The sequence below is a fragment of the Xenopus laevis genome, chromosome 1L (genome assembly GCF_017654675.1).
Source record: "Xenopus laevis strain J_2021 chromosome 1L, Xenopus_laevis_v10.1, whole genome shotgun sequence".
Taxonomy (NCBI): domain Eukaryota; kingdom Metazoa; phylum Chordata; class Amphibia; order Anura; family Pipidae; genus Xenopus; species Xenopus laevis.
In genome coordinates this window covers 191368820-191490715 of record NC_054371.1, presented here as the reverse complement: position 1 = coordinate 191490715, position 121896 = coordinate 191368820, and the positions used below count along the sequence as shown (strand labels likewise).

The window sequence follows — 121896 nt, the reverse complement described above, 5'->3', positions numbered from 1 at the left end:
GGCTTCTGTATCAGACTTCCTGCCTTCAGCATAAACCTCCTTTGCCCTGGGCATGAGCATGCTCAGTTTGCTCCTCTTCCCCTCCCCTCCCTTCTTTGCTGTAATCTGAGTCCAGAGCTATAAGTGAGCAGGGAGAGACCCGGGCAGGAAGTGATGTCACACCAAGCTAATATGGCAGTTCCTATCCTAAACAAACAGAGAGCTTCTAGAGCTTTTTACTCAGGTATGGTAAAACATTCTACAGAATAAATATAGCATTCTAGCTTGCACTATTGCAGCTAATCTATTGGCAATAAAATGCCTCCGTAGCTTTCCTTCTCCTTTAGTAGCTACCTTTATACACACAGAGAAATAAAAGAGAGCATTGAGAGAGGCCAGAATGGTTCTTCAATTTAATTAGACATATATAGAAGAAATCTATATACAATCATTGTGAATTTACACAGTTTATAAAGAAAGTCAGATCATTTGAAATCATACTGGCTGCATAGCACATTTGACATTATTGCCCATTTCATAAAAAAAAAAAGGGAAAAACAAATGGATTTACAATAAAACTCGGGGGAATTGGGGAATCTGGACAAAGGAGCATCTTGCGGGTGGAACCAGCTGAATTTCCAAGACAAAAAATCTCTGAAACGTTCAGACTGCATAAAACTTCTGACGTAGGCATCTTGTCACAACACTGACATTTTATTAGAGTTAAAAACAAACCTGATAAAGTATCCGATAAAGAGAAAAACACTGACTGGAATTCTGTTCCCTTTCCCCATTTTTACATTCTGAACATATTCCATCAAAACATTTTTTTTTTTTTTTTTTTTAAAAAGTCGAATGAATATACATAATATTCCTATATTTGTTGTAGAAGGCCTGAGTTGGTGGGGAAAGGAACAAAGAAAGCCTGAGAGAGAAGACAATGTTCATTTAATTAATTTACAATAATTTACAGTAGTTTTATTTTGTAATTTAAAAAAAAAAAAAAAAATCCTCATTACAGTTGATCACGGAAAAGAAAAAACTGGCTATTTTACAGGTTTAGGTATTTAAATATTCAAGCATATGATGAGAAGCGGCAAAGTTGTACAATGTAAACAAACGGCTTCGGAAAGTGATCCAGTCCTTTATAGCATTTTCCAAAAAAAATACTCATTTTAACATGATCAGCCAAAAAAAAAAAGTTATTTTACAGTTTAAAAAAAAAAAAAAAAAAAATGATGCGAAAACTGACGTTTTCTTAAAATTCAGTCTACAGGGGCAGTGCTGAGGTCTCTGAAATAGTAAACATCTTTTCTATTTCTTTAAAAAAAATGCCACAGTTGCAGCACAGTGCAGCATATACGTTAAATACAAAAATATTCTCTCTGTTCAGCTGTGACAAGACACCTTGCAATGTGGAAAGTAGAGACAGTCTGCCAAGGTCGGCAGATGGAATTGGTTTCCTTCAAGTCATGTAAGGCAATCACTGTGATATTGTATTGAATATGGCTAAAGAGGAGGAGGAGTCTAGAACGGAACAAATCCTTGTGTTATGTTTTGCGGCCACTCCATAAATGCTCCGGAGTGCTCTTGTGATCAGATGATTCAAAGGGGGACCTGCGGCCCAAAGGAGATCTGGAGTCATACGCTGGTCTGTGGTCCAAAGGTGACCTGGGGCCACTGCTAGAGGCTCGGTGCTCCAACTGCCAGTCTGAATGGTACCGATAATCCCGGGAAGATTTATGGTGGCTGTAATCAGAACTGGATCTGTGGTCTGAATGTGAACGGTGGTCAGAATGGGATCGATGATCAGGGTAAGATCTGTCCTTTAAACCTCCTTCTAGGTTTGACCTGGGATCTCTGCTTCTGTGGTCATCCAGTTTTCTGTGTTTACTTTCACTGTGGTACCTAGAACACAAGCACATGAGTATTTAAGGTTTCAAAATAGTAACGATTGTACAGGATAATCCAAGCTGGCTATACACTGGTAACAGTGGTACGTGGGCTGGCTCCACACTGGTGCCTATGGCAGACTCTTTACTTTTTGGGAAGGTGGCAGACGGGTGACAGGTTAGGATCCTCCCCACTGCCCCCCCTCCTCAGTCCTCTTAAAGGAACAGTTTAGTGTTAAAATAAAAACTGGGTCTCTAACTACGAGTTAGTCAATGACTTTAAGGGAGCAGAAAAACCCGGAATAGTGTTCTGGCTATTATGTTAGACATCCAGTCACTCCAGCCTTTATACATTACATTTAATATAAATATATAAGCATACATTTTGGTATTACAGTTCGGAAGAGCCAAGGTTAAAGGAAAACTATAACCCCAAAATGAATACTTAAGTAACAGATATTAAATGGCATATTAAAGAATCTTACCAAACTGGAATATATATTTAAGTAAATATTGCCCTTTTACATCTCTTGCCTTGAACCACCATTTTGTGATGGTCTGTGTGCTGTCTCAGAGATCACCTGACCAGAAATACTACAGCTCTAACAGGAAGAAGTGTGGAAGCATAACTGTTACTACTAGAAAAGTAAATTATTATGAAAATAGTTTATTTACGTTAAGCAGAGTTTTACACATGAGCTGTTTTATGTAATATCTTTTTACAGAGACCTACATTGGTGTAGTTGCCGGTAATTTGTAATACCTTTAAGAAAAAGTCCTTGGCCAGCCCCTAATTTGCTCAGTACTTACCTTTTTTTCAGGCTTCTGGCGATCGTGTGTGTTGCTCCGCCGCCTTTTGCGTCACTGTGCATGACTCCGCCCCCTTTTGAATCACGGCCGGTCCCCTTTTGTTCCCGCCCCCCACCAGCCGGTAAAATTTTTTTTTAAAGAAAAGGTGGCAACCCTATTTGGGGGTATAGTTTTCCTATAAGAAATACCACCCACTTATATATGACAACCCCCCCCCCAAAAAAGTTACTATAGAAACCCAATACCCCCTCCTCCTTTTGGACCTCCAGATGTGCACAATTAGAGAAAAAGAAATTCAGAAAGGAAGAAATGTTTTTCTTTGCTTAACAACCCACCGGTCCTGTTTGTAGTGGTGGTCCCAGTCTCTGTGGTCTTTCCCATTGCTGTAGCTGGAATACGGCCTTTTTCTGGAATCTTTCTTATAAGAATCACTCTGATGTCTGTCTTTGTAGTGGTGATCATGATGTTGTGACAAATGCCTTTCAGAAGAATAACTATCTCTGCTGCTGTCATCGTGGTTGCTGTTTTCCTTTAGTCGGTCAACATCTGAAAAACACGTACAATAAGGGGCAGATTTACTACGGTTCGAATGGTAAATTTAAATTTTCGAAAAAAATGTGTCGAAACTCAGAAATTTTAATTTAAAAGCAACAATATGAATGTAAATTTGATTGTCCGATTTATTACACCTCAACCATGGAAACCGTTCTAATTCGAATATTCGCAACCCATAAGCTGCCGAATTCATTTGCAAGTCAATGGTGGAGGTCTGTTGACCCATTTGAAGATGTTAATAGGCTTCTTGACACTCAAGTTTTTTTTGGAGGAAAAAATGATTCAAATTTCATTGTATTCGATTGGAATATGAAGTGAATTTTCAGGTCTTTCCCATTCTATAAAATTTTAGACGATCACATTTTTTCATAAATAACCTCCAAGTAGAATGAGCACATTCATTATATTAGAGTAAAATCAATTGTGAAATTATGCATGCACTATGTGTGTCACGTGTCAAGTGTTACCGACATATAAAATCTATATACTGATGTATAAAATATATTGTTAAAGGGGGTGTTCACTTTTAAGTTAACTTAAAGTATGTTAAAGGGAAAATTATAAGCAACTTTTCAATTGGCCTTCATTTTTATTTTTTTTATCGTTTTTTTCTTCTTGCTCACTCTTCCTAGCTTTCAAATAGGAGTCACTGATCCCATCTAAAAAAACAAAATGTTCTGAAATGCTATAAATGTATTGTTATTGCTACTTTTTAATTACTCATCTTTCTGTTTAGTCCCTCTCTTTTTCATAGTCCAGTCTCTTGTTAAAATCAGCGGATGGTTGCTAGGGTAATTTGGACCCCAGCAACCAGATTGCCAAGACTGCAATGTAGAGAGCGTCTGAATAAGAAGCGAAATAACTCAATAACCCCATATAATAAAAAATGAAAACCAATTGCAAATGGTCTCAAAATATCACAATTTACATCATACTAAAAGTTAACTCAAAGGTGAACAACCCCTTTAAAGGAATTGTTCAGTATAAAAATAAAAACTGGGTAAATAGATTGTGCAAAATAAAAAATGTTTCTAATATAGTTAGTTAGCCAAAAATCTAATGAATAAAGGCTGGAGTGATTGGATGTCTAATATAATAGCCAGAATACTACTTCCTGCTTTGCAGCACTCTTGGTTTACACTGACTGGTTACCAGGCAGTAACCAATCAGTGACTTGGGGGGGGGGGCACATGGGTCATATCTGTTGCTTTTGAATCTGAGCTGAATGCTGAAGATCAATTACAAACTCACTGAACAGTTATGTCCCATGTGGCCCCCCTTCAAGTCGCTGACTAACTCAGAGTTAGAGAGCTGAAAAGCAGGAAGTAGTGTTCTGGCTGTTTTATTAGACATCTGTTCACTCCAGCCTTTATATATTAAATTTTTGACTAACTATATTAGAAACATTTTATTTTTTATCTATTTACCCAGTTTTTATTTTTACTCTGAACTGTTCCTTTAAAACATTGAGAGGCTCCACTCCATTAGCTATTACAACAATTGGCACAAAAGAAAGAAAACAGTGACCTCTAATGGCCAAAAGGAAAACTACATATTACGGAAAATCTCTACAAAAGAGGTTGAGATTTTAATGCAGATATTTACGGCTTTAATTAGTATGTGCAGGCTGATCTGTGAAGCTCAGTAACTAGTCCCTGTTGGGCTACAGTGCATACAACCCTGGGCCATGCTGTGATTATAGTTGTGCTATAGAAATAAATGATGTATTTTCTGTGGTATAAACTGCCCCTGCTTATTTCTGCATTTCCAGAGATATTGAAAGTGCAGCCCTGTAAGACATGCAAAAAAAGAAAAACACTATGGCCAGTGCTAGATTTTTAATAAAGCATACAAAGGTCAAACCACACTAAAGTGAGCACAAAACATGTGGGAATAGTTTGCTTCATTTGAAATCTGCATGGCTGGTGTCACAGGCATTGTCCCTGCTCATGTGCATCAGAATGTGGCAGAACTACACCCACCCATCAGCACTGCCTTGTGTATTAGGCAAGGATGAGCTTGGAACAACTATGTTGTAAAAACAGATAAAGGATGCAGCAGCCATTGCTTTGCTGAAACCTCAATAAATAAATTAAAAGAAATAGCAACTTACCTGGATGACGAACATTTGTATTTACACTGCTGCTGCTGTTCTGATCATTGTGCTGTAAAAAAAAAAGAAAACAAACAGAACATTTCCCTATTAGCTAAAAGGCAAACACAAATGGGACAAAAGAAACGATAAAAAGAATCCATTTAAAAAATCTTGAAACAAAAAAAAAAAAAAAAAAAACTATTTTCTGTTCTTACCTGAGATTCTTGGCGTTTTTTGATGGCATGTTTGTATAATTTGTGCAACTTTCTGGCATCGAATTCAGTAAATTTGGACACAAATATCCAAAGATTCCTAAACAGAAGGAAGAAGAGTTAATTAAAACTTTAGGTTTATTTTGGTTTTAAATCTATATACGCTCTCAAAAGGTGCATACTTGTTCAGGCCATATAGTTAGAAAACAATACAAATACTTGGCAATGATCATATTTTCACTGTTGAGAGTTTTTTCATGTTTGTAGCATGAAATATTCTAAACTTAACTATATTCGTAAAGTAAAGTAAAGTAAAGCACAACATAGAGGTAGCTAAAAATGCTTTACTTTAGCTTTGGGGTTCTGTACAAGCCCAAGGCAACCACTGCCTTTTAGCAGTGAAGATCTGTAGTTATGCAGATGCTCCTGTAGCTCAGCAGATGCCCCAGTAGCTCCCCACCTTCTTTTCTGCTGATTCACTGCACATACAATATGTACGGTATACAACCAGCATAAATTGTATGAGATATAATCAGCTCTATAGCATCAGCTTCTATCAGGATACTGTGCATGCAAGTGTCTAAAAAAATCCAAGATGCTGCACAACAACTTTGAAGGCCTGGATCATTACTGTTATAGGTATGCTAAACTTTTAGCCTGGTGCCTTAAGATCAGTATATAAAATATGGCATTCACAGCCATATTCATTTTTAGGGTTAATTCTCCTTTAAATTAAAAATGGTCAGTGGTTTTAGTCACGTGTTAGTGTAATTGCTACTGTAAATGGTACTGGACTGTCCATTTCTATTCTCTGCACTGCTGGTTCTCATTAAAAACAATGTAGCAAAAGCCAGCTGATTAATAAACCTGTGACGACCATTTAAGGCATTGTGGGAGATGAGTCTTGGCAGGAGGAGGGCCGACTCTTGCAGACATACAACTTACATTTAAAATCACTTTAAAATGAAAATATTTGAAAGCAACTTTTCATTTTACATTCATTTCTTTTTCAAACTAATTGAACTTATGAAACACGTGAACAATTAAAAATAAGTCATCTTCCATTCAGTTGTTCGGGCTCCGGTTGCATTAGTAACAGTTAAATGTTTCCACGTGTTGCTGAGCTCACTACTTTAGATTACTGTGCAGCAGAGATGAAAAGCAGTTCTGTCAGCAACAACTCAACTAAGTAGTCTCGAATACTTAATTTGCCTTTACTTCTTGCTATGAATAACTTACTTTCTCCATTGTTTAATTTGATCTGGATTTGTGTACTCTTTCAAACACTCTGTGATATGATCCCCAATTTTGATGAGGCACTGTCGTGTGTGCTCCAGTTGTTCTCGCTCAGACAGGCCTTTCTCTGGCCGATCCAGCTGCTTTAACGCTGCTTTGACTGGCCTCATCCGTTCTTTACACTATTAATACAAAATAAAAGGTAAGCAAAAGTTTCAATCACAGTGTGAAAGGAAGAAAGGAAGGACAGTCCAGTGCAGCATTGTACATCCAAAATGTATATTCATTTTTAAGAAACAACATAAGCAATTTTGCAAGTGTATCAGCCTGATAAGAGTGTTGCTGCTGTGAGATGATTTTCTTCCATGACTGATACAAGTTTAGGGGTGATATTTTCTGGTTTTCAGACACAGGGTGACAGATCTTTGAATACTTTAGGCTTCAGGTGGCCATAGACGTAACAATTACCATCTTTCTTGGAAAAGATATTTCCAAGAAAGAACGTTCAATACAAACGTGTAGAGCTGAATCGTCAGATATACAGGTAGAACCAATAAATTCTACCTGTTTCAGCACTAACAATGGCCAATGATTGGATGCCTTCAAAGGCACCCAATCAAAATTTTCAGTCCAGCCCGATCGAGGAGCCGACCGATATCCAAGTCTTCTGCCGATATCGGTCGGTTCGATTCCCACCATACACGCACCGAATATCATAGGAAATTTCATTTAATACGATATTATCTGTGCGTCTAATTTTGAAATTAAAACGGATACATTTCTTAACTAAAGATTTTTTATTTTCATAAAGACATTCATTTTATATTTTCAGGTAACACACTGCAAACTAGGTGTGCACCAAATTCAGGATTCGGGCTTGCGTCTGGCCGAACCGAATCCAAATTTGCATATGCAAATTAGAGTCTGGAGGGTGAACCACATAAGTTTTCATCACAAGGAAGTAAAATATTCTTTCTACACTTTTTCCTTTCTCTCCCCTAATTTGCATATACTAATTCGGATTCGGTTCGGTATTCGGCCACACAAAGGATTCGGCCGAATCCCAAATAGTGGATTCAGTGCATCAATACGGCAAACTAAATCTTATGGAGTCTTCTCCAGTCAATTTGAGAAGAAAAGAACAATCATTTTGCTGGGAGTCCAATAATTTCCAGTCCATATAAATGTGCAGCCTGAAAGAGTTGATCCTCATAAACTTTTACTATTGTGCAGGCAGCAGAATCCTACCAATATGTGCAGCTGATCTTTATATTTATGGTTTGTGGTTTTTGAATTACAGGTATGGGACCTGTTATCCAGAATGCCTGGGACCTGGGGTTTTCCGGATAATGGATCTTTCCATAATTTGGGTCTTCATGCCTTAAGTCTACTAGAAATTAGTTTAAACATTAAATAAACCCAATAGGCTGGTTTTGCTTCCAATAAGGATTAATTATATCTTAGTTGAGATCAAGGACAAGCTACTGTTTTATTATTACAGAGAAAAATGAGATCATTTTTAAAAATGTGGATTATTTGGATAAAATGGAGTCTATGGGAGACAGCCATTCCGTAATTCGGAGCTTTCTGGATATTGGGTTTCCGGATAAGGGATCCTATACCTGTATTTACATTTTTTGCGGTTCTCAGACTTGTATGTTAAACGATTTTCTTTACTATAACAACCTGGGGATAAGGACCCTTTGAAGACATGTTGTTTAGACAGATTGGAGACTGAATATAGGTTTAAAAACTCAAACATTGTTTTTTTTTCTCATTATGAATAGCTAAAAGAAATCTGATCACAAACAACAATACCGAATGGTACCAAATACTTACAACACTGAAAGTTTTCTGATCAAGCTCTTCAGCCTCTTCAGAAATTGGTACTGGCTCACTGCTAGCAGTAATATGAACTGGCGTTTCTGCGGAAATACTTTTCTTTGACTTTTCCTTTTCCTTTTCACATTTGACCTCGTTTACCTTATACGAGAGATAAAATCTTAAGTTAAAATCTGGGCAGCCAATTTTACATTTTCATTTAACAGTGAATACATTTATTGGGAAATAACTTGCTCAGATGCAAAGGGAACATAACGCCCCAAGTTACATAACTGGCCAGGGTAAACAGTACTCTTCTTAAAGAAGTAAAGTTAAACTAAAGAAGTAGCTGGAAATGTCGTACATTATGTTTTGGGCTTCTGTACCAGCCCAAGGCAACCACAGCCCTTTAGCAGTAAAGATCTGTGTCTCCAAAGATGCCCCAGTAGCTCCCCATCTTCTTTTCTTCTCATTCACTGCACATGCTCTGTGCTGCCTTCACTTACTGAGCTTAGGGACCCACTCACAATATACAGTACACATAGAATAGAAATGTCACAATATAAGGCTGATTAGTAATTAATACAGATAATTACTACATGGCAGCACAGAAACCAGTGCAATTAGCATCAGAATTTAATAATCAGCCCTGTAGCATCATCTTATATTACAGGTCAACCTCATTTTCTGCTTGATAATTTGCGACGGCCCCTAAGTTTAGCTTCTCAACAGCTGCTCAGAGCCCACTGAGCATGTGAGTGTCACAGACACTTTCCAAGATGGTGACCCCCTGTGACAAGTTTGAAGTCCTGGATCATTGCTGCTATTGACAAGCTGAAACTTTAGGCTGGTGCAATAAGTTCAGCATATAAAACATGGCTTTTTAGTCTTTTTAATTTTTTTTTATTAGGGGTTCCTTCTCCTTTAAAGTAAATGTTTCTGTAAAAAATGGTTCGTTCATCTAGCACGCTCCACTTGCTGAGCATAGCTATAAGCGAACAGAAGCAAGGAACCAGGAAAGTAAGCAGTGTTTTAAATGTCCTTAAACAATAAAGTATAAATAGTGTCTAATACAACAGTCACCTAATTTTTACTTCTGAAATCTTTAGTGTTTCTTCAATCAATTACTATATAATCCAGTCTACCGTATATACTCGCGTATAAGCCGAGATTTTCAGCACCGAAAATGTGCTTGAAAATCCTACCTCGGCTTATACGCGGGTCAGCTTGAAGTAGCCGGAAGAGCAGCGAGGAGAGAACAGCGCTAGGAGGCGTCGCGGTCTGTGGGAGGTATAACAATAAGTGGGAGGGGAGGAGGAAGTGAATACGCGCTAGGCTCAGGTAGCGGCTGCAGTGCCAGTCTTTCCCAGGCTGCAGTGCGCACCAGCGGGAGGAGGGAGAATAGAACAGTCGGGTCGCCGTCGTTTCCCTCGCCATGTTGTATACCGGTAATTTGAAATGCAGTATCTTGTGGCTCCTCCTCAACTACAACTCTCGCTCTTCCCCACATCATGGCTTGATTTTTAACATTAAACCGACTGTTTGATATTTCTGAGTTGTGTCTAGGCTTATACGCGAGTCAATAAGTTTTTCTGGTTTTCATAGGTAAAATTAGGTACCTCGGCTTATCCGCGGGTCGGCTTATACACGAGTATATACGGTAATAATTTAACCAAAAATCTATCCTCTCGCTAGGATGAGATATCCTGAAGCAAATGGCACAACCAGAACTTGTCAGGATTTAGACAAAAGTCTAGTTACAGCCAACACACAAGAGAATGATCCCTGACAATTCCCATTGTTCAGCTATTGGACCTGTTATCCAGAATGCTCAGAACCTGGAGTCTTCCGTGTAAGGGATGTTTCTGTAATTTGGACCTTTATAAGTTAAGTCTACTAAAAAATAATTGAAACATTAATTAAATCCAATAGGATTGCTTTGCTTCAAATAAGGATTCATTATATCTTAGTTGGGATCAAGTACAAGGTACTGTTTTATTATTACAGAGAAAAAGGAAATTGATTAAAATGGATTCTATGGGAGATGACATTCCCATAATTCACAGCTTTCACAGATAATGTATATCCAGATAAAGGATCACATACTTCTGGTGTTTACAATTGTCCACAAAACAAAGGGACTGGGGAACAATGTCCATCTGCACCCCCTTAAATATTTTTATTGCTACAGAATGCTGGAAAACTTTTTGTTGTGACATTAGCCTAATAGGAATAAAGTGGTCTGAATAACAGACAGGAAAGTTGATTGAACAGGTTCTGAATACAAATAACACAATTTATTGCCTGTCCTTTTCAGCAGCAGAAAGTGTTTATTTTCAGAATGTTTCATGAGATACTTCTGCCATGTGTTTGGATATAGAATTAGAAATACTATCAGAGCTTATATTTTTTCCATAACAGATTTAAAGGGGTTGTTCACCTTTGAGATAACTTTTAGTATGTTGTAGAGAGTGATATTCTGAGACAATTTGCAATAAGTTTTTGATTTTATAATTATTTGTGGTTTTTGAGTTATTTAGCTTTTTATTCAGCAGCTCAACAGTTGGTAATTTCAGCAATCTGGTTGCTAGGGTACACATTTCCCTAGAAACCATGCATTGATTTAAATGAGAGACTGGGATTTGAATAGGAGAGGCCTGAACAGAAAGAAGAGTAATAAAAAGCAATAAAAATACATTTGTAGCTGGAAAGAGTCAGAAAAAGGCAGCAAATAATTAAAAAAACTATAAAAAATAAATAATGAAGACCAATTTAAAAGCTGCTTAGAAATGGCCAGTATACAAGATACTAAAAGTTAACTTAACGATCAGTAAAAATAACAGACTATGCCAAATTATATATTTACTGAACTCTTAAAATATACACAATAACTTTACCTTTTCTTCTTTGATTTCTTTCTCTTTAACTGCCTCTTTCACAGGCTCTTTCACTTTAATTTCCTTTTTGTCTCGAGCTTCTTTTTCAGCTGGTTCTTTTTTCTCTTCTTTTTCTTTCTTTTCTTTCTTAAGGTCCTTTTTATTTTCTTTTATCTCTTTCTTTTCTTCTGGTTCTTTGTTAACACTGACATCCAACTCTGTTCGGTCTTCATTTTCTTTCTCTACTCTCCTTTTATTATTTGTTTTCACGGGTTCATCTTCCTCCTAATTTACAAAAGACAATACAGCTTTTATTATGGCTATAAATACATACACAACTTCCTGTAATTTATAACCTTAAAATACACAAAAGCCATGAATATCTTGTAAATTATATCCTTATAGGCGGTGAGTTCTGATGTCATCAGTTATAAACGGTGAGTTCTGATGTCATTTCTGACGAAGGGGCCCGCCCCCGAAACGTTACATTGTAATAAACACGCAGGGCTTTGCCCACATGCATCGAGCTCTGAGTGCCAGTTTTTCTTTTATTACGCTGACTACAATTGGGGTTTCCGATCCCTTCTGACTGTGCACCGGGCCAACTTATGCTGGAGAGGCCAGGGTGTGCTGGTGGGTTCTGGAAATTGGACTGATGTCATTTCTGTCACACGACTCACTGAAACTTGTGTATTATAATAAATAAAGTACCCCCAGTTGCAAAATATGAGGATATTAGAAGTTACCTCGGAGTTCCATGACCTGTATAAAAACACTCGGCCTTTGTGTTTTTATATGGTCATGAAACTCCTCGGTAACTTATAATATCCTTAAAATTTACAAGAGGGGGTACTTTATTCACTATATAATATAAATTTAAATAACTTGTGGGGAAATAGACTTCCTCACTGGAATTAGGAACTTTCATCCTTGTATAGCTCACTAGTTCATAAAGAATTCATAGGTGTCAGGGTAGAGTTTGTGCACATGCCAGAGATGAAGGCATGCAACCAAGGATCGCAGCAACTGAGCCATAAAGCATGAACCACCCACTGCTCTTTGAGAGAGAAGGAAGAGATGTAGCAATCTTAATACCCATATTTAGATTGCTAGTCATACATGTGCAATTTAAGTATAAATAAAAATTTTATATTGTAATCATTTCCCTTAAAGGAGAACTAAAGCTTAACTAAAGAAGTAGCTAGAAATGTTGTACATTATGTTTTGAGCAACTGTACTAGCCCATGGCTACCACAGCCCTTTAGCAGTAAAGATCTGTCTCCAAAGATGCCCCAGTAGCTCCCCATCTTCTTTTCTGCTGATTCACTGCACATGCTCTGTGCTGCTGTCACTTACTGAGCTTATGGACCAACTCAAAATATACAGTACACATAGAATATAAATGTAAGGCTAATTAGTAATAAATACAGATAATTACTACATGACAGCACAGAAACTAGTGCAACAAGCATCATAATTTATTGTTTCAGCCTTGCAGCATCATCTTATATTACAGGCCAACCTCATTTTCGCTTAGCTTCTCAACAGCTGCTCAGAGCCCACTGAGCATGTGAGTGTCACAGACACTTTCCAAGATGGTGACCCCCTGTGACAAGTTTGAAGTCCTGGATCATTGCTGCTCTTGACAAGCTGGAACTTTAGGCTGGTAAAATAAGTGCAGTATATTAAATGGCATTTTTAGCCATTCATTTTTAGGGTTTAGTTCTCCTTTAATAGTAATGCTCAAAAGTACGCAATTTATCATGTTTTGTGCACAAATGGCACCTGAAGTGATGCAATACTGTTTGGGGTATATTTTAGGATTACCTGTTCCTCCTCTTCATCCGACGGTTCTGAACTAGGTGGTGAGGATTCACTTTTTGTGTCTTCCTCGACCTTCACAGGCTTAACATTTTTGCTCTTCTTTGCTCTGGTTTTTCTCCTTTTAGAATTACCCTTTAAAAAGCAAGCCCCGAAGAAAAAGTGTTACAGCGAGTCATCAAGTCATTACACAAATGCAAGTTTATCACTGGCTTCAAAGTTGTATACTGTGCCCTAATCTACAACATTTATATAGGTGACAATCATCTGACCACTTCAGCAACTCTGAAGCAGCACAAGGATTAACTGTCATTTTCAGGTTTACAAGGCCAGTCCAGTGGTATATTTCAAATGACTTATGTTGCTTATTGGTATCTTGAATCATAGGAATTTTGATAATAATTTTTAAGATAAATGATAGTATGGACTTCTAAAGACACACTAGTTCCAAACCTGACTGACATGTTACACAACAATAGAAGAATGAGCTTTCCCAGATCTATCAAATTATGAATGTAGGGGGAAAACGGAGCTTTAGGTCCTATGGAGGCAAGACTTGCAAAGGTTTTGCCCACAGAGATAATGGAAATCCACATACCTATCAGCAGTTTATGTGGCTCTGCCCTGTTGAGCAATCATTTTGGATGCCTACTCCACACAACTACCTTTAGTTACTACCAAAGAAAGAAAATGAGCCAGGTAGAACAAACCCAACCAGCAGAAGACCATCCGTCCAAATACAAATGGAAGACATTGGGCAAATTGTCCTTCAGCCAACAGAAGAACTATGTACAAATAGGAAGTAAGGCATTTGTTTGTACTGTTCGGATGATTGACCATAAGGCTTGCTAAAGGGAAGCATGCTAAGGTTTCCCCGCAAAGCTTAGTAAAACTAATGAACATTTTAAAAGTGTACATAAAGCTGCTCAAAACAACTGCTTCTCTCAATGAAGGAGTGGGCCATGATTATTAATGGGGCTTTCTGTGCATATGCAAGAATAGCATAATTAATCCTGGCTTACTGGGACCATTTAGAAAGAACCTGAAGGCTATGAAAAGTTACGTGTGTGTCTGTGTTTTTTTTAAAGCCCAGAGTAGGAGAACAAGTCTCTTTCGACCTTCTAGTATTTGTTGGTCAGCACCAGATATCTTTTATCCCAATGGTACTTGTGGCTGGGCGACAACAAAAAAGGAGATTTTTAGCATAACTTACCTTATATACCTTATATACCTTGTATAACTCTTTCTCTCTAGGCATCGGGGGACACAGGACCACGGGGTTAAGCTCCTACATCCAGGAGGCAGGAAACTGATTGCAAAAGCTGAACTCCTCCTTCTACCTCATCAATATCCCTCCTGCTTAACTCCCCTAATTCAGTTAGATAGCAAGCCGATAACAAGGAACTATATACACGTAACCAAAGGTCAAGGCAACGGGAGAACTTTTACCATGTTTGGCCAAAAAGAGACCTGTTTCAGGGTGAGCGTTCCTGTGTCCCCCTGATGCCTAGAGAGAAAGAGATTTAATGGTAAGTTATACTAAAAATCTCCTTTTCTCTTACGGCTCGGGGGACACAGGAACCACGGTGACTTACCAAAGCAGTCTCATCTGATAATTCAGGGAGGGAAGAAACAGAGACCAACTGCCTGCTTCAGTCTGAACAAACGACTGATTGCAGGACCTTTCTGCCAAAAAACGCTTCGGCAGATGAAAAGGTATCAAAACGATAACATTTTGTGAACATGTGCACTGAGGACCATGTGGTTGTTGATCAACGGAGGCATCATTCCTCCATGCCCAGGAAGTGCTTAGGGCCCTAGTCGAATGAGCTCTGACCCCCTCCGGGGGTCTCTTGTGGGCCGCTATGTATGCGTGACGAATAGTCTCTTTGATCCACCTTGAAATGGTGGCCTTGGATGCCGCTGTCCCTATCCAAGGACATGAGAGAATTACAAACAAAGATTCTGACTTTCTGAGCAAAGCTGTTCTCTTCACATATGTAGATAATGCCCTGACAACGTCCAGGGAATGTAGACGAACTTCCTTTTCGTTCTTTGGATTCGGACAAAAGGATGGAACCGCTATAGGCTGGTTGACATGGAATGCAGACACCACCTTGGGTAAGATCGTACTGTTCGCAAAACCACCTTGTTGGAATGGAAAACCATGTACTGTGGATCTACTGAGAGAGCACTCAACTCAGAGACTTGACTGGCTGATGCAATGGCCATCAGAAAAATTACCTTCCAGGTCAACTCCGGGAGCTCTATCGACCCTAGTGGTTCAAACGGAGGTTGGAGGTTGAGATCCCATGTCGGAACCGGTCTCCTGAAAGGTGGCACTACATGGGCAGCGCCCTGGAGGAAGACACGTATGTCGTCCTTCAGTGCCAATCTTTCTTGGAAGAGCACTGATAAGGCGGAAATCTGTACCTTTAGGGACACCAGTTTTAGACAGCCCTCGAGACCCCTTTGTAGGAATAACAAGACTCTAGATATATCCAGCTGGGCACTCAAAGGGCACTCCCTTGGTCTCACATGGATGTGTAGGCATTCCACACATGGTAATATGCCTTGGCTGAAGATGGCTTCCTTGCCCTGATCATTGTGTCGATCGCCGTATTCGCAAAACCTTTTCCTCTCAGGATAGTGGTCCTCAACAGCCATGCCGTCAAGGATAGTAGTCCTGGGTTGTGATGTAACATGGGACCTTGGTGAAGTATGTCTGGATGTCTAGGTACGTGAAAAGTCTCCCGATGACATCGATATTAGGTCTGTGAACCAGGCTCTCCGGGGCCAGAATGGGGCCCCGATGATTAAGTGCAATCTTTCTTGTCAAAACCTCTTTAGGACTTGAGGAAGCATTGGAATTGGAGGGAAAATGTATCGAGTTTGAACCGCCATGGTAGGGTCATGGCGTCTACTCCTGCTGCCAGCGGGTTTCTGCTGTGTCGGGACGCCATAAGATCGACCTCTGGTTGTCCCCACCACCTCTGGCAGGAGCTCCCACTCTCTTGGGTCCAGCCGATGCCTGCTTAGGTAGTCGGCCTCCCAATTCTGGATGCCTGGAACGTGTACTGCGGAAATCTCTGGAATCCGGTCCTCCGCCCAGGATAGAATCTAAGCTGTCTCCGACCAGGCTGCGCGTTCCCCCTTGGTGATTTATGTATGCAACTGCGGTCACGTTGTCGGTCTGTACTCGTACGGAGAGACCCGTCAGGGGTTCCTCCCAAATGGAGAACAGGACTGTCCCTGACTCGTCTCACCCCAGGTGTCAATGCTATTCATTGACCGTAGATTTCTCTTGTAGTGCCTCCTAGAGGCCTACTCCCTACCTCCTTGGATGCAGGACACTGAAAAACTGAACTGAGTTAAGCAGGAGGGATATAGAGGAGGGAGAAGGAGGAGTTCAGCTTTTGCTATCGGTGTCCTGCCTCCTGGGACCCCGTGGTTCCTGTGTCCCCCGAGCCGTAAGAGAAAAATGAATACCTTCCTCAGTCTAAAGCAGGGCATACATGGTAGGAACAGCTCTTTTGCAAGGTCACCAAATGAATGGATATTTGGCCCAGAAGTGTCCAAATTGGTCAATGATTGGATTATAATGGAGACATATGCAAGCCCCCTAGGGGAATACTGTATCAATGCTTTGATATAGTCCTCATCGCATGGTCTAATCTACTTAACCAGGGTCTTGAGGGTTTTCCCCCAGATACTTATCCGTGAAGCTGTTCGAAGGGCCACTAAGGTGCCACCTCTTCCTGTGTATCATGTCTATCTTAAAGGGATTCTGGCTCGATATTTATGATGTCGTTTTCATTTCTAAATAACACTGCAAATAATTCACTCTACCATGTAAGATTTCATTCCGAACTAAACAAGTGTAATTTTTTTAGTTGTAATATTGGTGTGTAGGCAGCCATCTCAGGTCATTTTGCCTGGTCATGTGCTTTCAGAAAGAGCCAACGCTGCACTATGGAACTGCTTTCTGGAAGGCTATGGTTCCCCCTAGTCAATGTAACTGAAGAAGTCGCAGTGGGACATGGATTTAACTATTGAGTGCTGTTCTTATATCTACCAGGGAGCTGTTATCTTCCCATTGTTCTGCAGATGGGCTGCTGGGGGGGGGGGAAGTGGAGGATATCACTTCTACTTGCAAAGCAGCAGTAAAGAGTGGCTGACGGTTATCAGAGCACAAGTGACATGACTGGGGGAAACTGAAAATATGTCTAGCCCCATTCAGATTTCAAAATTAAATATATATATAAAAAAAATCAGTTTGTGCTTTTGAAAAACGGATTTCAGTGCAGAAGTCCGCTATTAACTGATGCATTTTGAAATCAACATATTTTCCCATGACAGTATCCCTTTAAGCCAGGGTTCCCCAACCTTTAGAACCCATGAGCAACATTTAGAAGTAAAAGAAGTTGGGGAGCAACACTAGAATGAAAAATGTTCCTGGGGTACCAAATAAGGGCTGTGATTGGCCACTTAGTAGCCCCTATGTGGATTAGCAACCTACATTGAGGCTCTGTTTGGCAGTGCACCTGATTTTTATGCAAGCAAAACTTGCCTCCAAGCCTGGAATTCAAAAATAAGCACCTGCTTTAAGGCCACTGGGAGCAACATCCAAAGGGTTGGAGAGCAACATGTTGCTCTCGAGCTACTGGTTGGGGATCACTGCTTTAAGCGCTACATCCTCTTAACACACAGTATCAAATTTCAACCTGACTTACTCCACTAGAAAGTCTTTGTGCTTCTTTCCTAAGCAGATCTTTGTTAAGAAGTTTAATGAGGTAGTCAGCTCTGGTTTGTAGCTGCTTGGCTTGGGGCTTCTTATCTGGATCATCTGGCAAAATCTAAAAAGAAAGAACACAATATAAATGAGTAATACAGATTTCAGCAATTCCTTTCTGTTGTGTGAATCAATTCAGCTTTCTGGTTTCTGCAATTTTACAAATGTGGTAAATAGGAAGTGGAGGGATTTTGTTTAAACTAACCACTAATCCCCTCTTTTCCATACAGAGAACTGTCAAGGAATGTATTGACCAGGCATTACAATTGGAAGTTATTGATAACAAATTAGCGATTTATTTGATACAGGTTAATCCCGTTACACCAGTTTTATACATACTCCTGAAGATTCATAAGAATTTGGACAAACCCCTAGGGAGGCCAATTGTGGCAGGGGTCAATTCAGTTTTTTGTCCTTTGGCCAAATTTTTGGATAAAATTCTTTGTGAGTATGTATTTCAAATAAAGTCCTACATAAGGGATACCAGTGACTTTATTGAGAAGGTTGGTTTGATAAAAGATCTACCAGTTGATGCTATTTTGGTCACACTTGATGTTGAGAGTCTCTACACCTCCATCCCACATGATGGGGGTGTGGAGGCAATCATACATCATCTGGACAGAGATGACACCCTTGATGGAGCGCAGAGAAGATTTTTGATATCATTGCTGCAAATTTTTTTGAATAAAAATGATTTCCTCTTTCAGGATGAATACTACTTGCAAATTAGGGGAACAGCCATGGGAATGTTGCTCCGTCCTATGCAAATCTTTTCATGGATGTGTTTGAAAATAAATTTGTTTACACTGATCATGGTTTTCAACAGCATTATAAATGTTGGTATCGCTACATAGATGATATCTTTGCAATTTGGACGGGGCAACATTCGGATCTCATGGATTTTGTCAATAGACTTAATGGAAGTATTGCATGCATCAAATTCACTGTACATTGTGATATAGTCAGTATTCCTTTTTTGAATGTAATGATAAAAAGCACTACAGGGGGATATCTTGAAACAGATTTATTTGTGAAACATACAGATAAAAATACATTACTCCGATATGACTCCTTTCATTCCCCCCCCCCCGTATAAAGAAATCTTTACCCCGGTCACAAATTTTGCGGGTTAAGCGTATAGTCAAAAATGACGAACAGCGAACAGTAAAGGTGTCTGAAATGAAAGATAAATTTAAGGCACAGGGGTACCCAGAGAGGATTCTAAACAGGATTGAGAGTGAAGATAAGACAGAAGAGTGCTAGGAGTGAACAGACAAAAGCACGGAGAATTCCATTTGTGAATCAGTTTAATCTATTGAGTGGTGAAATTTCTAGAATAATAAAAAAGGATTGGAATTTGTTGGCAAATCATTTCCCAAACAAAGTGGAATTTAAGTTTCCACCAGTGATGTCGTACACGAAAGCAGAGACGATTGGAGCTAGATTGGTGAAGGCGGATCTGGGTCCCACGGTTGGTCCTAAACAAAACTTTTCTAAAAACACAGAAAAATTGAACTTTTCCGTGCTGCGGATGTAATCATTGCAGCAATGTATTAAAAGGTAATTGTGTATACCATCCCCTAAAGGGAATTCGTATCCCAATTAGAGGATTTTATACGTGTGCTTCCACATATGTAGTCTATAGTATAAAATGCCCGTGTGGCAAAACCAATGTAGGAAAAACGATACGTTTCATAAGGGATAGACTTACAGAACATAAGTCAGCAATTAGAAATAAACTTAATCAACCAATTGCAAAACATTTTAATGAAAATGACCACACAATTAGTCAATTGCGTTTTCAGATCTTAGATTCAGTACCCAGGAGGAGACGTGGGGGAGACCGTGACAAGGAGTTGTTGTGGAGGGAAGCCCACTGGATAAAGAGATTGGGAACTATGTCACCACATGGTCTGAATCATGAATATGATCTGAGTCCTTTTTTATTTAAATAAATATTTTTAAATAAATATTGTTTTTATGTTTTACAGGTTTCTTTCAAACATGTTGTTCTGTTGACCCGGGAGCGGGTTTCAAAGGGACATTGTCATAATCCAGATAAGTTTTCTTGTTATGGACACATGGTGTATATATTTGACTAAAGATTGTATTCAAAACCGATGTTTGAAATGAAACATTGTTATATTGTGTAGTAATATGTGACAACACTAGGGGGCATTGTACCTCAGGCTATTTAAGGTCATGTGTATTGTAGTTTTTTATGCTTGATAAAGAGTGGAGTGCCACAGGAAACGTTGTACAATGTTGCTGTACTGCCATGCAAATACCTGCAAATATTAAAGGCGGTTTTATTGAGTCAAGTTTCATCTTCATCGGCTGGTGCAGGAATGCATGCTCATTTTGTTCATTTCTGCCCCAAGCTATGGGTTCGGGGTTCAGCACCCGAGCCACCTGCCGACATTGGTGAGTGCAAAATTCAATGATATTTCGTTCTATTGACTGATTACACTGAGTGGATTGGCCCCGAAAGTGACGGACCTGGGGTACATACACCCAGGTCAATTCCGTTATTGGGCGAGCAGTAGTCTTATTGAAATCGCTGCCTCGTGAGTGAAGTATGGGGTTTTACATACCCGGACCAGTACTCTTTTTTTCATAGTCAGCTTTTCAACTATCCCCATTTAGGATTGAGATGCTTTTTGCATCTTTGTATTTGAGTACATCATCTTAAGCTCAGAATATTTACATACCTTCTGTGTTAAGTTGAGGTCAGGGTCCATTTTTATCATTTCCCAGCTGCCATACCCATATTCATAGATGCCAATTAAGAGGTTCGAGTCATCTTCTTTACCCCAGTCAATATCAAAATGAGCAGCTTTGGTGTGGCATGGCATAGCATATCTGTAAATAATAGCATAGTCTGCATTTTACATGTTGACAACAAAAAACAAAACCTTTTTTAAGAAACCTTGTGTATTTACGAAAATGGGTAGGTTTCCAGTTCAGGCATCTCCATTAACGTTTTTTTATAACATTAATTTCGACATTTTTCATAAAGTCAAAACATGTAAAATAGAATTCTTGAAAGAGTCACCACTAGAGGTGTGCATCTTGGGGCCCATTATGTCTTGACATCACAACAACTTTTCATGTCAGCCTTACTGCTGCTACAACACAATTTAATTATGAGGTTTGAGAGAGATAGAGAGTGAGTGCAAGCTATATTTGTTGCATGGATAGGCTTGCCTGGGCAGTCTTCTAATTCCTCTGAATTCTTCTGCTACAGAATTCATCAAATCTGAATCTGATCTAAAGTACATAAATGCAATCAGCTGCAAGGCATTTTAGCTCATCTATAACAAAGGCTTAAGAATGTGGAGAGAACTGGCTTCAATCACATCTGGAGCCCTTGCAGCAATGCCATTTTCCATGGATTTTAGCAGGGGTTTCTCTCATGCCCCACCTAGTGGCAGACTATTAATAAATATTAATACATGCTAGGAGTTAAAATGAATGAAATTAATCAGTATAAAGAAAAATGACCAGCGATTGTCCCTTACATTATGCTAAAGACAAAGCCATCTCCAGTGGAAAAGTTTTGTTTGTATCCTTTGAATAACAACTCCTACCTTTTTCTTTCATCAGGATCACAAGGAATAGATCTGTGCAAAGGAGCTAGTTCTTCTTCATGGGAACTGACCAACTTCGCATTCACTTGCACCCCTGAGATACGGAATGTTGGTCCTTTCATTTTTCCTCGTCTTCCTCCTCAGGGGGAAAAAAGGAAACCTCAACAAAACTGCTTCTATCAGCACAGCAATAGAGACTTATTGAGTTACATAAAGCACACCAAATAATTTGGTAAGCAAATGGATTAACTCTGAAATAAAGGTTTTGACCAGTTCCATTTCAAAATTAATTGCTAGCTTAGTCATGAGCATTAAAAAAAATTGCTACCGAAAATCACTTTTTATCCACTAACCTTGTAATGGCTGCATGTAAATTATATTATTTGCTGCAATTCGCCTTATTGTGAGTAATTTAACTTATAGACAGACATTACAAGGTTATCAAAAGGCCAGGCATTTTCGTTTGTGACAAATCTTCCCAGTGTCACTGCCCTTAAAGGAGAACTCAACCCCCAAATTAAGAAAAGCTCCTATCTACTAAGCAAGATAACCCCCTCCCTGCTTCCTCCCACATACTTCAAAAGGTCTGAAAATTTTAGGGACATTTTCATACCTATTGAACTATGCAAGGGAAAGCAGGGAGGAGGGACTATCTTGTTTAGTAGGTAGGGGCTTTTCATAATTTGAGAGTTCTCCTTTAAAAATGTATGTAAACCTAATAGTTAACCCCCCCCCATCCTGCAGGCTAAATTTACCCCAGGCAAATGCCCCTAACTTTTTTCTTACCCCTCAGTGCAGATTCAGGCATCGGAGTTCACGGGCGACATCTTCAGCTACTTCGGTAATCTTCGGAGTGAGACCGGTGCTTCAGCAATTTTCGTGAGTTTTGTTGCATGCACAGTTTTCGCAAAACAGAAAATTGCTCCAACTGCGCAAAGATTACCAAAGAGAAGAAGATGGCGCCCGTGAACTCGAAAGCTTTAATCTGCACCGAGGGGTAAGTGAAAAGTTAGGGGCATTTGCCCGGGTTAACACTTAGGCTGGAGGGAGGAGGGTCTATGTAGGGTAGGTTTTTTTTTAACTTTTGGGTTTGCTTCTCCTTCTGCCAAGAGGTAGAGTACTGAGAAAAAAAAGGTCAATAAATAAAGCTGAAATGTAATGAGGGCTGGACAAGTACAGAGAAGAGGAACCAATAATGGATAAATTCCTGGTATGTTCCTTTTCCTCAAAGGTGCAGGTTCAGTTCCTCCTCAATGACCGTTCCCATCGACAAAATGCAAGACCACCTAAAGCCCTCATACCAGTTAAAGCAAGCAAGAAAGAAAGCATCCTTGATTTCCCGACAGCTTTTTTTGATGGTCTGAGAGAAGATATTTATATAAACTGTATTGCTGCTTAGCAATAAAAACTTAGATCTGATTGATATACAGTAAGTAAGGTTATGCAAGAAAATGCGTACAAACATTTACATTAGAATGTATGTCCATGACAGTAAAACTAAATTTATTCATTTACACACAAACCCTGCACTGTTCAATCTTACAGAAAACCTAAGTGTCAAGCCAAAAAGAAATCTGGAAAATCTGGGTTTCAAAGCAACAGCAAGGCTGAGCCTACAAACCAAAGCCATGTCATCACTTGGTAGGCCACTAGACTCTGACAAGTATATTTTTGTCAGAAAGAAAAAAAATCAACAAAATATATATTTTAGTGCATTAGATAAGCACTCATACATTATGTACATATAAATAAGATCTCTACATATTGTACAAATAATTGTTTTATATTACACATACCTGCCCTTTCTGGGCCCGAACTATCCTTTAAAGCTTTAATGCAGCCATTGTGTATTAATTCTCCAAGTCGACGAAGGTCAGTCTCAGACTTATCCACCAACTCAGCATCTCGGGCTATTGCATCTAACCTAAAGAGTCAATGTCAATTTACAGATAAAATTCTCAGTTAATTATATTGTAACCAATAAACATAAATTTTGCAATTCCAACTATGCTTATGAAAAAAACAGGAAATATAAATACTACTGATATGTGGGCCAGCCCAAAGCCCACGGGACCCGCAGGTTCGGGCCAACTTGCACACAATGGGGGTATATTTAGCAAAGAGTGAAATTAGAGATCGCCGCAGTCCTCTAGAGTGAAATTCCGCCTCTCTACATTCCTTTCTATGGGATTTTTAAGGCATATTTATCAAAGGGTGAAAGTTCACCATTTGATAAATACGCCTTTAAAAATGCCATAGAAATGAATGGAGAGAGGTGGTATTTCACGCTAGTGGACTGTGGCGATCTCTAACTTCACATTTGATAAATACGCCTTTAAAAATCCCATAGAAATGAATGGAGAGAGGTGGTATTTCACGCTAGTGGACTGTGGCGATCTCTAACTTCACTCTTTGATAAATATACCCCAATGTCTTTGGGGTGCCGGGTGGACTTTAGCCTACATCCACCTGCCCGCAACCTTTTACTGCCCCACTTCTGCCTCAGTGTGTGCTCTTTTATATACGCTGATGTGCCATGCCCCCTTCAGTGACATCACAGCAGGGTGGGCACGGGAAAATAAATAAAGGAGCACACCGGGTTAGGGTCAGGTGCGGGTCCAGTTTTAGTAGACCCAGACAAATTTAATAAATACCCAATTATGAAAAAAAAAGATTGGATTAATAGTTACCTTTCAAGAGGCCCACCAAACTTTTTGTAGCTTTTAATAAACCTATACGAAAAGTAACAAAGGAGAATTTATCATTAATTTTTTTTTGGTATTTTTTTTAAAATTATGGGCCATTGCCATAAATCCATATGCAAGAAAGTTAGTTGGATTGACAGACTAGCAACAGAAAACAGTGTTATAGAAAGCTGCAAACATTATGCAAACATAAGAAAATAAAGCACTAGCACAACATGTTTTTTTTTTTTTCCTTACAAGAACATATCTCTTCCTGTAAAATAGGATTAATGAATTTCCAGCCCCTGCAACATAAATAAGATTAATACAATTAAAAAGTTAGGAATTTCACAAAACCAACCTCCGTATCTCAGCATCACTAAAGCCTTTAATATTTTCTCTTGGAATTGTTCGTGGCCGACCTCTTTTTTTGGGACGTTTTCCATCAGACATGGAATCACTGTCAGATCCAGAGTATCTTCTATTCCTGCTGCGCCTACCTTCACTTCCATTAAAGCTGGCCTAAAGTGTAAATTTTATATAAACACTCATGAGGTGGAAAAAGGCACTAGAATTGACAGTGGAAAACAAAACTGTGCAAACAATATTGCTAGACCTGCTCAGCACTGAAAACAAAAACTCAAGTCCAACATGAATGATAAAAAGACGACAAGGAAAGTCAAGCTGGATAAAATAAATATGGTTTCCTAATACCATAAATATTGCCATTACATACAGCGAAGAAGCAATAGCCAAGTGGAAAGCAGCCACGTGCCCTGGATATTCTCACCTGCTTTGCACATTTCCTCATTCTTGGCAAAAGATAAATTTCTTGCAGTTCCTTCTCCCTTTCCTCTTCTTCAATTCTTCTCCTCTGGTCATTGGGAATGATGTCCTCCCAGGACTTTGAGTTTCCATCAGGTTCAACCATATCATCTTCTTCCATAGTTGAAAAGTTGGCAACCTTGAACAAAATTGCTATTTGTAATAAAATTTATTTCACAAATGAATCTTTGATTTGCTCAGGTATCAAGACTGACTAACAGCCATAACATTTGTCTGAAAGACCTTTGCGTGAGCCAAAGAAGAGTTTGTTAAGCACATAACTGTACATTAATATGGAAGTCTGGCAAAAAAAAGAAAAAAAAGAAAAAAAAAGAAAAACCTATCATATATACAGTATATGGTTGGCCCTCTTAAAGACTCACAATCTGGCCAATGTAACATTTTAATTTATTTAAATTTGAGACTTGTCAAACACCAACAAAGCCTTACAGAATTCATGAAAATCCACACAGGAAAGGTTTCTGTCCTGTATTTGTTCACACTGATATTGAGCACTTTGGTTAAAGTTTCAGTCTTGAGGGGTGTTGGTTAGAAAACATTACCTTGGGAAACAGATACATACAGTCATATGAAAAAGTTTAAGAACCCCTCTCAGCCTGCATAATAATTTACTCCACTTTCAACAAAAAAGATAACAGTGGTATGTCTTTCATATCCCAGGAACATCGCAGTAATGGGGTGTTTTGGGAGCAAAGATTTTTAGTGAAGCAGTATTCAGTTGTATGAGATTAAATCAAATGTGAAAAACCGTCTGTGGAAAGATTTGGGTGCCCTTGTAATTTTGTTAATTTGAATGCATGTAACTGCTTAATACTGATTACTGGCAACACCAGATTGGTTGGATTAGTTTGTTAAATCTTGAACTTCATAGGCAGGTGTGTCCAATCATGAGAAAAGGTATTTAAGGTGGCCAATTGCAAGTTGTGCTTCTGTTTGACTCTCCTCTGAAGAGTAACAGCATGGGATTCTCAAAGCAATGAAAAGATCGGAAACAAAGCTTGTTCAATATTGTGGTATAGGGGAAGGCTACAAAAAGCTATCTCATTGGTTTAAACTGTCAGTTTCAACTGAAGGGAATGTAATCAGGAAATGGAAAGCCACAAGCACAGTTTCTGTAAAACAGGCCAAAAAAATACAGGAGTGGCATATGCGGAGGATTGAGAATGGTTACAGACAACCCAAAGATCACCTCCAAAGACCTGCAAGAACCTCTTGCTGCAGATGGTGTATCTGTACATAGTTTTACAATTCAGCTCAATTTGCACAAAGAACATCTGTATGGCAGGGTGATGAGAAAGAAGCCCTTTCTGCACTAATACCACAGACAGAGTGGCTTGTTATATGCAAAGGCTCATTTAGACAAGTCACAGTCATTTTGGAACAAAGTGCTTTGGACTGATGAGTCAAAATTGAGTTATTTGGTCATAACAAAAGCTCTTTGCATGGCGGAAGAAGAATGCCGCATTCCAAGAAAAACACCTGCTACCTACTGTCAAATTTGGTGGAGGTGCCATCATGCTGTGGGGCTGTGTGGCTAGTTCAGGGACTGGGGCCCTTGTTAAAGTCGAAGGTCGGATGAATTGAACCCAGTATCAACAAATTCTTCAGGATAATGTTCAAGCATCAGTCCCAAAGGTGACGTTACACAGGGTTGGATATTCCAACAAGACAAAGACCATAAACACACTTCGAAATCTACAAAAGGGATTTATGCAGAGGAAGAAGTACAATATTCTGGAATGGCCGTCACAGCCCCCTGACTTGAATATCATCGAAAAACTATGGAATGATTTGAAGCAGGCTGTCCATGCTCGGCAGCCATCAAATTTAACTGAACTGGAGAGATTTTGTATGGAAGAATCAAAAATACCGCCATCCAGAATCCAGACACTCATCAAAGGCTATAGGAGGTCTAGAGGCTGTTACATTTACAAAAGGAGGTTCAACTAAGTATTGATGTAATACTTATGTTGGGGTGCCCAAATGTATGCACCTGTCTAATTTTGTTATGATGCATATTGCATATTTTCTGTTAATCCAATAAACATTACGTCACTGCTGAAATACTACTGTTTGCATAAGTCGTGTTATATATTAAAAGGAAGTTGCTACTTTGAAAGCTCAGCCAATGATAAACAAAACGGCAAAGAATTAAGAGGGGCTCCCAAACTTTTTTATATGGCTGTATATGCGTATCTGAATAAGTAAGTGTATAGGTATGGGATCTGTTATTTGGATAGCAGGAAGGTCATCTCCAACAGACTCCATCTTAAGAAAAGAAGTTAAATTGATTTCTCTTTTTGATATTAATAAAACAGTATCTTGTACTTTATGGTAATTAAGCTACATGAATCCATATTGGTGGCAAAACAATAGTACTTCGTTCATTTAATGTTTCAGTTATTTTCAGCAGACTTCAGATATGAACCAAGTTACGGAAAGATCCATTATCCAGAAAACCCCAGGTCCCAAGTATTCTGCATAATAGATCCTATATCTGGACTCTCATATCTTAATAGTTTCTCCCCTCTTACTCAACTCATAAAACCCCTGGGAGCAGTTCAGTAACATTGTTTTAAAAAGGAACCCCATCGCCCCTTTTTTTTTTTTTTTTAAACAAACAAAAACAGCACTTTATGGACAAATTATGGACAAATGTCAAAAGCAGTATAAGAAAAGACAACATAAATCCATCTAATTCCTCGCAGTCAGGAAGAACAATGCCTTATTAGCTCTAATGATAAACAATGTTGCTTATAATTTGAGAATTCATAATTCTGCCTGGTTTTATGTTTCTAGTATGTTCAAGTCCACTGTTGTGTTGTTCACTAAAACCTCATCGCCTTAAAGACCTGTATGGAGTAACTCATGGATTTTTCAGTTTGTACATATTTTACAACTGGCTTATCTTAAAACTGGACTAATTATAGCCAGAGACTCAGGATAGATAGAGCATTTTCAGGCCCAGCTCATCCTGAGAACTTTTTTTCTCTGCCACCATTCACAGTAAATAATTATTCTTTATGTGCATATTTTTAATGTAAATATTTTACTTTATGGAAACCTAAGGTGTTATGGCCAATGAAAATGACTTGGGTTAGAAAGAACATAAAATTATCAGTGAGGCTTTTTACTTAGTCTAATTATGTATTTGGATACCCGAGAAATCTGCACTGGTCAAATAGTTGTGGGTAATACCTTAAATTGAGAAAGTAATTCATCTCCTACAGTTGAAGGTCCGCCTTCATTCTCACGTGTTTCAGCTCTCTTCAAGATTTCATCAATATCCATTTCCTTAAAAAAAAATAAACATAACACTGAAAAAGATCAAATTTTTAAGTAAACCATATTACTATCACTGCACCTCTTTTGTTTAATACCTGTGGTTCTTCCTCTTCCCCTTCTGGCTCTTTAAAAAGTTCTTCAGCACCAAACTTCAAAATAGAAGCCAATTCTTCTTTATTAAATGGAGTAGAGCTTCACATAAAAAAAATTACATAGAGACAAAGGTTATAGTAATTAAATAAATGGAATGTTTCTGTAAGGCATACATATGTCTTAAAACAATAAGTGAGTGAGTGATGGGCCCAACTACAGGCCGGATAAAGCCTAAGCAGTATGACGACCATGGGCAAGGTTATAGAAACAGACATGCACGAGAACGTTTCTATAGAAAGAACATTTGTCAGATGACTGATCCGTCACTGGGATAACATTGGAGAGCATAGTAGAGACTCTAAAAATACCTTGAGGGTGTTGCTCCAGTGTGTAAAACAGTCTTGCCTGTTGTGTCCATTCTTTGAATTACAAGGTGATCAAGCACCATTTTCTTTTTTGCTCTTTCAATTATTTCTTCTTCGACTGACCCCTTTGTAACCAAGCGATAGATATTCACCTGAAATGTTTAGGGTTCAAACTTTAGTTGTGGCTGTGCAAATATTTAGATTTAGGACAAACTGGCAATTACTAGAGGACGCGTCCATTTTTCTCAGTGGCAGTAAGAGACAATGATTTCATTTATGATTTTATAACACCCAAGTTCATACAGTGACATTTATTTTTCTTAAAAACATTTTTAACCATGACTACGAGATACTTGTTTTTACACAATGTCTCAATCTTCTCACCAGACCCAAACGAGAAGTCATTTTAATATTTACTGTAAGAGGAGATGTCACTATGGAACAGCAACAGCATTTCCTCCCATAGTTTAGAATCCCTTGTTTAAAACCAGGAAGATCTAAACCATATTAAACAACATTTTACCAAATAGAGGGTAGGTCTAGATGTTCAGTCCACAAGTACATGTACTTCAGGGTAAAAGGTTTCATCCTGTCCTTTACCTATGCCAGGAACCTGTCTGCTGCAGCAAACTGATAATATGCCGGGGTGCTCTTATATTAATTGAAGTTGCTCTAGGCACAACATGTGAGTCAACCATTTCAGGAAAACAATATGCACTTCCTCAACTGATAAACCATTATATAGTTTGAAGTCTACTTACAAATTTTGGAATAATGAACAAACAATATACAGGTACGGGATCAGTTATCCGGAAACCCGTTATCCAGAAAGTTTCGAATTACGGAGAGGTCAGCTCTCATAGACTTTATTATAATCAAATAATTTCGATTTTTAAAAATGATTTCCTTTTTCTCTGTATTAATAAAACAGTACCTTGTACTTGATCCCAACTAAGATATAATTAACAACCTTTCCTTTTTGCATAAGATATAATTAATCCTTATTGGAGGCAAAACCAGCCTATTGGGTTTATTTAATGTTTACATGATTTTCTTTTTAAGGTATGCAGATCTCAATTACAGGAAAATCCGTTATCCTGAATGCCCGGTACCTGGGGTTTTCAAGAAAACAGGTCCCATGTCTATGTATCAATCCACTCAGTACAGAGTAGTAGAATACGTGAATAGTCAAAAATAGTCCATACAATGGCTGAAAATGCCATAGATCAGGAAAAAGTCCCAATCACGCAAAATATAGAACACCTTCAATAAATCGGAGAGCACCCCTGTCATATCAGGTTACCATTTCTCCATTGCATCAAATTCGCTGACCAGTTCCTTTCAAATTCTACAGGATACATTTTGTAAATGTGTAGGTAAGCACAACATTCATTTACCTGCTTTTTCTGCCCAATTCTGTGAGCTCTGGCTTGAGCTTGGAGATCATTTTGTGGATTCCAGTCAGAGTCAAAAATGACAACAGTATCTGCTGATGCTAGGTTTATACCAAGGCCTCCAGCTCGTGTTGAGAGCAAAAAGCAAAAATCCTGCAAAACATTTGGGAGATGAATATGAATGGGCTGCTACTTTATTTAGACTTTATTAGTGATGGGCGAATTTGCGTCGTTTGGATTCGCCGAAAAATTCGAGAATTTCGCGCGAAATGGCGAAAAATTCGCGACCGTTTTTTCCAGAAATTTTAACGCTGGCGAAATTTTGCAGGCGTTTCGCGAATTTATTCGCTGGCGGCGAATCACGCAAATTCGCCGCGAATTCACGCCTGGCGAATAAATTCGCCCATCACTAGTCTTTATAAATGCAGACCTATAATATAGTAATATGTTGTGTAACATTATAAAAATATTTTTTGTATTACTATTCCTGTTGCAAAGTGTCCTGTGGTTTATTAGAGCCATACATACAACAACAAAGTAGTAATACAACATCTCTACAAAAAACTCGGAACAAATGTTTCTTACCTCTGATCCTTCAGCATTAAAATGATCGAGTGCTTGCTTTCTTACTTCTCCTTTGATAGACCCATCTAATCTCTAGTAAACAAAACAGCTGGTTTAGAAATTGAAATGTACCAAACAACGTGCCCCACAGCAAAACAATTTCTCCTGGCCCCCCACCATATAAGTGGGCAGGAGAGGTTACAGGGTTAAACCACTGGCATCTAAAGAGTAGCAGAGGGCAATTGTTAATACTCCATTTTAAATAAGCACAGTAACTTTAATACAGGTATGGGATTCGTTATCCAGAAAGATCTGAACTATGAAAGGCTGTCTCCCATAGACTCCATTTTATACAAATAATCCACATAAAGATATGATTTCCCTTTTCTCTGTAATAATAAAACAGTATCTTGTTCTTGATCCCAACTAAGATATAATTAATCCTTATTGGAAGCAAAACCAGCCTATTGGGTTTATTTCATGTTCACATGATTTTCTAGTAGACTTAAGGTACGAAGATCCAAATTATAGAAAGATCCATTATCTGGAAAACCCCAGGTCCCGAGCATTCTGGATAACAGGTCCCATACCTGTACTGTATCTTACCTGAAAGGGAAATTGCCGTGATTTTAAATATTCTGCAAGAATATTCAGCATCCGCACCATCTGAGAGAAAATCAGAACCCTGTTGCCACGTTCTCGCAAACGCACTAATAACTTGTCCAGAAGAATTAGCTTGCCACTGCTTCTTATTAAGTGCTATAAAATTAATAATAATAGTGTTACTTTCCTAATTAATAAAAACAACAAACTTTTCTCAATATTTCTCTCTTGGACAGTTAAATTAGAAAACATTCTACAAAGGCAGCTGTACACCTAATTAAACATTTAAATAAAAGGTCAGTGGAAATTAACTTTGAACTTTCTTGTATTCTAATGCTATCCCTTTAAAATGCTACTGTCAAATGAATGCAGTTCCAGATCCTTAAAGGGGACCCATCACCCAAAAAAATTATTCAAAATCCTATTTTATCACATTAGTCAAGCAAAATTAACTTTAATTACACTATATAAATTATTTGAATCTTGTTTCCTTCAGTCTGGGAATTCAAAATGATAGCAAGCAGGCAGCAGCCATTTTGTGGACACTGTTTTTAAGAAAAGCCTTGTATCATCTCAGAATCTTGTTTGTGCACCAGAATGGGGGACCCAATGTCCATTTCCTTGCCCTGGCTACACAATTAAATGGTAAAGACAACGGGGGAATGTGGGGAGAGCAGTGACATCTAGGAAGTGCTGAATGGAAAGTGAAAGTAATTGTCTGCCCCGCCTCTATGCCAACGGCATAGAGGAGGGGCAGACAATATTTGATTGACAGCTGAGATGTTTAAATGAGCTTACAACAGCTATGAATGCTTTAATAAAAAATAGAAATTGGATTTCATGTTTAATTTGAAAAGGACTTTTATTATACAGATGTTTGTGTCTGGGTGACAGGTCCACTTTAAAGAAAAATTTGCGTTACCCAATCAGATGCAATTTAGATATATCCAGATGAGACATGCAGGGAATTCCTAATTTCGCGGCTGACAGGTGGACACCTCCCCTAGGAGACTGGAAGTCTATGCATATACCCCGGAACCCCCTATCTTTATTTTATAGTCACTTAGGGGCAGATTCACTAAGGGTCGAATTTCGAAGTTAAAAATACTTCGAAATTCGACCCTCAAATTGAAATCCTTCGACTTCGAAGTCGAAGGATTTAGCGCTAAACGTTCGTTCGATCGAAGGATTTTTCGAACGATTAAATCCTTCGAATCGAACGATTCGAAGGATTTTAATCCAACGATCGAAGGAAAATCCTTCGATCAAAAAAAGGTTAGCAAACCTATGGGGACCTTCCCCATAGGCTAACATTGACTTCGGTAGGTTTTATCTGCCGAAGTAGGGGGTCGAAGTTTTTTTAAAGGGAAAGTACTTCGACTATCGAATGGTCGAATAGTCGAACGATTTTTCGTTCGAAACGTTCGAATCGAAGTCGAAGGTCGTAGTCCCCAAAAAATACTTCGAAATTCGAAGTATTTTTCATTCGAATCCTTCACTCGAGCTTAGTGAATGGGCCCCTTAATGTCAATAGGTAAATCTGCATTAGCTAAAATCCAGGCCAAGAGGCAGACAGATATACCCTCACTCAATAACGAAATGTTGGAAGATGACGTAGACTCCTGTCTGGATGGAATGCTATACAGCAGAGACAAACTAACCCAACTAAAATACCTATAAAGGACCTATCTTACCCCACAAAGGCTTCACATATGGTCTGGACCTGTCTGGTGACACATACTTTCAGGTGCAGGTGCTGCAAGGTATACAAACTAAAACAACTCGTAGGGGGTTATTTTACTAAAGTTCAAATGCCAAAAACCTGAAAACATTTTTTTGTTTTTTTTTTACTATGAAATCCGAATTTTTAGTGGGGGAAAAAAAAAAAAAACTAGAATTTTTTGGGATTGATTATACTCCGAGGATGGAAAATGTACAAATCCGGAAATCCGACATCTGGGGTATGAGCAATAATCTGAAGATTGTAGGGTTTTTTTTCGGGCAAAAATCCGAAAAATTCGTATGAATTTTTTCATGATTTTTTCCAGCACAGGAATTTTTATAAATAAGGTTAAACCTTATTAACCTGTGCAGATTTGGTAGCAGTAGTTTTCAAAAAATAATGAGATAACTTTGGACTTTGATAAATGGATCGCTAAGAGTTCCTATGCAACCTATAACTCTATTGAACAGGGGAGAGGAGGTATTTGTCAGAAGAGCTGATTGTACCTGCTTATCTATTCTCCTAATGTACTCAAAAAAAGGCTATAGCTTTCCAATGGAAGAAAACGGTCCCATACTGGCTGGACCTTGTCTGGAAAGCAACAACCTTATATAAATTAACATATATAAGAAGGAACTGCCTTGGCAAATTTCATAAAATATGGGGGTTTGGCTAGACCCAGAAGAAGACACATGAGCTGGTCTCTGCCCAGTGAGGCAAAGCCTAAAACCCCAGCCAACCATCCCAATGGCCTGACAACTGGTTCCGTCCTATAAATTTCACCCCCGTGACTTCCCTCCATACCTCTATTGCTATAACCTACCATCAACCCCTACGAACCCACTCCACCCAGGCATGATATGTAGCAAATAATTAACAACGGAGAGTTGTTAATAAATGACACTCAATACATATATACAGAATACATATACACAGAGTACATTGTCAAGTTTATTGCTAAAGTTAAAGAACTTGTTGAATTTGTTTTCTAAAAATCCCTATACAACTGTATGTATGATTTCTTCCTTTATACATCTCAATAAACAGGAAAATAAGTAAATGAAATGCTACTGTCCTCAAATGGTTACCATTCATTTATAGTACCACTTAATTTTAACATAATTTAGGGCTAATCTCTGTTGCTTGTCGTATCTCTCTGGACAGGCAAGGAAAAACCCTAGTCCTGTTTAGCTACCACTGCTACAAATGCTCCAAACTGCCCAACTACCCCTGCCCAACTCAATGCTCCTAACTGTCCGACTACACAATCTTATGGTTTTCTGAAATATTCTGAGAATTAAAAAAATACTTTGAAGTAAAGGCCAGCAAGACAGTGAGAAAATGGCTAACTGAACAAAGCTAAACACGGAAGGCTGAGCAAGCAGTGTTTTGAGAAAGCTTGGAAATATACATAATTTCATGGAAAATATAAATTCAGCTGGTAATGTGAATAAAGCAGATTCTGCAGGGAAAATTAAAAAATGAAAGCTACAAGAGAGATTTAATAGTAATGATACCTCATAAAACAAAATAACAGAGCAGTAAGTGTTAAGAAAAAAGAGGGGAGGCTGCCAAAATGTTAGGCCCCTCCCAGAAAAATAGATTGTGCTAAGTTTTTTCCCTGGCTGGGAAAAGGCAGGTTGGTCTTGCCACCCTCAGAGAAATAGTCGTTCCCTGTGTTAAAGGAGAAGGAAAGGCAAAACATAAATACCTTTCTATCCTAAGTCTGGAGTACTCATAACTTATTGCGGGTTTTGAAAGTTGTCTGCCTGTTGTTATGTGGCAGCATGAGCACTCTGCGCAGACTGCCGTCTGTGACTTGGGTGACGTCACTGATTTTGCAGGCATATTCGTAACTGCTGCCAGAGGCAGTCTTGATGCGCATAGAGAACAATTTCAGTTCTTTGCGCATGTCTTCAGGGCGCTGCTTTCTCCCTCTGCTGATGAAGCGCATGCAAATTCTGCTATGCGCGCTTCATCATTGACCTGTAATAACACGCCCCCCAGCCAATCATGTTAGAAGGAGACGCACGGACAAAATTTATTGCAGTATGCTGGGGACTGCAAACAAGCTTCTGTAAGCGCTTGCGGTGCGCAGCGAGGGGACAATATATATTAATCCCAGCAGGCTACGGTGAGGCACAATGCAAAAGCTCACTTTATACACAGGCGCTCCTGGGTTTTCTTATTCTTCGCACATGCGCAATAAGGGGTAAGAGGAAAAGGAAGCATTCCCAACCTTACGAAGATGGCGCCTGCGTGCCTGAAAATGCGAGCCGAACAAGGACTGTGATTCTATGCGATTGGATTGGCATATGTGATTTGAAACTATAGTGATTTAGGAGGACTTGGGAAGTACATTACAGAGAGATAGGTGATTATTTTTGCCTTTCCTTCTCCTTTAAGGCCAAGCAGCCAGTTGTTGAGTAGAACAGATAAAGCAGTACCAGAGTTTTCTCCATGAAAGGTCATACATTCACTTGGCCTAACGATGAACTTTAACAGAAAACCTACTGAAAGAGGCTGTGAAGATACCTACACAATAGTTATTTGGGTTTATATCAAAGCTATGACCTATCAAAAACTTTTCAATTTGGGTTCAGACAAATGCATATAATAGACAGTCATTGTCTTTAGCAGGCAAACTTGTATCTAAACCATTTGCCGTTGTTTGGTCCTGACCATTGCCCAATTGTCTCAACCAAAGTTTTTTTTTTTAATACAGAATTAGTCTATTTTATTTGCAACAAGAATACTATTGTTGAACATGTTTTATGTAATTTCTGCATCACTAGATCTTACCTGCAGAGCCTCTTGCCTGCTGTAGAATTCATTCTCTTCTGGTGGCTTAATGAGGTAGCAATGATTACAACACTTCTTTAATTCCATCATAATATTCAAAAATCCTGAAGTACTGCCCTTAGATCCCTTGCTTAGTGCCTTGTAATTCCTTGTTAAGATCCATCTAAGAAAAACAAAGTATTACTTCACATAACTGCAGGCTCTCATCCAGCCTTCATAAACAAACATTCTCCCCAAAGGAAACTTCATATTTCCCCATCAGTCATAACAAAAAAACAACTATCCATGTGTTCTCAAAATGGGACCAGGGAAAATTGACATGCTAATATTCTTCAAATGAGAATATTTCAACTTATTTCCAACCTGAATGTGTAAAGTAGACTGAGAGCAAGATAAACCAAAGGCTGAAAAAGTAGGAATCAGTACAAATACGATTTGGTTTATCCTGTCATTTTGTGATCCACACAGAATCTACGATTATTCAAATTTTTGAAAATGATTCAATTTTCTCTGTAATAAATGTTGCAGTCCAAAAAAGTGGATCAGGATGCATTTCACTGCATGTTGTACCTGTATAACTATACATGTGACAAATAAATACCGGTAATCTTATCTATCAAATAAAACAGTAGTAAAAGAGTAGTTTGTATTTGATCCCAACTAAGATTGTTAATTGATAATTAATCCCTATTGGAGGCAAAACCAGCCTAATGGGTCTATTTAATGTTTAAATGATTTTCTAGTAGCCTTAAAATATGGAGATTCATATTACAGAAAGATCCCATATCGAGAAATCCCCACGGTTTTAAGCATTCTGGATAAAAGACCCCATACCTGTATTACTTTTAGGGATGCATCGAATCCACTATTTTGGATTCGGACGAACCCCCGAAAACCTTCGCGAAAGATTTGGCCGAACGCTGAACTGAATCCGAATTTGCATATGCAAATTAGGGGTGAGAAGGGGAAAACATTTTTTACTTCACACAATTTTCCTCCCTTCCCCAAACTTGCATATACAAATTAGGATTCGGTTCATCGCTAATTACTTTAGTCTCCTTATTTGATTTTACAAGTACATATGATTTCCTTGTCTGCGTGTACTTTTGTTCATTAAAGCACTGTGTATCCTTGTAGCACTTTATAAAGTTCTACATACATAAAATGTAACAGAAATGAAAGTGCAATTTAATGATCTCTCCTAACTTCTAAACTTACTTATAGTACTGTTTTTGCGAAGCACTCATCTCAACTCTTAAAATTTGTTCCACTTTAGCAGGTAAAGATTTTTCCACATCTTTCTTCACCCTCCTCAGTAGGAATGGCTCAAGCTCTTTGTGAAGACTGGCATAGCCATATTCTCGGCCTTTTCCGTGCTCTTCTTCAAAGTTTTCCCAGGAGGAAAATCTGCAAACACCAACCAAACAATATTATATAAAGAGTTACAGGTCTGAAAACAAGACTCACTATTTCTGCAAATGTTCTGAAACCTACTTTTCAGGCATGATGAAGTGAAGCAAAGACCAGAGCTCTTTTAGTGAATTTTGCAAAGGAGTTCCAGTGATCAAGAGGCGGTGATTAGACTTGAAGTCTATCAGTGTCTTATACAGTAATGAATCATCATTTTTTAACCGATGTGCTTCGTCAACTCCTATAAAAGCCCAGTTAACACCACCTAGAAAAGACTGAGGGGGAGAAAAAAGGGTTACATTTTAATATTAAGAATATTATTTGCAAATTCTATACTGTAGTAATGATTGCTTTTAATTAACCAGATCTCATTCCTATGATCAATACAAATATTCAACCAGGCACTTCACCTTCTTTTACTAATTCAAATCAAATGGTTATAGAAACATAGAAAGACACACTATGGGGCAGATTTATCAAAGGTCGAGCTAGAGTTTTTTTTTACCTCGAATGAACTCGAATGACCTCGAAGCTTGAATAGTATCTGATTTAAGAAAAAACTTGAACGTCTAGAACTCAAACGAACATTACCGACCCAAAAACTTGAATCAAATTCAAATTCGACTAAACTTGAATCAAGTTTTTTCTCCAAAAAAAAAAAAAAAATGAGAATGTCAGGAAGCCTATTAACATCTTCAAATGTGTCATTGGACCTCTGCCATTGTCTTCTACATGAACTCAGCAGGTTTTAGCTGGCGTACTATCAAATTCAATTTGTTCCCAGGGTCAAGGTATGATAAATAAGCATGCACCGAATCCAGTATTTGGTTCGGTATTCGCCAAACCAAAACCAAATCCTTAAAATTATGTGACTTTTCGTCACAAAACAAGGAAGTAAAAAAATGTTTTTCCTTCCCCTCACTGATTTGCATATGCAAATTATGGTTCGGTATTCAGCTGAATGGTTCACAAAGGATTCGGGGGAATTTGATAATAATGGATTCGGTGCATCCCTAATGATAAATCTCGAATTCTAGTTTGGATTATTCCAAACTCGAATTTGTGATGTTTGACCGAAAATCGAACTCGAAAATTCGAATTTACAATTTGAACCTTAATAAATCTGCCCCTATAAGTTAATATACCTGGATAATAAAAACCTAACCTTTACTAATTACTAGCTAAAGAAAACCAGCAATTGCCTGGGAAAGCTGATATTACAGTTCTAAAATAAAAGTTAAAAAAAACATTAAAAACATTTGCACTGCTATAGAGTTCCCCAGTGTCTCCAGTGCTATGATATGGCACAATCTCATTGGTCAGACCTGTCAATTTAGGGGTGCAAGGATGGTAGATTGAAGCGAGTGACTTCGAAAACCCTAGGTACATGATGCAGCTGAGTAGTTCTACAATACTATGGAATGGCACAGCCTCATTGGTCAGATGAACAGGCCTGTGATTTTGTACTAAACAGATAGCAGGCCTAAAGCTAACACGAAACACGGTAACTGCACATGGTGCCCAATGTATTTTTTTTTTTTTTTTTATTGGCAAAAAAATGTAGTTGTTCAGCTCTTCATACACAAGAGGATAGTTCCTGAGAAGTTTTGTTGCATAGGGTTATATGCTGTTTAAACCCAAAGAAAGTAAAAAACATATAATGTACTGTTGCAGAGGGGTTGTGACTAGCCCCTAGCTGTGCCCAAATACAGATCATTTTAGTTTTTGGGGCACAAGCCAAAAAATTCCCAACTCATGCATTGCTGCTGGCTATAGAGCATATAGGGGTTATATAATAAAAAAAAAAGTTTGCCCAGGAGCAGTAACCCATAGCAACCAATCAATAGGTAGAAATTTACTGGTGATCAGTTTAAAAGCAAACATCTTATTGGTCGCAATGGGTTTCTGCTACTGAGCAAAATGAGTGCCTTTTATTGCATATGGGAGTTAGAGTTTCAACTTGTGAAGCAGGAGTAATAAGGAGTCATTCTGAAGGAAAGGGGAAGTCAGCAGTGGGATTCCAATGCCAAAGGCAAATTGTAAAGATTACTCAATACACCCATTTGTGAACCTTAAGGGGAACACAACTTTAACAGTAGCAGGTCAATAATCAGACAAGTAATATAGGGTTGTTGAGGAAAAGAGAATGAGAACATCGAAACACTAGAAGATTCATAAATAGTCGTTTTAAGAAAGCATACAACTAGTTCTTTACCTTGTCCTTTAGCAATATTTCATATGTGGTAAGCAGCACATTCAATTTTAATCTCTTAGTCTGGGGATGCATCCATTCATGAGTTCTGATCTAGAATTAAAACAATCCATTTCATTTTCACAGACATTTTCACATTTGTTTTGTACACGCTTGATCTAATGGTGTTTACAGTAGTTTTTATAAATCTTAACTGACATAAGTCAAAAAACTGCAACTTAAAATTTCTGGAAATAGTTTTCTGCAAAGCCTTTAAATATCAACAGAAGCATTATACTTAACTAGATAAACTACAAAATCTGGGGGCAGATTGCCTTCATACATTTATTTTTCATTGTCAAAATCTATGCCGATTATATAGCAAGGGAAAGCAACATTAAAGGAATTGTTCAGTGTAAAAATAAAAACTGGGTAAGTAGATCGTATGTGAAAAAAAAAGTGTTGCTAATATAGTTAGTTAGCCAAAAATGTAATGTATAAAGGCTGGAGTGACTGGATGTGTAACATAATAGCCAGAACACTACTTCCTGCTTTTCAGCTCTCTTGGTTTACACTGACTGGTTACTAGGCAGTAACCAATCAGCGACTTGAGGGGGGGCACATGGGTCATATCTGTTGCTTTAGAATCTGAGCTGAATGCTAAGGATCAATTGCAAACTCACTGAACAGTTATGTCCCATGTGGCCCCCCTTCAAGACTAGAGAGTTATAGAGCTGAAAAGCAGGAAGTAGTGTTCTGGCTATTATGTTAGACACCCAGTCACTCTTGTCTTTATACATTACATTTTTGGCTGACTAACTATATTAGAAACACATTTTATTTTGCACGGCCTGTCTATTTACACAGTTTTTACTTTCACACTGAACTGTTCCTTTAAACATACAGTTTAAATAATGTATTGTTAGACAAAGGGAACCTGAGAAAACACAAACAGCTTTAAAGGTATTCAAAAGGTATCCAACACTTTATCACCTACAGTTAATATTTGGACAGACAACTAATTTTGGTTCTGTACATTGCCACAATGAATTTTAAATGAAACAACTCAGATGCAGTTGAACTGCAGACTTTCATCTTTAATTCAGTGAGTTGAACAAAAAGATTGCATAAAAATGTGAGTAACTAAAATCTTTTTTTAACACAATCACTTCATTTCAGGGGCTCAAATTTAATTGGGCTAATTAAAAAACTGAAAATAAAATGTTCATTTCTAATACTTAGTTAAAAACCATTTGCTGGCAATGACAGTCTGAAGTCTTGAACTCATGGACATCACCAGGTTCTGGGTTTCCTCCTTTTTAATGCTCTGCCAGGCCTTTACTGCAGCGGCTTTCAGTTGCGGTTTGTTTGTGGGCTTTTCTGTCCGAAGTTTAGTCTTTAACAAGTGAAATGCAGCTCAATTGGGTTCAGATCAGGTGACTCCTGGGTTGCTTTGGCTGTATGTTTTGGGTCATTGTCCAATCTAGCCTTTCTATTCTTGATGCTCATGAGTGGCTTGAATCTTGCAGTGCACCCTCTGTATTTACTTTCATGCAGTCTTCTCTTCCTGATAGACTTGGATATTGATACGCCTACCTCCTGGAGAGTGTTGTTCACTTGTTTGGCTGTTGTGAAGGAGTTTCTCTTCACCATGGAAATGATTCTGAGATCATCCACCACTGTTGTCTTCTGTGGACATCCAGGTCTTTTTGCGTTGCTGAGTTCACCAGTGCTTTCTTTCTTTCTCAGGATGCACCAAACTGTAGATTTTGGCACTTTTAATATTGTAGCAATTTCTCGGATGGGCTTTTTCTGTTTTTGCAGCTTTAGTATGGCTTGTTTAACCCGCATGGAGCGCTCCTTTGACCGCATGTTGTCTGTTCACAGCAAAATCTTCCACATACAAACACCTCCCCCCCTCAAATCAACTCCAGGGCTTTTATCTGCTTCATTGATAATGACATAAAGGAATTACCCACACCTGCCAATGAAATTGCTTTTAAGACAATTGTCCAATTACTTTTGAGCCCCTGAAATGAAGTGATTGTTTTAAAAAAAAAAAAAAAAAGGCTTTATTTCCTCATATTTTTATGCAATCTTTTTGTTCACCCCACTGAATTAAAGCTAAAAGTCTGCAGTTCAACTGCATCTGAGCAGTTTCATTTAAAATCATTGTGGTAATGTACAGAACCAAAATTAGAAAAAAAAGTTGTCTGTTCAAAGATTTATGGACCGAATTGTATATAAACTGCCCCCTTAGCTATTCAACAAATCGATCATTCGAATCAGCTGGTTGATCACAAACAGGGTTTGTTGCGCTCAGAATCCACTAGATACTAAAAATTACAATGAGAGTGAAGTAGTCTCCACAAAGATTCTCTAAAATGCTGTGCTGTACCCATCAGAAATTACAGATGAGAAAAAAAAAGTTTAAATATATCTCTGAAATTGGTTACAAAGCCATTTCTAAGATACTGGACGGGATAGAAAACTAATGTTGAAGGCACCTGTGAAGTAGAAGTTTATGTCAGGGGATATAACTGCAGCAGATCTATTGCATATTTTCAGAAGAGTAGGGATGTTTTCTTGTGGCTTACTGATGAAGAATAGGAAATCATCCCAAAACACTTCTTATGGATCCAATTTAACTATAATGGAACCTATTTTTAGTCCTTTAAAGTCAGAGGTTTCTAATAGGTGTTTGATAAGAGTGGCTGGTGTATAGCTTTTAACATTGTTTGAGAAATTCTGGCGCAATGCTTTTACTAGGGGATTCCCTTTTGCAAAATCCAACGGACATATAATGAAGTTTCTAGGAAAGAATCTATTAAAATTTTAGATTCACTGAATCTATTTAAATTTCTTGATTGGTAGGAGTTGGGTGTGCAGGATCTCTCTTCTCAGAATAATAAACAGTTCAATGTATAGGTTCCCTTTGACTAATTTGTTTAGTTTAAATAGCAGAAATAATCTGAATTGTCTCCAGTAATTCTTAATTGACTTAACTTACCATATTCCTACTGTTTATATCTCCCAAGTAAACAACAAAATTCATTAAAGGAGCCCAAATCTCAATTTCTCTTTGCCAAGAGGTAAGTGTAGAGAGTGGAACAACAAGAAGAAAGGGCCCGTACAGCTGGTGTTCATGAAATAGATAGTTTAAAAAAGAAATTGTCTGTATTGTTTTTCCTAGGCCCATTTCATCAGCCAAGATACAACTGTTTCCCCTGCAAAAATAAAATGAATAAGTAACAAAGTGCTTTGTCATTCTAGCAACATACAATCAATGCGGTTTGTATTAGATTCCATCTACCCTATTAGCCAGTTAAACGTTCAATGTTTGAAAGAGAGATGGAACCAATTAGACCAATTCAAGAAAAGATGCACTTTATAATAAATGAATAAACACAAGTGAATTAGCGCCGACTATCTTGTTTAATTAAGAAAACAATATCTACTTCTCATAAGCATCATACAACAAAGAAGTAGAAGTATTGATTTAAAAATAAAAAATAAATATCTTACTTGCACCATGAATGAGCTAGCCAGTTTAACCCATCCAATTGATAATCTCTGAGCTCCAACTGTTTATTCCCACCAATGTATGATGGTTGTTTTTTCAAGGCTACAAATCTAGGTCTCTGCTTTAAAACCTATAAAGAACGAATAGACAATTGAGAGACTGCATGCAAGGTATGTATGTTGAATTCAAGATAAGACAAGACACAAATGTACAGTTACTCTGCCGAGTGAAGATACGGGGAGTAATTTATTAACAGTTGTGAATTTTGCAACTTTCCTAGTAGCCCATAGCAATTTGTTTGCAATGAGTTGCTATGGGTTTTTACACGATACTGTACAAACATTGCAACTTGTACAGGTATAGACCTATTATCCAGAATGCTCGGGACCTGGGGCTTTCCAGATAATGGATCTTTCTGTAATTTGGATCTTCATTCCTTAAAAAGGAGAAGGAAAGCTATGGAGGCATTTTATTGCCAACAGATTAGCTGCAATAGTGCAAGCTAGAATGCTATATTTATTCTATAGAATGTTTTACTATACCTGAGTAAAAAGCTCTAGAAACTCTCTGTTTGTTTAGAATAGGAGCTGCAGTATTAATGTGGTGTGACATCACTTCCTGCCTGAGTCTCTCCCTGCTCTGGGCTCAGATTACAGTAGAGAAGGGAGGGGGGTGGGGAAGAGGAGCAAACTGAGCATGCTCTTGCCCAGGGCAATGAGGTTTAAGCTGAAAACAGGAAGTCTGATACAGAAGCCCATGAGTACACAATAGAAGGAAAGAAATGCAGTGTTTCTTTTGACAGGGGACTCAGAGCAACATTACTTTGGGGGTTTACTGGTATATTTAGATGGGCCTTTCTGATAAGGTTTACTTAGTTTTAATCTTTCCTTCTCCTTTAATGGGACAAAATTAGCATAAATTATTTTTTTCTTGTAAACTCTTGGGTATGACATTTTTTGTCTAGTGTTACTGATTAAAAATATATGTGAATTTAGTTTTTTTTTGCAATAAAAAATGCAGAATAAACTTTCACTCCATCTCACATTTTTGGTTATTGTGGGAGCAGGAGAACACAATCAAATCTCAGTTCAGTTATATCCATTGTATAAGCCCTACCTGTAAACAAAAAGTACAGCTGGGGAAAGGGAATGTCTAGTAGTATAGATAAAAACAAACTTATGGCTATTCCATTGGACACACTAGACATTCTCCACTTGAGCAGCATCACACATGTACCACATGCCCTAGAAATAAAATACCACTCCTGCTAGACTGATAGCAGCTTATACTGATTGAGGATGCTTAAAAATTTTTATTTGCTAACAGCTCAGACAGAAAAGGCTGCTGCCAACTCAAAAGGGCTAAGAAACCGAATAAGTCGAGCCCCTCCTTCCATCAGTTTCAGTCACCTGCTCATGCAGACAGGAGCTTTATACCAGCATTATTCCGGTATGCAATGCTTCCTTGCCCATTTAAATTAAACATTTTGAAGACTTACAAACAAAGCCTTCTTTAATTGGTTCATATGTTGAACATAGATGTATACTGGCAAATGAATTCATCTATATGATGTCACGCAGAATGTCATTTTTCATAAATTGGTCATATACATCAACAGTGTGTCTTACCTTACACTCTTTAAAAGGAATAGTCTTCGATTGATTTCGACTAATATATTCATCAATCCGTGCCTGAAATTTCTTAGCAATGAGTGCCCCATCCTCCCAACTGCATTCTGAATAAGGAAGCCCTTGCCATTTGCAGAAATAATCTGGATATCCTGCTGCTGATTTCTGATTTGAATGCGCTGGAAAAAAAATTTAAGTTTTTCATTATTAGTATCTAACTTGGTTAAAGAATCCTCTCAGATACAAACTACACAATACACATACATAAAATGAAGAACATTATACACATTATATATAACATTGCATTATTCACATTATAGTGCATGATATCCACTCCCCCCCCCCCATTCATAACACAGGAGTGCACACAAATAATTTAAAAATAACAGCTATACATTTTCCGTCCAGTATAGAGCTTGCTTTACCTATGATGCGCTCCACTATCTGATACTGTTTATGGAGATCATCAATAAGTTCTTGCTGACAATTATAATACTCAATATCTTCTGGAGATGCTGATTTTAACCTGTAAGTAACAAAGAACAATGTATAATTAACTTAAGCAATTACCAAAACAACACATACTTTTTCCATAAAAAGTAGTTTAATTACCATCTTTTTTTTTCCTGCTCTTTCTTTTTGTAGTTATCAAGCTTTTTCATTCCTTTTACAGTTTGCTGTTTTAGAGTTTCTTCTGTTTCCCATGTATTGTGAATACTGGACCAGCCTTTCCACTTTAAAAAATACTGAGTCTCTCCGGCCTCTTTTGCCTCATTAAAATCTGCATTTGGATCTCCATCGGCCTCTATTGCATAAATGGTTGTGGTGCCACCGGTAGCTAAGAAGGAACAATATTTTACATTTACCTAAATGTAAGAATTCCGAAAACACCTATAAATTTCTTATGAACTATGGCTACTTGTGGCAGCAATCAAAACACTAATATACAGATCACCAGAAGGCTTTTCCAGTACAGGTATGGGACCTGTTATATAGAATGCTCGGGACAAGGGGTTTTCCAGATAATGAAACCGTAATTTGGATCTTCATACCTGACATCTACTAGAAAATCATGTAAACATTAAATAAACCCAATAGGCTGGTTTGGATCAAAAACAAGATACTGTTTTATTACTACAGAGAAAATGAAATCACTTCAAAAAATTTGGATTATTCGGATAAATGGAGTCTACGGGATACAGACTTTCTGTAATTCAAAGCATTCTGGATAATGGGTTTCTGGATAACAGATCTCATACCTGTACTGCAAAAGCCTTCTGGTGATCCGAATATTAGTGTTTTGATTGCTGCCACAAGTAGCCCTATAGCCCTTAAAAACAATATGTCAATATTTCTATACAAACTTGCTTTATACTTCTAGAATACATAATTTCTATAAATATTGGAATTTGTTTTAATTAAGAGTTTTAACACATTTAATAAAATTTTAATTTTACCTCCTTTACGACCAAATCGAGAATCCATTACTCTTTCGATCGTTTCAAATTCATCTTCTTCTGGCTGAGGTACATCTTCGCCAACGACTTCTAGCAAATCATCAGAATCTGTCTTCATCTCCTCATCTTCTTTATAACTAACGTTTACTGTAGCTTGTCGTCTAGATACCTTTTTATTATAGTCATCATAATCATCATCAGATGAATCTACTTCTCTCTTCTTTTGGCCAGCACTGTTCTTTCCATTTTTTGCTTTAGATCTGGACAAAAATAAAATAAAAAAGTTTGGTTAGGCATGATATTTTTCTAATGCCCCAGTTGATGTAAAATGATGAACAGTGTGCTGAAGGGATAGGGTTGTCGACTGGTAAAAAGTTATGTTTTAATGAAACAAAAATTGTTCAAGACATTACCCAGATACTGATGATGCAGAAAGAAACCACAAAAGGCATTATAATCCATGTTTATTTTTTAAGATAAACAAGATATATTTACCCCGTTTTTCGAAAATTTAAGTTTAATGTCCCCTGTCTCTGGTGTTTGAGTCTGGCAGTTCAGTAATTCAGACGCAGATTCTAAACGGTTACAATTTTGCAACATTTAGTTGGTACATTTCTCAGCAGCATCTGGAATATTAGCAACTATTATATCAATTCTAGGGCTGGAAGGAATCCAGGATTCGGTTCGGGATTCTGCCTTTTTCAGCAGCATTCGGATTCGGCCAAATCCTTCTGCCTGGCCGAACCGAATTCGAATTTGCATACGCAAATTAGGGGCGGGGAGGGAAATTACGTGACTTTTTGTCACAAAACAAGGAAGTAAATAAAAGTTTTCCCCTTCCCATCCCTAATTTGCATATGCAAATTAGGATTTGGAAAACAGCCAAATCTTTCATGAAGGATTTGGGGGTTCGGCTGAATCCAAAATTCAAGTCCAACAGCTGTCTCTAGTTAAACTCAGGGATTGTGCTCAGCAAGGACAAAGAAGAAACTTATTAACTAATGGATCAGTTTATAGAGTTGGCGACCCCCCCTCCCCCCAGAGCTGCTTCAAAAAGACATAAGTGAAAAATTAAAACTTACACTTTACTACTGGAAAAATTATCACAAATAGAAAATGGAAAGTAATTGGAAAAACATTTTAATTCTGGTGAACGGTCTGAAACTAACTGAAGTTAGTTTATGTCACCCAGACATAAATAGTTGTGCAATAAAAGTTATTTTCAAATTAAACAAGAAACCTAAATTCTTTTTTCTATTAAAACATCCATACCGGTTATAAACACATTTAAACATCTCAGCTGTCGATAATATACTGCCTGGCCCTCCTCCAAGCCTTAGACATAGAGGCGGGGCAAGCAATTACTTTCACTTTCTAGATGTCACTGCTCTCACCACATTCCCCCACGCTCCTTGCCATCTAATTGTGAAACCAGGGCATGGGCATCAGGTCCCCCATTCTGGGGCATACATTTTGGCAAGATACAACGCTTGCCTTAATAACAGTGTTCTCAAGCTTGCACCTGTCTGCTTGCTGTGATTGTGAATTCCAAGACTAAAAGAAACAAGATTTAAATAATTTAAGCAGTGAAAGCGTTTATTTTGTTTGACTAACATCATAATACAGGGGTTGGAATTATTTTTTAGGGTGACAGGTCCCCTTTAATTAATTTCAATTCCTAGATCACAAACCCAATTCCCAGACCTTACCAAGGTCCCCTGAGAAAAAGAAAACATAAATGGATGAGGCATGTCCGATGAACAGGTATGGCAGAAGCTACCGTGTTAATCTTAATTTTCAAATCACCAAAGGAAAAGGTGGCCTGTTCACTTTATACAACTGGGAGCAGCAGCTGCAGTAAATGAAACCCAGAAGCAAACTACAGCTCTCGATACATGAATAGAATGTAACCATTTACACAACTATAGCAACAATCCTAGTACTTTCAACAATTGATTCTAGTACAGGTATTGGACTATTATCCAGAATTCTCAGAACGTGGGGTTTTCCAGATAACGGATCGTTCCGTAATCTGGATCTTCATACCTTAAATTTAGTAGAAAATTATGTAAACATTAAATAAACGCAACAGGCTGGTTTTGCTTCCGATAAGGATTAATTATATCTTTGCTTGGATCAAGTAAAAAAAGGGGCAAGGCTGTGAGAATACAGTTAGTTAGCCAAAAATGTAATCTATAAAGGCTGGAGTGTCTAATCCAACTTGCTTTACATCTTTCTAACTCTTAGTTAGTCAGCAACTTGAAGGTCAGATGACCCATATTATTAACATGTATTTATATAGCGCCAACATATTTCGTAGAACTGATATGCCCCCTGCCCCTTCCCACTCAGTGGTTACTAACCGGTAACCAATCAGAGAGCTGCAAAGCAGGAAGTAGTTTTCTGACTATTATGTTACACATCCAGCCTTTATACATTACATTTTTGGCTAACTTACTATATAGAAAACATCTTTTATTTTGCACAGCCTAACTATTTACCCTGTTTTTATTTCTACACTGAACAATTCCTTTAAGATTGCTTGTGCTTTTTGGCCACGTGAGAGTTTACTAATCATGATTGCTCGTGCCAAAAAGCATGTGCAATCATAAAAGGGCCCCAATTTGTTCTTCTATTTATAATAAAATGTGCGTTATATCTAGCTGCATTTCATTTTAACAAACTATCATATTTTAACATTTGGAAAATTGGTAGAACAGATAAATGTTAAATATAAAAAAAAATCTAAGACATAACCAAGTACAAAATCCAAAGAGGAGGGGGAAAGCAATTAACCATTTTGGATACTCTCTTAGCAATAGAGGTGTATTACATGTCAAGGTGGCATAGTATGTGTAGAAACTTCTTTAAAGGGCAAGGGTAATAAACTAGATTGCTGAAATTGCAAACTGGACAGCTGCTGAATAAAAAGCTCAAAAACCTAATAATAAAAACAGAAAACCAATTGCAAATAGTCTAAGAGTGTCACTCTCTACATTATGCTAAAACTCAAAGGTAAACAACCCCATTAAGTTCTTATGAACATAACAGACTGGGAGTGTATGTTTAGACGTTAGATGTTGGCTGAGAGCAGCGGAACTAGAACACACTTCCCTGTAACCAAGGCTTTGGGTTGAAAGATGGACAAGATACAAACTTTAGAAATCAGTGCACTGTGTATAAAGCTATATGTACTATAGCTTGCATGGGTGCAGGTAAAAAAGTTCATGCAATAGCAGCACATAGCACAACACCCATCAAGATTATGTGCAAAAAAATTTATTAAAGATCTTTTTGCACAAAAACATGATAAGTGCGGTAGTTTGTCCTGTTATATTATATACACACACACACAGAAAAAAGTCCACAAAATCCAAGGCTTGAATTGCAAATAAATGTAGAGGAAAAGTCGCACTCGCAGGTCTTATGAATGCTGTAAGGGTACTTGAGAAAGGCTACTAGCCGAAACGTCATTATCCTGCCATTAAAATTCACTGCATCCATAAGACCTGCGAGTGCGACTCTTCCTCTACATTTATTCACAATTCAAGCTTTGGAGTTTGTGGACTTATTTTCTGTCTGTGTGTATATAATATAGCAAGATAAGTTTTTGTGCAAAAAGATCTTTAATAAATCTTTTTGCACATTATATATATATATATATATATATATATATATATATATATATATATATATATATATATATATTCACTTATGTATAAGAGGAACTCCAAATAGCATAAAGCAAAATAATAAACAAAATGAAATACAAAACCTGCCAAACACTTTCAGCATAACATACTTGCAGTCAAGTTGCCCAAAACAGGCCCATGTCCTTTTTTAACAAACAGATCTGATATGAACAGCTGTTAAAGTTCTGGCCGACTATTGGATATATATGTAACAATACAATTGACAGAGGATTTACCAACAAATTTCCATACTCTAAGAATACAAAGTTGTAACACTTATCAAGGCAGATGTGCAATGCTTTTAAAGAAAAAGCACATAGAAAACTGAAATATACCCTACAATCAAAATAGGGTTTCTACATACTATATTCACGATGAAATGTAATAGTTATGCATATGGAAATAAAATGCATACTGGTGAATACAATGTACTACGATCCTAAAAAAATGCAAATTCCTGTCATCTTATTGAGTGTAATATTATGAAATGCTTGCTGCGCTGTATTGCAATAGACTAATAAACTTACTTTTGGAGCAGAAACCAAGTGACAAAGCAGAAAGCTAGTAACATCAAACTCTATCCCTTACCTGTTTTGAGATTTCTTGTTTTTAACTTTATGGCTTGGTTCATAATCAGATTCGCTGTCCCTACTGCTGCTTTTCTGTCTATCCCCCCCCGTGTCGGAATCTGAACTGGAACTTGCCGATGGAGAGTCACTATGAGAACCTGACCCGGACATCTGCCAATCTTCACTGGACATATTGAGAGGGCGGAAATGATGAAAAGTTATAACATGCATGCTTGACTAGAACACACAGAGACTTGAGCAAACACTAACGGCACCGACACTCTGATTTCTCTGGATTTTTCTATGACAATGAGCCATGTAAGGAAATTGCAGGAATTCAACTTGAAATGTATACTCTAACAAAGAGTCTGATTTGAAGAGAAATCATATGGCAAGATCATAGTCAAGGTCATAGTCCACAGACTGAATGTCATGCAAACTGCTCCCCAACATGCAGTGGCACAGACAACGAAAGCAGGAATACATAGTAGAAGAAATGGAAAGCAATTAGTTTTACCCTTGCCTAAAGGATTGTGGCAGAGCACGTGGGAACCAAAGCTAGCACCTAAGGGTACTATCTGACAAAATGCACAATTCAAATTCAAAGAATTCAAATTGGTTGAGCCCCATAGCAAACAGGTCACAACTTCGAGACAATTTCTTACAACAGTAAGAAATGTCCAGTGCAATAGACTAAAGCAGATGGTCTTTTGGGGCAGACAAGAATGGTAGCTATCTCAAAACAAACAAAAGAAAAACTACTTCGAATCAATTTAAAATAAGGAGGGAAATGTGTCAAGCATCACAAAAATATCACCAACACCCAGAAGCAATTAAGCAATCATGGAGAGGAAAAGCATATTCTAATCTGAATGCACAATTAACATGTAATTACAAATTAGTAGTACTTACTCTTGGCGTTTTTTCTTTTTGTTGTCACTTGAAGAGTCCTCGTCAGATTCATCACTGGTCGATGAATCCTGGAAACACAAAAGTCAAAAAATGCACATCAAAACACAGAATTGTAAATATTTTTATAAAGTACATTAACCCTTTAAGTGCCACAGAACGTAGAATCTACGTTCTGTGGATCAAAGGACCAAAGTGCCACAGATCGTAGATTCTTCGTTCTGCAGCACTTCCGGGTTTGCGAGCGGAGGAGCGGCTGTTAGAGCCGCTCGCTCCGCTCCTTCACGATCCCCTGCCCCTAGACAACGAGCAGAGCAGGGGATCGTGTGGCCCCTGGGGCGCGATCGCCCAGGGGCCCCAAAGCAGCAGCAGGGACGCGTTTCCTATGCGTCCTGCTGCTGCCTGCGCTGCACTTCCGCCCAGCTCCGCCCCACCATGCTTGATGACCGTTGGAGCTGGAGATCTGCTGCGTGGGACCCTTTCTCATCGATCTGATGCATCTACCCCAGGTAAGTGTAACATTTACACACACAAAAACACCAACACACACTTATTACAGTAATATACACTTACATTCACACTTACACACACTCACACATAGATTTTTGGGGATTGGGGGGGTCACACACACTCACAGCACCCATGTACACTTGCACATGCGCACACGTGCAAATAACATGCAATTTACCCGTTGTGCACACGCATATGTACATATATGGCTTTGTGGCTTTTTTTTTTTTTTTTTCTTATCGCATCGTCTCTTTTTGGGCTAAAAAAATGTTTTATTGCCATTCCGAATAGCGTATTCGCTAACCGTACTGTGCAATAGCTTTTGTATGTTATTTTGGTGGTTATATTGCAATTTTGGGTATTTTGGTGCATTTTTAGCCATTTTATTGAATTTTTAGCCATTTTATTGCATTTTCAGCTCTGCATTTGTGTTGTTCACTTGTTTCTGTCCGTATAATCGATTTGGCCCAGCTAAAATATTCAAACGGTAATTCTGGTGGCCGATTGCACTAGTGTGAAAAAAAAAAAGCATTGATTTTTGTGGTTTTATTAGTTTTTGGTGATTTATTTGCATTTCACACTGTTCTGTGTTAGTTTGTTTTGCCTATGTAAATTTTATCTACTATATATCCATTTGGGGGTCTCTGTGCGCCACATAGTTTGGTATATCTATGCATATTGGGCATCAAAGTGTTCAGTAGACCCCTGGCGTTCATATTTAGGATGTTTTATGCTGATACGTTACGAAATGTGGGGCATATAATGGGGTAAAATTCAAGCTTTGTGACGATTTTCAGAAATTTTATAAAAACCGTTATGTTCAGCATTGCTTTGCAGTTTGCAGTAGAAACACTTATTTACCCATATTGGATTCGTCAGAATGTGTACTTTCTGAAAATATATGGTTTTCTGGGGTCTCTGTACTGTTAGGGGGGTCTAATGTCGCATAATACACACACCAGGTGCTTATATTGCAGCAGCCAGCGCGTCAGCTGTGAAAATGTATATACATATTGTCATTTGGGGGTCTCTGTGCGCCACATAGTTTGGTATATCTATGCATATTGGGCATCAAAGTGTTCAGTAGACCCCTGGCGCTCATATTTAGGATGTTTTATGCTGATACGCTACGAAATGTGGGGCATATAATGGGGTAAAATTCAAGCTTTGTGACGATTTTCAGAAATTTGATAAAAACCGTTATGTTCAGCATTGCTTTGCAGTTTGGCAGTTTGTAGTAGAAACACTTATTTACCCATATTGGATTCGTCAGAATGTGTACTTTCTGAAAATATATGGTTTTCTGGGGTCTCTGTACTGTTAGGTGGTCTAATGTCGCATAATACACACACCGGGTGGTTATATTGCAGCAGCCAGCGCGTCAGCCGTGAAAATGTATATACACTATTGTCATTTGGGGGTCTCTGTGCGCCACATAGTTTGGTATATCTATGCATATTGGGCATCAAAGTGTTCAGTAGACCCCTGGCGTTCATATTCAGGATGTTTTATGCTGATAAGTTACGAAATGTGGGGCATATAATGGGGTAAAATTCAAGCTTTGTGACGATTTTCAGAAATTTGATAAAAACCGTTATGTTCAGCATTGCTTTGCAGTTTGGCAGTTTGCAGTAGAAACACTTATTTACCCATATTGGATTCGTCAGAATGTGTACTTTCTGAAAATATATGGTTTTCTGGGGTCTCTGTACTGTTAGGGGGGTCTAATGTCGCATATTACACACACCGGGTGCTTATATTGCAGCAGCCGGCGCGCGTCAGCCGTGAAAATGTATATACACTATTGTCATTTGGGGGTCTCTGTGCGCCACATAGTTTGGTATATCTATGCATATTGGGCATCAAAGTGTTCAGTAGACCCCTGGCATTCATATTCAGGATGTTTTATGCTGATAAGTTACGAAATGTGGGGCATATAATGGGGTAAAATTCAAGCTTTGTGACGATTTTCAGAAATTTGATAAAAACCGTTATGTTCAGCATTGCTTTGCAGTTTGGCAGTTTGCAGTAGAAACACTTATTTACCCATATTGGATTCGTCAGAATGTGTACTTTCTGAAAATATATGGTTTTCTGGGGTCTCTGTACTGTTAGGTGGTCTAATGTCGCATAATACACACACCGGGTGGTTATATTGCTGCAGCCAGCGCGTCAGCCGTGAAAATGTCTATACATATTGTCATTTGGGGGTCTCTGTGCGCCACATAGTTGGTATATCTATGCATATTGGGCATCAAAGTGTTCAGTAGACCCCTGGCGCTCATATTTCGGATGTTTTATGCTGATAAGTTACGAAATGTGGGGCATATAATGGGGTAAAATTCAAGCTTTGTGACGATTTTCAGAAATTTGATAAAAACCGTTACGTTCAGCATTGCTTTGCAGTTTGGCAGTTTGCAGTAGGAACACATATTTACCCATATTGGATTCGTCAGAATGTGTACTTTCTGAAAATATATGGTTTTCTGGGGTCTCTGTACTGTTAGGTGGTCTAATGTCGCATAATACACACACCGGGTGGTTATATTGCAGCAGCCAGCGCGTCAGCCGTGAAAATGTCTATACACTATTGTCATTTGGGGGTCTCTGTGCGCCACATAGTTTGGTATATCTATGCATATTGGGCATCAAAGTGTTCAGTAGACCCCTGGCATTCATATTCAGGATGTTTTATGCTGATAAGTTACGAAATGTGGGGCATATAATGGGGTAAAATTCAAGCTTTGTGACGATTTTCAGAAATTTGATAAAAACCGTTATGTTCAGCATTGCTTTGCAGTTTGGCAGTTTGCAGTAGAAACACTTATTTACCCATATTGGATTCGTCAGAATGTGTACTTTCTGAAAATATATGGTTTTCTGGGGTCTCTGTACTGTTAGGTGGTCTAATGTCGCATAATACACACACCGGGTGGTTATATTGCTGCAGCCAGCGCGTCAGCCGTGAAAATGTCTATACATATTGTCATTTGGGGGTCTCTGTGCGCCACATAGTTGGTATATCTATGCATATTGGGCATCAAAGTGTTCAGTAGACCCCTGGCGCTCATATTTCGGATGTTTTATGCTGATAAGTTACGAAATGTGGGGCATATAATGGGGTAAAATTCAAGCTTTGTGACGATTTTCAGAAATTTGATAAAAACCGTTACGTTCAGCATTGCTTTGCAGTTTGGCAGTTTGCAGTAGGAACACATATTTACCCATATTGGATTCGTCAGAATGTGTACTTTCTGAAAATATATGGTTTTCTGGGGTCTCTGTACTGTTAGGTGGTCTAATGTCGCATAATACACACACCGGGTGGTTATATTGCAGCAGCCAGCGCGTCAGCCGTGAAAATGTCTATACATATTGTCATTTGGGGGTCTCTGTGCGCCACATAGTTTGGTATATCTATGCACATTGGGCATCAAACTGTTTAGTAGACCCCTATGTTTATATTTAGGATGCTTTATGCTGGTAATGATACATGGACAATACGATGCTGGAAAGTTGAATCTTTGAGGCAATTTTCAGAATATTTTACCAAAACCGCCAAATTTGGCAAATTTGGTAAACCTATGCACAGTGGGCACCAAACTGTTTGGAGGACCCCTGGCAATCACAATTTGGGTGCTTTTTTGTGTTACGTAATGATACATGGGCGATATGATGCTGGAAAGTTGAAGCATTGAGGCAATTTTCAGATATTTCACAAAAACCATCAATTTTGGGTAAGCCTTGCGACTCAGTAGTTTGGAGCAATAAGGCATGGGTACCCATTTTAGATTCTGTAGAATGTGTACTTTCCAAAAATGTATGGGTTTGGGGGGTAAACATATATTTCTGTGTTTTTACCCCACAAAAATGCAGTCAATGTGTTGATCTTTCATTAGCTGAAGTTACCCACAGGACTATTTGTATGCGCTAACTTCATTTTGGGGCCTCTAACTGCCAGATACTTTGGTACACCTATGAACAATGGCCACCAAACTGTTCGGAGGAACCCTGGCAATCATATTTAGGGTGCTTTTTTTTGGTGCGTAACGATACATGGGTGATATGGTGCTGAGAAGTTGAAGCTTTGAGGCAATTTTCAGATATTTCACCAAAACCGACAATTGTGGGAAAGCCTTGCGACTCAGTAGTTTGGAGCAGAAAGGCATGGGTACCCATTTTAGATTCGGTAGAATGTGTACTTTCCAAAAATATATGGGTTTGGGGGGTAAACATATATTTCTGTGTTTTTACCCCACAAAAATGCAGTCAATGTGTTGATTTTTCATTAGATGAAGTTACCCACAGGACTATTTGTATGCGCTAACTTCATTTTGAGGCCTCTAAATGCCAGATACTTTGGTAAACCTATGAACAATGGCCACCAAACTGTTTGGAGGAACCCTGGCAATCATATTTAGGGTGCTTTTTCTTAGTACGTAATGATACATGGGTGATATGGTGCTGGGAAGTTGAAGGTTTGAGGCAATTTTCAGATATTTCACCAAAACCGACAATTTTGGGAAAGCCTTGCGACTCAGTAGTTTGGAGCAGAAAGGCATGGGTACCCATTTTAGATTCTGTAGAATGTGTACTTTCCAAAAATATATGGGTTTGGGGGGTAAATATATATTTCTGTGTTTTTACCCCACAAAAAATGCAGTCAATGTGTTGATTTCTCAGTAGCTGAAGTAAAGTCCTGAACAATTTGGATGTGCTAACTTCATATTGGTGTCTCTAAATGCCAGATACTTTGGTAAACCTATGCATAATGGGTATCAAATTGTTCAGTGGACCCCTGGCAATCATATTGCAGGTGCTTTTTCTTGGTACCTAATATAGTTTGGGATATGCGGAGCAGCAAAATAAAACCTTTGAAATGATTTTTCAAAATTTTGAATTTTATTTTGAAAAACCGCTATGTTCAGACAAGCTTTTCTGTTTGGTAGTTGGGAGTAGAGAGACATAGTTACCCATTTTGTAATCGGCAGAATGTGTACTTTTCAAAAATGTATGGTTTTCTGGGGTAAACCTATGGTTTCAGGATTTTTTGCCTTGGAATCTAAAGCATGCCGTTTTCTGCCTTAGTGCTTTCAAAATTCAGTAATATACTGCCGGGAGTTTTTGCTGTACAGAAATCCTAAATCTCCCTAAAACTATACATATCTGGTATTGGCACGTTCGAGAGACATAAGGCTTTCCAAATCAGTTGGATTTTCATCTGTAAAATGAAATATTTTTCTGGTATAAATTGATATACGATGAAAAATGGTAGTTTTTCTTTTTTTTTTGGTATTTAGCACTATAAATTTTTTTGCACAGGTGGAAATACATGAAAACTCAGGCAGATTTAGAAAGCTCAGTTTCTACCGAAAAAAACAATGTATAGTTTTCCTAGGTAAACGATAGGTTTCCCCTCAGAAAATGCCCCTAAAGTGAGAGAGCACAAAATGCTTAAAAACGGCTGGCATTTCGCGTAACCAAAATGTGAAATTCTGCTGGCACTTAAAGGGTTAATATCAGTACAAGGTATCTCGCACCTTTTTCTAAACAGATAATATGAAGTAGTCTGCATACAATAGAACATCACAAAATTACTGATCTGCATCCACAAGTGACGGCTTAATACAATTTCATGATACAATATTTTGGAGTGCTGGTCCATCTTCAAGATATCGATCTATATCTAATGACAACTGGGGCAAGGTTAATTTTTTGTAGACTTCCCTGTTTGTGTAGCAATTTGATGGACATGAACATTCTCAATATGAGGCAAAGATCTGAATGAAGCACAATACGACAGGGACCAGTCTGGTTTATCCATGTAACATTTCTAAGGAAAAGACAGTTTCCAATACATGTCCAAGCCTGGTCAATTAAGACACCAACTAATCCATATTAACTTGGAAGACTGCAGCATTCCCAAATAAAACAGAGGCAAAAGATCCCTGTACCAATTATACAGGCTTTTGGCAGCTGTCAGAGTCTCTAGCCTGAGGAACCAAACAATGCCAGGTAGTGCCCAAGTTGCTGGGAATTTATAAGTGTTACGGCTGGCTGTATTCACAGAAATACTGCAAAGATTTAAATTTCTGGATGCACAAAGTAAAACACTGCATAATGCCTGGAAGGATTTTTTTAAAAAAATGGTGATTATAAGCATTCAAATTCTTACCTCATCTGAGCTGCTATGTGAAGATGCTTGCTGCCTTTGCTGTTGTTGCTGCTGCTGTTGCTGCTGCAGCTGCTGCTTTCTTATCATAGCTGATCTTTGTACAGCAAGAATACTTGGATTGGACTTCCAAAACTGTAACAGAATAAAACTGCTTTTTAGAAACACTAATGCAACTAAAAAATTCTGCAATTAGAACTTCAGATCTGGAATTTACTCAGATACAAGAACAAACTTGGTGTGGAGATTGAATGTATGGACAGCTCCTTCAGACAGAATGTATGTATGTGCAAACTGGAAACTTTAGAGAACCAGTTTAGTGATAATGGCAAGTATTCAAAGGTGAAAATGCCCCCAGGTGTCAGAGCAACTGTTTGTGTGTGGAGAGGATTAATGCAAGCCTAGCAGTTACATGCACCAGCCTTCTATCACATGTATCAGTTGTATGTTTTGTATGTTGGAAACAGCATTTGCATGCCCTTAGAAATACATATACAAACACCCCAAAACAATATTAATAAGTGTAAAGTTTGACAGAACCCTTTATCGAGGAGGACAGGGCATTAAAATGCAAAAGTGTTATTTGCAACTTTACCTCTGCTCCATCCAGTCTTGGTGGTTTGGACTGAACAGTTTTCTTTTCTTTCGATGTATCCGATTCAGACTGGCTTCCTGATTCTGAACCACTTTCAGAGTCACTGCTTCCAGACTGGCTACTGCTTCCATCACTACTGCTTCCAGAGCTAGATCCAGATCCTGAACCAGAATCGCCATCGGAATGGCTAAAATTTAAAAAGATAAAAAAAACAAACTTAGTAAATGACCTTATTCAAGAAAGGTTTAGATAAAAGACATAACCCACCAGGATGTTTTTCGCAACACATGAATGCTACCATGACTTCTGTTTGAGCAATCATTTTGAGTAATCCATTAACAAGTAAAACACATTGCACATCTGCACCATGTCAAAGAAGGCCTATGGAATAAGGAGTTTTGACTGCAGTGACGGTCTAGCTTTCTCCGCAGATGGCAAGTGCTTTTTAATGCATTGACAGAAAAATTTACAGATTAACCATTTTTTTCCAATCAAAATGATTTCCTGGTTCTGTGGTTTCATTGACAATGTTTAGGTAGCCAATAAGCCAAAAACTGAATCACAGATCTAAAAATGTGCAGAACTTCCCAATCTAGATAAAATGATCAGTGGTGAACCTTACATTAGGCTGTAATTTGTAAGCTTCCCTGTGTTTTAGAGTACTGCTGGATTTAAAGTGAAACATTAAAAAATGTTTTACTTAAAAAACGTCAGTGCACCTACGTAAGCCCCATTTTGGCACCAGATGTTGGACCAATCCACATAGTTTGTGACAGAAGTGCCTGTGCAATAAACCTATTAGATAAGGTATGACTTAGACTTTTCCAGACAAGACCTACAAACAAGCCCATTTCTGGTCTGGTAACATATTTATAATTTTTTCCTCATTTACACGGCAATAAGCTGAGCAATAGGTACAGAGTGGGCAAATATCCAGAATTTCTGGACCCGTTTTGTGATTAATCACAAATCTGCAGTCTAATGATATTTTGTAGCAGTCTAATTTTATTTTGTAGCTTCACATAGACAAAAGAAAAAACATGTCAATACTTCCTTTTTGAGCGATAAGTGTCTGTATGGGAATCATCTACAAATACCGGTTTAGACAATTGACAAAGTGAATTTGGGAAGATTTTGAGCATCATGTCTGCCACCCCACATACATAATAACATTGGGGCAAGAGCTATCCTTTAGCCCATCACCCAGTAAAACAATTTGCAGTGATTTTGAAAAGGACCACTGATTATTCCTATACAGGCAAACTAACGATTAGGAGGAAATATACTGCTTATGCAACTAGATGCAAACTTTGTTTTTTTGACATTGTAGTAACATAGCTCCCCAAAGATATAACAAAAAAGTATCACCTACCTTGAATTTCCATTGCTGTTGCTTACACTGTCTTCATCGCTATGTCCATTCATTGTTAAATATTCACAGAATGAATTTGCAAATTACGAATATATTTACGACCCTATCATGAATACTTTGTTGTTTATTCTTCTTCAAAAAAAAAAATGAATACAAAATACTGCAGGTTAATGAAGTTCTTCTCTGAAAGGAAAAAAAACAATTATTAACAATATACAGACTACTCCAAATCACCTAGAAGTGCTTTAAAAGATGGTATAGGTAATATAAAATCCTATTTACTTTAAACTGAGCGATTATTATTTACCCACTACTGTATAATACCAATGGCACATAACTTCTGTAATATACTGGCAATGTAACTCTTGAACTATCATTCGAATAAATAGAAATTGCCCATCACAACAAGAGCTAATCTATTAGGTGGCACAAAGGGGTGTGGAGTGGTTCACAGCTGACAAATTGTAAGGGGCATATTTATCATAATGTGAGATTAGAGTTTATCACAGAAAAACTCACTCGCTTTCTATTCATTCCTATGGGATTTTTAGACGTATATATATATATATATATATATATATATCAAAGGTTGAAAGTTAGAGTTCACCATTCGATAAATACACTTCTACAAATCCCATAGGAATGAATAGAAAGTGAATGATTTTTTCTATAGGGATTTTAATAAATCTGCCCCTAAGTGAAACACTGGCCTGGTGGAGAGCTCTGAGATTTGCTACAGTGTACAGCTACAGTGTTACTGTAGTTACTGTGTTGTTTAGGTTTATTCAGTTAAAGCCTACCCCAAACATAAAGCAACTTTGTATGACTTATATCCAAGTGTAAAACTATAGAGATCAAGAATGCATGCAAAAAGAGCAAAGAAGTAAATGCATTTGTATTCTGCTGGTTTGTAAACACAATAACACACATCTGTCAAACATAAAATGTAAGTTAGTAACTTTAGGAGGAAAATGTTAAAGGATTATGAGAGAGAGAAAAAACTCACTACAAGTACCCTTTCTGTCCTTCGAAACTTAATAAATCAGCAAGTCATCACTTAAAAAATGAAGTGAAGGTCTGGCGCTACCTAATTCTGTATGAAGAAACCATCAACTGAGGGAGAACAACAACCGTTCCCTAATGATATACCTTTTCTGTCCTATTTGTCAGAGTCCATATCTATTTTAAGCAAATTAGAGGTATCTTCTGGTCTAGGAGGGTGTTTCAACTGCCACAGTTTAAAACAAATTTATGCACTGAAACATTTAAGTTTCTATTTATTAAAACCAAGAATTTAATAGTAATATAACCTTAAACTTTGTGGAACAAAAAAATATCCAAGTTTAACATACAAACTATATATTATACATAGGGGTGATTTCAAACACAATGCACTCACACTAATGGGCCATACAGCTGATCTTTCACCAAATTCTACTACAAATAGAAGCCATTCAATGTTTTTAATCCTGCCTAGGGAACCAGATTTCAATAGCTTGAAAGAGAGAAGCAATTTAAATTTTGGGATCAAAAGTTATGGATGCAATAAATGAATCTACAAAGATACTCATAAAATGAAAATAGAGTATGTGTAATGGCTAATATATGACTTCTTAGCTATATAACTTAAAAGTGCACAAAAACCTCAGTGCATATCTCCACATAACATTACAGGCTTGATCTGTTGGGGTTATCCCCCAAGACCTATATCTAATTAACTACCAATAAAACAAAGAGTAAGTCATGTGATACGATTGACTAGAGATAAACCAGGAGAGGTGATCAACTATTAATCTACTGAGCTAACAGCATCAAAACTTTCAAATTGGTTGATAAACATGAAAATAATGAATGACTGTAGCAGGAGAGAAACTTCAAAAGGAGTGCAGAAATACCTTGTTTGACAAAATAAGAACATACCACCAGACTCTCTGCTCAATGTTTTCTCCAATAACTAGAACTAGACAATATTCAGCTCAACTAAACCATCTGGGAAAGTGGAAACGGTTTGTCAGAATCTGACAATCTGAAGGCTACCCAATATGTTTCAAGTTGTGGAACTAGAAACACCCCCAGAGCCTAAAAAGCCTGCGACAAAGCATCTCAAAGAAGAATAACAATCATATATTAATATTTAGAATACTTTAATTTGAAAATTGATATGATCCCAAAAACTGTGGTTAAAAACTTGCAGAACTTGAAGGTCACAAAGTAACTGCCCCAAACTTAGAGAATCGCTACATGCAACAGAAATGGCAAAATGGCAAGTTCAGCTTAGCGTCAAAGTGATTTCAATGGAAATTCTAGGAATTTGATTGCCACATCAAAACACCTTACATGACAAAACCTGTCTAGTAACAAAAAAAAGTCATTGCTTGTTGCCTCTTTTGTTGACACAATGAATTTCATACAAATTACAAATTTTAAAGGGGAGGTGCAGCCTTATTTTTCCATTATGAAAGAGAATGTAATTCTAAGCAAATTTGGTTTTATGAATAACAGATCTTTCTTTAATTTGGATTTTCATACATCAAGTCTGCTAGAAAATAATTAAAGGGGCACTCCGACTTCCAAAACAAAATGTAATAAAGAGGCCCACATAACACAGAAACCCCTAATATACCCAACACATATCACAGTTACATGTTTCTTCAAAAAATATGAATGAATGCCATTTTCTATGCTGAAATTCAATTCTCCAGGCAGGGAAGGAGGGACTAAACACTGATGTTACAAATTGTAACAACTTCTCCACAGCTTACAGACAGCATGCAGGAACTACATAACCCACAATGCATTGCACTGTGATGTTCTGTTCCTTATTGAAATCACGTGTGCAGGGAATTGCGGGGTTTGGAGAATGCAGGCTAAGAACAGATGGCTGTTGATACAAACCATTACAAATCATGAAAAGTCTGCATATTTTTTAATTAATGCATATTGCATAGTGGCTTGAAAGTATGTTTACTAATTTGTTTGTGTGGAGTTCCCCTTTAAATAAACCCAATAGACTAGTTTTGCTACTTAGAGCAGAGACACACTTGCAGATTCTGGGAGATTTAGTCGCCAGGCGACAAATCGCCTAATCTTCGGGCGACTAATCTCCCTGAACTGCCTTCCTGCCAGCTAGAATTTAAATCGCTTATGAGGAACCTTCGGGCGACTTCAGAAAACTAATCGCCACCCCGCCAGCAATTTCGATTTTAGCCGACGGGAAGGCAGTTCGGGGAGATTAGTCGGCCGAAGAAGCGTTGTGTTGTGTGTCTCTGCCTTTAGAAGGAGATTTCTTTCATTACGCAAAAAGGGGGAAAAATAGGAGTATCCCATCCATCTGCTAAAGGGATGATACAAAGAAATGCACTGACTTACTGCATCTGAACATTAATGCTTCAATGATACACACACACAGATATATATATATATATATATATATATATATATATATAGATATATATATATAATGGTTGCTGGTGTCCCCACTCTTTTCTTGTTAGAGCAGGGGTGCACGATCAATATTGTAGATAGTGGTGTGAAGGATCAGCACTCTCCTATTAGTTTAGTGAATGAAGTGCTGTTTTATTGAATACACAACATTAGATCTAATGTTGTGTATTCAATAAAACAACACTTTATTCACTAAACTAATGGGAGAGTGCTGATCCTTCACACCACTATATATATAAATATATATAATATCTCTCTCTCTCTCTCTATATATATATATACACACACACAACAAATTGAGCAAAGTTCAGGCTGTGTGTACAATCAGTAGCTGCAGGTTCTGGTGCATATATATATATATATATATATATATATCAGTGTTATAAAAAGGAATGTTATACGTGTGTTTCTATGAAAACGTTAGAAACATTCACAGACAGTGTGTGATTTGTCAGAAATAAAGTAAGGCGGTTTCCTGGAAAGCCCAGTGTAGAGAATGTTAGACAGAGCGGAACATGCAAATAAGAAGATTTCCTGAAGCCCAAGCAGCGAGTCTCATACACAGACTGAACTAGTGACAAGTAAAAAGACGTCCCCGGGGAGCATTAGTCTGTGGGCACAACGAGGTCTGCTCCAACAAACAGCTTTGGGCGACAGCAATTGGCAAGTTGGATTGCTGTGGATTTTACGTGGGGAATGTAGCCAATAATCGCTCAGTCACGTTTCAGTGTCTCACTCACACACTCACGTCCAGGCTGAATTAAAAGGCAGGGCCGCATCAGGGGAGGACAGTTGTCCCGGGCCCATGGATTTCGGGTGTAAGAAGAGCTCCGTGCTGCACTTACTTCAATAATCGCGCCCCCTGCTGCCAGTGCGCGTCTGTGCGTCTTCTTTCCCCTACACAGATCTCTGTAGTGCTCGTTTTGTCACAGTTTTCGTCCTAGTAGAGCCTTAAGCGAATAGCATAGACTGACTGGGGAAGTTCAAACTTCACCCTCTTATCTAAGTAAATTCATACTACCCAGCACTTCCACTTTCCCTGACAAAGCCCGCGGTCCCGGATCGCTACTTACACCTCCCGCAAATATTGCAAGCTTCCTCCTCCTGTCTCACACAAAATCCCGACGCCACAAGTCTCGTCACGCGAGACTGGCGTCACGACTCCACGTAAGCGCAATGACGCATCACGTAGCCTCCTTGTGGAAGTGACGAGCGGAGACGGCGCGACTCAGTGTTACACAATCGTAGGCGGCCATTATGCGGGGGTCGGTCCCCTCGCGCTCTGCTTTTCCGCTGCTCCCACCCACTACTTTTTCTAGAGAAAAAAAAAAAAAGACGTCTGTTTTGTGTTAGTTACACGTCGTGTTCTCCGCCTGCTCAGTTGCCAAGGAACTGGAAAATGCTTTTCTTGGTTTCCAAAAAGAATTTACGCCGTCGAACCTGTTTTGAGAAAAAAGAAAGAAAAAGGCTTTGTGCAAATTAGGGCCATTTGCAATTACGTTTTTATTAGTTTTTTTGTATTTCTGTGCGAACAAGGCATAGCCCATAACTCCATTTTTTCGAATTACACATCTTTTTGTAACCACATAGGGGTATTTACCCTACAAACCAAATTAATTCATGAATGCCTCCTTCAGGTGCTGGTTAAACACATACTAATCGATTTACGGATTCCAATCTGTGTAGGGTTGCCGCCTAGCCAGTATTTTACTGCCTGGCCGTATGATGGTCGATACCCAGGCCTGGATTTGTGGAAAGGCCCGGGCCTAGGGCGGCAGGATTTTAGGGAGCGACATGCTGCCCAACCACACGCACAGTTCATTTTTATTGTACCAATCCCCATTGCTCCGGTCCCAATGATGAAAATTTGAGCAAATAAAGGGGAAGGGACGGGCGAAGAATGGCAGTGGGCCTAGGGGGCACCCGCTATGTTAATATGACCCTGCTGATTCCAATGTTATTAATTGGGAAAAAATTTAAATATATAGGAAGGTTGGTATTTTTTTCCAAAAAAGGTGGCAACCCTATCTGCGTGATATAAGGCAGAAGATGAAATGTCCCTTCCAAATGCTGAAACATGGCTTCCTACAAATTTCGTACTGTTGCATGGTGTTTCATCCCCCATGGCCTATATCTAATTAACTACCAATAAAACTGAAAGCGCAAGTCATGTGATACGATTGACTCTAGAGATAAACCAGGAGAGATGATCAACTATTATTCTACTGAGCTAACAGCAGCAAAACGTTCAAATTGGTTGATAAACATAAAAACAATGAATGACTGTAGCAGGAGAGTAACTTCAAAAGGAGTATAGAAATACCTTGTTTGACAAAATAAGAACATACCACCAGACTCTCTCTGCTCAATGTTTTCTCCAACAACTAGAACTAGACAATTTTCAGCTCAACTAAACCATCCTGTTGATTCCAATGTTATTAATAGGGAAAAATCTAAATATATAGGAAGGCTGGTATTTTTTTCAAAAAAATGTGGCAACCCTATCTGCGTGATATAAGGCAGGAGATGAAATGTGCCGTTCCAAATGCTGAAACATAGTAGCTTCTTACAAATCTTGTACTGTTGCATGGTGTTTCATGTCACAATCAGGTTAAATCTGACCCACAAACCCTGATCAAAAACGTACAGTTAAAATATGACTAGGGATGGGCGACTCTGATCCATTTTGCGTCACTGACAATTTGTGAAACCGAAAATTCGTCAAAATGCATTGAAGTCTATGGGTAACAATTTTTCACCATTTGGAGTCTATGGTCATCATCTTTGCAGTGAAACCTGGCAAAATCATTAGGGCTGACCTTTTGAAGACACCTTGGTGACTTTTATAAAATTCGTATTAGTGGCAGGACTAAGGAAGTACTTTTTCTTACTATAGTGGGCACATTTTGTGACTGCGCTATTTTAATCTTTTTTGCAGCTTATATGCATATTTTTTAACTCATTTTAACAGTCATGAAATAGCTCGATACAAGATTCTCTTGCCAACTCACAATCTTAGTACCTCAAAGAATGCAAGAGTAAATGCAATTATTACAACAACCAACTGAAATCTTAGCTACTGCAAGTAATGTTCTCCCTGCAGAGTAAAAACCAGGAACTAGGGTTCCAAAAGAACAGCCCATTTGTGCAACCACCTCACTGAAAATCTGATGCTAATAATTGCAAAGTGTGCAGGGTGTGAAGTACTGAACCTTAATCCTACCGGATGTTAAAATGGGTAGGCAAAACATATCATTTCAGTACTTATTCATGACATTACGAAAGGGCTGTACCCGTTTGTTTTTTCATTTTTCTTCTGCCTCAAGCCCCCTTTAAAGGCAAACTATACCCCCCAAACAATGTAGGTCTCTATAAAAAGATATTTCATAAAACAGCTCTTATGTAAAATCCTGCTTCATGTAAACAAATCATTTTCATAATAATATACTTTTCTAGTACTATGTGCCATTGGGTAATCATAAATCGAAAATTGCCATTTTAAAAAATAAGGGCCGCCCCCTGGGATCGTACAATTCACTATGCACACAATTATACCAAACAAACTATACTTCTTAGGTCATATGAGCCAATTAACAGACAGAGTTGTGTCTTTTGCTTCCACACTTCTTCCAGTTACAGTTAGAGTTGTAGTATTTCTAGTCTGGTGATCACTGAGGCAGCACACAGACCATCACAAAATGGGGGTTCAAGGCAAGAGATGTAAAAGGGCAATATTTACTTAAATATATATTCCAGTTTCACTCGTACTTTGATTACAATTCTACATCACTATGGCAGGAAAACAATCCTTATGCACTGGATGGGTAGGGATAACCCCACCATGAAAAAAGTGGAGGAGACAGGTAAATACGGTACTTCCATTATATAAGCTAACATTTGAAAAACGGGGCAATATGGCTAAATTTACAAAGATTTGGGAGCCATGGTTAACACAGGAAGGATTAGATGTAGACTAATCTTGTCAAGAGAATTAGGGATGAGTAATGGGAAACAGGTACCCCCCTTTGTTTTTTGTCTCCTATATGCTTGTTATTATATACTGTGCTGTATTTTTAAGTACAATCTCACTGTTGGATGCATGTGATTGTTTTTACGGAAATAATAAAAATTATTTTTGAAAAAAAATATATATTCCAGTTTGGTAAGATTCTTTAATATGCCACTTAATATGATATAAACTATCTGTTGCTTAAGTATTCATTTTGGGGGTATAGTTTTCCTTTATGGCCGCTTATTGTTACACTTCTTAACAAATATTTCTTAGAGCACTTTCTTGATGAAACGTTGAAATTGCAAAGATGGAACAAAAATATTCCATCTGTAGAAATCAACTCACCATGAGCAAAAGGATGGCACAAACCGGATCTTAGTTGGAAAAACACAGCTTTAAACAGTTTTATTAGCAAAAAATAATTATTTTGTTGCAAATCAAGCCTGATGCTTTTTGTGCCCCTACCGGCACTTACTCATAGGCTAAAAAAACAGTTCTTGAGGCGCACAATTTAAAAGAATTGGCCAAGCACAAAGGGTTTAGCACTATCCAATCATATTGCTTCAAACTATGTGATTAGCCTTTAACAACATAAAAATGTTTTTTTTGTATACAAAATATACAACAAATACACCCACAAAAGATTAAATGTAATTTTAAGGGGACCTGTCACCCCAAAAAATATTTTAAAATCTTATTTTATCTCAGTAGTCAAGCAAAATGAACTTTGATTACACAATATAAATTATTTGAATCTTGTTTCCTTCAATCTGGGAATTCACAATTATAGCAAGCAGGTAGGAGCCATTTTGTGGACACTGATATTAAGGCAAGCCTTGCATCATCTTAGAATATTGTTTGTGCACCAGAATGTGCAACCCAGTGTCCATCCCCATGCGCTGGTTACACAATTAAACGGTGAAGAGAACGGGGGAATGTGTGGAGTGCAGTGATATCTAGTACTAAATGGAAAGTCATAGAAAGGCATGGAGGAGGGGCAGACCATATTTGATTGACAGCTGAAATTTTTAAAGGAGTTTAAAACAGCTATGTGCTTTAATAAAAATAGAAATTGAATTTCACGTTTAATTTGAAAATGACTTTTATTATACAGATTTTTGTGTCTGGGTGACAGGCCTACTTTAACTTCAGTATGTAGAATATACATACTGAAGGAGGAAGGGCCATTTGAGTCCCAAAACGTTTGGTCGGTTGTGCAGTGTCTGAAGCACTTTGCAATAAAAGTTGGAATTACCCCGTTTGAAGCACACCAAGGTACTATTGTCACCACTCACTTTGTATACAGCAGATGATTCATCATGAGTTCTTTATTTTTTAAGCTGCATTTTTGCCAGCCCTTTTTTCTACATGAATATGTGAATTTTTGAAATTGTCTGATTAGAACTTTGGAGTGCTGGTATGACTTGTAATACAGAATGACAGATTAATCATAAAATCAGATGATTAGGGTGGTCATGGATTAGATGTTTTATATAGTTGAGATTGAATGGCACCTTGCAGATGAGAGCACTTACCAAAAAATGACCACCAGCCCTCTCCCGAAATAAAAACAAGTGTCAACTTTGTTAAAAGATTCAGTAAACTTATCAATAATGTATGGGGCCCTGGCTAGGTTTCTGGAGGTTGAGAATTCTATCACACCTCTAGGGTGCCCCATTGTTTTCTGTGTAGAATCTATATTCTCACCAATTTACATTTTCTTTAAAAAAAACAATCAATTCTCGTGTTAAAACACAGGTCCTATATAAAAGATACAGGAGACTTTTTACAGAAAATACATGAATTAGGTATTGGACCTGATAATGGCATCTTGGTGACTCGACGAGCCTATAAACCTCCATCTCACATGATAGAAGTGGAGGCTGTCCGCATCGAGCTGGCAAATGATTCAATTGATGCACCACAAAAGAATTGTATTCTTTTTATGCTTACAGCTTGTTCTAATGAATATTTTTTCTTGTTTAAAATTTTACTTCATGTTAAGGGCACAGCTACGGAGTCCAATATGGTCCAGTCATACACAAACATCTACATAAATAAATTTGAGGAAATGTATATTAAAATGCTTTAATAAGAATTATCTATGTTGGTATAGATTTATTGATGATGTATTTGCGGTATGGGTAGGGCCACAGTGGTTCCTAGGCTTAAAGTGGCCATACACGGCCAGATTAAAACTGCCGATATCGGTCCTTTAGACCGGTTCGGCATTTTATCTGCCCATGTGTGGGGGGGGCTCCCGAAGGGTCCAACCGATCGATATCAAGCCAAAAATCGGCCAGATATCCATCGGTCAAGTTTGATTTTTCATACGGTCCAGGACTGCATCGGCTAGTTAAAGCGGTCCTGCGACCCATCGGAGCCCATTTTAGTATCTTAATGCGATCGTTCGGCCCCAGGGCCGAATATTCGGATTCATCCGATATCGGCCAGCCGTTAGTGGGAATATTGGGTCAAGATCCGCTCGTTTGTCGGCCTTGCCAAACGAGCGGATCTTATAGTGTATGGCCACCTTTAGCCTTGTTGTTTATAAAATTTTCATTGCATTCCGATGTGGAAAAGTTTACTTGTTTGGATACTACAATTTATAAGGTGAGAGGTACACAGTCCTTGAATCTTTATGTTAAATCAACAGATAAAAATACATGAGTACATTTAATTTTTTTTATCCCTTACAAATAAAAAAATCTGTCAGAGTTCAGCAGAATTAAACTTATTGTATCCAAGGCAGTGTACTTCATACCCACATGGATCAAATGCAATCAAAAATTTACGAGATTGCATACCCTATGAATTTATTAAAACAACGTTAAGCAGTTGAGAGAGATGTTTTTGGTATGAGAAAGGAGCGATCACAAGCTTCAGGAGATCAAATTCCTTTTGTTTGTGGATATGGTACATTCAGTACATATAGACAACAGGATTTCACTGGAGAGCTGATGTCCTGAAGTGGTTAATAAGTTTATTCAAGATGCATAAGCACTACATGTTTCGGACCACCAGGGTCCTTCTTCTGGTGCAGTTAACGCACCAGAAGAAGGACCCTGGTGGTCTGAAACATGTAGTGCTTATGCATCTTGAATAAACTTATTAACCACTTCAAGACATCAGCTCTCCAGTTAAATCATGTTGTCTTCATGATACTTCCTTTCTGGACTTGGCAAAACCAGATCACTTTTTGATTGAGCTACCAACAAGACACACAGTTTGTGGCATCAAATTACTTTTATTTTTTGGACATTCAGTACATATGTAGCAAATACAATCAGAAGCCATTGGCCCCTTCAGAAAGATGGTACTGGGAATTAAGGCATTTACATCTCCCCCTATAATGTCATATAAGTAGTCAAGAACAAAAGGTTCCATGCTAGTTCCATTCTAACTGCCGATAGGGGATCCCAATAAAAATTAATGGTTACTATACTTGTGAGAGTACAATGGTTTTTTGACACTTTTGCCCAAATAACCTCTAAGTTTCAATCTAATTTTGAATTCCTTGGCCTGGTCTTGAAAAAGTTCTACTGAGGAACAGTTCCATTTTATTCTCAAGAATTCCCATATTGGCAAGGATTTTTTAACAGCATGTGGATGAAAACTAGAGGATGAAAACTAGAGTAAGTTAATAATGAGTTTGTGGATGTTTTGTGAGTAGCTCCAGAAATGATACTGACAAGTTTGATATGTCCATTGTTAACCTAATATTTAAATTGTTGTTGTTTAATTTCTCCACAAATTGTAATGCCTCTCGAGTAGTACCTTCCCAGATTATTAATATATCATCAATATATATTAACCATTTATTACTTTTACCCTGGATAGGTAGCAGTGAATCACCTTTCACTATTGTCTCCTCCCAAAACCCTAGGAACAGGTTAGCAAATGCGGGAGCGGCTTGGTTTATTCACGCTCGATATTCATTGCCTCAATCTCCTTCTCTCTCTGTTCCTAGGGGTTTATAGACAGGGAAGGTAACAATTTGAGACCACAGTCCTTGGTACTCTGACCTCTCCATCTTTGTGGTGTCCCAAAGTTAGCAAAAAGTGAGATAGATCTAATGGGACAACGCTTCCCTTTATGAATTTCCTTTTCAATGCTGCATTCAATAAATTTGAGCATAAGGTCTAATTAATTTGAATTGAATAATTATTTTTAAATAGCACACAGTCAATTTATTTATATGAATTCATTTTTAACTAATGTATTCAATTAATGCATGTCACTTTATAAAAGTGGTAAGATCTTTAATTCATATTAATTCATTCACTTTAATATTGTCAAAAGCACAGAACACTTTTCACAAATACAAGAGAGACAATTTATGTTTCAATGTTTTTTATTGGGGTTTTTCAAGAAAATTATTACAGCCATTGGAAAGAGAAAGAAAAAATAGGCATGTTGTAAATAAGTAATATGTTTACATTAAAGGTTGTACATATATGCAGCGGACCAACATCAGCATCGCAGCATAATAAACAAATTACCAATATTCCACTAACTGTAAAACAGTGTTATCAAAGTGGAGCAGAGTCTCCCTGGCAACCTCCGGAAGATGCATCCACATCTTTATATTAATATGTATCATAAGATGTGTGACACTTAACAATAAACTTGTGGAATACTATATTTTTATTACTTAATGATACATTTTTATTAAATAAACTATTTTACCCCATGGTCATCAGGTAACTGTTTTTAAATTATCTAAACCTAAATCTAAGGGGGAACTAAAGAAAAAGGAAATTATCCAACCGGACAAATTGCTTAAGACTTAGTTATTCATTTTTCTCTGTCTGATAGAAATATTACACAGAGTCAACTAGAAAATATAGGACTGTGGGAGGTCAAGAATTCAGTGCTTCAAGAAGCTATATCTCAAATAATTTTGACTGAGGATATAATGAGGACCATAAGCTAGTTCTATTGAGGAATGGTTGTAAGTTGTCTGATTTCATTGCCCAGGACTTTTCTGCTCGTAGGTTGAACTCCACCATCTTAAGGATGTCTTCAAATCTTGGTATATGTTCAGATTTCCAGTTATCTACTATCTGCATTCTCGTTGCTATAAATATATGATTAAATAAGATTCTCTCTTTGGGGGGTAATTCAATTGTTTTTATATGCAGTAATGACATATATGGGGGAATATGGACAAGGTTTACTGGTAATTTTTTGAGACAGACTTCCACTTTTTTCCATAAAGGTTGAATCCTTGGACAATGCCAAAAAATGTGTTCCAAGGAACCCACTTGATTGCATTTCCTCCAGCAAAGTGGTGAAACCTGGGAATCAAACTTGGAGATCTTTTCAGGTGTGAGGTACCACCGCCAGATCATTTTAAGTAAATTTTCCTGATGAGAAACACAGTGGGAAGATTTCTTTACAGATTTAATAGCTAATTCCCAGTCACCCTGTTCTATATCTGTTTGAAAGTGTTCCTGCCAGCTTCTTAGCTGCCATTTAGGGATGCCCTCTTTGTTAGTTAATAATGTTCTATAAAACAAGGCAGTACCTTTCATATAAGTTTTATCAGGTGACAATAGTTTATTAATTTGTGGGGGTAAAGAAATTGTAAGAGGAGTATGTCTTGAGAAATATTTTTGTATTTTAGAGTATTTATGAGCCTCCGATCTAGGTATGTTATACAGATCAGACAACTCCTCAAAGGATTTTTGGCCTGACTCTCCAAAGAGTTTATCAATTGTATCCAAACCCAATTCTACCCAGTTATCAAATGAAACCTTCTTTACTACATTTGAGATATTGATGAAGGGGATGGGTAAATTAGTAGCTAACGGGTTATTATTACAGAGTTTAGTCAGTTCCTTCCAGATTTTCAATGTATGCTTAGTGACTGGATTAGATGTTGGTTTTGGAATTTCCCAGATTAGATTGGATTCTAAGAAGTTTTTGTAAGATGAGTAAGAGGATTGGTTTTGCTCTAGAACTATCCATTGTTTTGATGTGTCATTTGTCCAGATAGATCTGGATTGTTCTAGGATGGTTGCTTTGTAGTAAAGTTCTATATCCGGAACTCCAAGACCAAGTTCTGTTTGATGTTGCGTTAATATTTTCAAGAGAGACAATTTAATGAGTAGAACAATTCATTGTTTTATTTTTGTTTGAAACAAAAATGAATTCAGTACTAATTGGTTTGGAGTGCTAAATTCATTTGTTTAGTTGATTATAATTAATTTTCTTCATTAATGACACTATTTGGTTAATTTAAAAATAGGAATATATTTATCAATTTGTTAACAAATTGGGGAAATAAGGGGTAGCCTTTTCTATATTGGCAAAATATCGATCACATCCATCACATCGATCATATGTATTAGTTGTAGGCAAGACTGATATTAAGGAAATGTTGAAGATGGCCCCTCTTCAGATTAAAACATAATTTCTCTTTGAGCTAAATCTGTCCCGATACTTATCTCTTTTCTACACATTTTCTTTTTCATAATATAACGCACGCTCATTTTGTGAAATTCCATAATAGCAATTATTTTTCATATTCATTCTGTGCATGGTTCTTGGGACTTTTGATATTAAAACTATGTACAGGTATAAGGTTGAAAATGATTTTCTGTATTCTTTATCAATTACATTTTACAATAACTGTCTTTGATGAGGAACAGCAGTTAATTTCATGTCCTTTTAGTAGAATGCAACTTAAGCATGGATATTTAACGCAACATCTGTAAAAAAATATTTTTTCTTATTTAACACATTCCTGAAAACTATCAATGATTAATATAATCAGGAAAAAACTTTTTCTGAGCCCTTTCTTCATTTTCTTTCAATTGTATGCCTTAAAATGCATCTTTGCCTATGATTTAAATTTATAATATATTGCAAAATAAACAAAATAAGTATTTCAAAACAGAAAACTGATATGCAGAATGTAGATTGATAGATCATGTAAATCTGGCTGCAGTTTGAAAAAAATAAACATATTGAAGGATCATTAAATATAAAAACAGATTACATTTCTTATTTAACATTAATGTCTAGATATGACTGAAAAGTTAACAAAGTAGGTGTAACTGCTGAGTGATTGTTCTAACAGTATTTAATATTTTTAAGTGTTTAATTTACATAGAAATGCGCAGTAAGGAAAATGAGAATATTACAATTATGCTGGGAAGAGTAGGAATGATGATTCTGATAACTTACAATCTAAATGGTTGGGAGATTTATATAAAAGAAATGTCCAACAGATTTAATTTTCAGAGATTGATACAATCCGGAGAGTTCTATAGCAGAGGGGGCAGCAAAGGAGAAATCCAGGACCTATAACAATGGTTCAAACTAAAAATGTTATATTTATGAAGTGTACAAACTAAGATAACTCTAATACAAAAATGTTTTTAAATGTATTTAGATCTTGCACTGCATAGCATCAGCAAGCCTGGCATAATCAGGGACTAAGCTGGTGAGTCCCAGTCTCAGCCAGGCATCATCATCATCATCATTTATTTATATAGCGCTGTCAAGATACGCAGTGCTCTAGCTGGTCATTCATCAATAAACAGCGGCATATGGATTTTATCTTCATATTTGAGAGTGCAGACTTGGACAGATAGGTAGATCCAAAGAACGTATGCACATTTTCTCATATATGGGTATTCGTCTTCTGAGATCAGGTTGTAACTTTTCTTAGTGCCCAAGCTTTAAGCTAAATATCACTTTGTAGAGTCAGAATTAAATTTTCCACTGCAGATGTGTACATGTGAAAAAGACTCGCTATTTGTGATTCTATTTATTCGATATAAATATGAGTGGCAAAAGGAAAACACATGAAGATGCCAACATGTTCTAGTAGGGCAAAGTTTGTGAATCATCTGTCAAAGTCGTAGATCGTGTTTCCTGTCTGGTCTAGGTATCAGTCAGTTTCAAATTCTGTATGTTTTTTTTCTGGTTCTGTAGCTCAGACAACATTTTCTTAAAAAGTTTAAATTGCTAATGCTGAGATTGCCCAGTTTTTTGTTTATTTACAGGCATTTTTTTCTTAAATGCATGCACAGCACAAATCATTTTTGAAACCAGTCTTTTCCTTGAAGACCCACGCTCAAGTCATTTAGCATGACTGTGAGATCAGAGAGAAATGCTAAAACCAAAAGCTTCATCATCCAGTTGTTTATGCTCTATTTCTTTAGAGACCAAAAATTCTTTTATCTCTGGTAAAAGATGTCAAAATAGTTGCAAACATTTGCCCCTACTTAGTTTTCTAACATCATTGTGCACCAAAAGGTCTGCATACTCTGCTTGGTTTTTTTCATGTTGAGACTGAAGAGACATCTCTGTAGAAAAAATTGCATATTTGAATTCTTCTTTAAAAACACTTATTAGATGTGTTGCATTATCAAGGAGTTATGTTAACATGAAAAAATTACTTTAAATGTGACATTTAAAAGTTATGCATGCCTATGACGTCTCAAAAATGCTTGAAATTCATTCTTTGACCACATGACTGGGAGATGGGGAGGTCTCAATTAAAGGGACCTATACTCTTAACAGTGCAGGTGTACATAGAAACATATCCAATAATACAGCCCATCATTAAATCCATTTTCGATATAAATAGGACTTTTTATCAGTCAGTTGTTGGTCAGTGTTTTTTTTACTCCTGACCTGCAGTGTATTTTATATGCTAATATTTGTCAGTGAGCTAGCGAACAAAACATCTCAAATTTGTGCTTTCAAATTTGTATAGTTCACAAGAAGAAATATTGTTTTGTTTCAGAGGGTTTTGTTCTCTTTAACGTCAAACTAACAAACAACAAGAGAGAAGAGTGTCCCATAACAAAAAATGTTATTCAAAAATCCTTGTTAGAAGTATAATATACACACAGACCCCATGGTATTCCCCCCAAAAAAGTAACAAAGCAATACAAAACCCATTCAAAAACCTAATGATTAATAATAAATATAAATAGTAAAGGTAAGTACCATGAAGTCAATAAATATATGGGTTAAAGCTCAGCATGATGGAATATTAATACAGAAAGCTTATAAGCTTGTTTTGGATATTACCCTGTTCACTTATACAAATAAGTAATTATATTAGTATCAACTTCCTTAAAATCCACCATGACAAAGGTAATATCATGTTACATCAAATTCATAATTGAAGCCCAGTGGCACCCATGGATGTAGATACAGAAAACCTCTCTTTTGGCTAAAAGGCTTAGGTGCTCTCTGATCCTTTCTTTCAGTGGTCGTTTTGTACATCCCACATACTGTTTCTGGCACATAAAATGTTATTAAATAAATAACTGTAGGTATTACAATTACTGCATTATAATCTTAAATCTTCTACCTTTCACAGCTGATTTAATATCCTTGGAAACCTTCATATGTTGGCAAGTTACACCTGTGGCTACTGCTTTTATAACTCTCAGATATTCCTAAAAACCTTTTTGTGCGTTCCATTCCTAAATAAACTCGTTTATAACTGATCCTTTAATGTATGTGCCCATCTAGGGACACTTTTAATACCTGGCCTTGCTATTCTATAAAAAAATCATCATCTGTATATAGTATGAATGGGTATTTCTTTATAATGTCCGAGATCACATGGAACTGTTTGCTATGTCTGGCAGCACCTTATCTAACAATTTGCCTTCATTTTTTATGTCATATTGTTCAATAGATATTTCCTTTCACTATTTGCAGCTTTCTGGTATGCATTTAGCACAGTCTTATGCCTTCAGCCTCATTCCTTAGTAACTGTCCAACAGGTATCCCCCTCAGTCAGGCTTCTTGGATGGCAGGAGAAAGCATGTAAAAGTGTATTACTGCTACATCGTTTTTGGAAGGTTGTGGAGGTGGTATATCTCGTTCTCCACTGCCATTAACACCACATCCGATAATTCTATCTTTTTTGTCTTCTAAATTGGCTTGTAAATTTTAGATTCAGATCATTTTGATTGATCTTGTCAACAAAGTTCTCAAAACCCTTCTGATCCTCCTGCCATATGCATACTAAATTGTCAATATAGCACAGAGACATTCTCACATGTCCCCTCTAATGCTGAACAGGATTTCTTGGAAAGTTCCTTGTCTGGTTCTTTTGATTAATGATGTGTTTGTGGGTGATCAACCTTTTTTTAAAGAACAAACCACTGACCCACAAACAATGGAAAGCCCAGCATTTTGTGTTATAATCATCACTCATAATTCATGAAGAATTTGGAGTCATGGGTGGATTTTCATTAAGGCTTGGGGAGGCTAAGCCTTCCCAAACATGCCTGTAATCTACAAAAAGCATAAAAGTGAAGAAAAACAATAATCCAGTAGCCCATTTCCTTACAGACTAATTTCCCCGATCATCAGGAGTGAGGGGCGGGGCTTGCTGGTGGTGGGAGACCCAGGATCACTTAATCACATAGGGTGATACAGATAACCTTTAACCAGCTCAGCTTTCTGGTTTCTTTATTAACAGTGTTCCCAGGTGTCCATACAGGAGTTCATACAGTATATGTCTGTGTTTGCTTTCAATAAATGCAATTATATAAGCAAAAGTCTCTTTTGCTTATATAATTGCTGCCTATTATATTAGCTGCCTTGTAATGGATCGCATGGGCTGGTATAACAAACTGTGACCTTTTAGTTTTGAAGAGGAAGCCTTTATGTGAAAAATGTAGTAAAAGCACAGAGACACCTGCACAGGGTATGGAACCTGCAGCAAATATTCCAGACTTTCTACTTATCTGCAATAGGGATGGGCGAATTGTTTCGCCTCAGAATTGACGCCCATAAACTTGTATGGCGTAGTGCGACAAAAAAAAAATCCGCGCGACAACATTTTTTGACACCCATAGCCTTTAATGGGCGGCGGCAACATTTTGCCGGCGGCAAATTTTTGAAGAAACGGGTCAAATTCGCCCATCCCTAATCATCAATGCAATGAAGCTGGGGAGCAGTGATCACCAACATAAAGTTATGAACAAGCCAGGTTTGAGGGGGCTGACTTTTCGTAAAGCAGTAAACACATATTTTTTCTTTCAACAACTTGTACATAAAAATCAATAATGCTGTGTTCAGGGAAGCTGATCTAAAAACTTTGAAAACCTCTACTTTATAAGGTGATGAGTGCCAAAAGCAGAATTTTTTAACCTTATTTAAGCATATCGAAAAGTAGTAAATATTGGTGTTTAAAATGACCTACACCTTGATATCCTTTACACTCTTAATAGCTGCACTTTTTACAGTAATTCAGATCGGTCTTATTTTGTTAAAGCAATTCTATTGTAGCACACCCGTGAGTGTACTTTAGCTGTGGATTTCTGGCTATGTGTGACAGACTGTAACTGCTTGTAGTGTGCCCTGGGACCATCAGTGTACCCCGTGCAACTCCCTGCAACTGACAGTCCAACACTGTTGCTGTGCAATCAAACGTCAACTGGTTTATTGAAAGAAATAGCAGAAGGACCAAATATGCCACAGACCCTCCTGGGGGCACAAACAAAATCCAGATGCAAAGCTCTCATACACCAGCAGGTATAGGTATAGATCAATCAACACATCACACCTCAGAGGATCCTTTGTTGGTAATCACCCTCTCTAACTGGGTAATTTTATCCCTCTCAGTGGGCAGTCCTAGCTATTAGAATTTTCATTGGGGTCTTGTATCTTGGTCCTCGATGTGGTCCTCACCTCACCCTTTCCTGGGGTCTTGGATCTTGGCACCCTATATAGTCCTCAACTCACCCTTAAAAAACTCCCTAAGCTAGTGGCCCAAATGCCACTGGGTCCTAACCCCACTATTCCTCCTCGTTGGAGCGATGGCTGCTCACTACCTGCCCTGACTCTCTTCTCACTCCTAGAGTGACTATGACATACTTTACTCCTAACACTATCTGATCTTTTTTAGGAACCAGAGCCCTGGCCCTATAGTACCTCCCTGGGAGGCGCCCAGGGGAAAACGACCCAGAACCCCTATTCTCTTCCCTACTTATAAGGTCACCCACTGCCCTCTAGTGGTGGCTTAACTTACAGGCCCAATACTAAACCATGGGGTCTCTACACTATGCCCAGGTCTTTTACGATGCTAGCAATACCCATGGGCTAAGAGTTAGTTTTGGGTTGTTATATGGACTGTAGTGTTTGGTCACACCTGCCCAAACCAAAAGTATTAATAGGAAATTGCCTCTACCTTTACTGCTTTAAAAGCTCCTACTGTCCTAGCAAGGTTCCTACTATATGAATTTCCTTGGCTGTTGATTTGGGTTGAGGTAGGGCTTTGTGTCTTTTATTTCTTTTATCTCATCAAATCCATTTTGGAAGGACTTGACTTTGTGTATGGGGGGCATTATTGTCCATGTATGTTGCCTTTAGCCTCCCCAAATAAATAAAAACACCCTCCGCCTATGTTTGGAGTCCATTCAATCCTCACCCTATCTGCAAGTAAGCCTCACAGTTAAAGAGTTATTCAGCTTTCTCCTATAGCAAGCAAATAAAGATTTTGCTTTCTTTATTTTATTAAACTAATGTCACTTTCAAATTAGCTGATTTAATGTAATTCTTTCCTAATTGTTAGGAGGATAAATTATGTTTATCCTTATAATTTGAATAACTGTAAAATATTTAAGCTGGCTAATTGAAGTTGTTGGTCTAAGCATCTACAAATCATAACTTTAAATTTAACAGTAACTTAGTGTGGATTTTTATCTTCAAGAATATGGTGCTACACATTGAATAGTTAAATAAATAACTGTGCAGACTGCTGTGAATGCAGTGCTTGTTTTTTGATCTTGCATCTAAACGCATCTGTATAATGTATTTTTTACAATCAAAATATCATTGTGCAGAATAAAGCAACATTTCTATTGAGCTGCTAACAGAAATTATGACAATCATCTAGTTCCTAGAAGAAAACACCTTCAAGAGAAATCCTTCTAATGTAGTGTTAATTAAATTTATCCTCTGTAGAACTCCACAGAACAATGTAAAATCACTTATGCTACTGTTATGTTGCATTCCATATATGAATAATAGATAAACTGGGCATCACAGTTGTTTCCCCATAGCAGGATATCCTATTGTCTGATGGCTCCTATTTGTACAAGCAAGGAATGTCACATGTCGTCCTTTTTCTCTGGAGTGCCTCAAGTATGAGTTAGATCAGTGCAATTTTCATTTAGAATCTTTTCATATGTGCAAACTTTAGTCACCTCATCAACATATTTTTCCAGATGCACAGGATGATGTACTAGTATACAATTTCTTTATGTCTTTATATCTTAATGTGCTTTCATTTTAATCAACAATGATATTCTGTACAGTCACTTAAAATGCACAGGAGTTGGTACAGTTTTTAAAGAGCCAAATATTACCTTTTTAGCCCACATTAATTAAATATTTATTAAAATGGTAGTTTATATCAGATATAAATCAAGACAACAGTAAAAATCTACAAGATTGTAACCATACCTGCCAAAACATATTCTCCTGGGTCCAGATCAAGTATTATGATAATGGTAACAAGGCATTTGTAGAACAGCAACCAATGTATTTCTATATTCATGATCAGACTTTATAATTCTTGGACAGCCTGAGTAAAACATTTGTATGTCAAAATTATAATAAAATTTGGAGATTAAGGGGGTTAATTATCAAAGACAGTTTTTCATACTTAAAATGAACTCACAAGTAGAATAGTATCTTATCTAAGAAAAAACTGGAATGGAAAAAACTTGATTCTGCGAATTGGAGTTGCGAAACCCCAGAAATTCAAATTAAAAGAGTTTTCTGTGGGAAAAAACTTGAATTGCTTGAATAATTGTATTATTTATTTTCAGCCAAATCCCTCCCAAAAAACGAACATCATGAGGGTATTAACATTTTCAAATGGTTCAAGAAACCTCTGCCATTGACTCCTACATAACCTAAAGATACGCATTGTGTATATACTATGATGAGTGTATAAAAGAACTATCTCTTTAGATGAAAAAATGTGAATGTACTTATTATAACTACTGCTTTTTAACTAATTGTTTTTAAAATGAAAATAAAGTAAGGTAGGAATAAAGCAAAGGGCGACATGTTGAGATATAGAATACATATAGTTGAACATATTTTCTTCTTGTAATATTCCCCTTTAAATATCCCTTTAAGATTTTTTGTCAAGGTGTGGGGGTGTCTATAAAGTTACGTGTTGTGATTGCAATTATATACTCTGAAGAAGTGCCTGCTAGTAATGGCACGAAACGCGTCAGTGGTGTGTTATATGCACTGTGCCAATGCTGACAACTTTTTACATATGATTAAATAAAGGATGTGAAGATTTTTAACGTATCCTGAATGTGTCCTTGAATCAAGTCCGTTGTAGTGAGAGAGTTGAAGGAATCCAATGCCAGGATGTGGGACTGAAGGTCACATGAGTAGTCTGGACGAATGGGGAGCTCCACACTCGCAGTGAGGAAGTTTGGAGATAAATCTTACATTGTATACAATTTTAACACTGACTGCAATATTATACTATGTGAAAGCGTTTTTACCATAAAAGGAGAACTATCATGATTTTTATTACAATATTGAAAATATAAAGTCTAGACAAACATTTTGAGAATTTAAAGCTTTTAAAAATTATACACCTTTACAAAGTAATGACAAATTATTGAAGCAGCTTCCTATCCCACGCTCTCCAGAATCTCTGGCTCCCTGATTGGTGTCAGTGAATGAGAAATGTTTGAGTGACAGAGCAGAGTGAAAGCTGATTTGCTTTGGCATGCCATGAGGCCACCCCCCCCAACAGTAAACTTGTGCAGGGGGGAAGTAAAGGAATGGAGCTAGGCTTGGCTGGGCGCTGATGAAATTGCACTTGTACATATACAAGTAAAGAGACTTGCTCCACGCCAGTAACAAATCTCATGCACATTTATTTTAACACATTCTAAAAGCCCAGGACAACTTAAACATTATTGTTTGCTTTTATTTTGACAATTGTAGGATTTATTATATTTTTGAAAACTCACTCGCTTATAATTAGGAATATCAAAATTAACACCCTGCAGCAACATTTATTAGGTAGTATGGTAGCTTCCACAGAGTAAGTGTCTGGACAGCAGATGTCTCTTAAAGAAAAATGGCTTTTATTTTAGCCAGCAGCAACAGGTTGATAAACAAAGGCAGCTTTCTTCCATAAAGAGATTAGAACAAAAAAATTGCTTTCACCAGCAATAACAGTTCAGTGGCAACACAATGGCAGCAACATTACAGACCTCTGCACAGACAACTGTGTGTGTACAGGCACATGAACTTCTGTAAGTTGGGTTCACAGACACCTCTCTATGTCTGTCTCAATCAAAGCTCCCTGTAGATTGATTAACCAAGCTGTAAGGCTTGTTGCTTTTGCACAAACACTATGGGGCATATTTATCAAAGAGTGAAGTTTGAGATCGCCACAGTCCACTAGAGTGGAATTCTGCCACTCTCCATTAATTTCTATGTGATTTTAAAAGAGTATTTATCAGTGGGTGAAAGTGAAATTTACGCCTTTCAAAATCCCATAGAAATGAATGGAGAGTGGCGGAATTTCACTCTAGAGGACTTTGGCGATCTCTAACTTCACTCTTTGATAAATATACCCCCAAATATTCTTTGTTGAGGAAGAGATACTAGGCCTAGCCTGGTATCGAATAATGCTCCCAGGTGTATCATCCACTGAGTTGGAGTTAGATGCTCTTCTCGTTGTTCAGTATCCATCTGAAATGCAAAAGGATTGACTTCAAACAGGAAACATGACCCTCCAGGATTTATGGACCCCTTGCTACAATCAAGAGGTCGTTGAGGTAATGGAAAACCTTGATCCCCTGTAAGCTCAGCCTGGCTATGATGACTACCAGGACCTTGGTAAATGTCCTTGGGGAAGTTGATAAGCCAAAGAGAAGGCATCTGAATTTGAAATGAAGCCCCTCCCAGGCCCATCTTAGATAGCATTGATGCTCCTCCATAATAGGAACATGAGAGACTGAACAGTTGCCAACCCCTTGAGGTAACTTGATGCAATGAAAAAGTTGTTTAAAGGTTTAAATCTAGACAATAACCTCTAGAAATGACAGAAATTAGCAATTGATCTTGAATTTCTCTGGCCCAAACCTCCGGGTATTTCAGAAGCCTTCCTCCTACCGGAGATAGCCTTATCTAAATGAGTTTTGGATTTACTTTTTGGAGATCTGGGGTTGTTTGTCTTAAGCTGGCCATAGACACAAAGATCCGATCGTACGAATCGTGGATTCGTACGATTTTCGGACCATGTGTGGAGAGTCCCGACATTTTTCGTCCCTCAGAGATCGGTCGTTTGGTCGATCGGACAGGTTAGAAAATTTCTGTCGCCTGCCGATAATATCTCTGCGTGTATTGCCGATCGTACGATTTTCAGAGGGAGACTGTCACTAGTGTTGTGAGACATAAGTATCGTACGATTGCTGTTAGGGGCAGAACATTGTGTGATCTGTTCTTATTTGATCGGAATGGTAAGACTTTGATCTGAATGGTTAGTGGAGGGTCGGGAGATGGGAAAGTCCGATTGTATGTTGATTCGTACGATCGGATCTTTGCGTCTATGGCCAGCTTTAGAGGAGTGATAAAATCCTGATTGCTCAGATCGACACAATGCTTTAACTATAGGCCTTAGCCTTATATCTGCGCCTGGTGAAAAATGTATCCATTTGTTTTCTTTCCAGAAACCATTTAGTCTGTGGAAGAAAGGTACTCTTTCCCATTGCTTCCAGTGATGACCAGGAAATTCTGTTATAGATTAGCTTGCATACATATAATGAGTGACTACAATGTGCTATTGCACAAACAGTAATGCAAGTTATTGTTCCTACAACATTTATTTATAAATTATACAGAAAGAAAATTGTAATTTTATGGGAATGTGCAAGTGAATGCCCTAAAGTTATTGTTTAACTACAAGTCCCAATATCACCTGCCAGCTGATTCGGCATGTATATTTCAAACTGCTAGGTCATTGTACCAAATAACTCCATTGCTGCTACTTAGAAAAGAAAAAGCAAGTGTTAGTCATTAATATCCAAGAAATAACGTTTTTGTATCTTGATTTCGATTTTTAGACGTTCTTCAAAGTCTTTTCAGGTTTTCTATGAAATAGGAAAGATGGGCAGGTAAAGGTAGAACTTAAGATATCAGTCAAGAATGTTTTTTGGATCTTACACAATTGTTAAAGAAAGCCAAATAATATCTGTCTTTAATAATCTGCTACTCATGTTAAAATTAAAGCAGCAGGGTCTAAAGTGATTAAGCTATGCAAAAGCACAGCAATTTAACTAATAAATAAATACATTTTTAAAATACAATTTAAACATAATGTTGTGCATTAATAATATCTAATGAAGACTTTAAATGTATTTAGCCTATTTCATTATCAAATAATTTATTACATATACAGATAGAAATAGGCACACTTTAGATTGGAAGGCCAAAATGTCCTCTATCAGCAGTAAGGAAACCATATATTTGTGTAAAATACACATTCTAATGTATCCAAACTGGGTAAATCTGTATTATACTCCAAACTACTAAATGCTTTTCTAAAATTAGAGGTTTTATGAAAATTTTAAAAAATCACTTCAGTTTGCAGCATCTCATTGTATTTATTGTTGGTTGCACCTTTCCAAACACAACATATACATGGCATGGTTAACCCAAGAGTCCATTGTTTTTAATTATCAATCTTTTTGAAGGATAAACATATTAAAAGCTTGTTAATCATTTTTTCACTGTTCTTATAAATATCACTGGACTTCTAGGAACACCAAGAAAACCAAGCATAGACAACACAGTGAAGCATTTTGATTGAAGTGAAGCCTCAATTTTACATCCTATAATTTTACATTTTCCCTCATTTTACATTGTTTTTTTCTGGTCCCATCAATATATTCTGCATAATACCTTTCCCCGATTTTACTTTTTCCAGGTTGTGCACCCTTTTTTTCCAGTTATCCAGTATGGAGATCAAATTTTTTTTCCTCTAAATTGTTTGCCATCTTCTGCCCAACAAAATGTCCCATATTTGTCTATGGAAAAATATATTTTTTTATGTAGGTATCTGGGTTGTGATTTGGGATCTTTTTTCAATTTATATTGTCTTTTTCAATGCTGTTTTTCAAATTATAAGACAAAAAGATGCTTCTAGTGCCTGTGTTAGTAGAAAAAGCTCTGTGTATTATAAAGACAAATTTATCTAGCAAATCATAACTTTTTACATCATAAATTATATGGGCTATTGTAATAATACTTACAGAAAAATACATATCATATAAGAAAACAGCTAAATTCCTTACAGATAATAGTTACTATCAACATAGATATAAACGCAAGAACACACAAAATATTCACAAAAAGCAGTTTTCTTTTGATTTCCTAATGACTCATAAAGGCAGTATAGTTCATTTGTTCTATGTCTCACACCAAACACTTTGTGATGAGCCACAGGATGGCAGTATTATGCAGTATATAACAATTAGAGGTGACCGTGTGAGATAAGCCCTATAAGTGCCATGGAAAAGAAGCCAAATGAACATTTACATATGGGCAATAAATCAAACCGCCAAATTGCATCATTTTCATAGTAATCTAATGACACACTTTGAATTGCTCATTCATATTTTACTGTTGTATTGACTCATGCCTATTTACTGTAAATGTGAGTATTTTTTTTTCTAACGATATCTAAAGGAGACAATAAGAGTTCATGATAGCATACATTAAATTCACTTTCTTGATAACTTGTAGCAGAGATGCAGGTAAAAATACAAAAGAAAAGGGTTGTTGTGGAAGAAGGAATAGTTCAAAGACCAGTGGTTTGCTCCTAGTTTTTGCTTTTGATGTGTGTTTATGTGCATTGCGTATTTTTACACAATTGTTGATTGGCCATACAAATATTCATTTTTTTCCAACTTCCCAACCTCTGTGTTCCATGAATATGACCGCTGCAAACACATGGGATCAGTAAGCTGGATAAGCCAGCTGGGTGGATAATGTGGCCAAAGCTTGTTTTATTATTTCAATATGAACCTATATATAACAACAAAAAATAGGCAACTAGCCAGCAAGGGAATACTAAAACTTCCTGCCGCCTATATATATTTTTCTCTTGGCTCCACCTTGATGCTTGGCCAGGAGCATTCATTTTCTTAACCATAACTTCAAATTAAACAAGCCTCTCCATGCTGCGACAATACTTTTTTTTAAAATATCTTTTGGGTGGGTGGGAGCGTGCGTCTTAATACCGTTCCCTAGCAGGTGAGACCCTAGCTCTGCAGGCTTACAATTTATACCCTACAGGTGTATCCCATGTGACTATCCCTGACCAAACCTGTTGTTCACATGTTCTATCCTTCACCTGTTGCTTAATTAATCTCTCCAGGCTGGAGGAGCATATTGTTAAACTTTTGACCTTTGCCAATTAGCTTTCCAGCTGCTGTCCCATGGTGACGACTGGCCTAATTTTAGGCCTTCCATTTTCACTATCTTATCCATTGATTAAACAACCAATCATTTACTAATAAATGAAACACAAAATAAATGAAACACAAGAAAGTCAGATTTGTTTTGAATAGGAAATTGCATAAATCAAACAATTATTTATATATTTCCATTGCATAACAATTGTCAGCTGTTCTGACTGTATCAAGCCATCAGGGGTTAATTCCCTCAGATTACCATTACACACTGGTGTTGGGAGTTATAAATCAACATTAACGTTATTCTTCATGGAGACCTTATTTATCCTTAACATTAACAGTCCGCACAGATCTTTACAATCAGGCAATCACAATGGTATTTCCGTGCTCAGTTCCACAAACATTTGGCATGTTACGACCTTTTCCACAGTGTTCGCTCTCTCCAATACTTGCCACCAGCCTCCAGTGTCACTCCAGGGATCCTGTCAACACCCTCTAAAGTCGGGAGCTCATGACACCAGCCAAGCTAGGCACTTTGGTGAGTTCCAACCTCTTAAAGGTGGTTCTCCTTTAAGATAACTTTTAGTATGTTATATAATGGCTAATTCTAAGCAACATTTCAAATGTTCCAGAATGCCACTCTCTAGATCATACTAAAAGTGAACAACCCCTTTAACTCCCCTTAAGCCTCACCGATTTACTCACTTTTACTCATTTGAATGCAGCCAGTATCTCCTCAAAGATGCTTTCCAATCAGAAAGCATCTGTGAGGAAATATTAGTGGCATGTAAATGAGTAAAAGTGAGATTTTACTGGCCTGGCCTTGGCCTTGGCCCCTACTCCTTTTTATACCCTTTGGCCACAACCTTGTAGAATATTTCTGTGTTTCCCTTTATATTTAGCTTCCTATGGCAGCCAAACACTCAGCTGACTCAACACTCAACCAAATTTAGTAATTACTACGTAAAAACCCTTGTTATTCCAGCAGCCTATGCCTGACCACAATCCCTTCATAGCAACATGTGAACTTAAATTCTTGTCTTATGCATTGCTATGAGTGAGTAGGCAACTCCTTTACCACACCAGTGCCTGTTACCAAAAAATCTCTGTTCATTATTATGTTGGCTTTGAAGAAGCCAACATACTGTTCTACTAGTTCAGCTCGTTCTTATTCTTATTATGTTGGCTTTGAAGAAGCCAACATACTGTTCTACTAGTTCAGCTCGTTCTTATTCTTATTATTATGTTGGCTTTGAAAAAGCCAACATCTTGATCTACTAGTTCAGCTCGTTCTTATTCTTCTTATTATTATTATGTTGGCTTTGAAAAAGCCAACATCTTGATCTACTAGTTCAGCTCGTTCTTATTCTTCTTATTATTATGTTGGCTTTGAAAAAGCCAATATCTTGATCTACTAGTTCAGCTCGTTCTTATTATGTTGGCTTTGAAAAAGCCAACATCTTGATCTACTAGTTCAGCTCGTTCTTATTACTACTCCTCCTACAGTTTTAGGGGTACAAGCGCCAAACTTTCCACACCTATTCGCCTTATAGCAAAGTACGTTGCTTGTGCTTTAGTAAGCGATCCCACCCACTGCGCCCGTGCGGCGGACCACCGAAGACGCCTTTTTTCGTATTGACTTTGACAGGGAAAATGTTCAAATCGCTGCCGCTCGTACAGTTTTGAAGCTACACTCCCCAAACTCGGACCGCATATTGTTGGTGCCACCCCGAATAAAAATATGTATTTTATGGGGGGCACCCCAAAGTGGGCGGAGCTACCAACAGCCAATGAAATTTTAGCAATTTTCTAAATGCTACTCCTCCCAGAGTTTTAGGAGTACAATTATGAAACTTTGCACACTTGTTGGGCTCATACCCGAATAGGTTGCTTGTGCTCTGTTAAGCAATCCCACCCTCCGTGGCCCTGTGGCGGCCCCCCAAAGACCCCATTTTTTCCCATAGACTTTCATTGGGAAATTTGAAACTTTTGCCACTCGTACAGCATTAAAGTTACACTCACCAAACTTGGGTCACTTAGTCATGGGGTCAACCTGAAAAGTTCTGTCACATTTTGGCGACTCCAAAAAGTGGGCGGAGCAACAAACAGCCAATCAGATTTTCCCTATTGACTTCAATGAGAAAATGTCAAACACTGTCATTCCCACAGTGTTAAAGCCAGAGACCCCAAACTTGGCACCATGGGTCACTGGGGTTAGAATTTGGAAAAGTGGGCGGAGTCTACCACAGCCAATCAAATATTAGCCATTTGTTTCAATGGGAAAAGTTAAAACTGTCGCTGCTCTTACATTGTTCATGGGAGGGTCCTCAAACTTGGCACAGTTGGTCCCTGGAGGACCGGGATCAAAATCTGGAAAAGTGGGTGGAGCCAAAAACAACCAATCAGATTTCTGTAATGATTTCAATGGAAAAAATTAAAATTGCTGCCATTTGCACGTTATTGATGTCATGGACCTCGAATATCACAAATGTGCTCACTGGGTGTTTGCACTTCAAAGTTAGGAAAAGTGGGTGGAGCCACCAACAACCAATCAAATGTCATTCATTGATTTTCAAGAGAAAAACATAAAACTGCTGCCATTTTTACAGGTTAAATGTCATGATTCCGAAACCTTAAAGTGTTAGTCACTTGGTGACTCTGGTTCAGAATTAGGAAAAAAAGGGGGCGGGGCAACAACAGCCAATCGGACTTCAGCCATTGACCTTAATGAAAAATGCCAAATTGCTGCTATTATTACGGTGTCCATGCCAAGTGTCCCAAACTCAGCACAATTACTCACTGGATGACTGTGGTCAAAATTTAGGAAAAGTGGGCGGAGCCAATAACAGCCAATCAGATTTTACCTATTGACTTCAATGTAAAAGTTTCAAATACTGCCATTCTCACAGTTTTAAAGCCAGAGGCCCCAAACTTGGTACAGACCATGACTGGGTGACTGGGGTTAAAATTCGGAAAACTGGGTGGAGCTTAAAACAGCCAATCAAATGTTACCTATTGCTAATCAATGTCAATATATAAGTTGCTGCCATTCTTTCACAGTTAATGGCAGGGACATCAAACTTGGCACAGTCGGTCACAGGGGGACTGGGGTTCAAATTTTAAAAGTGGGTGGAGCCAAAAACAGCCAATCAGGTTTTTTGGATTGATTTTAATGGTACAATTTGATCTGCTTCAATTTTCACAGTTTTAAACCAGATTCTACCAACTTTGTGTACTCTCTATGCACCAGGGGCGACTGGCCCCAACACCTCTTGCGTTTCAAAGCCAACATCTTGTGGTTTCTTCAGAAACGACACCATCTAGTTATAATAACTATTCCTGGCTGTTTTGGTCTGCTCAGTCATGCCCCCCCCCTATTACTCTAGTAACAATATGGGGCATGCAGAGAAGGAAGAGTGCAGAATGGTTCTTGGTTCAGTGAAGGGAAACAAATATGTAAACTAGACTCAATAATACTTAATCACGAATAAATCCTTAAATACATGAAGGCCAGCAACGGGTTTATGTGTGATAAATATTTCTGTTAAGTATCAATTAATTACTGGTGCATTTTAATATCTTAAAACGATTTTCATAATAGAGTCTGATTTACGTATTTTTTTATGGTTGTACGCCTGGTTTGTCCCAGAGGTCTGCCACTTTTAGGGTATCCACTTCAGAAAGCCCAGTCAGCATCAGTCCTCACTAATAAATTAAATGTAATAATTCTTTATATACATTTTTTTCCTTAATGGCTAGATTAATGGTTTGGGTCCCCAGTTTTGCACAGGACCTTTTTATTCCTCTTCATAACATTACCAGTTTTCATGAATAGTGATGGGCGAATTTGCGCCGTTTCGCTTTGCCGAAAATGTGCGAATTTCGCGAAACGGCGAAAAATTCGCAAAATGGTGCGTTTTTGACGCCGGCGCCCGTTTTTGACGCCGGCGTCCGTTTTGTTCGAAAAATTTTTTTTTGACGCCGGCGAATTTTTGCAGCGAATTTTCGCAGGCGTTTTGCGAATCGCTGGCGGCAAATCACGCAAATTCGCAGCGAATTCGCGCCTGGCGAATTCGCTTCATTCAGAAAATCATGTAAACATTAAATAAACCCAATAGGCTGGTTTTGCTTCCAATAAGGATTAATTATATCTTAGTTGGGATCAAGTATAAGCTACTGTTTCATTATTACACAGAAAAAAGAAAACATTTTTAAAAATTGTTATTATTTGGATTAAATGGAGTCTATGAGACTCTGTAATTCAGAGCTTTCTAGATAAAGGGTTTCTGGATAACAGATCCTATACCTGTACTATATTATTAATGTAAAACACTTTTATTTCATTTAGAGCATGTTTTGTATTATGTTTTCTGAAACCCTGGCTTTAGCAAACCATAATAAAAAAAATATTCTGTGTCTATTAATTCAACCTATGGAGAGTCTCCTATTATTGCACCCACATGCACATGATTCTGTGAAAGAAGTGGTCAAGGCAGGCTATTGAAACCAGCATGGAGGTATATGTAATCTCATGTGTAAACTTCTGCATTTTCCATAGGCTAGACAATAATGAGTTGTTTACCAGATGGGTTCCCAAAGGTATTTATGTCTATACATAATATTCTAGTTCAACCTGATTTAATGAATTCATGCAAGTACATTACAGAACAAAATGATGCAAGGGATTCTTGAAATCTGCCATGGGGGCTTGATACGCCTGCAAACTAAACAGACTCCCCTTTATGGAATTGTACGTTAACACCTTACAGAAGCATCTCAGTTTGGTAGCAGCAAACATTTCAGAAGAAGGGATGTTATAAATGCAACAGAAGAGATTGGGCTATGTGTGCACAAAGATGTCACTTAGTACTGGACACACTATAAATATATATACTCTATAAGGGGTCAACCTTTCTGCGTGACTTTTTGCACATCCTCCTCTTGTGCTTCATGTAATCTGGTCGTCTGCCCATAGTAATAATTATTGTAGAGTTCTATACTACAAACAAGGGAAGTTGCGATGGGTTTGGTCTCCATGGTAACCTTGCTGTGAAGCAATGTGAGTAGAAGAATATGTAAGTTTATGTTACCATGGAAATCCATATCTATTTAGCTCACAAGAGAGCTTACCTGCCCGAGAGTCTCTTGTTTAGTGCCAAAATATTTATAGGAATATCTGTTTAGACAATGCTAATGAATGTGAAGGATGAAAAATTGCCCATTTTACAATATTTGCTATAATAAATTGAAGTTATTGTGGAGTTTGGGATGAAGCAATTGCCATGCTTTTGTCTTTCGGATTATAAGTCCTTTTTATAAAATTCTGCATGTGATTTTGCTCTTTAGGGTAGATTTACTAAAAGAGTAATTTTCTTGCTTAATTTTTTCACTTACTTTCACAGTTGGAAAAAGATTAAAGTGATTCTGTCATGGGAAAACATGTCTTTTTTTCCAAACACATCAGTTAATAGTGCTGCTCAAGCAGAATTCTACACTAAAAGAACAAACAATTTTTTTTGGATTAAATTTTAAAATCTGACATGGTGCTAAACATATTGTCAATTTCCCAGGTTCTCCAGTCATGTCACGTGTGCTCTGATAAATATCACCCCTCTCTTTCCCCACAAGCAGCCTTTTAGCAGAAGAATGGGAATGTAACCAGATACAAGATAATAGCCCCCTGGTAGATATGACAATAACACTCAAAAGTAACAAATAAAAAAATCCCACTGTGACTCCTTCAGTTACATTGAATAGGAGAAACAATAGTTGGATGCTCAAAGCAGTTCCATCATGAAGTGTTGGCTCTTTCTGAAAGCACACGACCTGGCAAAATGACCTGAGATGGCTGCCTACACACCAATATTACAACTAAAAAAAATACACTTGTTGGTTCAGGAATACAATTTTATATGGAAGAGTGAATTATTTGCAGTAGAAATCTAAAAATAAAACTACACCATACAAATCATGACAATATCTCAAGTTACACTGTTACCTTATCATGTCCAGAGAGAAATTCTCACTTACCGGACATTAACTATTTGTTGTGGAAGAAATTACCAAAGTTTTGACTTGTGAGATTGTAATGTGCACATATTGATTTTATGACATACAATGGTTAACTGAAAAAAACCCCACAAAACTCATTAACCCAGCAAACCTACTATATAGCTTTTAGGAAAAAGTCAGCTTGAAAGGAAAACGCCTATATTTGGAAAAAAGTGACACTTTTAGTTTTAGGCGAGAGCATGCATTAAAGAGAAAGCCACTTTCCCCTATACAATGTACAAAGTCCAAAAATGCAGCTCATCCCCATGTTGCAATTAAAAGTAGTTGAGTGCATAGGTGTGTGGCTTATATATTGAACAAAACTCATTAACCCAGCACAGCTACTATATAGCTTCTAGGAAAAAGTCAGTTTGAAAGGAAAACACCTATATTTGGGAAAAAAGAGACACTTTTAGTTACATGGTTTGTACAAAGTTTGCATAAGCTGATGCTCCCCGCCAAGGCAGTGTCTATGCATCAGTCCTGACTATGTGAAAAAAGTATTTTCATTGGGAGGAGAAAGACCATACCTGCTTATCTCTTTATTTGGCATGACCTCTTCCAAAGAAACCATTCTGCTTTGTGAGCTTTTGTGAACATCTTCTTGAACTACAGGACTGTATTTACTGGGACAGGGGTTGGGAGAGTATGCATTAAAGGGTATTTGACTTTGCTCCCTTATATTAATGTCACATTTAGTGATGTTGTTAATTAGCCGGGGTATAATGCCATCTGGTTATTAATTTGCATTCTGCTCCAATGGTTTTTGATGCCCTATATGATTTCAATGTGGTAGAAAAAAATTTGTTCCACATTGTTGGTCTACTTATTAAGTTTAGTTATTTTTGCCATTTTGTGCAAATTTTTTTCTCTTGTGTCGATGGATGGGTCATAAGTAATTTGTAAGTATTTGACATTGGTTTAGTGATCTTTAGTGGGGACATTAACAACTGCTCCCAAGGAGTTAAGGATCTAGACCAATTTTTCAATATACTTTTTTGTATATAGGAGTATAGTTGTCTGTACCCCCATATATCCCTCGGATGGTGACCCCAACGTTTTTGTATCGCTTGAAGGGAAATTATATTATTATAAGTTATAAAATCTTTTATTTTAGTTGGTCTGTTTTCCCACTAGTTCCATCAATTAAACAAACCAGGTTCCATACTAGGTACAATACTGGATTATACATCAAGGGTTCTAGTATATAAGTAGTGATGGGCGAATTTGCGCCGTTTCGCTTCACCGCGAAACGGCGAAAAATTTGCGAAACGGCGCCGGCGTCTCATTTTTGACGCCGGCGTCTGTTTTTTCCGATGCGGCAGCAACATTTTTTGCCGCCGGCGAATTTTTTGCCGCGAATAAATTCGCCCATCACTATATATAAGAAGAAATTTGTTCTTATTTTCATGCCAGATTTTTAGTGGTGTCTTTGTCAGTGGATGGGTTGAAATTTCCCCTAACCTAGAAGATTTCTCTATCCATAGAGTGTTTTTTAAAGGGTATTTAATGATAGTCTGCTCAAGAATAATCCAATCTTTTTCTTTGTCTTTAGCAAACCATTCAAGAATTCTAGAGAGGTGAACAGCAACAGAGTAGAGGTGGATATCTGGCAAACCCAATGGGTCTCTGGGTAGAGCTAATAAGTTGTATTTTAATCTTGTTTTTTTACCCTTCCAAATTAATCTAGAAATTAAAGTTTTTATGGAGGCAAATAAGCTTTTTGGAGTAAATACTGGGAGGGCTTGAAAAACGTAGAGAAATTTCGGAATTGTGAACATTTTAACTGCTTGAATTCTTCCCATCCATGAAAGTCCTAATTTTTCCCAATTAGAAAAGACTTTTGTGTTGAATTTAATAATGGTAAGTAATGTCTTGAAAGGCTTTTGTTACATCCACCTAGATTATAATCCCTAAATATTCAATACTCGTTTTTGCCCATTTAAAAGAAAGTAAGTATTCTTACTATATTGGGAAGCGAGGTTTCTGGTTTTGTTATACATAGTAGGCCGTCGTCTGCGAAAGCAGTGCATTTATATTCTTTATCTGCTATTTTTAAACCTGCTATATCAGTACTATTCCTTATGTGATTCAATAATACTTCCATCACTAAGACAAATAAAGTGGGCAGAAGTGGACATCCCTGTCTCGTTCCATTAGCTATATGAACTGTAGGGGAGAGTATCACATTCACTCTGATTCTTGCTAGAGGTCTGTCATATAGGACTTTGATGAGATGTTTCATCTTTGGACATAGACCAAAATCTGTCAATGTCCTGTCAAGAAAATCCCAAGAGATTCTGTCAAAAACTTTTTCTGCGTCAGTGGTAATTAATATTGAGGGGATATTCTCCAATTGTGCATGGTAAATAAGAGATATGATTTTAGAAGTATTTTCCTTCCCTTTTCGGAACAAATCCTGCTTGATCTTTATGTATTATTTCTGGAAGAAACACTTTCAGTCTATTACTTAAGATTTTAGCACACATTTTCATGTCGGTATTGTGACAGGGTGTCACAATGTTTAGCAGAGAAAGTGCTGGATGGTGTATACATTGCACCAGGATTCCGGCACTTCATGTGTTAAAAGACTCCAGGAATGTTTTGGGTTTTACCTGTCTGTGTGCTGATCACACAGGTGGAGTATTTAGGTCAGTGGGCCTGACACAGAGTTCTCTTCCTATATGCAGGCGGCCTGAAAGCTGGAAGGAAAGGAGCTCTGTGAGTGATTTTCAAATTCCCTGAAAACTATGAAACCGTCAGTTGCTCTGTTTTTGCCAGTGACTGTGATCATTATATATGTGTTGCTAGTATAGATAGGGCCACTGAGTGAGGTAGGCAGGAGCCAGACGGCTATGTTTTATTTTAGTTTTGTTTGTTATTTTGAGCAACTTACAAATAAAGCCTGAGTGGCTGAACAGCTTTATGACACAAACTTGTCTGCACTCCTATTTCTGCACGACTGACCCCTGCAAGAGTGTGTAACCAGTCACAATTGGTTGAGGATGTGGGCATGTTGATTCCCTGCCAGGCTCAATTCACTTAGCAAGTTTGATTGCGTTGCTTCACGTCTGCGGTTTGGAAAAACGATGGAAGATATTGTGTTACGCTTGGCTCAACTTAGTGCAGCCCAGCAAGAAGCAAATGTACTTCAGCGAGAGACTAATGCACAGCAGTCTGCCCAGCAGGAGGCACTGGCTGCACAGCAGGCTGCCCAGCAGGAGGCGCAGCAGGAAATCGTACGTCTGTTGAGTGTTCAGGTAACAGCCCTGGCTAAGGGCAGCAGAGAGAGACAGGCAAATGCAACCTGAAGCTGCCAGGAAAGATAGAGAAACCCTTGCAGAGGTTCTGCAGCAGCTGAACTTGCGCCAGGAACAATCTGGCATTGCCACTGCTAACAGTGGGTTGGTTAAAGCAAGCCATTTTCTCCAAAAGATGACCCCACATGATGATGTGGAAGCATTTCTGAATACATTTGAGCGTACAGCAGAACGAAAGGCGTGGTCTAAGACCCAGTGGGCAGGGTTGGTTGCTCCATTTCTAACGGGCGATTCTCAGAAAGCATATTTTGATTTGTCCGCTGAGGATGCTCAGGACTATGAGAAATTGAAGTTAGAAATTCTCCGCCGTTTGGGTGTCACTCCAGCTGTGCGAGCCAAACGAGTGCACCGTTGGAATTACCGGCCCAATAAGTCTCCCAGGTCACAGATGCATGATCTGATTTATCTCGTGCGGAAATGGTTACAACCTGAGACACTCCCTGCACCCCAGATTGTAGAAAGGGTCACAATGGATCTGTTCTTGACAGCTCTGCCGCATGAATTAAGAAAGTGGGTTAGTCATGCTGATCCAAAGTCCGCAGATGAGTTGGTCGAGATGGTGGAACGCTACCTTGCCGCAGAAGGGTTTTTGGCAGGTGTGTCACCTCCAGAGAACTTACCTACAAAGCGGCGTCTGCCAGCAGGGCCAGGAAGAGGCACATCAGCTTCAAGTTCTCCTGGTGGTTCTAAACCGTGGGTGAAGACCAATATGGATGCCAGGTCTTTGAAAGATACTATACCAGGCTCCAATATCCAATGCTGGCGGTGTCAAACCTGGGGGCATGTGGCTGCCAAGTGTCCTGCAGTCACAGAACCTATGGAGTGTGAAGCAGCACGGCGCTTATCCTTCTTTGCCCACCCAGCATGTCTGACATCTGCTGCTCACATGGCGCTGGTCAAAGTTGGTGGAAGGAGTGTCCAGGCCTTACTGGATTCTGGGAGCCTGGTCACGCTTATCACGCTGGTCACGCTTATCACGCTGGTCACGCTTATACATTCAGATCTGGTAACACCGGACCAGATGGAAAAACGGTGCATTGGTGTTTTGTGCATACATGGCGACGCAAAGAGTTACTGTACCGCTGTGGTCTCAATTGAAACCCAATTTGGTGTGACATTCCATGAGGTTGGAGTATGCAAATCGTTGATGCGTAGTCTTATACTAGGACGTGACTTTCCCTTGTTTTGGGATCTCTGGAAGGTCGAGTTCCCACCTCCAACTTCCTTAACTTTGGGAGCTGAATGTCCGGTTGGTTTGCCAGAAATTGGGGACTCAAGTTCTGAAGTTTCAGCTGTAAGACTGGCCCCAGTTGAGCCTGACCAGTTCCCTCTCTCTGTGTTGCTTGGGGACACTGAAGGGCCCCAGGAGTCTGGGGAAGAGTCACCCATGCCAGAACTAGACTGTTCTCAGGATAACTTTGGCACATCCCAATTAAGGGATCCAACGTTAACTCATGCTTGGGAAAATGCTGCTATGATTAATGGAGTGGCTCAAAGTACAGGTTTGGAGAATGTGTATCCTCACTTTGTTGTCAACCACAATCTCCTTTATCGTGTTGATGATATAAGGGGTGAAGTGGTGGAACAACTGGTTGTTCCTAGTTCACACAGAAAGGTTGTACTTGACCTGGCTCATAAAAACCCAATGGGAGGACACTTGGCAGCTGAGAAGACTCAGCAACAAGTTCTCCAAAGATTTTTTTGGCCTGGGGTGTTTGCAGAAATCAAACGTTATTGTGAGTCTTGCCCAGAATGTCAGTTGACGTCCCCTGCTCCTCATTACCGGGGCCCCTTGGTACCACTACCCATCATTGAGGTACCTTTTCACCTGATTGCGATGGATCTAGTGGGGCCCCTGGTGAAGTCTGCAAAGGGACATCAATACATTCTGGTGGTTTTAGACTATGCCACGGGTGGATGAGCTAATAGAAAGATTAGGGCCAGCGAGGTACATTACCACCCTAGATCTAACCAGAGAGTACTGGCAGATTCCACTTACTCTAGCCACTAGAGAGAAGACAGCATTTGCTACCCCACAGGGTTTATTCCAATATGTGCGAATGCCATTTGGGCTTCATGGGGCCCCAGCCACCTTCCAGAGGCTGATGGATGAGATCCTCAGGCCACACCAGCACTTTGCATCGGCGTACCTTGACGATGTCGTGATATTCAGCTCGGACTGGGAAAGTCATCTTCCCAAAGTTCAAGCTGTGATAAACTCCATTCGGCAGGCTGGTCTGACTGCCAATTCAAAGAAATGTGCCCTGGGCCTCGAAGAAGCACGATACCTAGGGTACATTATTGGAAAAGGCCTTATCAAACCCCAGAAAAAAAAGCTACAAGCAATCAAGGAATGGCCTCAACCTTGCACAAAAAAACAGGTCAGGACGTTTCTCGGCATGGTAGGGTATTACCAGAGATTTGTCCCAGATTTTGCCACCATAGCTGCCCCACTTACAGACCTAATCAAAGGCAAAAGCTCGGGGGGAGTTACTTGGAACGAAGATGCTGAGGTTGCATTCTGTAAACTCAAGGAAGTGTTATGCAGTGGGCCGGTTTTGATTGCTCCTGATTTCAAAAAAAAGTTTCTAGTACAAACGGATGCTTCCAATGTGGGCCTAGGGGCTGTGTTGTCACAGGTGGTGCATGGAGAGGAGCATCCAGTGGTATATTTGAGTAGAAAGTTAACCCCAGCTGAGAGAAACTATAGTATTGTGGAGCGCGAGTGTCTGGCCATCAAGTGGGCCTTAGAAGCTCTACGGTACTATTTACTTGGCCGTCGGTTTCTTTTGGTGACTGATCACTCCCCCCTTACCTGGATGGCACAAGCAAAAGGTCAGAATGCGAGAGTGACTCGCTGGTTCCTGTCTCTACAGGACTATAACTTCTCAGTGGAGCACAGAGCAGGAAAGCTGCAGGCCAATGCGGATGCTCTATCCCGGACTTATTGTTTGTTTATGAAAAGTGTCCGTACCCACGGGGTCGAACAGAGGGGGGAGGTATGTGACAGGGTGTCACAATGTTTAGCAGAGAAAGTGCTGGATGGTGTATACATTGCACCGGGATTCCGGCACTTCATGTGTTAAAAGACTCCAGGAATGTTTTGGGTTTTACCTGTCTGTGTGCTGATCACACAGGTGGAGTATTTAGGTCAGTGGGCCTGACACAGAGTTCTCTTCCTATATGCAGGCTGCCTGAAAGCTGGAAGGAAAGGAGCTCTGTGAATGATTTTCAAATTCCCTGAAAACTATAAAACCGTTGTAGATATCAGAGTTTAACATTTAAGCCATAAGTGGTTATTATCAAAGAAGAAAGATTATAGAACACAACACTAAATACAGAATTGCTGCGTTGTAGAAGAAGCTCAAGGTTAAAGGCCATTCTGTTATTAGAATGTAGAATGTTTGCACAGAACAAGGAATACATCTGTTGTCTCATGTCACAAGTATTGATAGTGCAAGGACAAGAAAGACACATCGTCACAGAAACTACAGCATAGATACCATTCCGGACACTCTGCTGACACAGTAGTTACACCTTATTTGGCTATTGTACTGAGACTGTGAGTCTGTCCCTAGATGGAAATAGTGACATAGTTATGTTAAAACAAGAATGATGATTGGATGTCAAGGGATCAGCCCCATGGAAGAAGAAATGGTTAAATAGTCATCTGTTGTATTGCTTATTGTCCCCTAACGTCCTCACGAGCTTTCAGGGCGTGTGAGCTATTATTTAATACTCTGTATTGTAATACTCTGTATTAATGTATACCTCAAATAAAGCTGTCTGGTTAATTTCCTGAGAGAATCTGTTTGGTTCAAGTCAGGCCCAGGGGGAACTTTGGGGCCAGGCTCGATTTGAGTAAGTATTTATTTAAATCCAAGAGGGACTTACTCATCGTGGCTGAGAATCTTATATCCCTGGAGGACTATAGGAGCATAAATCCGACAACCGTAAGTTGCTCTGTTTTTGCCAGTGACTGTGATCATTATATTTGTGTTGCTAGTATAGATAGGGCCACTGAGTGAGGTAGGCAGGAGCCAGACGGCTATGTTTTATTTTCGTTTTGTTTGTTATTTTGAGCAATTTACAAATAAAGCCTGAGCGGCTGAACAGCTTTATGACACAAACTTGTCTGCACTCCTATTTCTGCACGACTGACCCCTGCAAGAGTGTGTAACCAGTCACAGTATTTATAAGTGAAATCGGTCTATAATTAGAACAAAGCTGGGGGTCCTTTCTGGGTTTAGGTATAATTGTAATAAGTGCTTCTTGAGCCTGTTGGTAAAAGCCTTGAGTTCCAGTAATGGAATTGAAATAATTTAGTAAGAGAGGGGATAATTGTTCCTTATATGCCTTGTAGAATAAGGCTGAGTAACCATCTGGTCCATGGCTCTTACTGACTTGCAAGGAATCAATACACATATTTTTTATTGCTTGAATATGCGTTTTAGGTTGAATGTTCTTGATTGTGTTAGCAAAATGTTTGTTACACTTGTCCCCTAATTCATAGTGTTTTTGTTTAGCTCTCATGAGAACCTTCTGCGAATTCTGGTTTAGTAATTGAGTAGAATTCTCTTACTTTCCAGAAGTATTAGGGTAGATTGGGCCACTATTTCTTTGTGGGATTGTTCCAAAACCTCTATTTCAGTTATAAATGCTATATTTTTTCCCCTTTCTTTTTTTAAATAACTACCCAGTGAAATCAAAAAACCTCTAACAACACATTTAAGTTGTGGGGAGATTTCAGTGTTTGTATTTGTTTCAACTGTTTTGACAATAAAATCTCTAATCTGTTCTCTCCTAGATTTATCATGCAAGATTGTTTCATTTAAGCCCCAATGTGATTCTGATCTCAAAGTCTGCGGGATGCTGAATGTGGTGATAATTGGGAGATGATCTGAAAATAAGCACGGTGCAATGTTTGCTTTTTTAAACAAATGCAACAGGTGCTGGTTTACAAATACATTATCGATTCTCGAATAAACTGAGTATGTTTTTGAAAAATGTGTAAAGTCTTTTTTCAGGGTTTAGGCCTTTTCATACATCAGTTACTTGCATGTCAGATAGAAGTTTTTTTGTTTCTTTTAATGTCCTATATGAGACATTGCTTTTCTTCGAAGTGGAATCAATTAAGGCGTTGAGAGTAATATTAAAGTCACCACCCAAAATGAGAAGACCCTCTCGCTTCTCATCTAAAAACTTCAAAAATTCCTTAAGATATAAAATTTGTCCTGAAATTGGTACATACACATTGGCTATTGTTATTAGATTCTCTGCTAATCTCCCTTTAATAATTATATATCGCCCTTCTGTATCTGTTAACGTCTTCAAGTGTTTGAAAGGGAGGTCTTTGTGAATTAGTGTGATAACCCCCAGGGACTTCTTTAGAGGATTATTTGACATGTAGATATAGGGAAAATTCATAATGCAAAGGTTAGGGATTTGCGTAGTTTTAAAGTAGGTCTCTTGAAATAGAGTTATTTTAGCTTTATTTCTCATACATTCCTGAAATATCTGACCTCTTTTAACTCGCTCATTAATCCCATTTACGTTATAAAACAAAACAGTACAATCCATATTAAGAGTGTTAATTTCACACATAACACGTGCTCATATTTCCAAACATTAATTGTATATGCTGTTCGTATGCAATCCAGGCAGCAAATAAGACGAATAGCAAAGAAGAAAGATAGAAAGGAGGGGGGAGCAAGGAAGATAGTAGGGAAAGGAAGTATGGTGTAGGAGAATAATTGTGCCGCTGAAGACTTATATGGGAAACCTCCCATCGCTTACTGATTCCACCAACGGCTAAGGTGACAGTCACCTAATTGTAAGGGTAGCGTGGAGAGGTGGGAGAGAAAAAAACAATGGAAACATATCTATTACAATATCTTGCTTAGTTTAGCATAATATACTGCACATTATTAGTGTACACTGCTCATATGTATATCATAATTAGAGAGAGGGAAGGCGAATCATTGCCCAAAAAAAATTCACTGTTTCCATCAATATACCAATAAGTAGGTTAAGATTATATCACCTACAAGGAAGACAAGGTCCAAGGACTAAGTCCAAAGTCATAAAGGATCCACCTTATTCATACTAGATTTTCCTACATTCAAGAGTTCACATTGGTAGAATGGCTTATGGGTAGAAAATAAGTAAAACATAGATGTAGACTCACGGGTACTGTGTCCATGGTTAGATTAAGGAGTGCTTTTCCGTTGTGGGACTTGTGACCACTCTCCTTCGATTTCAAATGAAAGATTGGGAAATTTCGTGGAGACTGTAGACCATCCTGGCAAAACAATGGTGGGGAGTTGTAACTTCTTGAAAAAGTTTTTTGGATCGAAATGCGATCGTAGTACAGCAGCTGTCCCATCCTTAAATGCTTGCAGAGAAAACGGAAATCCCCATCTGTAGAGAATATTATTACTTTTGAGTAAACCAGTAAGTGGTTTAAGGAGTTTCCTTTTTGGTAAGGTGATTTGAGATAGATCTTGAAATAAGATGATCTTGTTGTCCTCAAAAGTGAGGTTGCTTATCTCTCGCACTTTAAAAAGTATGGTTTCCTTCAAGGAGAAGCTATGCAGGCAGCAGATAATGTCCCTTGGAACGTTGGGTGGAGCTGCCTTTGATTTAAACACCCTATGAGCTCTTTCAATTGTGATATCCGTATTTACATCTCTTTTCAAGATGCTATTGAAAATTTTTAAGAGTACTGTACGAATTTCATCTGAATGGACTGCTTCGGGAATTCCCCTTAGACGTATGTTGTATATTCTGCTTCTGTTTTCTAAGTCCTCTGTTTGTCTTTGTAGTTCATAAATAGCGGTATCTTGTTGCCTAACTTGCTTGTAGATGATTGCTTGATTTTTGAGAGACTTGCTAGTATTTAGCTCCAAATTATCTGTCCGTGATGAGAGAGTTAGCATATCCCTCTTTAACTCTTGGATGTCTTCCTTCATGGATATAGCCACATCCTGCAGCATAGCTTTTGTCAGCTTTAGAGGGTAGATTTGAAATGTATGTTTCTAAGTCAGAATTGTCCTCCTCCTTATCACTTTCAGAGTCTTCCATCAAATGCAATTTACAGCCCTCTCTATCCTTCTCCCTATGATCTGCTGAATCTGTATTGCCTTGAGCAAATCCCTTTTGGGAAAATAATGAAGCCAGATCTCCCAATGCCTTTTCTATTATTTCTTGGCGCTGGGTGATTGCCGGCGAGTTCACTGTTTTTATCTTTACTGCTGGTGTTTGTACGCCTGGAGACTTTGCCTCAGATATTTTTGATGCAGGGAGTTTGTCCTTCACTTTCCCCATTTTCCCCATTGGAGTCAGTAAATTAAGCAGATAGTGAAACTTGTGCTGGGCTGAACACTTCTTACAATACTTCTTGCAGGATATACACAGGGTTTATTGAGGTGCAACAGTTGTGTCTTTGACGGATAAGTCAGCTAATGATGACTGAACAGAGGTTAAGTTAAGTGTTAGTACTGCAAGATTTCCACGTGTCTCACCAGGAATACCGCAGTGCTTCTGTTGTTCAGCCTATTTCTGCTACATCCATGTAATACAGGTATTGCCAGGTTGAAGATCTTATTAGCTGTTGTCCTCTGTGCTACTGTGCTACTACTGTAGTAGAGAGTGGCCGCTATAAAATAATGCAGCCCTCTATTCCAACTCACCCGTTGCGGTGAAGTGCGGCTTTGTGTTCCTGATATTGTCCACAATTGCCCTCCGTTCCGGTTTTAAAATTCTTTAAAATCTTTAGATTCTATTGTCTTCAGTAAAACAAAGGAGATTTTTAGCCAGTTGACACTGAATAGAAAATAGAAAAAGCTATACAAGGCAACATGCAACATCTTAGCATGCAGTTGGGAACTTGGTAATGTCAGCAACAATCCGAGCCATCTCTTGTAATACCAGGAAAATATAGAGATCATAAAAACTTTAGCTATTTTTAGTTTCACAGAAGAGAGTTGTTTGTATATTTTGTAATTTTGATTTATGCATTCTTGAAGTTGTACAGACACCATCTTGGCATTCTCTCCTATTCTTTGGAAAATACTTCTTTGGACACAGACATTGATTAAAGTTTTCATAACATTTGTAAATGTTAAAAAAGATGGACGAAAGCTGACCTTTAAAATAAAACGAAGGTTTAAAATTTCTAACAGTATCCAGAATGTCAAACCCATTTATTGTATGGATAAATGTTTTTACAACATCAGGGTTTAGTACTGAAGAATGAAGCAGGTGCTACTGTTAATTTTGTGATGGCAGTGACTTCCATTCTTTCTGACTACTGCAATATGTTTTATGCCAGTTTTCCAAACTAAGTGTTCACTCATGAGTCACTGAATTGTGCACATACTTGTTTTAATTGGATAGTGGTATATTTTCTACCATCTATTAAGAAATATTCAAGTGATGCAAATACTTGTTTTTCTGTACAAGTACCTGTTATCTTCTTAGTCTCCATGCTTCATTTATTTTGTATCTTAAAGGAGAAGGAAAGGCACAGTCACGCCACAGGAGCCAACACTTGATCACGTGCATATTTTTAGCAACCCACTACCCATCATGCTGCCAAAGGATTAATGTGTTATTATAATGTGGTTGCAACTATATCTTACGATCAAGACTACACTTGTTGATTAACTGCCAAAATAATACATGTAATATATCTTAAGAGCAATGGAGCTATTGAGAGAAATATCCCGACTGCATGATTAACTGCTGAAATATAACCAGGCAATATATCATATGAGTGTTGGAATTATTGCAATATATCATATGAGCATTGACATTATTTGATATAAAAGCTCTGAAATACAAGCAATTTTTAAAGTACATTTTACTTCTACAGATACTCCAGATTAGAGGTTTTATTTGCAGACAAGTAACTGTGTGAATCTAACACTTCTCTTTGGCCTCCAGGCAACTGAATATTGTGATTTTCCCAGCAATGTTTTATTTAATAATTACATGAACTAATGATCAATACTAGTTAGATATTAAGACCTTATGAAAAGTGAAATACACTGGTAATACTGAACAAGGAACATTTAGGGCCTTATTTAACAAAATCAGAATTTTTAGTTTTTAAAAAATACTTTTTTATTTAAATGAAAAAAGTCCGACCAAACTAGAATCTACGATTGGACCTTATTTATTATTAAAAAAGCACAAATTAATCAGATCGGGACATACTTGAAATTAAGCAATCCTTCAGTGTTTTTGGCCTTTTTCCAGAAAGTCCAAAAGATTTTTGGGCTCATTTCAGCGCAGACCACAGAAACTTCCAAAGAGGATAGCGATCCCTCCCACTGACTTATGTACAACCTCAGCAGGTCTTAGATGGTGGATTTTCAGATTCTGACTTTTTCCATCCTCGGGTTATTATAAATCTTGAAAAAGGGCTAAGCCCTCTGACTGAAATCAATGCCCAGATAAGGATACACTTATCCCAAGAAATGCTACCATGCAGGGAGGTGCCAACCTTTGAATACTATGACTGGAGGTAATTAATTAGGACAACTATATGGGGTTACCTTGACATAGTATGGTATTGATACCAATTTTATGATCATAACTTTGTTGCTAAAACCCCCTGTTTTTCTAAACACATGTGCTTGCATAGATACTAGATTACTTATGAGACAGGGGACCAGGAGATGTGCATTGCTCAATCCCCCCTCTTTTTTGAATGCTTGTAGTTAATTTGGCCAGATCAGTAGCATTTCCTTTGTATTTAAATATATTTTTTACTTAGCCTTGGAGTGCACCCACAACCCCGCTTTTTTGCACAAATGTGAAAAGATACTTTTAAAAAATATATTTTATAAGGTCCATTAGTCAGAGAAAAAAGTCTAAGTTTAGGAGGGATACAAAAGCAGGTCCAATTAATGACAAACATAAAAATAAAAAGAGAGAGTTGGGATGGGGAACAACTTTTAATAATCAATGTGAAAAATTTGGACAATACTACAACAAACCTTCAAAGCCACTGTGGAATAAAAGAAATATAGGAAGAGAGGGGGAATATCGGTATGGCAATAACCACAATGGTGATTGGAGGAGGGACAACAGAAGAGAGGGGGAATATCAGCATGGGAATAACCATAATAGCGATTAGAGGAGGGAGAACAGACATGGCTCCAGCCATATGATAAGGAGAAATTATAATAGTGATTTTAGGAGAACTAATTAGAAGTATTACAATATGAGAAACTTTGATAGACCATTTGAATCATTTCCCCCCAAAAAACAGATTGACACCTATGCCAGGAAGGGATACAGATGGGGATCTAAGATTTAGAGAAAAGAATATTTCACATAATGCAAGAAGTTCCCCTTTTCACCCACAAAGAGAAAGAAGCCCACATCTAATATAAACCATTCAAAGCCCCCAAAGAAAAAGAAGAGAGGAAGTAGAGGAAAAGGAAAAAAAAAGAACAAATGTTCAATTAAAGAAGATGGTGCTGTTATAAAGGTTTTTAATATATGTTCAAAACCCCATTACGAGTCAGAGTTACACATACCTCAGAAGGGTTTGAAGTTTGCCCCAACTGAAAGATTAGATAAATTACAGTGGATTTACATAAATTAATTAGAAGACTGGGGGGGGCAGATTTATCAAGGGTCGAATTTCGAAGTAGAAAAAGCTTTGAAATTCGACCATTAAATTGGAATACTTCAAATATCGAAGTCGAAGTTTTTTTACATCGAATTTGGCCATTTGCGGTCGAAGTAAAATTGTTCGATCGAACGATGAAATCCTTCGAATCGAACGATTCAAAGGATTTCATCCATCGATCGAACGATTTTCTTTGACTTCAAAAAACTTAGAAAAATGTTTTAGAAGGTCCCCATAGGCTAACATAGCACTTCAGCAGGTTTAATTTGGTGAAGTATTGAAGTCTAAGTTTTTTAAAGAGACAGTACTTCGATTATTGAATGGTCGAATAATCAAAGTATTTTTACTTTGAATCAAAGTCGTAGTAGCCTATTCGATGGTCGAAGTATCCAAAAAATTACTTTGAATTTCGATATTTTGTACTTCGAAAATTCCCTCAAATTCACTTTGACCCTTGATTAATCTGCCCCTTAGTGTTAAAAATCTATTTTTGACGAAAGGAATCATCCACCATAGAGAAAGAAACAAATCAATATACCCATACGATGCTAAGTAATAAGTCTAAGTTTAAACCTGTGCACTGTGTATCCAATAATATCGATACTTTTAAACAACTGGTGAGTAAGGATTTGGAAAATCTGAATGAGGGGCAATACCACCTTCAAATTAATGGAGTTGCCCTGAGTTATGCTAACCTCTTTATGGGATACTGGGAAAATCAAATTATTAACCAAATTTTACAATCAGGTACCCACTTGGCCACTTGGAGGCGCTATATTGATGACTGTATTATGATCTGGAGGGGTACTGAAAACCAGCTAAAAATCTGATATAAATAACAATAACTTTAATCTTAGGTTTACTCATGAGTACAGTAAGGTATCTATACAGTTTTTGGATTTAAATATTTATGCAATGACAAATGGCCTTAGGACATGCCTGTACAAGAAGGAAACAGACTGTAATGGGTATATACCATATGACAGCGGGCACCATAGAAAGTGGTTAAATAATATACCCAGGGGTCGATTTGGAAGAATTAAAAGGAACTGTTCAGACCCAAAAGATTTCCAGGAAAATTGTGAAATTATGAAAAAAGATTTCATAGAAAGAGGTTATAGTCTGGAACTGATACAGGACTCAATAAAGCGGGTAGATGAAATAGACAGGGAAACCTTACTAGCGCCAAAAAAAGAAAAGAATGATGTACGGTGTGTACCTTTTGTCATGAAATTTAGTACAGGGGGATATAAACTTACTAATATGTTAAAAAAACACTGGCAAATCCTTCCAATGGATGCGGATCTACAGAAAATAGTGGGAGAACACCCATCACTCATTTTCACTCGACCTAATACACTAAAACAGTCCTCAGCTCCAAGCTTTCTTAAGAGAAAAAAATTAATTGACCTGGCTAGGAAATGATAAAGGATTTTACAAATATTCAAAATGTGTTAGTTGTAAAACCAAACAAACCTGATAACGAATATAAATCAATTTATAACGTGTGATACATCCAATGTAGTATATTTATTAGAATGTCCCTGTAAAAAACAATATGTAGGGAGAACTACCAGGAAACTTAAAATAAGGATAGGAGAACACATTAGGAACATAAAAAGGGGTTTAAGAACACATAGGGGGAAATTTACTAAAGGGCGAAGTTTACTAAAGGGCGAAGTGGCTAACGCTGATGTAAATTCACCAGCGTGATTTCGCCAATTTACTAATGGTGGCTGGCGTAATTTCGCCAAGGAGATAAACTCCGGCGCAACTTCGCCCTCTAATGCCAGGCGAATTTTTGGTAGTGTTACTACGCAAATTCACTACGTTTTTGATTTTACTGACCGTTTCCTCTATTGCCAGACTTGCCTTCGCCACCTCATACCAGGTGAAGTGCAATAGAGTAGATAGGACTTCCTCAAAAAATAGTTGAAAATTTTTCTAAGTCCCAAAATTTGGCACCTAAACTATACTGTGAGCACATGTGTATGGCAATATAACAACTTTATATAATTTTATTAAGGTTCCCTGGCCTTGTGTAGTGTAATGTATTTGCTGCAGCATATACGGCCATTGTACTTTAACTGCACGCTGTATGCTAATTAGCCAACGCTAGCGTAACTTTGAACTGCTGAGCGAAGCCAGCGCTGGCGAATTTTCGCTGGTTAGTGAATTTGCCCCATAGTGTTTCTGAACATTTTTCTTAATTCCATAATAATGATCCTAGTGGATTGAGATTTGCTGGAATCTCCCATAAAACAAGAGGTTGGAGAGGTGGGAATAATGTCCAGATAATTTCACAGGAGGAAACACGATGGATTATTCTATTAAAAACGCTACAAGCTCGTGGTTTAAATATAGAACTGGACATTAATTGTTTAATTTAAACATACTTTTTAATAATTTAAATTTTTATGTGATGTATTATAGGTTTGGTATTTATATCTATTTATTTATCTATTTATTACTTATATGCAATTGAATATTCATGAAGTTCTGCTACTCCCTTTGTTTTACATATTTAATTATCCCAAGTAGCTAGCCAGTGAGATGTGGCAATGAGAAGGACAGGGGTATAATTGAAGTTTTTTATTGAGACATTTTATAAGCCTCTGATGAAGTGAAATCCTTTTTAATTTTAAGAGTGTGTAGTATTATTATTATTACAATAAAACTTAAACCGCAAATTTTCAGCTCTTTCCTGTTTGCCAAAAACGGTTTTCCCAGTCCACAGCATTGGAATCAGCTACCTGCAATGAAAGGGATCATCTTCAGCTGCAGCAGGACACAGAGTAAAAGATTTCAGTGTGCGTAGAGCAGTGGAACAGGAGGCAATTGAACTAAACGCGGATCTTACAGCACTGGGAATGTGCGAGTGAAATCCGGCAAAATCCTGTGAGTACTATCGAAGCAGGTCAACTGTATCTATATCTTGGCAGTGCGCAACTGTGTTTTTTCTCCCTCTCTTGTTTTTTTCTTGGAGGTAGAATTGCGGAACATTGATCTATTGGGTGGGAGAGGAGACGTTGTTTTTTCACTCTCACAGCTGGGAGCTATTCCTCCATAAGTCAAGCGACAAGAGAGACATTCTAACTAAAGGAGAACTCAAAAAAGCTTTGTGGTAAAAGTATACTTTATTTTTTAGGAAGCGCATACACTTCTATCAAAAACTAATATAACACCCCCGTGTTTTCTGTAGCTTTAAACCAATATTCCTTCTATACCAAGCTTGTTACTTTACTGTACTACAATAATAAACAAGTAATAGAAGATGATATAAAAAGAGTTTGTGCTGTGTTGGAAATAAACAATACAACTTTTCACCTTGCAAATACAAAAATGTGTCATGCTCAAGGTTATATTTCTATTCCACTCTCTGAAAGTCTCCAGGATTCCTTTGATGCGAAGGGGACACATATTCCCTTTTAAAGTAATTTGACTTTATTACTGACTTACGCCATCAATAAACAGTGTTCATGGAAAAGCACTGGCAGTGGTATATAAACTTACATCAAATGTCTATGACTACATTACAGAGAACAATAGCTACATCTTAGGATGTTGGCTAATAATAACAAAGAGATGAAAGCAATTATAACAAAGAGAGATATTGTCTTGCATTTACTGTATCAATTTCAAAGGACTACACCAAAAGGGACCTATCAATTTATATTTTTTGGAATTTTTCCAGAGTTGCAAGAAAAGAAAGAAGACATTTTACCCCCAATTTGATTAATGAGAAATCATAAGTAAACACATTTTGACTTCCCTCCCTTCCCCCCTCTTTTTCTATCTATTTTTCTTTATTTAAGTTCTTTTGTCTTACAATCTTTTAACAAATAATTTTGCACTATTCAGATTGATGATTGGTTTGCATTTAACTGTTTACAAAAGAGCAACAAAGCTTTAGAAAAAACAAGTGAGACACCATTTGTTTGTAGTGTAGAATCTGTTTAGCACTTGACTCTAATGGAATGTTACACATTCAGTTAATAAAATGTCATTAGAGGTTCATTTATTTCTTACACAAATGATGCTCCCTCTCTTAAATACCAGTACAGTATGTATACTGCTGGAGCTTTCAGTAGTAGTGTGGCCATTGTGTAGCTGGAACATGACTACTATGATATTCTCAGCAGGGCATGGGACAGTAATAATAAGAATTCAAATTGAATGGTGCAATGAATGAGTTATGTTACCCAAAACACAAACAATAAAGCATTAAACCATAATTTATTTGGTAGCCATACAGAACCCTAGGTATTGTGGTAAAAATATCAAATGGATATGTCAAAAGGTGAGTTTTGCCTTTAAGTTCTCCATAATAAGAGATTTCAGCTCCACTGAAGGTGTTGCTAAACAAAGAATGTTTTTTTCTGTTTAAAGGATCTTTCTGTCTGGTCCTTGAAGCTATAGTGTTCTGTAAGGAACAGGCAAGCCAGACAATCCATTCCACTAATCCAGCTCACCTGTTGGAGCAGACTTTCTACAAAAAAGGCTGTCCTGTGGAAAGGTATTTAATTGTAGTGAAAGTATTAGGTAGGTCTCTATGAGCAGGACCCAGGGCAGAAAGGATACCTGTCTGTGTAAGGAACTCCCAGAGGGGCTGGGGTGCTGTTAGCATATTATGAATTGAGACAGACTGAGGATTTGAGAAAACCCAGGAGGCTGAGCAATCCCCCCCAAAGAAGTACCCTGAGTACAGGTGATCCCAACATAAGTGTTCTGTTGCTGGTACTCCATAAGAGGCCCAGTGTAGTGAGGGAACCACATGTGTGAAGGTAGCATCCAGAGGGCAGGATTTATTTACTGTATATGAGTTGTGTTTTTTATGCTGAAATGGGCTCCCTGTGTTTGAATAAACTGAAGTGAAGAAAGTGTCTGTGGGGCAGCCATTCAAGCATAGGATATACAGTAGATAACTGATAAGCCCTGTAGAATTGCAGCGTTTACTATAGAGCTTATCTGGTATCTTCTGTGTATCCTGTGCCTTTTTTCCTTTTTGAGCTTTGAATGGCCGCCCCCACGGCTACACAGCAGCTTGTTTATATAAACTAGAGTAGAGTTTCTGTAGCAAAAACACTAGCTTTTCCTGTGCAGGGCAACAGTACATTGTATTTTCATTACCTTAAACATTTACACTTTTTGGTGTTACTGTTCCTTTAAGTCTCTTTATGTCAAGATTCAAAGCTTTCTTGATAAGGTACACAAAGTTATCATGGTTTCAACATAGTTTTAAGTTTAATCAAAAGTATTCTGCAATTTTTAAATATTGTTTTAGTGAAACAAAACCAATACACGGTAAAAAATAAAACAATGCAGCCTGAAAGTACCATGGAATTTGATAATGTCGCTGTACCATATTTATGGCAAGATTCCTTAAGCAAAGTTTCTTTTCCCACTCGAAGGGTATTTCAAATTCTTTTTTGGCATGTTACATAGAACAAAGCCCCGAAATTAACCTGATGAATATTCATTAATATTCATGAAATCTGTCTGCACTGAATAGAAGTGGTATGCATTTGTAAGAGTTTAGAACTGGACTGATTACCATATGAAAACCAGCCCTTCTTGAAACAAGTTTCTTTCATATTAAGTATTAACATTTTCACTTTCAGAACATCCAGCATCTCATTTGGAATTCTGTAACTGATTTACAAGAACAAAAGGCTTAATCGTTTTCTTAAAATCATAGTTTGTAAGGTTAGCTAAGAAGAATGATATTATAACATATAGCCTTAGAAAGATAATTTTAGGTACTGAGCTTGTGATTTGTTTTGGGAAAATACTGGACAATAAATAGATAGATGTTAACCACTCAGTAACTTGTTCATTATCAACATACAAACATGCATACATTAACGTAATCATGTTCAAAGCAAATGACATAATGTGCATGCATTTTTAAAATAAAGGCCTTTAAAGAGTAATCTACTAAAAAATATACTAAAAAATCTACTAAAAATGTATCTAATTTTTAAAATAGAAATACCACAACCAAACCCCCATATCCGATTATTAAAAAATCTTGATTTAATCAGTTCCGGTAAAAACTCGATGAAAATCAAGCGAAAACTTGAATCATATGATTGTTTTTTCCGGAATTGCTAGATTTTGCCCGTAAAGGTTGGATTTTCAGGCTAATTCTATTGCAGACCACAAAAACGTCAAAATAGTATAGGGATCTCTGCCATTTACTTATACACAACCTCGGCAGGTCTGAAATGGTTGATTTTCGAATTCTGGCTTTTTGTTGCATTGGCTTATCTCAAAAAATTCGAGTTTTAAGAAAAACCCAGGAATTTTGCCTCAAAAGGACAACTGGAGTTAAGTAAAAAAAAAACCCCCTTAATATTGATCCAGAAATTGTCTTTATATTCACAGAGCTTCTACATTCCTTTCTCTATTAAGCATGCCTTACTACTATTTCTTGTATGAAGGCCAAATAAAGGATGTCCGTAGGGATGACTGTAACCCTACATAAAAACCTACATTTCTGCAGTTTGCTGTGAGGCTTGCCTGTCACGGCAATGGTGAAGCTGCTGTGGCGGAGCTCTCTCCGGCGTGCAATGTTCTCTTCCTGGTCGCAGCTATCGTGAGACTTCGGGTGCTTGCCCTCGCTGCAAGCGAGGAATGTCTTTAGGCTTGCTTGTCAGCCTGAGCATGCAGGACAGGTCCTTTATTTATTATTTTATATATTCATTCCATATCCCTGAAACTTTTTGGAAAAATTATGTTTAAGATCGTTTAAACAGAATGATGAGAGTATAGCTTTATCATAGCTGAAAGTGCTTTGTCATACTCTTTTATAAAATGTGCTTGCTATTTGAACATTTTTATTACTCTGTCTATTTCTCTACCAACCTTCAAGCCTTTAGGAAAGAGTAAAATATAGTGTGCAATTTAACTAGTCATTATTTGTTAAAGGAACATTTATCGTCAGAAGATATTTTCATCTATGCTTAACTAAAGTATAAAGTATGTGCAGGTAGTATCCCTTCAGATTTGCACTTGGGGCAGTTATTTATAATTGTTGACATTTTATGAATGTGAGTAATGATTTAAAGAACACGAATTTCGATGGAAGCAGACCAGGAACTGCTGTACCGTTTCGGGCAGAATTTCCCTTTATCAATTGTAGTTGTTTCTACCATAGGGTACACCAATATATTGCAATGATTATATATAAAAATCAGTTCCATTCTTTTTCATCCCACGAGAAATGTCAAAGTAAATGAAAGGGGGAGTTTACTAATAACTGACTCTAAAAAAATACTTTTTGCTGAATTGTAGCAGGATTTTTACAATTGGTGTAAACCCCTCCCCTTCATAATTACTTCATAATTTCTCATGCTATTTGGAAATATTACACCCTGTGCATTTTAGTAGTGTTTTTTTTCTTGCTGAATATAAGAGCAAAATGTGGTGCAGGTTTTTTAGACATGGCTTTCTGCTTATTTTAGCATCCTCAACCTACTGGCAATGGATTGAGTCATGTGAAGGGGGAGGGCCTCTAGTTATCTAGCTATAGGTTAGAATTCAGATGTGTATATATATATATATATATATATATATGTGTATATATATATATATATATATATATATATATATATATATATATATATATATATATATATATATATACATTATACAAGTATCAAACAATCCATCCATTATCTGTGCAGCAGGGCATGGGACCACAAACATTTATATTATTATCCTAACAATAAATGGAATTTGATCACTATGGACACCAAACAATATGTCAGCACATGCAGGAGTATTTTTGAAGCATTTATGTAAAACCATCAAGTTTAGTAGGGATCAGATTCACATCAACTATATATACAAGTATGGGACCTGTTATCGAGAATGTTTGGGATTTGGGGTTTTTCGGATAACAGGTCTTTCCATAATTTTGATCACCATACTTTAAAAAAAATAATTTAAACATTAAATAAATACAATAGAAATGGTTTCACTCCAATACAAATTAAGGGGCCTATTCACTATGGGTCGAATATCGAGGGTTAATTAACGCTCGATATTCGACTAGGAATTAAAATCCTTCGACTTCGAATATCAAAGTCGAAGGATTTAGCGCAGATCGTTCGATCGAAGGATAATTCCTTCGATCGAACTATAAAATCCTTCGAATCGAACGATTCGAAGGATTTTAATCCAACGATCGAAGGAATATCCTTCGATCAAAAAAAGTTAGCCAAGCCTATGGGGACCTTCCAGAATTCTACCAGAATTTGGATGGTGAAAGCTGTCACCAGGTGACATAAAACTGCAGGAGGTACAATTGGGACAACGATTATTACCCCTAAGCCATGAGTCTTGTTTCTTTTGGTAACACCTGGTTGGATCACTTTTCACTAGCAGATCTCTAAGACTAGTGCCTCTCTTATAACAAATAAGGGGGGTTTTGGGAACTACCTTTTGTAATGTCTCATCTGCTGTTAGTATTTTGCAACGATCTCTTATCACGCGATTAACCTTGTACGTGCCAGTCTTATATGAAGTGCTGTAGACTAGATGCTTATGACCACTAGTATCTAAATGTGTTCTAGTGACTTTGCTCCTGGTCTGTTCTAAGACTTGTTGCAACAACGTGTCAGGATAACACCTTGCCTTAAGCAAGATTAACCATCACAGCATCTGAGTTGTTTCTCAGAACTCTACAAAATTATGACGTGCATCTGGATGGCAACTGTTAAAATGAAGCAAGACATTTCTGTCTGTGGGTTTACGAAATAAGGTGTAACCCAAATTGTAATTCAGTTACATTATTTCAACAACCAGGAAGTGAATACGTTCTCTATTTACCTCAAAGGTAAATTTAACAGAGCTGTTAAGAGAATTTTTAAAAACTCTTCTTCTGCGTCACCCCAAACAATGAACAGGTCATCGATGTAGCGTCGGAAGAAGAGTAATTTTTCACCATACTTTGGTATCATTTCATTTTTCTCAAATTGGTGCATATATCGGAGGGCGCCATCACTGCCCACATTGCCGTCCCCGCTACCTGAAGGAAAAATTCCTGTTCAAAACTAAAGTAATTCATGGTAAGGGTTAAATGCAACAATTCAAGGACAAATGGTATTATTGGTGGACCCTCGTAATGCTCAAATTCCAGTAATGAATGTTTCACAGCCTCCATCTAGAGGCTGACCACATCCATACTGACTAACAGAAAATCAGTTCCACTTGGAATTTTGATAGATCTAATACAATCCAATAAATGTGGGTATCTCTAAGTGGGGGTGTTTTGCACCTCAGGTTGAAGGATTGTGTCCAAATAGGTACCAATAGGGTGAATCAATGAACCCCTTGCAGACACAATAGTACGTCCCTGTGGCTTTTGTAAACAGTTGTGCACTTTAGGAAGGGTATACAAGACAGGGCAAATATAGTTATAGTGGCAGATGAAGCATTTGCCATATCTAAGCTTGTCATGAGACCTTACCCTAGCTGAATGGTTGAATGTACATTTGGTAGTTTAGCAAATAAATGGGGGGTGTTTTATACACCAATCCAAGTTGCATTTGTGCAATGAACATACGTGATGCATATGCCCAATATTTTGTATCCCCCCTCCCCAGGGAGGACTATCATGGCAAAATAATGTCATCTGATTGTTTAAAAGTACTATGTGTATATAGATGTAAATAGAATGTTACATACAGGACATACTGACAGGTGGTGCAGGTAATGCTTATGTACTTACAAGTAATAACTCTTTAAAGCAAATGTTGATAAGGACAATAACATAATTTTCAAAGAAAAGCTTTATTTTTTTCTTCTTTTTGGACCTCCAAAATAAGTTGCTCAGCATCAACATACATCCTCAACACAGACATCGTCACCAGCCAAAGGAAATTACGTTGCAGGAGGAAGTGATGTAGCGAGTGCAAATATGCAGGAAGTTAGTCAGAGATGTTATCATTTCCTGCTTCGCACAACCATGCTTCTGTGTATATCATAAAGCAACCATATTATGGGTTACTGCACCTGAGCAAACTTTGTTCCCTTTTTTGGCATATGGGTATGTAATGGCACTTATTTGAGCTATGTTCTTTGAAAGAAAAACATTATGAAATAGTTTGCAATTTCATTTTTAATTTTCCTAACATACTATTTTAATACGTTTACTTAATCTATAACAACAGCAGCAGTTTTTTTTAGTCTCTCCATTTACCAACAAAAGTGGTAAATTAAATGACCATATTAAAGAAGCTGTTAAAATATAATTAGCCTCAGTGTAAATAACAACATAAAACTTTGATAATTATATTTCACAGTACAATTTCCTTATATAGAACAGCATGAACCTGAAATGATCCTAAATATTCTGTAGCTACAAAAAAAAAATAGAAACGTTGGCTCTTAATTTGGGGTGGATCCTATTCAATAGAAGGGGTTTCTCCATTTATTTCTGCCTTTTTCCTCAGATTCTTTTGTACTCTGCTACCCATTTAGAAATTTTGTTTAGAATTCCAACTTTAAAATAATCTCTAAATAATTCAATCTTTGAGCTGTTTACCCCCCATTCATGGAAACTGATAAAACTACAACATATTCAGCCTCGCACAATAAATGGATTTATACATTAAACATACAAGAATACATACAAAAACAAACAATACTAAAGCATGCAGTAAAGAGGGCCCTGCCAAAGAGCTTCCAATCTAAAACAAGAAGGGATTAAAATAAGTTGTGGGGATGGGCAATATCAGGTGAGAGATGTGGAACTGAACATTGAATTTAGCAGCATATAGCGCACACTGGAGTTATGCTCGGCTAGATGAAAGTAAGCTTTTCTAAAGAAATGTGTTTTTAGAGATCCTTTGAAGACAGAGAGATTGGGAGAAAGGTGGACAAAACATGAGAGAAAATTCAATAGAAAGGGTGCAACTTTTGCAAAGTCTTGAATGCAAGTGTGTGAGGAAATAATGAGAGAGGAATAGAGGAACAGGCCAGTAGAGGAGCATAAAAAGCAACTATCTGAAGATGAGTTCAGAGATGTAGAGTGGGACAGAGTTATGGACTGCTTTGAATGTGGGGGCCATAAGTTTGAATTAAATTCTGAATGGCAGTGGAAGCCAATGCAGGTACTAGCAAAGTGGCATAACAGGGGAGGAGCAGTTTCTGAGGTGTATGAGTCTAGCTGCAGTATTCATTATGGACTGGAGAGGTGTCAGTCTTTGGTTGGGATGTCTATGTAATAGAGTAATGTTATGCCTGTTTAAGATTGATTACATGGATTAAGTTTGATGGATATCAACCAAACTATATTACAAATAAAAACCTGGACACATCGGAAGCTGGAGGTTTTAAAGGCTGCAGCTTTTTATTTACTTAAAGGAAAACTATACCCTCAAACAATGTAGGTCTCTATAAAAAGATATTGCATAAAACAGCTCATATGTAAACCCTGCTTCATGTAAATAAACAATTTTCATAAGAATATACATTTTTAGTAGTATGTGCCATTGGGAAATAATAAATAGAAAATTGCCATTTTCCCAGTAAAATTCAACACAGCTCACATAAAGATAAGAGGAGTTATTGAGTGGACCTTTGTAGTCCTCAAATCTACTTTCTGGTGTCTTTCGAAATCTGGTGGATGCCTGCAGTATTCTCCAGAAACTGTTTCTCAGATTATTCAGGTTTGTGCGGTTCTGAACAATGTTGCTTTAGACCATGGAGTGAATCTGGAAGCTAATGAACCTGAAATTTCCGGTTACCCTGCAGTTTCCCAAGACTCGAGTGATGAAGGGAAACGTGTGAGATCGCATCTCATAACATCATTTTTCCAGTGTTAGTTGTTTTGGACATGAAAAGTAATATATTTATGTTTTGAATGAATGGTGCAGAGATAAAATAACATTATGTTATGCTGTTGGTGGGGCAAAATGGTCTGAAGATTAAAATCTCGGTAAGTATCTTTTTCTTAAGAAGTTTTTTCTGTGAAATAGGCCACATGGCACAAATTGAAGCAGGTAATCTAGGACTAATCTAGGACTGTTGCTTTAAAAAGCTATGCAAGCAGGCCATTCTATTATACAGTAAACAAAGAAGTGCAGGGCAACTTTAACAAGTAGCTCTGTGTGTCATTGCCCTCACTGATCAGTATATTTCAGTGTTTACAAACATATGTAAAAGTGTTTACATTGGTTTTTTTTTCAGGAACAACATCACCAACTCTTCCGTTTGCCTTTTGGAATGTGATTTCCATATTGTTTACAAGTTTTGTTGGAACCTATTTGTTACCCTTCCCAGTTATATTCAGTTACATTTCAACTTCCACAAGTAGAGATCCGTTACCATTGTGTTTAAAGGTCAGTATCCATCATATGAGAAATACAATAAATATAATTAAAGTAAATTTTTTCAAACAAATAAGCAAATCTCCCCAGCATAAAGGTGTAGGATAGCAGCAATGCACACATAAATAGAGAAATACACAACAATGGCATAATAACAGCATAAACAGATTTATTGTATAAAAATAAAAGTAGTCTCCAGTACAACAGAAAATTTGGAAATAAAAAAATAATTTTTTCTAATAAAGCAGCTTAGCAAAAAAAAAAGGGGGGGGGAAACAAAATGTAAGGCTTAAAGGCTTTAAGCCCTTAGGTCTTCAATATCCTGCTTGATGCCATCAAGGCAGGTTTTAATTTCTGCAATGTCCTGCTTGATAGCAGCAATCTCTGGCACATATAAGAGTTTTGCGCAGGTCTGTGTGCCAATCTCCTGCACAGATGGGCCTTGCAGCGTGGGAGCCTCTTTTGGATCTTGAGGTCCCTCTCCTGGATCCTCAGCTCTCTCCTCTTCCTCATCAGCATCCGGTGCTGGCTCAACTTCAACCGGGGCAAATCCTGGGATAAAATAATTCAAGATGATGATTTGGTGTATTATTTAAACAACCTATTGTACATTGCTAAGGTACTTGCTAGGGTGAAAAGTATCCTAGTAACCATGCATTGATTTAAATTAGAGAAGGGGTGGTTCACCTTTAAGGTAACTTGTAATATGTTATAGAATGGCCAGTTCTAAGGAACTTTTCAATTTGTTTTCATTAATTTCTTTTTTTTTTGTAGTTTTATAGTTATTTGCCTTTTTCTTCTGACTCTTTGCAGCTTTCAAATGGGCGTCGCTGACTCCCTTCTAAAAGACAAATGCTCTGTAAGGCTACAGATGTATTGTTAATGTTACTTTTTTTACTGATTCTTCTAGTCAGGCCTCTCCTTATTCAAATCAATGCATGGCTGCTAGGGTAATTTCAACCCTAGTTACCAGATTGCTTAAGATGCAAATTGAAGAGCTGCTGATTAAAAAGCTAAATAACTCAAAAACAAATTGCAAATTGTCTCTGAATATCACTCTTTACATCATACTAAAGTTATACATACATAAGTATAATAATATTTACCTTCCTGGATCATTGCAGGGTTACGCCTTTTTAGGTTAGACCAGAGGCGCTGTATTTGTCGTACTTTCATATCCAATCCAAATTTCCGATGCATTTTACGCACCAGTTTTTTCATGATTCTCCTTTTAACTTCATGAACCCCCACAGTACCCAATGGGTGACAGTCATAGTCATGGGTGATGAGGTATTTGGCCATATATTTAGATTCTTCGCTTGTCAGGGAGCCGACCCCAGCCATGTCTTCAGATTGCTCTAGAAATAAAGGCATGCGCCTGTGACGTCATTGCGTCTACATATTAATGGTCGAGGAAATAGTCTTTATAGAATAGTTGCGTATAATATTTTTAGAATAGTCGCAATTTAAATTGACCGTTAGAGTATATTAGTCGCCGTCATTTTTCTTAATCACAAGCTACTGATAATTGTCGCCACATACTTGCGAATAGTCTACAAACACATTTTGCACAAAATGGGATTTTTTGTTTGTGTAACCAACAATTAAGTCTTGCAGCAAGGATTTCTACCAAGGCCAACTTTAATTAGCAGCTCTCAGTTTTTTGCATGTTCAGCAATGTGGTTGCTATGGTAATTAATACCTTCAATACTTTTAATACCTTTAATACTTTTAATAATTAATAACACATTACAATGGTATCTCAGAAAAAACCTTTTATTTAAAATCATAAAAGGTAATTTAAGTAAAAAAATAACTATGTTTTATTCACATATTTAACCTTTGACATTTGACATATTTAAGCTACAAAAGAAAAAAAAAAAAGCCTAATCTTTGGAAGCCTTTAAAGCAGCAATGTCTGCTTTCATTTCCTCAAGGCAGTTTTTTACATTTACAAGATCTTGCTGGATTTCTGCCAGCACTGGCAAATAAAGTAGCTCATAGTCTGTTTGGGTGCCAACTTCCTACTGGCCCGACGGAGCATCCTCATACTCAGCTCCGGCTGGTGATGGTGCTGCATCTTCTGGTGGTGGTGGTGCTGCTGCCTCCATCGGTGCTAGTGCAAGCTCTCGGAATTAATAATACAAGATGATGTTATTGGTGTTTTTTTTTTTTTTGGTCACAAAAATTGGTAAAGTTTGCCTTTCATTAATTTTCAGTCATAATTTTCAAATATTTTTTCTCTGGTTTTTGAGTTATTAAGCTTTTCATTCAGCAGCGCTCCAGTTTACATATTCTGCAGTCTGGTTGCTAGGGTGCAAAGAAACCTAGCAACCATGCACTGACAACAGGAAGGTAAAAGTTTATTTCCTGAAACATTTTGGGACAATTGGAACATTGCATAGTATTACCCACTACCTTAAAGTTGTACTATGTCTGCCCACATCATGCCCATCCTGCAATTATTTTAAAATATTTACCTTCCTAGACTTCAACAATAATGGCTTGATTGCGCCATTTTAGATCAGACCAAAGTTTTTGTAAGTTGCGCACTTCAATTTCCAAG

The 121896-nt window shown here is 37.7% G+C and overlaps 1 protein-coding gene across 4 annotated transcripts; it reads right to left on the bottom strand.

The window, feature by feature from the left end:
- Positions 1 to 378: 378 nt before the first annotated feature.
- chd1.L (chromodomain helicase DNA binding protein 1 L homeolog) lies at positions 379 to 64738 on the bottom strand. Of its 4 annotated transcripts, none has more exons than XM_018264492.2 (37): positions 64584 to 64738; positions 60067 to 60249; positions 58695 to 58881; positions 58103 to 58234; positions 51421 to 51488; positions 50528 to 50692; positions 46248 to 46507; positions 45403 to 45628; positions 45216 to 45316; positions 44791 to 44969; positions 43165 to 43292; positions 42650 to 42866; positions 39664 to 39753; positions 37533 to 37723; positions 37257 to 37445; positions 36039 to 36201; positions 31517 to 31669; positions 30932 to 31003; positions 30350 to 30499; positions 28956 to 29104; positions 28590 to 28686; positions 28408 to 28503; positions 25154 to 25327; positions 24725 to 24885; positions 24370 to 24411; positions 23476 to 23603; positions 21680 to 21818; positions 20801 to 20951; positions 18031 to 18153; positions 13304 to 13432; positions 11498 to 11761; positions 8619 to 8762; positions 6783 to 6961; positions 5547 to 5643; positions 5350 to 5401; positions 3017 to 3227; positions 379 to 1887 (listed from the first exon to the last, which is right to left on the bottom strand). In XM_018264492.2, the coding sequence occupies exons 2-37, from the start codon at positions 60117 to 60119 to the stop codon at positions 1530 to 1532; spliced, it is 5418 nt and encodes a 1805-aa protein (XP_018119981.1). In that variant the 5' UTR covers positions 60120 to 60249; positions 64584 to 64738; the 3' UTR covers positions 379 to 1529. The 4 variants fall into 4 exon arrangements, with proteins under 4 accessions (XP_018119981.1, XP_018119975.1, XP_018119985.1 ...); XM_018264486.2 differs by having other exon boundaries at positions 64356 to 64710; XM_018264496.2 differs by having other exon boundaries at positions 21680 to 21815; positions 64356 to 64710.
- Between the last annotated feature and the right edge of the window lie 57158 nt (positions 64739 to 121896).

Coding starts and splice junctions, on each gene's coding strand:
- chd1.L (XM_018264492.2), bottom strand. CDS start 60,119: ATGAATGGACATAGCGATGAAGACAGTGTAAGCAACAGCAATGGAAAT. Junction 39,754..42,649: donor ATATAAACAGTAGGAATATG/GTAAGTTAAGTC, acceptor TTTTAATTCTAG/ATCAGAACTCATGAATGGAT. Junction 28,687..28,955: donor ACTGGAGCAACACCCTCAAG/GTATTTTTAGAG, acceptor TTTTATGTGAAG/CTCTACTCCATTTAATAAAG.